Source organism: Chenopodium quinoa, unplaced genomic scaffold, assembly GCF_001683475.1.
Source record: "Chenopodium quinoa cultivar QQ74 unplaced genomic scaffold, ASM168347v1, whole genome shotgun sequence".
Taxonomy (NCBI): domain Eukaryota; kingdom Viridiplantae; phylum Streptophyta; class Magnoliopsida; order Caryophyllales; family Amaranthaceae; genus Chenopodium; species Chenopodium quinoa.
Window position 1 is genome coordinate 4,221,188 of NW_018742205.1, and position 144,179 is coordinate 4,365,366.

The 144,179-nt window shown below is 37.4% G+C and overlaps 8 protein-coding genes and 1 pseudogene across 11 annotated transcripts in view; 5 read left to right on the forward strand and 4 right to left on the reverse strand.

Annotated features, from left to right (window-relative positions):
* Positions 1-3,546: 3,546 nt before the first annotated feature.
* Positions 3,547-10,616, reverse strand: LOC110729813 (vacuolar protein sorting-associated protein 55 homolog). The gene is made up of 5 exons (XM_021909592.1): positions 10,365-10,616; positions 9,554-9,605; positions 5,453-5,492; positions 5,281-5,365; positions 3,547-4,053 (listed from the first exon to the last, which is right to left on the reverse strand). The coding sequence occupies exons 2-5, from the start codon at positions 9,566-9,568 to the stop codon at positions 3,870-3,872; spliced, it is 324 nt and encodes a 107-aa protein (XP_021765284.1). The 5' UTR covers positions 9,569-9,605; positions 10,365-10,616; the 3' UTR covers positions 3,547-3,869.
* Positions 10,617-14,942: 4,326 nt separating this feature from the next.
* LOC110729824 (probable UDP-N-acetylglucosamine--peptide N-acetylglucosaminyltransferase SPINDLY) lies at positions 14,943-32,855 on the forward strand. 3 transcript variants are annotated; one of them, XM_021909602.1, is made up of 18 exons: positions 14,943-15,244; positions 15,779-16,256; positions 19,599-19,760; positions 19,844-20,019; positions 20,427-20,502; positions 21,487-21,615; positions 22,359-22,478; positions 22,589-22,657; positions 22,734-22,815; positions 23,474-23,568; positions 24,274-24,338; positions 25,614-25,812; positions 25,983-26,177; positions 26,528-26,622; positions 26,749-26,884; positions 26,994-27,211; positions 30,918-31,045; positions 31,871-32,855. In XM_021909602.1, the coding sequence occupies exons 2-18, from the start codon at positions 15,837-15,839 to the stop codon at positions 32,263-32,265; spliced, it is 2,760 nt and encodes a 919-aa protein (XP_021765294.1). In that variant the 5' UTR covers positions 14,943-15,244; positions 15,779-15,836; the 3' UTR covers positions 32,266-32,855. The 3 variants fall into 3 exon arrangements, with proteins under 3 accessions (XP_021765294.1, XP_021765301.1, XP_021765293.1); XM_021909609.1 differs by having other exon boundaries at positions 15,810-16,256; XM_021909601.1 differs by having other exon boundaries at positions 15,820-16,256.
* A 1,079-nt stretch (positions 32,856-33,934) lies between these two features.
* Positions 33,935-36,368, forward strand: LOC110725758 (annotated as a pseudogene).
* A 12,267-nt stretch (positions 36,369-48,635) lies between these two features.
* LOC110732256 lies at positions 48,636-49,108 on the forward strand. The gene is made up of 2 exons (XM_021912173.1): positions 48,636-48,845; positions 48,896-49,108. Exons 1-2 carry the CDS (start codon positions 48,636-48,638, stop codon positions 49,106-49,108), a joined length of 423 nt encoding a protein of 140 aa, XP_021767865.1.
* A 19,391-nt stretch (positions 49,109-68,499) lies between these two features.
* Positions 68,500-86,089, forward strand: LOC110729837. 2 transcript variants are annotated; one of them, XM_021909626.1, is made up of 18 exons: positions 68,500-68,696; positions 68,945-69,203; positions 69,675-69,870; positions 71,642-71,950; positions 72,057-72,146; positions 72,409-72,882; positions 73,121-73,228; positions 75,973-76,103; positions 76,196-76,328; positions 77,304-77,664; positions 77,771-78,285; positions 78,380-78,559; positions 78,634-78,792; positions 81,255-81,329; positions 82,182-82,326; positions 82,878-83,074; positions 83,493-83,708; positions 84,772-85,192. In XM_021909626.1, exons 2-18 carry the CDS (start codon positions 69,016-69,018, stop codon positions 84,820-84,822), a joined length of 3,528 nt encoding a protein of 1,175 aa, XP_021765318.1. In that variant the 5' UTR covers positions 68,500-68,696; positions 68,945-69,015; the 3' UTR covers positions 84,823-85,192. The 2 variants fall into 2 exon arrangements, with proteins under 2 accessions (XP_021765318.1, XP_021765312.1); XM_021909620.1 differs by lacking the exon at positions 84,772-85,192 and adding an exon at positions 85,199-86,089 and having other exon boundaries at positions 68,502-68,696.
* A 4,679-nt stretch (positions 86,090-90,768) lies between these two features.
* On the reverse strand, positions 90,769-100,262 carry LOC110729851 (peptidyl-prolyl cis-trans isomerase CYP18-2-like). The gene is made up of 7 exons (XM_021909639.1): positions 99,679-100,262; positions 97,455-97,540; positions 97,245-97,340; positions 97,097-97,158; positions 95,656-95,789; positions 94,988-95,072; positions 90,769-91,138 (listed from the first exon to the last, which is right to left on the reverse strand). Exons 1-7 carry the CDS (start codon positions 99,809-99,811, stop codon positions 91,093-91,095), a joined length of 642 nt encoding a protein of 213 aa, XP_021765331.1. The 5' UTR covers positions 99,812-100,262; the 3' UTR covers positions 90,769-91,092.
* A 13,069-nt stretch (positions 100,263-113,331) lies between these two features.
* LOC110725767 (casparian strip membrane protein 1-like) lies at positions 113,332-115,101 on the forward strand. The gene is made up of 3 exons (XM_021905241.1): positions 113,332-113,769; positions 113,914-114,037; positions 114,562-115,101. Exons 1-3 carry the CDS (start codon positions 113,465-113,467, stop codon positions 114,775-114,777), a joined length of 645 nt encoding a protein of 214 aa, XP_021760933.1. The 5' UTR covers positions 113,332-113,464; the 3' UTR covers positions 114,778-115,101.
* Positions 115,102-120,498: 5,397 nt separating this feature from the next.
* On the reverse strand, positions 120,499-123,897 carry LOC110729859 (probable 2-oxoglutarate-dependent dioxygenase ANS). Its single transcript, XM_021909650.1, has 5 exons — positions 123,355-123,897; positions 123,103-123,208; positions 121,956-122,112; positions 121,042-121,375; positions 120,499-120,927 (listed from the first exon to the last, which is right to left on the reverse strand). Exons 1-5 carry the CDS (start codon positions 123,583-123,585, stop codon positions 120,679-120,681), a joined length of 1,077 nt encoding a protein of 358 aa, XP_021765342.1. The 5' UTR covers positions 123,586-123,897; the 3' UTR covers positions 120,499-120,678.
* Positions 123,898-141,053: 17,156 nt separating this feature from the next.
* Positions 141,054-144,179, reverse strand: part of LOC110729868 (protein SRG1-like) — a 6,248-nt gene continuing 3,122 nt past the window's right edge. The window contains exons 2-4 of the mRNA XM_021909659.1: positions 142,359-142,603; positions 141,934-142,267; positions 141,054-141,488 (exon numbers count right to left, since the gene is read on the reverse strand). Coding sequence (XP_021765351.1) covers positions 141,246-141,488; positions 141,934-142,267; positions 142,359-142,603 — 822 coding nt within the window. The 3' untranslated portion in view covers positions 141,054-141,245. The remainder of the gene's footprint in view (positions 141,489-141,933; positions 142,268-142,358; positions 142,604-144,179) is intronic.

The window sequence follows — 144,179 nt, forward strand, 5'->3', positions numbered from 1 at the left end:
ATGGGAAGCCTTGGCTTTGTGGAGGGGATCTAAATTTTATGTTGCAGTCAAGTGAGAAAGCAGGAGGGCGTGTTTTTAACTATGATGAAGCTGACATTTTCATAGAGGTTATTTTAAATATTCAAGAATGCCTTGATAGATATCTTGCAAATCGTGAATGGAGAGAATGTATCCCGGGCTCGCTTGTCTCACATCTCACTAAAAGAAAATCTGATCACCTCCCAATCCTCTTGTGCATAAAAGAAGCCTTAAAAGAAAAAAAGGTGTACTGTTTCGAAGAAATGTGGCTCCGTGATGAAAATTGTGTTGAAATGCCTAATGCGTGGGAAAGGGGTGGAGATTTGTGCTCGAAAATTGATTTCACTTCCACAAGTTTAAGTGCTTGGAGTAGAGAGAAATTTGGTGAATTTGTGAAGGAATCGCAAGACTGTAAAACACAAACAGAGAGACTTATGGGGGAGGAGCAAACGGAGGAGGTTATTGCCCAAATGAGAGTTATTGATGATACAATGGATGAGCTTGAGAGGAGGGAGGAAATGTATTGGAAGCAAAGGAGTAGGCAGGAGTGGTTAAAACATGGTGACAAAAATACAACATTTTTTCATATGAAGGCGAAGCAAAGAGTTGAAAGGAACAATATAAAAGAAATTAAAAATGAAGCTGGGAACATCTTTAATGAAGAAGAGCAGATCACTGAAATTTTTGTGAACTACTTCACTGACCTCTTCGCTGGGAATAGCCACATTGAACCCGAGCCTGTGATCGAGAAGGTAGAGCTTATTGTTAGCAGTGGGCAACGCAGCAATCTTAATGTACCTTTCACTGTCGAGGAGGTACGTGTAGCACTGTTTCAGATGCATCCAACAAAGGCCCCTGGGCCCGATGGTATGTTTGCCATTTTTTTTTCAAAAATTCTGGGATATTGTCGGAGTGTGTAATTACTAAAGTGCTAGATATCTTAAATAATAATGGTGATGTAGGTTCTATTAATCAGACTCAAATAGTGTTAATTCTGAAAAAAAAAAAAAATATGCGAGTCTCCTGTTGATTATAGATCTATAAGCTTATGTAATGTGTTGTATAAAATTGTCACCAAGGTACTTGATAATAGATTAAAGTTAGTTCTACCTTTTATTATCCATGAGTCATAGAGTAGATTTGTGCCTGGGAGGTTGATCATATATAATGTCTTGGTTACGTATGAATGTTCCCATTATCTCCGGAAGAAAAGGACATGGAAAAAAGGCTTCCTGGGGCTCGAACTCGATATGAGTAAAGCCTATGATAGAGTGGAGTGAGCGTTTCTAGAGAAAATAATTATTAAATTGGGTTTGTCGGAATTTTTTTGAGTTTGATTATGAAATGTGTTAGCTCTGCAGAGTTCTATGTACTGGTGAATGGGAAACCGTCGCGATGTTTCAAGCCTAGCAGGGGTCTTAGGCAAGGTGATCCACTCTCACCTTTCCTGTTTATTATGTGTGTGGAAGGTTTATCGACTGCTTCGTGATGCCGAGAGTAAGAAGCTCATCCATGGTATAAAAATTGGTAGGCATGTGAATCCTATCTCTCATATATTTTTTTGCGGATGATAGTCTTCTTTTTGTAAGAGCAACGGAAGAGGAAGTGGACAATGTGCTTAACATTCTTTCTACTTATGAAGTGGCCTCAGGACAGAAACTGAATATGGATAAGTCGGAAGTATCCTTTTGCCGAAACATTGATCAAGAACGGAAAAATATGCTTTAGATGAAGTTATCATTTAAGGTTGTCGAAGGACATAACAAGTATCTGGCTTACCGACTTACATTGGTGGTTTGAAGAAACAAGTGTTTCAAAATATTGATCGTGTCTGGAAAAAATTCAAGGGGTGGATAGAAATTTTTTTGTCTCAAGTGGGTAATTAAGGCAATAGCGCAAGCAATTCCAATTTCCAACTTATGCAATGCACTATGCAGTGTTTCTCGATACCAGTTAGCATTCTAAATGTGATTGAAAAGTTGTATCATCAATTTTTGGGGGCAAAAAGGAGAGGAAAGGAAAATGTGTTTGGTGGCATGGGACAAGTTGTATACTCCAAAGAAAGAAGGGGGGCTCGGCTTTAGAAATACGAGAAATTTCAATAAAGCTATTCTTACGAAACAAGGTTGGCGAATTTTGTCAAATGCGGATTCTCTTGTGGCGAGAGTGCTAAAGGGGAAATACTTCCCTCATTCGGGTTTTCTGGAGGCAAAAGTGAGTCCAATTTCAAGTTACACTTGGAGGTCAATAATGGGGCTCGGGAGGTGCTTGTGAAAGGGGCTAGAAAATCTATGGGTAATGGTTTGGAATTTCACCGAGGATGGGCGCTATTCAGTTCGGAGTGCGTACAACTTGACCACAATGGAGCAAAAAAATGATAGACCTTCCACTTCCAAATCAAGCTGCAATTTTGAGTGGAATGTAGTCTGGAATGCTATTGTTCTACCCAAGATTAAACTCTTTGCGTGGCAAAGCTTGATCCATCGAGGTATGATTACTGACCCCATATGTCCAATGTGTGGTGTTGAGGAAGAAAGCATTTTGCATATGCTTTTTCGTTGTGAGGAGGCTAAGCGCCTCTGGTATCTCTCTTCATTGAGGCTAGAGGTGGAGAGATTTGAAGGGGATTCTTTTGGCGACTGGTGTGCCAGTGTTCGTAAGTCTCATAAAGACACTATGTAGTGGAATGTGTTCTGGAGTTTGGTATTGGGGATCTGGCTTCGCAGGAAAGCTTGGATCTTTGAAGGGTGGAAGAAGGAGGTGAATGATGTTATTCACAAAGTTGTTGGTCTTGTTGGGGACTATTTGCAAGCTCAGGAATCGCTATCCCAGAGTATTACTCAGCCCAAATTGGAGAGCAAGTGGCGATATCCCTCGCAAGGTGTCATAAAAATTAACTTCAATGCTGCGATTTTTAGCTCAAATGGCGTGGGGTTGGGTGGTGGAATGCGTGATGCTGAAGATGTTGTAGCTGCGACGTGCTTGTGTTTACAGGGCAAATTTGATGCTGATATTGCAGAAGCATTAGCTATGAGACACGCATTAGCAATCACTATGGAATCGGGCTTTAGTAGAGTTTGTATGGAAACCGATTGCCTCAAGTTGCATAGCCATCTTTCCAAGCGTCTAGCTCCTCCTACTGCTTTTGGTATGCTTGTGAATGGTTCTCCAACTTGCTAGTGGATGTCTTTCCTTCTCTTTTTCTTTTGTCAAAAGAAATGGAAACCGTGTTACTCATGAACTTGCTAAACTTTCTTCTTCTTTTGATTCTCTTAGAGTTTGGTTGGAGGAAGTTCCTCATTGTATTTCTGAGTTTGTAATGGCTTATTTAAGCCCTTTGACTAATTAATAAAGTTTGAGCTCAGTTTCCCATCACAAAAAAAAAAAAAAAAAAAAATAAATAAAAACATTTACAATAGTTTGAATGACGTATTCGGTAATTTCACAAAGTTACCTTCCCAAATCTTAAACAGAATTTAACCCCATTCAATTCAAACTTTTGGAAACTACTAGAAAACATGTAAGAACTTCAGGAATTAAGTTCAGCTTTGGTAAAATGAGAAATCTTGCTTCACATAAACACCACAGCCTTGAATTGATACATTAGCTTCAAGAATGAACTCAACAACGGATCCAGGAAATAAGATAATACAAGAATTAGTATGTTGCTTCAATAAACACCACAACCCAAAATATACATTTGCTGGACACGAGAATGTAAATTACTAAAGCTTCTTTATGTACCAGTGTACAGTTCATATCACACCGCTTTCTTCCAGCGGCTACCAACAACAGATACTGAAAGCCTTCTGTTTCTATCAACTCCAGATAGCTCAATATTTAATTGCTCCCTACCATTCATCATCAAGGCTAGCACGGTGAAAGCACAAGACAGTACAGACAAATAAGAAGAAAGATGCTAATTCAATGAGCATAGCTCCTGTCTCTATCAGATATGCATGTCTAAGAATCATAGGAATTGCAATGCTTCCCACGGCAGAAGCTCCCGTCAAGAACTTAGCAGCATCTATCCAACTGCAAATAAACACACAGAGAACAAAATGAAACTCTAAGCAAAGAGTCGAAAAATATGCAATATGCTGTCAGACATCTAGCATGTACCCACAAATAGTGAAAACGTAGCCGACTGAATTACCAACAATTCATGAAATATGCATAATGCTCACAAAAGCATTTACCTGTCATATTTAAGCCTAGCTATAAATTTCATTCAGAGAACAAGAAAGGCTAAAGGACAATAACATTGGCTTCAACATAATTGCAGTAATATATTACAAAGCTATTCCCTCACTTAAACCTAAATATCGACACCTTAAAGAATAGGGCACTTGCTTAGTCTCTTCTAATCAAAACTAAAAATACACATTATTCACCCCCATCATCTTAATTACTCTCCATACGTAATTGAAAAGCGTCGAATCTTATTGTTTCCAATTCTTCTATTTACAGTGCAAAGGTGTTCTAGCAGATTATAGTGATACAATTACCGAAGTGTGTAACATGACATTATTCCTAAAAATTGTGAAATTGGAAATAATACCATTAAGAAGTCAAAAAATAAGTTTCCCTCTATCTCTCTCTTCTCTTGTACCTTGCCGTCAATTGATTTTCTCTCTATCTCTATCTTCCCCTATGCCTTTCCTTCCGCCGATGAGTCCCATTTTTTTTCTCTCTTCTCTCTCTTCCTTTCTCTAACACCCACATGGTTAATTCTTTTTTTTTTTTACAAAGTATCTGACATGATTTACTACTTTGCCCATTGGTTTACATATGTAAGTAAATGAATAACTGTAATCAATCCAGGTTTTTTCATACAGTGTATACCAAATAGGACTTAAAAGGATAATATCCGTTATCAATTTCATTCTGAAAAGGGAACAGATAGACAGCTCATTATAAAAACAGCAGACTCAAGTTACTCTTTCATTATGAGATGTAGACATTCAAAAGTTCTGTAAAAGTCATCTTGCACACCATGAAACCAATGTCTACAGGCTACAAGGCTTTTGGTAAAATATCTATATATCATCAATAACATATTAAGCTATCAAATATAATATGCTACATGAGCTGAATTTAGTCAATTCACCAGATTTTCTAGGCTTGCCATACTTTCCCACATACCTAACACAAATACAGGTATCCCAAACCACCACTAACTATCTGAGCAGGCATATGTTGGACACCATTACTGCAAAATGCTAATTGATGATTTGATGTAATATAAAGTGATAGTCTTACCCTCCACCATCTCGACTTACTAAGAATTGCGTGGAGCCACCTCCAAAGAACATGCATGGCATAGGAACTACCACATACATTAGAGCTACAAGAAACATAACAACCTAGTCATCAAAATGCAATGCAAGTATAATCAAATTCTGTTCTCTAATGTACAGACACCAGAACATACCTGACAACAAAGGCCACCAGTTACTGTAAATTGCACAAGCCTGCAACAAACAAACAGAAGTCAAAGAATTTTAAATCATCAAACAGAGACTGGACAAAGTGCAGTTGCTCAAGATAGATCTGGAAAGTGGAAACCTGTAAAAACTAGCAGAATAGAGCCATCCAGTCAAAATTAAAAAGCTTATCAAAACATAATTATTATCAGTGGAACTGATATAGAAGCTGATCAGCATCCTCTCAATTTATAATACAATGGACCAGACCAAACACCCCACTAATCTTACAATTCATCTTGTGAAGAAGTGACCTTTTCAACCGAGGGTCAAATAAACTCCCAATAGAAAATCCCAAAGATTATGGGATACCTTAATGAAATGGTACAGATACCACAAAAGGGCATCCCTAGAGCAAAATATGGATGGACAAATCTAATGATAAGATTTTGAACACTTTTTAGAATTGTATCACTGTTGAGACATTGTAAACATCCAGATCGCTGAAAATCAAATGATAAAGAAATCACTCTCAAAATTTTAAGTTGATAATATTATACAATTACAATAATATAGCTAAAGAGGCTTTGCAAAATATTCTAAATTGACCATTTTATTTTTTATTATTTACAAGAATAATGGTAAGTAGAAGAATCGTATTCTTAGATCAATCTGTGGCATTCAATAAAATGAATGCAATAGACAGCTCATATTCACTTATATGGAAATGTTGCTCCCAAATTTGAACGTAGAAGATATAATCGTTGTATGCTGTAAACGTGGCAAAATCATTTTTCCTTAAAAAATAATCAAAGGGGCATCAACAATGAATCCAAAAGCAGCACCCCCCCCCCCCCCACAAGAGAAAATATGTCTTAGGTGAGAGGTGAGAATTGGGGACGTACTATTGATCTTCTTTTTTTTTTATTTTTTTTTTTTTGAGGAAAACGTACTATTGATCTTTGAAGGTGAAAGATGACCCATTTCGACCTCATGAAGAAGTAATACTTATTTTTCTTAGTCACGATGTATCATACCTAAGTGTGTTTAGCATCTTAATGTATTTGGCAAACAATGTTAGACCTGACATTTTTAAACTTTATTGTGAACTTCTTAACTTCTTAGCAATTCAACAAATAAAGAAATATTAGAACATGATAAAAAAAAAATTATTTTTGTTATCTTCAAGGAACACAAGATGTATAATTTATCAATCGAGGCAAGTCAAAGTGATATTTGTTCATTTATAAAAATACTAAAATATTAAACAGATTCCGCTACATCAACAATCATGCAAAAATGAGCCCTTTATGAAGCTGGACAAGAGTGTGTATGTCTCAAGTCAATAAAAAAAATATACATGAAGATTAAGGAATAAACAAAGTAATTGAACATCTAAACCATCATCTATGGAGATGATATTGGTTGTATCAAGTAAATAAAGGGTATATCAAAGGGATAAAACCAAAAACCTATCACGAAAACTCTTATTCACACATGAATTTCACGGAAGATATATTTCCAATATATTCAATCAAGTGAATCTAGTTGATTAGATCCATTTCATCAAACTAAGTGTTGGTACACAAAATTGGGATGTGTCGTCATCATGACCTATGTTGAATTCAAAGGAAATGTTATACGTATTTTATACTCACTAAACTCTTTCCCTTTTTCCCGACAGAATTTAGGCGATACACAAGAGCATAAAATAGATGATAGTTGCACATTTTTCCTTGCTATGGTTTTTTATCTCATAGGGTTTTACCTAGCAAGGATTTCAATGAGCAACTAGTTGTAATGGACCCAATGGTTGGATCACCTAAGCCGCCAATACGCTTCCAATATCAGAGAAAGGGAAAGCATGGCAAGCAAGTTTTTCAATCAGCCACATCACAAGCAGTAACAGGAGGATGCACACAACAAGTAGTGGAGCAGTGTAGTAGCATCAATGTTGAATGAGACAAAAACAATTAAATGTCAATTGCTTTTGGTAGTTTTGCATTGGATATATAATGAATGTTGGGTAGTAAAAAAGGCATGTAATTAGGCTTGTGTATTTAAGATTTGTATCCTCATACTTAATTGGAGAGTTGTAACCTAAAATTACTAAAACCATTCAATCAAACTATTATCTTTTGCTAGCTGAATCTCTTTGTTCTCTCTTATACTCGTGTGTTTGTGTTGTGAATGTTGAATCTATCACACTATTAGTACCTTATTAAGGAAGGACATTCAAGAGGGAGCACTTTTGACTAATTGGACAGTGAAGTGAATGTTAAATATAGCACAATAGTGTTTTACATAGTATAACAATCTAGTGATGCATAGTAGTTTATTTAATTTTTGGAAAACTATATGAAAAAGGTATACAGCCTAACTCAGATTCGTAACTTGAAACGGAAATCTCCCAAGGATAAGAAATTATATTTAAACCATAAAATTCCTCACAGCCCTTTCACAATTACTCTATTCCATGATAAGATCTCAACAATTGCAACTATCCTGACTAAAATTATTGTCATCAAAGGACATTTGTTTTTTACCATTTCCAAAATTAACATTTTAGTTTCCTCGTCAATGTCACTAACTATTTATCCATATTGCACTAAAAAATGAGTCCAAATTCCAAATACTCTTCTACATGTCACCAAGAGATTTCCTTAGGATAGGAGTTGCTTTTTATTAAAAAGAAATGCCTACAATCTCCTTTAATATTTCATACTCCTTATGCTTTATTCCCTATGATAATTCTGGTGTTCTCAAAGTCACAAGAGATTTCCTCCCTTCCCTACACACTTCCCTATCTATATAGTCCTTCAACCATGCTTTTGCTTGCCAACAATTTCCTCCGGTATGGAGAAGCTTGCATAAGGGTGGACATATATAACCCATAAAAGGAGAAAACATATCGCCCGTTATAACAAAAATTAGGCCAAGTTCATAAATTCCTTTTGTTCGATGGAGTACTTCCCACTTTTCTTTTCGGACCAATCCATAAAGCTCTTCCCGTGTTTACTTCATTTCTTTTTTAATAGAGATAAACTATTATTTTACGCCGACTTTGCCAACCTTGTGCGGGCAGATTTATTATTAAGTTCTATGTCTTTCCTCAAAAAGAAGTTACAATTTACAAGTATTAATTTATATTTCTTTTTCTGAGGTATCTGGATCATAGAGGGTGAGAAGAGGCTTTGTGGAATAGAGGAAATACATTTTAAATGCAAAAACATTCTTTAAATAATGAACTCCCATATTAAAGATTACTTTTAAAGGGACGACCTGTAAAAGTAAAACATTGTCAATTTGAAGTTGATTTACATTCCCATTTAAAAGTCACGGATCTCCCCTTGGCTTGCCTACTTAACCCACCTTTGACATCATTTCAACTCACAAAATTGGTGTCATAACTCAAAACCCAATTTCCAAATCCTGGAAGCACATGCTTTTCTCTTTTTATTTTCCATTTTTTCTTGTTTTTCTGATAGGGTTGCATGATAACATAGTTAAAAATGGTACATCCGTATCCCGCATATTTGTACAAACTAATCAAGTGGATCTTCAAAGCACCAAATAATAGCTCTCAACACTCAGTGGCATCTTCATAATACCAAACCAAAAAAGAAAAGTACGAAAGTATAACTATGTGGAAATGACAGTGGAGATCTATGTTACTTCCAACTCTACATTTTAACCCAAGAACCCTCGACACTCCCCTCTGGTGACCAAAAACAAGCAAAATTTTATTAATATGGATACAAACTTATATGGTGTAATGTGTTGAACTTATATGGTCACATAATATTTGCTTACAATATCTTGCTAGGATGAGCAACTCTTAAAATTGCACTCTCATATTAGTTAAAAAGCTATGCCATATGCACCAAAGGATACATTGAACAACGCATGAATCTAAGAAACAAAATATCCATCCAAACTGAAAATTGATCACCCAAAACTAGAAGTGATAAAGCAAAATTAGAAAACGAATACTTCAGATTAAGACAAGCTTCAATGTGGAGCAAGAAGCGAGAACAACTAAGTAATGTCCACAAAGCACGCGTCTAAACCCAAAACACAACTAAATAGAAACTAATATGAAGACATACCAGTATCTGCAACATGATACTGACTGAAAACGTAAAGGCAAGCCCACAAAGCCTGCAAATTTAAGCAAACTAAGTCAAAATCTCCGCTTTAAACAAATACGGATAATACAAAACAAGCTCCTAAGGTTCGTTTGGCATCACTGTGGTTTTCTGTTTTTTGGTTTTTTGTTTCTTAAAATCATATGATATATGTCATATAATGAATTTAAAATTAGTCAAACTTATTAAAATCATGATAATTTTCAAAACTGACAACAGAATAGTCGAAACACCTTTTTCTTGTTTCTTGTTTCCTGTTTTTGGTTTTTTGTTTTCATAAAAACAGAAAACTAAAACAAAAAAACGATGTCAAACAAGCCCTAATATATCGGTACTTACACTGCAAGAGGACGCAATAATCAATAGCCAGCAAGCCCACAATAATGCACCAAACAAGAAACAGTCAGCACAATAATCATATTTTTTGGGGAAATATCATCATCATAACGTACTACAGTAATACAGTACAATACTTCACCAATTTCAATCGAAACAATCAGGAAAAGAAAATTTCAAAATCTACCCCAATTTATTAAACATAAAAACTCTTGAAATTCAATGAAGAAAGAGAAACCCTAACTTTCTTTACCATCAAATTATGAACAATTCACAACTCAACATTATGATTCAACCTCGACGCAATTCAGAAACGAAATAGCAAGCATATATAACCGAAACTTTGAATTAATCATGCAAAAAAAAAGGATCAAATTCAAAAGATTAAACAGGAATTTAGGAGAGAGAAAACGATTATAAGTAAAAAGAATTGAACCTTCTACTGTCATCGCCATGATTGAAAGAATTTGATTAAATTATCAACTTGTGATTTGGTAAATTCTGTGAATTGAAAGATCAAATTGTTTGAAGATTGTAATTGGGAAATTGTTGTGGAGTGAAGAGTGCATGGAAAGGGAAAGTCACCCCAGCAGCAAAATGTGTAGAGAGAATTTGATGGTCGTCGTAGGACTCTTAAGCCTTGTTTGGTTCAATTTTAGTGAAGAAAGGAATGGGTTGGGGAAAAAAAAAAAAAAAAGAGAAAATCGAGAAAATACTCCGTACAACTATAACATTGTAGGTTTCTCAAAGGGGTTATTTTCGTCTTTTTGTCAAACAATTGGGGTTATTTCTGTCGTTTCAGTAAGACAAAAGATTGACAATGTTAACTCATTGTTGGAAAAGGGAAGGTTGGCAAACAAACACCTACCATTTGGGAGTGAACCATACCATTTTTTTTTTAAGGTTTTGCATTTATTAGGCGGCGGAGATCAAGGACGGATTTAGAAATTGAATATGGACCGGGTTGGGTCTCTAAATTATATTCATTTTTTTTTTAATACTCTAAATAATTGTTAAGGCTTTTAGTAATGGAATCTCATACTCAAGGGGTTCTAACTCTCTTCTATACCCATGGAATCTCATACCCACCTCTTCCCTTAAAATTCACAATTCATTCTATTAATCTAGGATAGAATCCATTCCAACAATAAAACCAAACAACTTTGGACTATAATGTGTTTTAGAATCCATAATTTTCTAGTATGAGATTGCATACTAATCTAAACTAACTTGATGAACCAAACACCCCTAAAGTATATTCATAAGATAATCTAGTTTTAGATTTCTACCACAAAGACTAAGAAAGAATATTATACTAAGTTCATATTTATAAATCCTTGAGCAAAAAAAATTCAAATATCTCTACCTTTTTAAAAGTTTAATTATACGCTTATAAATAATGTTATATACTCTCATTTATGCATACAAACACATGTGTGCCATTTTTCCTTTTTTTTTTTACCACATGTGTAACCTAGCTTTTTAGCTTGTTTTTTTTTTACCTTTCTTTCCTACCTTTTAAAAAGTTTAAGATAACTCTTAAAAATAATGTTTGGACAATTATACCCTTAAAATTGTTTATTTGCTTATTTGTTCTTATTAGACCACTTTCATTCATGAGTTAAGAAAATGTCATTCTCACTCTACCCACTTTCTCACTCCTCCTTCCCATTTTACCTCATGGGCATTTTATTTTTATAACTTCTCACACATTCATGGGCTAAGAAAAATAACTCACACCACTCTCTCTTTTACTTTCTCTTTCTCCTACCCATTATCATTATCTAATTTTTTACTCTAGATAATTCTCTCTCTACACACTCATGACACTTTATTTTGCTGACCCAGCTTTTCCTTTTTTTTTTTAATTTTATTTTATTTACATGGCCCACCAATCAACTATTTCTGTAGCAATTTCATTAGCCATTGCTATGGGCATTTCATTACTTCCTTATGGGCAATTTTTTTTTTTTGTGCTCATGAGTGGGAAGCAATAAATCCATTTTTTTTTTTGTAAAATTCTCCTCAAGGGCAAAAAAATGCCCATGAGTGAGAGTGCTCTTAATGGTAGTTGACTCTTTTATTGAACTCTTAATAATGGTGTGCATATATTAATACCCCTAAAAATTTTCATTTACATATTTTCCCTCATTAATGTTACCAACTACTAATGGTGTAACATAAAAAAAAATAAAAAATAAAAAAAAATGAAAGAGACTCCCGGACATGGCTAGCTATGCACGTACATTGCGTCGCGTGCGTTAACCACTCTAGTATTGAAAAAAGAAAAAGGCCGAAGATTTGGTAATAAATGGAAATAGCAATGTAACAAAATTAAAAATTGAAAAAAAAAAAAAACCTACATTTGATGGCAATAAGCTTCAATCTATAAACTCAAGAGTTATATGGACAGTGATCCAACCAACTAAACCAAGTTATTTCCATTCTATACATATGCAACTTAAATTTATTATATTATTTTGAATCATGGGGCGGGCCATGGTCTAGTTGGCCACACCCTAGATCCGTCCTTGGCGGAGAAGGTGGCGTTGGGGTAGAGGTATGTTATGGTGTTAGTGGTGGCATGGTGTTTGTTGTGGTGTCAAAATTCGTCCGCCATTGTTGATGAGAAAGAAAGAAGCTAAGACAGGTTGAAGAAGACGGAAGGAGATAGGAGAAAGGATATGAGTCGACATGTAAAAATAGTAAAAGGTTTTTAGCAAGTTGCTCATAAATTTCAAAATGCTATTTGAAATGCGGATCTTGTTACTCAATTTGAGTAACTAGGTCGCTTAGGGAAATCGGACTTGTTTGATATACTATTGGTCTTTAGTTTTTGATTTTATGATTTTGAAAGCCATAAATCTATAAATTTATACTAATATCTTATCTTTTGTTGTTATTTTATTAGGTCTATCCCAAGTTTTACAAAATCAAATGCATTCCCTATAAATTGTTTCATAATTTTCATTTTTTGTAACAAAACGTAGATGAATTAAAATAATGAAAACGTAGATTCATTGGGGCTGGTCTTCTACTTGACCCGCCACGCTGACATCCCTATATTTTGATAGAAGATAGTTAGATAGTAGGATGTTTTTTAATAAATGTGTAAGAGAGGGGTGGGACTTGACTTTTTTTAATGGAAAGAGAGATGTATTAAAATAATAATGAGACCTTTTCTAAAAAGGAATTTTAAGAACTAATTTGGGACAACTATAAATGAAAAGTGTAAAACCTAATATATAGGACAACTGTACTTTTTGGAACTACATATTGAGACAATTTAACAAGACTACACTTGATTACGTTTGTCCTTGCATGTTAGTGAAAATTTGTAGTCAAATTTTGAGCTTTTTAATCAATATTACAATACATCATTTTGAAATTCGTAGAGTATAGCTTATAAAATCAAATCAAACAAATGAAATTTTGGTTTACTTTTTCGGTTTTTCCTTTCATCCCAAAGTTCTTCAATCTTTAGGAGGAAAAGAAATTACAAGAACAAAGAGCACCTAAAAATTAGGCATACTTATTCTAACCATGTGTGTATAAAAGTATTTTTAATCTCTCACGGGGCGTTTGACAAGAAGGATAGGGATAAGTAGAATAAGAGGTAGGGATAAGGGTATAAGGAATAAATATGAGAGATAAGAATAATATATTTATTATCCCTTGTCTGGAATGGGTAGAGAATATGATTAGAATATTGAATAAACTTACTAAAATACCTCCATTATTTTCTTCCTTCCAAATGTTTTTTCTCCTTAGTAAGGTAAAAGGGTTTTTTTATGCCTTATCCCTATGACCTTATCCCTCCCTCTTATAACACCCCCTTAGCACTGAAATAGAAGAATAAGAGCCAATTTTATCCCATCCCCCTTCCCTTCATAATCCCTAACCCCTTATACATATTAAAATATTTATCAAAACCCCACCCCTCCATCCCTATGACGCTATCTCTCCTTTTTTTTATCCCTTTAAATAAACATGCTTTCATTTTTTTATGATGATATTATTTATGTAATAAAAATCAACAAAGAGAGTGTGCCACATCTTAGGAACACAAGTAATTGTGCAATTGAAATGCTTGCCATTGATCAAAACATGCTAGGGTGAACAACGTTTTATGATTTGGCAGATTGAGATGACACTACTACAACAAAATTAGAGGGTTTGTAGGTGTAGAGATTAAAAATAACTCGATATGAATAGACCCAACTTAACCTGGAAGTGACTTTTTTTTTTCTTTTTTTGAATGGAATAGGAAGGGGGGATTTCATTAAATAAAAATAGTCATTCAACACTTACAATCATCCCTTAAAAGATCTAAATTTTTTCAATACAAGAATTAAACACCCCTAAACTAATAGCATCGCTTCTGAACTACTCCTGGATAATTTTAGATATCTTTGCATCATTCTTGTCAGAGCTCCATTGATGTATAGTCGCAAAATTGATAAAACTTGATTGGTCATCAAGATCTGCAAATTTGCAAGACGAATCTTCTAAATATGTACCACTATACCAACAGACTCGCGATTCCACAAATTTGCAAGACGAATATTCCAAATTTGTATCCCTGCACACACTAAAACAAACAAACAAACAATACTAAACCCTACATGGAGGGACTGACTATAATCACCATACTGTTGGTGATCTTTATTTGCTAAAAATATTAAATTAAAGAAGAATTTGGAGCTTACCATCGATAAAAATCGATGGCAGCCCCTAAGTTTTATTATGGTGGCTAGGTTTAAAGAGAGAGAACAAAGAAAATTTTAGGGTTTTTAAGTATGGTGGTAACCTGAAAGTGACCTGATCTAGAATATTTTAGCACGACTTAAACTCGATTAGGATTGACTCAAATCCCACATTGTAACCCCAATAATTTGACGCCCAATTATAATGATCTAACTATGATTGAATCGTTGTTTTGTTCCAAACCCGCTCACAAGAAATCGAGCCTGAAATTTAAGTGGGTTTGGGTCAAGAACCATTCCCACCAACATGTCATCGCACAATTTACACGCTTCGTTGCCGTTTGCGAAGCTTTTTCTTCCCCAACTGACTTTTATTGCCATTTCCCCCTTCCAAAATACTCCCTTCTCTGATACTTTTCCAGTTTCTGGGAGTGTTCTTTGAACAAGAGAGAGAAAACAGAGAGGTGGGACCCACTCTTTTCCCATCAATTTCTCTCCTATTTTTACCACCTCTTTCTCTTTCTATCTCATCATCAATAATACTACTTACACTTGGTTGGGTTGCTTCGAATGTGGTTTTCAAATCCCTAATTTCCCCTTTCTTCCTCATGTAAGTCTTTCTTTCAATTCTATTTAGCAGTGATTGTTTCCTAAATTGTATTCATTTTTTTTTTTTTGATAATTTAAGCGGGAAAAATAACCCCTTTTGATGTTTTTGTTTTTGCCATTGATGGGTTTTGGGGTTTTATTACTATTTTGACAAATTTTAGCTGTTTTGTGATTCAGTATGTTACGAAAGTAGGGTTTTTGTGTTTTGTGAAGTGATTTTGGTTACTATCTCCCGTTGCTATTCCTAAATCCGACCTCGATCAAACTCCTGTTACCGAAGCTAACGAGTGGAACGAGCATAAGGATAAGGTTTACCAGTATGGCAGAGTTTCGTAGCCAAGTTAAGACGTGCCAGCTTTTCAAACTCTTTCTTAAGCGCTGGTTCTGCTTTCACTATAATGGGTTTATAGTGTTTTTTCTCAATTCTGTGAATTATTGTGAAATGTAGCTGATTCTGAAGTACTACGTATTTATTCTATTTAAGGATTATTTAGTTTATTGTTTGGGTTTGATTGATTGTATATACATAATGCAGCAAAGTCGTTTCGAATAATCGACGTTGTTAGTTCTTTCCAGAAATCAGGATTATTTGTATGGCTTGGATGGAAAAGCTGGTTGATAACAGTTCTGAGAAGCAATCACCACCATGTGAGAATGGTTTTCTGAAAGCATCTTGTCCAACAACGGAAAACGGGTCAGGGTCTCCAATTTGTAATGGTAGTTTGAAAAAGGAACTTGATGTGAAGGATAGTCTCTCTTATGCAAACATTCTTCGTACCCGAAATAAATTCGCGGAGGCTTTGGCAATATATGAAGGAATATTACTAGACAAGGACAAGGAGAATGTAGAAGCTTTTATAGGAAAAGGGATATGCTTGCAAATGCAAAACCAGGGAAGGCTTGCTTTTGAGAGTTTCTCCGAAGCAATAAGACTTGATCCTAACAATGCTTGCGCCCTTACGCATTGTGGTATTTTGTACAAGGATGACAGTCGATTGGTAGATGCTGCTGAGGTATGCTTCTTATGTTGCTTCACTCTGAACAGTTGAGCTGTATTATAGCTATGAATCTATGATATAGTAGGGTGGATTATGCTCATGTATTGGGTGGCTTGTTGGTTGTATAGCAATGATATAACTGTGTGTAGCATAGCTTATAATACAAGGTGTAGGATCAGATAAATGCATCATTAATTATTTATGGTTGAGGGAGCATAATTGGTTAGTCTTCTTTATTTTGGCTACTTTAGAAGTCTTTATAAACATGAACAGGCCAAACTATGTAAATTAGTACTCTGAAATGCTAAGAGGACCTCAAAAAAGTAAGGGACTTGAAGTTATGGGATAGCAAATTGTTGAGCATTGACGTGGAGAATAAGATGTCGGCTCCTGCCTCCAATCTTTAGTGATGTTGCATAAACCAACAATATGAATTTTGAAGCTTTCTGAGCCCATAGGTCAACCATAAATGATTCTACTCCTCACGAGTGCTTTTGGAATCAAGACACATCTATCCTTGTATACCTTTTGCATTTTTCCTGACCTAATGAACTATGAAAAATAAATTGAGACATTCTCCTGCATTCCTTTTTTTTATTTCATGGGTGACATCCTGCACTCTTTTTTTTCACGGGTGACATAAATTAGTTTCTTTTCTACCTATCTCTTTGTTATGTATCCAAAGAAATGGTTCCTCCTGTATATATTTTTTTTGTCTGTTTTTGGATTCCTGAGACCCTGGCTATGTCAAGGGATTATTTGTTGTATTAGAATCTGCTTTTATAAACATTTGTTATCCGTATGTTTAATATGTTAATTGCTACTAAAATTTTGACCATCGTCTGGTAGATTGTAGATAGGTGAATGGCAATTGACAAAAATCAGCATTTGCATGTTGCTTAGTTGTTACAGGCTAGAAGAATTAGAATTCATATGAGTATGATACTTGGATATGAATGCCCTACTTACAAATGTATGTCATTTTTGGCATTTACTAAATGAAGTTGTATTCAAATGAAAAGCAAGCAATTACAAGTGAATTCTCTTTTGGAGAATATTGAAATTTCATTATGAGAACCTGACATTTTTAATTGTCCAATGGAGTGGGCGAAATAGCACGAGAAGGATGTAATATGGTGTAAATCTTATTGTTTACATTTCTACTCCATATTACTTGCTAGAATGGGGAAACATTAGTGGTTGATTGTTATGTTCTAGTTATCCCCAATGTCTATTGGCTGTGAGATTTTCGAACCATTAGAATAGAGTCTTTTCTACGTTGATATGGCAAAACACTCGGAATGAAACACTAGGAGTGGTCCTACCTAAGCATCTATCTGAAGGATGCCAAGGACCTAGATGCTGCAGGATAGTGATTGTTTGTTGACTCCTATTTTTATTTCTTTTCTTTATTGGGAGGGGGGATTTCGTGGTGATGCTACTTGGAATTTTAGGAACTTAGGAACCCCTTTGTGGTCGGGTTTTACTAGTAGTTGTGATTGTTTAGTTAGTTGAGGACTACTTTTGTTGTTTCTCAATTTGACACTTCATTCATCTCTTACTAGGTTTATCTCTTTTTTGTTTCTATTTTATTTTCCATAAGGATCTTTTTTGCAATTGCAAGGATTGATAGAAGCAACCAATTTAGAGAATAGAATCTGAGGAGACTAGTAGTAAATCTGGTTCGTTTTCTTATATTTTCATGTTGTGACACTGATATTTATTTTTTTATTTTTTTATTTTTTTTTTAATAATTTTTTTTAACCCAATGATGCTTAACATATACTACGTAGTAATTATTTTCATTGTCTAATAGTTTTACCACGTAACTATGTAGTATGCACTATTTCAATGCTGGCATATTCTATTTGGCATGACCTTTTGTCCAAAATTTATTTTGATATATTTATTCTAGCATTACTTTTTGCTAGATTCTAATTGTAAGCTAATAGATCACTTTAGTCTTGTAAGACTTGTATGAGCTTAACAATAATTTAGAAAGATTTCATACATATACCTGGTTATATGACAGTCTTATCTCTTTCATTTTGGAGCTATGATACTCGTGGAGTCCAGTTAACTGATGAGTAGTGGTGACTTTAGGAAATTGCGACAAAAAACATGCAGAATTAAAATTTATTTCTCGTCAATTAATCCAGAATTCTTTGTATTTTTAAAATTGATTCAGTTGGACTATCATGGATGAAATATACATTTGTAGTGTGAATTAGTGAATCCACTGGTTCCACTAACAAGAATATCACTCCTAGATTATGCTTCTCTACAGGTATCTACAGTTCCACATTACTAGATCTCTTGCTTGTTTACTAGGAATGATTCTTGGGTGCCTTAGATTTCTCTCTTATCTTCAAAATGTTTTTGAATTGAGACAAATTGTTTTAGAAGCCCTAAAATGTACTTTTTATTATGATAATCAAATCTGAGTCTTACATGTAGCTTCAAATTTATAGCTGCATCACTTCCATTTTTCGGAAATGTCATATACATTGCAACCAATCAGTTTTAATTAATTTTGAAGCTGTATAACTGTCGCAATGCGCCAATGCCCCTTCAATGAATCAACTTACCAAACTTTATTTTCATAATTAATTGCGATCTTAATCTTCTCACACCTTTTCCTTTTTTCTCTCTTTTATATTAAAATTGTGCCACCTCACTTGTTTTCAACTTCAAAGAAATAGAAGAAGTTTATTCTTTAAAAGGCATGGTAGATTATTGTTATAGAGGTTGTAGCCTGTGAAAGGCCAAACACTGTGGAGGGTGTAACTTAGACAGTTTTACTATGTTTATAGTCTTTTAACATTAAAAAATTTGTTGAGCTTTGGTTTGCCCTCTCGGTCATTCTCGTTTAAGTTTAGAATCTTTATTGGGCTGTGCTGGTACACAATGTATGGAGTCGTCTTTAGTGCATAATCTCCTCTGTCACCATCTTTTCTGGATGTAGCATTTCCAAATTGGTTCAACTTGGCCAAAGGTGTGTACTTTTTTTTTGGGTAGTAGTGTAGTACTGCTGCATATTCTTATAAACCTAGTTAAAGGTTTTTCCACTCAACTACCACTACTAACTATCAGTTGAATAAGTCATTCTCGTTTGCATTGTGTCACAAGATGATGTGGGTTGTAAGTCTACCCTTTCTAATACCTAAAGTAAGGGAGGGTGGGGGGGGATAATATATCCTCTTTATATGGTACATTCTTATGTGTTGCATTAACTGGATATAGTAAACAATGAAATGTGAAAAACAAGTGCATTTTGTTGCGATTGTCGTAAAGTAGATCTGGGTCTTATCTTTGCTCTAATTTATCGTTGAGATGTTTATTTTGTGCTTTTTACAGTCTTATCAAAAGGCTCTGAGAGCTGATCCAACATATAAGCCAGCGGCAGAATGCTTAGCAATTGTTCTGACTGATATTGGGACCAGCTTAAAGCTTGCTGGAAACACTCAAGAAGGGATTCAGAAATACTATGAAGCTCTTAAAATAGATCCACATTATGCTGTAAGGGTACCTTATTTATTTTCTTAAAGCATATGCAATTTTCAAATGATACTGGTTTAAGCATTTATATGCTATATATGCAGCCAGCATACTATAACCTTGGTGTTGTCTATTCCGAAATGATGCAATATGACACTGCCCTCACATGTTATGAAAAGGCAGCACTAGAAAGGCCTATGTATGCTGAAGCGTTCTGCAACATGGGTGTCATATACAAGAACCGAGGGGATCTGGAGTCTGCTATTACATGTTATGAGAGGTAGCCTTCCTCTGACTCTATGTGCTTGGCTGTCTTTGTGTTTTATCTTCACTTTTTAACTTGCGAGAAGACATGCATTCACGAGGATTCTTTCCTCTACAAGTTTTAGTGATTTAAGAAGTTATACAGAAGTAGCATCTCTGCAGTAGTTGATCTTTGGCAAAATCTGCTAAAAATAGATGATCTAGGGTAAGGCTGCATACAATTGAGCTTCCCAAAAGCAGGATAAATACTAGTGGTGATAGGAAATAAACTTTGAGTTGCACTTAAATGTTGTTAGGTTTTTACTACGATAATGATACAAAATTGTATTTCTGATCATATTTTCGCAACTGTGTAAATGTTTTAACTGTACCTAATGTAATCTGTATATAATTTGATTTGTTGTACTACTTTGTCTGACTCAGGTGTTTAGCAGTGTCTCCAAATTTTGAGATTGCTAAGAATAATATGGCAATAGCATTGACCGATTTGGGAACAAAGGTATGTTGTGGTTCATCATTTAGCTTATGTTTTATAATTGTTTTTGATCATTGTTTCTTATGTTATATAGTGATTTATCTTGAAGCTTTTATTTCTTGTAGTTATTGACATTTGGGCTCTCTAGTGTTAGTTTACATTATTTTTGTTACATAAGGTGCTCTAAGTTTCAGTTGAAAGTGATCCTTATTGTATTCCTGGTCCTGGATTAGATCTTCACATTCTACTCCTTTTGTCCCAAAGATTATATCACTTCTCTTCAGTCTACTATGTTATCATCCCCTTTAAGCTTTCCTTAAGTTTGAGCATTCTGGAAAGGTTTCAGTATAATGTAGTTTTATTTCTTTTGTATATACCTTGCAGCTAACAGGAATATATATATATATATATATATATATATATATATATATATATATAAATATATATATATATATATATATATATATATATATATATATATATATATATATTTTAAAAACGTTTGTGTTGTACATTTTGGAGAGAGAGGCTGGTGAACCTTGGAGGCAGTTGAAATATGAAATATGAACTTTGGTTTCCTTACCGAACCTATGTTAAGAAATAGCTTACCTGTTTATGTTGTAGAGCTAGATCAAGTGTTAGCTTACGAGGATCACTGTTGTTGATTTTGTTGATAATATGCCCCACAATTGCTTGAGGGGATGAGTTTTTTCTGTCTTCGTCTTTCAAATTTAATTTCTTATTACTTGTCATAAAAGGTAAAAGGATATTGATGCTGTCTGTTACCTCTTCCTCACAGCTCTCTTGTTCAGCTGTAGGTCTGTAGCTGACCTTCAGTTTAAAAATTATTGATGCATCTTCACTAATCTGTTTTTTTGGTTATTATTTGTATATACTTGATTCCATGAGTATCTGAAAACCCATTCATTGTTCCCTTTTCTCTGCATTGTATTTTTATTTTTTATTTTATTTTTATCTAATTAAGTTCCTCAAAACATTCACTTTCAGGTTAAACTAGAGGGTGACATTGAACAAGGTGTAGCATATTATAAAAAAGCTCTGTTCTACAATTGGCATTATGCTGATGCTATGTACAACCTTGGCGTTGCATATGGTGAAATGCTGAAGTTTGACAATGTAAGTTACATTCTGTGTGTGTGTGTGTGAAATTGTTATTCCATCTTAAAATGTACTTCATCTTGATAAAACTAGTTTTAACCCCATGTGGTGCACAAGCTTTTGTTTTGTTCTTAAAGTGACTTTTTATTTTTTTATAAAAACTTTGTAATATGACCATGCAGAAAAACATTGAAGATAGTAATAAAGTTATAAGCTGTTATTTCTTCAAAAAAAAAAAAGTTATAAGCTGTTATAATATTAGAAATTATAAATATCTTCTATATTCCAATTTGTGCTTAGATAGTGAATCATTCAACGGGGAAAGAGAATGAATTGGGATATGATGATGTAGTGTGAAATTAGAACATGAAGGGGCATTAGGGTCATTTGAGTTGAAGGGGAAAGGATTTGGAAGAGTGTGGGGCTTGAAATTGAAAACTGGAAAACTCGTGGTAAAAAGGGAAAACAATAAGGAGACACGTGGCATTCTATTTCTTTCCAATTTTCCTGTCATTAAATAGTACTCTCTCCGATCCTTTTTGTTCTTCCCATTTGGAATCTTGTTGCGAGACAAAAAAAAGGTCAAGGTGAACAACAAAAAGTATAGGAGACATTAGTATAGAAGTGGTGTAGCTTTGGAAGGCAAGTAGTTGCTTCTAAGAGTGCTAACAGTATTGGAAGGAGTAGCTCTCCCTCTAGAGAGATTTTGTTGTCAATGTAGTCTCCTGATTTTGAGGAAACTTATTCTCTTTTCTTTGCAGGCAATTGTTTTCTATGAACTTGCTTTTCATTTCAATCCTCAATGTGCTGAAGCATGCAATAACTTGGGGGTTATCTACAAAGATCGTGAAAATCTTGATAAGGCAGTCGAGTGCTATCAGGTAGCTCCAATATAAAGTGCATCATTTAAAATTGTTGTGTTTTATTATTGGCATAGTGCCAATGATCAATACCTCAATAAAATTAAACATCTTTTTCTACTGCATTTCAGATGGCTCTGTCAATTAAATCAAACTTCTCCCAGTCTCTGAATAATCTTGGTGTTGTTTATACAGTTCAGGTATATATTATGTTTAATTCATATTAAATATTTTACCATATAAATACTTGGTATTGAGTCTTTCCTCTTAATGCAGGGTAAAATGGATGCTGCTGCTAGCATGATTGAAAAAGCCATAATAGCAAATCCCACTTATGCTGAAGCATATAATAATTTAGGTATGTGCTGTTAAATAGTTGTGCATTCACATTCCATTTAAGATCTCAAATTTGTGCCTCATATTGCTGTACCTTAATTTATTTACAAACAGGTAAATTTGATTATTATACATTAGACCCTGCTGAAATGTTACTGAGAGTGCTTAAGAGTTATGCTGTTTTGTTAGTACATTACCAACAAGAGGGTTGATACAGTTTTTTGGGTTTTAATGATTCTTTTACCTTTCAAACTTAGGGAAAACATAGAGCAGAAGTTCTCTTTAATTTTGATTAGGTTGGATTTTGATGGTACCTTCAAAAGATTCCATTATAGAAAGCTAAAAGTGGGTAAAGAAAACATGGTGCTTTTTTCTACCTCCATTCCTTTTTATGTGTCTTGTAAGATTGTGCCTGATAGACCTTAAAGTTATAAAATCAGTATTTAAAACTAACTAGGAATATTCCATTGGGACTTTAAAGTAGCAATTCAGTTAATATTGCATCAGTATTGTAAAACTGGTAATTGATTTGTGTGTGTGTGTGTGTTGGGAGGGGGGGGGGGGGGGTTATCTTTTTCATTTTAGGTATTCTGGCATTTGTTTTTCTATCACTAGATTATTAGTAGATATTTTTTTTTTTTTTTGGAACGTTACATATTCTTCTGCATTGGTACTTTTAGGAGTTCTATACAGAGATGCTGGTGAGATTTCTCGTGCTATTGAAGCTTATGAGCAATGTCTGAAGATAGATCCTGATTCGCGCAATGCAGGCCAGGTATCTTTCTTCCAGTTGTCTGAAAATGTAACTCGACAATCGAATGCTTGGGTTGGAGCTATTATAATGTAGCTCCTGGTGGGGAAGAACTAGGTTAATTCTTTCGGTCCAATAAAAGTCTAGTTGTGTATTAATGACGTCATCTACAATATGCACATATGTTTGTATATAAGATGCCAGAATTAGGTGTAGTCTTTAATTTGTAATTGCATATTATCCCAACTGCTAAACATGGGATTATGGGAGAATAACATAGAGGGTATTTCTATTGAGAGAAGGCATTTTACTTTTTTCCAATTGTAAAAATCCAGGATGGCACAGGTACCCATCTTAAGGTTGTAAGATGTGGTCCCTGGTTCTTAATTTGAAGCTGTTGAGTCTATTTCAGTGAATTATGTACAACTGTGGGGGCTTATGGTGTATTTTTATGTTTTGTGGACATGCTATATCAGTCAGTTTTTCAGCTAATTGTAGTTGTGCTAGAAAATCCAGGGCTCTTGTTTCATGTCTTCTACTGCCTTGTCTTCCATTTAGTTTCAACTTGTTTGCTATTTTGAAAGGATGAGATTTCTAGAACTCATCCCAGAGAAAAGATCAAAGAGGAAGGAATTTCTTAAGAATGTTATGAGGCATCTTATGAGTTGTCTTCTGTTTCATGACTTTAGTATTCAATATCATCTTAAATGTAATCTGATTTTCTTACAGAATCGTTTACTTGCTATGAACTACATCAATGAAGGAGATGATGACAAGCTATACGAGGCTCACAGGTCTGTGCTAATTTCTAAGTATTCTTAGCTTTTTTTTTGAATTAGTTGTGTTTGATACTCAAGCATCATTGCCTCAATATATATTTTTTCAATATAAAAGAACTGTGATTATGAAAGATCAAATTCAACTCTCCTCGCCTCCTTAACAACAAATAGGTCGAACTCTTGTGTGTGTTCGTGTGGGACAAGATGCTGTTTACATATGTGACACATAGTTTTTTTTTGTTTCGTTATTAGAAACCTTTTATCTGTGTCTTGGAATTATCACTGTACTATTTTGAATACAAAATCTTCTTATGTCTTACAAGGATTAGTTTATGATCACTGTACTTTTGGAATTAAGTACCTTTTATTTTTGTATTACTTCTACCTCCCATCTGGCAATTGTAGTCACACACAATTGTAGTCACCTTAAATAATAGGGATTTCTGAAATGGCTGTTTAGAAAGAATGATGGGAAATGCAGGACACGATGTAACTATTGTGAAACCCTTTACCCTTTTTTTATTTTTTATTTTTTATTTACCCTATATATAAATCCTGTTACAAAGGATTAAAGGGTTATTTAAGGAAGTCGTCCCACATATTAGGTATTGGGAACAGGGACACTGACCATTCACCATTATTTCCAATTGAAGGGAATTTTTCCCAAGATATTGTGGCTGGAGTAACTCTATCTTCTAGCTAAAAGTAATCTGCTTAGACTTCCAATATATCACCTCTTACCTATCAGTGGTGTAATGGTAATTATAACTATCCTCTATGGTCAATGTAAAGCACATCAAATTAAGTGATTTTTAAGCTTAAAGGTGGGGCTACTATAACTAACTGATATAAGGATACTTAGTTTTAAAGATATTTTCCTTCTGATTGTGAAGAGGTCAAGTACAAAGTTGGAGATTCTTAGAAATTGAAATCTGACAACCGTCCAAGATTTGGAGTAAACACATGCCTCTAAAACCTTAAAATACACGAGCGAGTGAGCACTTGACTCAGCTGCTCAGCATCTGTGTGGGACCACGTGGTTTTCATGAGGCTCATTCATCACTTCAGGCTCATTCATGAGGTTTTCACTGGCATGCCTTTTTTTTTTTTTATTCAGTTTGGGGGTGCTTTATTTCAGTTAGTTTTTTAACCCCCCCGGAATTCTCCTTGTTTCAATGGATTTTTTGCACTTAAAGTGAAAGGTACTAGGGTAGGGAAGTATCATATGCCAGAATATGTAAGCTTTTGCTTTCAGTTCTGCTTCATCTGAATTGAGCTATGCTTCTGCAGAGACTGGGGTCGGCGGTTCACGAGGCTGTATCCACAGTATACATCATGGGACAATCCAAAGGAACCTGAGAGACCTCTTGTTGTCGGTTATGTTTCCCCTGATTTTTTCACCCACTCCGTATCATATTTTATCGAAGCACCGCTAGCACACCATGACTACTCTAGCTACAAAGTGATTGTTTACTCAGCAGTTGTGAAGGTATGTTTTCATGTTGTTTACTTAAAAAAATATTCTTTGGCTTCTTGTGATGCTCTGTTTTATTTGCAAGGACATCTTGAATTAGTGGTGAAGCATTTTCCCTGGCCAAATTCTGATAATCGTTTCCATTGATGTTTTGCCTGATTTCTTTGCTCATGTTGTTTCTGCAGGCAGATGCCAAAACTTTGAGATTTCGAGAGAAAGTAGTTAAAAAGGGTGGAGTCTGGAGAGATATATATGGAATAGATGAGAAAAAGGTTGCTCAAATGGTCAGAGAAGACAAGGTTGATATTTTTGTAGAACTGACTGGGCATACAGCGAATAATAAATTGGGAACAATGGCTTGTCGACCTGCTCCGTTGCAGGTAAGCTTGAGAGAAACATGCTCTAAATGCTCCCCATGATGGTTTTTGATTTTCTTATGTTATACGAGGACTTATGATTATGACCTTCTGAAGCTTCTTACTAATCAATTGATGACTTTATTATTGTTGGAGATAATAAATGAACTAAATTTCACGCTCTTAATGGTTTGCATTAAATAATGTTTATTATTAAAGAACTTTGGGCTGGGGGATAGAAGGATCCTATTATGGTAGGTAACTGCTATATGTTTGGGGGTTTATTATATAGGCGAAAATTACAGTGTCATAATTTACATTAATGTTAATAGTGATTTCATCTTCAATTGTTTCATTTTCCATCTGGGTTACAGGTGACTTGGATTGGCTACCCAAATACCACTGGCTTACCTACTATTGACTACAGAATTACTGATGCACTGGCTGATCCCCCGGAAACAAAACAGAAGTATGTCTGGCTTAACACTCGCTTTTCTCTGGATGTATTTGTGCTGTATTGTACATGTTACCTTTTTCCTTTGGTAGTGGCAAAGCCTGCTACTAAGAACTGTACTTACTAACTTGTCGATGACAGGCATGTTGAGGATTTAGTTCGACTACCAGATTCGTTTCTATGTTACACACCTTCTCCAGAAGCTGGCACTGTTTCTGCGGCTCCAGCACTAAGTAATGGCTTCGTCACTTTTGGTAGCTTTAACAATTTAGCAAAGGTATGTTTTTCTTATCCTTGGAAATGAGTGCATTCCTGTCTATTTGAATTTGTCAGCCATGTATCTTGAAATGCATCATTAGTAATGCTTCTCTCTGCCTACTTTTCAGATTACACCTAAAGTTTTGCAAGTTTGGGCTAGAATTTTGTGTGATGTACCAAACTCACGTTTAGTGGTGAAATGCAAACCCTTTTGTTGCGACAGTATAAGACATAAATTTCTTTCCACTTTAGAGCAGTTGGGAGTGGATCCTGTACGTGTTGATTTATTACCCTTGATTCTTCTAAACCATGATCACCTGCAAGCATATGCTCTCATGGACATAAGGTAAGGGCCCAGACTTTCTTGCATATGTTTTACATGATGAAGCGTGTCCATGTTTTTACCTCATCTTCCAACCTCTGCATAATGTTTTCTATATCATTGATGTGCAGTGTATAAAACAACTTGTTCTTTTTTTCTCTACATGATATGTGCGTCTCTGGTATTGATTAGGGAGTTATGCTATCTGTTGTGGTCTGTAGTATTCAAGCTATTATTATGCTTCCTTTCCTTTTTTTCATATGTGATGCTGAGCTTATTCACCTCGGGGGGGGGGGGGGGGAGGGGGGTTAAACTGCGATCCTTGTACATTCTCGTGGACCATTAGGACAGCACAGGCTTTGAGTAATGCTGCTACTTTTAGACAATACATCTGCACAGTAATGACATTGACAGTAAGTTTGATAGTACGGTGATGGTCCTACTAGAGATAGATTCCAACTCTCTATGGTTAAGATAATTATATTAGCATGTCCATCAGCTTATGACTGCCTGTTCACACTAGGTTAAATTGCTATTAGAGGCATTGAAAATATTTCAGTTCTTAATCAACCTAATGTGGATACTTCCATCCCCTACCCTATAGACTCTTTTTTTTCTCCTTAATGCTTGGTTTTTTTTGTTTTTTTTTTTTTTTTTTTCTTCAAGCATTTAGGTGAAAGTGAAATAATTCATAAATACAAGAAAATATAAGTACACATGTAAACAAAGGGTCAATAGTGCTCTAAAAGCAATCACACTAGATGTTAGTCAAACCTAGTCCCCATATATTGTCATCATAAAGAGTAAAAATTTTATTACACCAAAGATAAAGGCGTAAAATTACAACTCTTTTACAAAAACTATCACTCTTTCAGTTTTAAGTTTTATTCCCAGAAATTGTGCTGGCTCTCCACTACAATTTCTTAGGAATGGTGAAATTGTCATGCCTCCTAAAAGTGGCATTTTGGACCTGCCAATGCGAGATTGATAATGCTCTTGTCTTTGCTTTATTCTCCGGTTTCAATTCTTTAGGAGCTTTTGGGCCCAGGGTCTTACTTTAAGAAATATGTCAACAACTCTATCTAACTCCCATTATCACAAAAAATGAGTTCCACAAAAGAGGAAGCTAGATCACAAATTCACAATGCAAGAACAGATGAGTGCAATGTTCCCACTATTTGAATTTTGAGCGCAGTCTCGAACATCAGGAGATAAGCCCTTGTTATGCCTTCAATTTTGCAGATTGTTGTTAGTGTTGAGCCTTTCTGATCATGTTGTCCTATTGATGTCTTAATTTTCTTCGGGACCTTGGTTTTACAAATTTAGTTGAAAGGTTGAAGAAAGGAAGAGTGATGTTTGTCATATGCTTATTATAAGTTACATGGGGAATTTGTCAAAATTGTGAAACAAACGTTGACAGAATACTCTTATTTGGGGAGCCTGAGATAGCACATCCAAGAATTTTGTGGCTTTGACTATAGATTCCACTATGATACATCATTTTTATTTGGTAATCAAAGATTAGAGTTTTATGTAAAGTGCAGAGATGATTTAGATGAGGGTGAAATTATAGATGCAGGATAACTCTTAAAGTCTAAATCTTATTCCTATAATGGAGTCCATGGACTTTATACTGTACCAACTACCAAGTTTAGCTGTCAAGGAATAAAAAAGGTGTCTGAGAGGCATGTGTGCCTGTTGCCATTCCTATGGAGACAGTTTTTTTTTTTTTTTTTCCAAACTTGCTTTAAATAATCAGGCATTAAAGTGTTATTATTTCCCAGATCTAGGAAACATCCTTGGGTATCAAATTCCAAGATCTATCTTACCTTCTTTGGAATTATGAATTTTATTTCATCCAACTAGATAGCTATCTTGATTTAATAATATAACACATACCACACAGAAGACTTTTAGCAACATCGCCTGATCCTTAAACCCTTAATAGAGAAGAGACAAGTGTTATAGAGAAACTTTCGACAAATAGGACTGCATGAGAGTTATGTACTTTCTGTGCCTTTATGAAGAATAGTAAACTACGTCGTTCTCATCTGGTTGGCTTCTTAGAAACTCGTTTCAACTCAGAGTTCCAAAAAGAGGTTCTCTCATGGTTTCTCTTATGGGTTTCCAAGATAATAGCTTAGAAAATATTTGGGTCATACAATTAGCAGGGGAAGCAACGGAACCAGCAGAGCAGGGTCTTGATCTATTGTGCAAACAAGGTTGCTAAGGGATGGTTTCTCTTAATTAATCTTGAGCCTTAGAACAACTTTAAACATTTGAAGAACAGCAAGAACATTTTTAGATTTGTGGAGATCTGCAAAGTGGGAATGAGAGACTGAACCTACCACTTTGACCCTAAAGGGCTCAAGGTTACTCAACCTCTTCCTTGTAGATTTGAAGGATCATTACCTATAAAAACCAAGGAAAGAGGAAGATGGAACCTGCTTCAATCCCTTTTTGCTCCAGTGAATGTAGACAGAAACTGAGGCTTGAATCTACTCCCCCTCTCATGCTCAAAACCTTTGCACACATCACCTTATCCTGGAAATTTTGCCTGTACCCTGTCATACGCTTGCTCAAGGCCCACTTCAACAACATTATTTTCCTGGTCATTCCATTGAACACCATCAAATCATCAATCACCTCCTCAGTCACAAGAGCCTCATCTAGAATTTATCAACCTCTATAATAGCATGCTGAGCTTACAAGGTCAAAACAAAACCAACTCTGTTTGCAAGGATTTTTTTTGAAGTGAGCAGGCTAATCTGCTTAAAATCTCTCACCTTCAAAAGATCACTCCTCTGGAACAAGGATGCAAATGTACTCATAAGTCATAAAAGTCATTATCAGCTCCATTCCTCCTGAAACAGACAAAAGTATTTTCAGATATCATCTCATCAACATACTGAATCAACCATGCTCATTCTCAAACTTTTAGCATAACGGAAGCTCTTCTCACCACCCCCTTCTTCTACCTCGTCCCCCTAAGTTCATACCTCCATGGTGAAGGGGGTGGTGAGAAGAGCTTCCGTTATGCTATATACCAATTTATTTTGAACAGCTTCCGAATATGGGCAAAGCTGCAGCTTTGCCCATATTCGCTCATGCCCTCTCCCTGTGAACACATAATGAACGCATACGATATGTTGAACTGAATTGGACCAGGCACCCTGAGTTTCCAGTTATGTTTACTTAGTTTAACGGACTTGAGCAGTATATCCCACATGTAGCGATAGTGGAACTAAACTATGTTCTAGGTACCTCTGGACCAAAGTGAAATGAATGAAAAATGGAGTTTTTGTTTATGTTTTAAAATTGGTCATACAGTTATACTCAATGTTCCCCATATATTATTCGATTAATCAAATTCTGATTCTTTTTGGCAACTTTCCTTGCAAATTGAGTGTATCCTGTTATTTCCTTTTGGCAATTCAATGTTCATTGTTTGATCTCTCTTGTTCACCTATATTGAAGCACTGCAAACATAATTAGATTTTTATCTGATTTGTTTTATTATGAATGCATTTCTTGCTTGTCAAGTTTGTTACCCAAACGTTTTCAATTGAATTGCATTGATTCTCTCTCTCACATGCTGTGTTAATCACTAGCATTTTAAAGCTTTTCTTATAATTGTTCTTTATATGTTTATAATATGCGGCTTTACGCTCTTTTTCCCTTTGTGGAACATTTAATTTATCTAATACTTGATACTCTTGTCTTTATGTAGCTTGGACACTTTTCCATATGCTGGAACAACCACGACGTGTGAGTCACTCTACATGGGAGTTCCTTGTGTTACCATGGCTGGCAGTGTGCATGCTCATAATGTTGGCGTTAGTCTCCTTAGTAAAGTCGGTAAGATATTACATCCTGTACTCCATATTTGTTCTCTTTACAGGTTAATTTACTGCATTTCATCATTTTCATAATTATTACAGCAATTCCAAAATTTTTTTCTAATACTGAAGTGGTAATTGATACCTCTTCCATAAGAATGGACACTTATATTGGCTTTGGGCAAAGCTGCAGCCAGCAAATTGTTATATACCAATTTATGCTTATCTGAGTCATCTCTATTGGTTCTGTTGTTTCAGTATCAAATTCTTGATCACAGGTCTGTTGGTTTATTTTATTTTATTTTATTTCTTTTAAGGTATAGAAGTTCCAATTTAATTTCACACATGTATATTGCTGTTATTGCTTTTAAGCAAGTGCTTCAGCTATTGGTGTTTGACAGATGAAGCTAAACTTTTTGGGAAGTGCTTAGAGCTTTTTTTATTTTTATTTTTATTTTTGGGTTAAAGTGCTTAGAGCTGTTCAAGCTATACTTCAATTGCTCATTGAGTTGTTTGGTTGACTATAGTTAGTGTGGATGGGGGAAGTGGAACTTCCTTAAGAATAGGAAATTTCCAAACAATCACATCAAAAGTGCCTCCCCCTCCCTGCACACATAAGTCACTCTTTCTACATGTATACCTAGGAAGTAAACGTTTTACAGTGTCAGCAAAGCATGTAAAGGCCATTTCCCAGAAAGTGTTCAGGGGAATAAAATAACATTCCAAAATGTTGCACTTTCTACTAAATTATTAATTTTATATGGAAAAAAGAACCTCTCGATGGACATAGGTAAAGTTATCTTTTGGTGTTTCAAATTAAAACTGCTTGCCTCTTTTCATGCAGGGTTAGGTAATCTGGTTGCCAAGACTGAAGATCAGTATGTTCAGCTGGCAATTCAGTTGGCTTCAGATGTGACAGCCCTCTCGAATTTAAGGATGACTTTGCGGGATCTTATGGTCAAGTCACCAGTCTGCGACGGAGCGAATTTCACTCTTGGTTTAGAGGAAGTATATCGAAACATTTGGCGCAGGTACTGTAAAGGCGATGTTCCATCTTTGAAACGGTTTGAAATGTTACAGCAGCAGCAGGAAACTGTTTCTCAAGAGGCTAGTGTTGTGCCATTGAAAGTCATAACCTCAAAAGACGATTCTCCTCTCAAGACAAATGCTTTCAACCCAGTCCCCCCACCACCCGTATTGAGTCTTGCCACCTCCGAAGAAAATGGAGCTGTTAGTTGAACAATGGCATATAGTAATTTTGAATATCTTCTCTTCCCGTGGATGGGGCAATGATATGTGATCAATATTTTGGGAGTCATGCAACGACCAAAGGATCATAGCATCATGGACTGTTGGAGTTAAGTGATGCGATCTGGGCTGCACCTTGTATCAGGGTTTACTTGGGTTGTGAGGATGATTTATGTGGTATGGCTGAAGTCCTAGTATTATGTCAACCCACAGGTGGTTGACAGATAGTTAATAGGTCCGGTTCTGATTATTCGTCCACCCTTCTGGCTTATTGTGTGTCTTGGGGGTGCATCAAGAAATATCCTTACCCTGTTACTAGAATTGTATTAGTGTATTATTGATTGGTCGACTGGCGATTAGGTTTTTGGAGGATAGAGTGGTTTTTATGTAAGCAAATGTTACAGAATGTATAGGCATTAAATCAATAGATCAGTGTAGTGCTTGCTTATTGAGATGTTACTCTTGGATATCCACTTAAAACGTTGGATACCTCTTGGCTTGATATAGATTTGTATGAAACATTCTTAACGTGTGATTTATTCATCTGCATATTCAAGCTGCTCAGCTGCTACCTTAACTTTCTCGATCTCAATGTTTTTTTTCCCTTTATTTCGGGTAATAGACTAATTGATGCAGCATTTACAAGCTGTTGCTAATACTGGATCTGTCAAATATTTTGAGTAAATTATACAGGGCTTTTATCGTGAAACCTAAACTTTGTTACCACTTAATCAAGTATGTCAAATACATGGTAAGTACCCTGTGTCATTCATGGTCTTATACTCTTATTCATTGTAGCCTAATACAATTTACGTTTTTTTTTTTTTTTTGACAAGCTATTTACAGCTAATAATATTTTCAAATATTCCAGGAATTTTAAGGACTTCTAGTCTTCTACTCTTGTACGACCTTAATTAGACAGGTATTTAAGGTTAAAGAACTTCATCTAAGGGAGGGAGGAAATAAGAAAAATTCCTTATATGAGCCCCATGAAATTTGATCCTTACACCATATGAAAATGAGGTAGAGACCGACACCACTACTCCACCACCTCAACCTCAACCTCGGTATATAATCTGTTTCCCGTCAGTCCGTCACATTCAGTTGACCATCATATATATATTTCGACAAATTAATATATTTGCTGCTCATGTCATCATGTGCTCCGTACTACTTAGCCATTGACCAAGCAACAAACATCCCCCTTTGTGGAATTAGTTGCAATTTGTTCAAACCTATCATAATCAAAGATATGATACAATATTTTTTAATTACGTACATTAATCTACTCGTAGTATATATCATGTTTAGATAATTTAAACAAAATCTAAATCTGTTTTGCAATCGGATTGTGATTTTTGTGACTTTTGTTCTAGGTCCATTTAGAATAATCTTAATTTCATCACTCAACTCGATTTTACGTTCCAAATCTTTGTTTACATATATTGAGCTCATGCATATATTTCTTGATGATTTGATAAAACAATATCTGATAATTGGCAGAGCAATAACAATAAATCAAATCTTATGTTCTCATTTTGTACATTCATTCAATATTGGACTAAATTTTAGCAGGATCTTGTATTGTGTTTACAAATATATTGTGCAATCTTATTACATTTTTTTTTTTTGTTATAAAAAGGGATATAAACTTCTCTTCCCAAGCAGAATCACTGAACACAGCAAGCAAACTTTCAATTCTGTTAATCTTTTTCTACTTTTATTTCTTCATTTAAGAGCACATTGAGTTGAAGATGAGTACTATAATAGCCTTGTTAGCAACTTCCTTCGCTTTGCTGCTTGTTTCGATATCATGGAGGGTACTAAATTGGCTTTGGTTAAGGCCAAGGCAGCTGGAAAAGCAACTAAGGAAGCAAGGCTTTTCCGGTAACCCTTATCGCCTGTTGTATGGAGACATGAAGGAGAGTTCCAAGATGACAAAGGAGGCATTTTCAAGTCCAATCGGAATCTCTGATGACATTGTGCCTCGTGTTCAGCCCTTCACTCATCAGATTGTTAAGAACTTCGGTATTGCTTCTAAGTACTAACAGTTGGTGCCATTACTGTTGCTTAACTGTCACAAAATTTCTGACTGTTGGATTCTGATGCTGATAATTTTGCAGGAAAGAACTCTTTTGTATGGTTTGGGCCTGTACCATGCATAAATATCATGGAACTTCAGATGATAAAAGAAGTAATGACGAAATATGAAGACTTTCAGAAGCCAAATGCAAACCCTCTTGCCAAAATGATTGTCAAGGGGATTGTTGCATTAGAGGGTCAGAAATGGGCTAAACACCGAAAAATCGTTAATCCTGCGTTTCATTTGGAGAAGCTCAAGGTTTATTTTACTTTCTTATCTTTCTCTTATAACTAACTGAAATAAACAAGATACGGAGTATATTATTTTTTTACTTCTATTCCAATTATACTGATTTTTTCCTGTTTGTTCTTTGATTTGATGAAGGCCCTTCAAGGAGAATTCTATGTAAGCTGTAATGAAATGGTCAACAAATGGGAAGATATGGTGTCATCCACCGGATCGTGTGAGCTAGATGTGTGGCCGCACCTTGATGACTTGTCCGGTGATGTTATCTCAAGGGCGGCATTTGGTAGCAGCTACAAGGAGGGAAAGAAGATATTCACTCTACAAAAAGAGCAGATCGCAATTGCTATGAAAGTACTGCAGCAAGTTTACATTCCTGGACTGAGGTATGTCCACTTGGTATTAATCTGCAGTTTTCTGAGTTCTACATAGAATATGGAAATGTTCATTTTCATGCCCTTCTTTGTAGGTTTTTGCCAACTAAGACGAATAAAAGGATGAAGGAAATCAATAATGAAATGCGAGTTTTGATGAACAATATCATCACTAAAAGAGAGAATCAAATGGAGATGGGAGAGGCTTGCAACGACGACTTGCTTGGGATTTTGTTGGACTCTAGTTCAAAGGCAGTTCAAGAACATGGAAACAAGAAGAATGTCGGGCTAACAATTGATGAGGTAGTTGAAGAGTGCAAAGATTTTTACCTAGCAGGGAGGGATACAACTTCTTGCTTGCTGGTGTGGATGATGGTTATGTTAGGCAAGCATGTAGACTGGCAAGCTCGTGCTAGGGAGGAGGTTTTACGCGTTTTTGGCAGAACAAACCAGATTTCAACAGCTTGAACAACTTGAAAGTTGTAAGTACTAATATTCAGATGATGGCTTTCTGATTAGTTTCTAGATTTGTACAGAAGTCTGTTAGCAGCATACTGATCTAACTCTTATTTGCTTCTATTCCATCCTAACTTTAGAGTGACTACTTTGATACAGATGACAATGATAATAAATGAGGTCCTAAGGTTATACCCGCCTGTGATTCTGATGTATCGTATGATCCACAAACCAACCAAAGTCGGGGACAATTTGCTGCCACCGGGAGTACAAATCTGTGTACCGACAATGCTTGTACATACTGATCCTGAGCTATGGGGTGAGGATGCCACTGCATTCAACCCTGAGAGATTTTCCGAAGGTGTAGCTAAGGTAACCAACGGCCAAGTTTTTTACATCCCCTTTAGTGGGGGTCCAAGGGTATGTGTTGGGCAGAACTTTGCCCTGCTTGAAGTGAAGATGGCTTTTGCAATGATCTTACAACATTACTCGTTTGAGCTGTCACCATCTTATTCTCATTCGCCGTTCCTTCTTACCAGCCTTCAACCTCAACACGGCGTCCCCATGATCTTACGGAAAATATAGAATCATGTGCAGACTCTGTGCTTTCACATTATAGTCATGTATATAATTTACAACTATGTAATTCAACAGTGTAAACGTGTGTTGTTTTTTTTTTTTTTTCCCAGATGTTTGATCATTTTCAGATTGTTTGCAAAAATATAATTTTCACTATTGTATCAAATAATACATGATTGCTGAATGATATACTTGTATGAAAGAATGGTTCAATGTTTTAGCTCTGTGTAGCATCTCAACTACTCAATGCTCCTTTTGAACTTCTAGCACAGGCCATACATATTCATTGCTCTACAATTTGGGATCCGTATGCTTATTTAGGCAGATGATAGCATGCTACACGCACAAAGGTCATGGCCTTGGACAAACGACGACAATAATTATAAATGTGGATCTTGTCATGAGCAAGGTTAATGGTCTATGAACAATTGGACATCATTGTGGATTATTATAGCTGATAGTTTAGAAACTGCTATTTTATAAGCAGGTCTTGTTTCTCTGAATCCATGTTTGTTTACTTCTGCAATGATGGTTGAAAAACCATTTACTGAACAAGAAAAGGCAAAAGCCTTAGTGTTACTAAGACATCATTTACATGAAGGCCTTAAAACTGAGTACATGATGGTTGATGTTTGGAGTAAAAAACCCCTATGCCACGTGGCCCAATGTCGTGCTATCACGTGGCAGCCCTTCAAAGGCCCATTGGGATCCAATCGGATGCTGGCACGTGACATTGCAACCCTAATGGGGGAGCAGGTCTTCATCTGCTATAAATAGAGGAAACTCCTCATTTATTGGGGATGCAGAAACATTCATAAATACATACACAAATACCGAGCAATATTAATTGCGAAATCTCTTTGAATCAGGGAGAAAAGCCCATTACCTTCCGCACTTTTACCCATCTGGAATCATACTAACTTGATCGTTGGAGGCGGAACTCCACCCAACCGGAGTTTCGTGGTTTTGCAGGTACGGACGTCAGGCACGCATTCCCAGAATTGTAACTCTGGCGCCGTCTGTGGGGAGAGTACTTCTGAGATGGCATCTGATACCGTACCGCCTGCAGAAGGTAGCCGGCCTACGGCTGAACCTGAGGTCCATACGGACCATGAAAATGGTGAAGACTACGAGGTCGACACCTATGTGGCCCTAGACGGGTCATTTCGAACAAGGCGCACCCTTTCCAAAGAAAAGAAGGAACGAGGCCAAGACAAAGTTGGTCCCAGAAACCCAGGCGGCAAGAATGCTGGGCAACCCCAGGCGGTGGAGGGCACAGCCCCCGTCACCAGAGACGAGCTCATGAAATTCATGATGAGTTTCAAAGGAGAAAGGACATAATCAAGAAGTCAACTGGCTCAAACAAGGGTCAGTCGGCAAAGAAGCCTTCTCCCTCTGGGAAGAAGCAAATCAAAGACCGGGTGCCTACTCCTCACCCCAAACCCAAGGGGACGGATGGGCCCCTGATCGACCTCTCAAAACTTCATTTCTCTAAATCAGGGCAAAGGAAGGCCATCTGGCAAGTTCAGCCGGATGGGTCCAAAAAGACTTTCTCTGACGCCCGGATGTTCATCCAGGAGAAGAGAAGTCAGCAAATGTCTGGGTCAGCTTCAACGTCGACCTACCCAGACAGTTTCCGCAATACTTCAATGAAGCACTCGGAAACACATCAAGGGAGTCAGTCACGTGGCATGTCCGCACGTACTGGCCCTCACATCATCCAGCCGGTTCCGTATGTGCCCCAACAGCCATACATGCCGTATGGATCACCATACATGAAGCCGTCCCCCTTTGGGGGTCAGGCGGCACATCAGGTCCAACCTATGGACTGGAAGCTCCGTCTGCTTAACCTTGGGGAACAGCCTTCGGCTTTCTTCCGGGAGATAACCGAGGCAGCACAGCCGGCCAAGGTTAAAAATGTGTTGGTTGGTACCTACGACGATACCACCAACCCGGAAGACCACCTAATGGCATACATTAACCTCATGTGCCTACAGGAGTTGGATGATGCCGCCTGGTGCCGATGCTTCCCGACTACATTGAAGGGCATAGCCCAACAATGGTTTGGCAACCTTCCAGCCGGGTGCATCAACAGTTTCAAGACGCTTGCATACCTGTTTGCGTCCAACTTCTCCATGAACATCCCTGCCAAAAAGACAAGTCTCGACCTAGGGGCTATTCAGCAGGGAGACAAGGATGGACTACGGTCCTATGTCAGGCGGTTCAATCTGATGAGAATTCAGATTCAGGGGCTGTCTGACGAAGTTGCATACATAGACTTCTTCAAGGGTCTGAAGGACAGGTCAACTTTCAAGTTTGACCTGGTCCGTAAGAGGGTTGCCACCCTCCAAGAGGCACTGATTGAAGCCGAAGCCTACATACAGGCGACGAAGCTCTGTTCCATCAAGCACTCGTCGGAGCCCAGACGGTCCGACAAGAGAGATAGCCGGCCTTGCCAGCCGGCCAAAAAAGAAGTGGGCAAGAAGAGAAAAGAAGTCTAGCCGGCAGATCGCTCTGGTCAGCCGTCCCAGAAGAAACAGAGAAAGTTGGAACCGTACGTTCCTAAGTACGAATTCAACAAGGACTGCTCCTCCATCCTCATGGAGATCAAAGACCGGTTAACTCTTGAAAAACCAGCTGCTATGAAGAGTTCTATCAAGAACCGTGACAAGAGCAAATACTGTCACTTCTATGTGGATGTCGGCCACGACACCAATGGTTGTTATAGCCTCAGGCGGCTATTGGACCGTCTGGCTGATGAGGGGGCTTTTTCATCCTACTTGGTGAAGTCCAAGGGTAACCCCAAACCCAACAATAGACAACCTTCAAAGAAGCCGGCTGTGAGTTCTGATACTGATGAAGAGCACATCTTCACCATAGCAGGCGGCTTTGCAGGCGGAGGTCCTACCATTCAAGGTACCAAGGATAACATCCAGAAACTATCCAACCCAGAGGATGAGGGCCAGGCGTCGAAAGACACCTTCCCTGAGGTCTTCATCTCTGAGAAGGATCGGGGTACGGTCAGGCGGCCCCATGATGACCCTATCGTCGTCGAATACAAGGTTGCCAATCAACGAGTTGGCCGGATCTTAATTGATACCGGGAGCTCGTCTGACCTGATCAGCTACCAGTGTTTGACAAAGCTCAAGTACAAGCCTAGCAGCATGCACAAGACTTCTCATCGCCCCCTAGTCGGCTTTGGGGGAGGAGTAGTGCATCCGGTGGGAAGGATTGACCTACCCATCCGACTAGGAGAGAAGGGGGAAGGACGACACATGGTCGTTAAATTTTTGGTGGTCGAGGAATTTACCGCCTACAACCTCATTCTGGGCCGTCCTACCCTCAACGAGTCCAAGTCGGTCATCATCCCATCCCTCATGCTGATTAAGTTCGAGAGGGATAACGGGTCAGTGGGCGCCTTGAACGGGGACCAGAAGACGGCTAGGGAGTGCTACCTCTCAGACGTCAAGCCGAATGCAATAGCAGCCGGCCATACTGAGGAGCCCATCGACCTTGATGACAAGGAAGCCGCGCCTGCTCCCAAAGCAGCCGGCAAAAAGCGAAAGGCGGACCAAATGGCCCCCGTCAAAAAAGAAAAACAATAGCAATCACTGATCGGGAAAAGGTCGGACGACTTCCGACCCCAGCCAGCAGGTGAGAGCATTGATGTCGTCCTAGATGACAGCCGGCCTGACAGAACCGTCAAAGTTGGGACGGTTGCTTTTGAAAATTTCGGAGCAAATTTGCTCCAACTGCTGAAAGAGTTCAAAGATATTTTTTCTTTTGAAGTGGAAGGGATGCCAGGCGTCAGCCCGGATCTAGCTGTCCTCAAACTCACCGTGGATCCCAAAAAGAAGCCGGTTAGGCAAAAGAAGAGGGATCACGGTGAGGAGAGATCTCAGGCGGCAGCCGCTGAGGTCAAGAAGCTACTGGATGCCGGGTTCATTCGGCAATGCTACTACCCGGATTGGGTAGCCAACGTTGTTCTTGTCAAGAAGCCGAATGGTACCTGGCGGATGTGTGTAGACTATACAGATCTGAACAAGGCATGTCTGAAGGATAGCTACCCACTTCCAAAGATCGACAACCTAGTCGACTCTACAGCCGGTCATGCCTTGATGAGCTTTATGGACGCTTACAAAGGCTTCCATCAAATACCCTTATGGAAAAAAGATCAAGAAAAGACGGCCTTCGTCACTGATCAGGGGTTGTATTACTACACGGTGATGTCGTTTGGGTTGAAGAATGCGCCTGCTACTTTCCAACAAATGATCAATACAATTTTCATCAATCAAATCAGAAGGAATGTAGAGGCGTATATTGATGACATGATAGTCAAATCCAAGCTACAGGCGGATCACGTAGCCGACCTCCGAGAAACCTTCGCCACCCTCAGGCGGCACAAGGTCATGCTTAACCCCAAAAGTGTGTCTTTGGTGTTGAGTCTGGGAAGTTTCTCGGATTTCAAATTGATCAAAGAGGCATAGAGGCTAATCCGGAAAAAAGTACAGGCGGTAATTGACATGCAGTCACCCCGCACCGTCAGGGAAAAAGTACAGGCGGTAATTGACATGCAGTCACCCCGGTACCCAATGATTGAAAATTTTGGGCTTGCCCTCTACAAAGCAGTCAAACGGTTGAAACCCTACTTTTTGGCTCATCCGGTTATTGTTTATACTGATCAGCCACTCAAACGTCCAATGACTACTATAGAGTCATCCGGCATAATGATCAAGTGGGCTGTTGAAATACAAAGCCTGGAGATAACTTTCGAACCTAGGCGAGCAGTGAAAGGTTAGGCGTTTTCCGACTTCATTTTTGAAATGACTAGGCCGGCTCAGCCGCAAAATACTGACCAGGTTTGGAGGTTATTCGTAGACGGTAGTTCTACAATGAACGGCTGTGGTGCAGGCGTAATTTGCAAATCTCCGGAAGGGGATACATACGAGTATGCACTACGGTTCAAGTTTCAAGCTTCAAACAATGAAGTTGAGTATAAGGCCCTGTTAGCCGATATACGCATGTGTAAGGCGGCAGGGGCAATGAAAGTTGACGCCTGCTCAGATTCTCAACTGATTGTTAGCCAATTCAATGGTGACTATGAGGCCACCCATCCGGCAATGATTAAGTACCTGCATGCCGTCAAAGAGGAGGCTGGGACACTTGATGAATTGCATCTAATTCAGGTGCCTCGGTCAGAGAACAATCAGGCGGATGCATTGTCCAAACTGGCCTCATCCGCCACTTGTGATACGCCTAGGTCAGTCTTTTGGGAGGTCATGGAAAAAAGAAGCATTGAACATGATCCCATTGGAATTCTGGACCAAAGCTCTACCTGGATGGACCCCATCCGGGATTATTTGGTAGACGACACTCTGCCGGATGCCCCTTCAGAGGCGGCATCATTGAAGAAGCGAGCTCTGAGCTTCGAAATGTACAAGGGGGAGCTCTTCTGGAAGGGCTACCTCCAGCCGTTGCTAAAGTGTGTTACCCCTGAAAGGGGAAAAGAGGTGCTAGAGGATCTGCATGCGGGCTTTTGTGCTTCACATATAGGCGGTAGAACTCTAGCAAAGAGGGCTAGACGACAAGGATATTTTTGGCCCATTCTTGAGGCAGACTCCATGAAATTGGTGAGAAATGTGACAAGTGCCAGAGGTTTGGCCGGCTCATACACCGTCCGACAACAGATCTGACGGCTATCTACAGTCCGGTTCCATTTGCAAAATAGGGCATGGACATCTTAGGTCCTTATACGCCTGCATCAGGCGAAGAAGATACATTCTAGTGGCTGTAGATTACTTCACCAAGTGGGTTAAGGCAGAGGCGGTCAAGGGCATTAAGACAAAGGATGTCATCTCCTTCATTTGGAGAAACGTCATCACCCGGTTTGGGGTTCCTATGTCTATGGTCTTTGACAACGGTCCTCAGTTTGAAACGCTTAACCTCAAGAGTTGGTTGGGAGATCAGGGGATCTCACATTGTTTTACATCCGTTGGTTGCCCCCAGGAAAACAGTCAAGTTGAAGCCTTCAACAAGCTCATCTCAAACGGCATAAAAAAGAAGATTGAAAGAGCTGGCGGTCTTTGAGCGGATGAGTTACCTCACGTCCTTTGGGCCATCAGAACAACTGAAAAGGGGGCAACCGGTGAAACCCCGTTACTCATGACATACGGCACTGAAGCCGTCCTGCCAATTGAACTTTATGAGCCAACACTCCGAGTCATGCTCTATGATGAAGAGGCTAATTGGGAAGCCATGCGTCTTGCATTGGACTCACTCCCGGAGCGCAGGGGCAATGCCGCCTTGCGTCATGAGATATAACGTCTGAGAATGACGAGGGCCTAGAACAAAAGAGTACACAAACGACCCCTCAAAGTGGGGGACTTTGTGCTACGGAAGATGGAGGCAACCGGTAGGGCAAATGAGCAAGGGAAGCTAACCCCTAATTGGGAGGGCCCCTACTGGGTTTTTGAAGAAGTCAGAGGTGGCACCTAGATACCGCCTGGTAACACCAGACGGTAGGCAGCTAGCCAGAACCTGGAATGTAGACAACTTAAAAAAAATACTACTTCTAAGGATTTGTAAATATTTTGTAAATAGAGTATATTAATGAAAAAGTTACTTTATTTCAATTGTTTTTTGTATAAAGTCCCATAAGCAACGCACACCCGGGCATCTTCCAAGTCCCACCTGTGCAACGCACATCCGGGCACCCGTTTGCTCAAATTGAGTAGAAGGCTAAGTACCTAACTTAGTTATTCAAAAGGCCAAAGGCTAGCATATTTTAAATTTCCTTCTCTAACCATGAACAGGCATCCGGCGACGCCCATTTGGGTGAATTCCTCAAAGAGAACATCTCCCTTTCGGGTGGTACATTGTTCTACAGGTCATAGACTCAAACGACTTTAACCGGTTAGGTTAAAGATAACCCATGGCCATTTGAATGACCTATTGAAATTGAGATACACCCGGTTATTTCCCCAAGGTAATACAAACGATGAATTAAATCTTAATCTGCAGCCGGCTTTTGCCAATAAGCACTACAGCCGGCTCCAGCTTCCATAAACAAAGTCAAAACCTTGTTAAATTCAAGGGACACCCGGTTATTGCCCCAACGTAATACAGGCGGTGAATTAAATCTTGGTCTTCAGCCGGCTTTTGCCAAAAAGCAATACAGCCGGCTACCATTTTCATTATCATTAATTTGCACTTGTTTAAAATGCATACGTCCGGCCACAAGCGGCCTGCATGCCAACCAACGACATTGTCGGATACTTAAGGGGTAAAACCCCAGCCTGTTAAGCGCGTATCCTAAGTTTTAGCTGGCACAGCCGGGCGATTCGACTTGGGTTCAATTCTATTTGAAACGGTGACAGACCGCATATATATTCATCCGGATGCTTATGGACGGCTGCTTGCTTCAAATTTGTAACTATTAAGAAAACAACCATCCAGGGGCAGACAGGGCTAATGCATCCGGAAAATATCAATTCAAATTGCAACAAAAAATTCATTCAAGGCAAATTGCAGAAAATTGAAAATTGAAACAAAATGGCAAAGTGAACCGACATAGTCGGTATATATATATATATATATATATATATATTAAAAATTTCAAGTTAAAATGTTAGCCGGACCCCTGTCCGGAGAAAGTGATACAAGATTACACGGCTCACAGGCCGGATGAAAGTAGGAGTTTAAAAAATTTTGAGCTACTGCTACTGCTGCTGTTGTTCCGGCTGCTGGCCTTGATCGGCATTAGGGGCATCTTGGGTCTGCTGGGGTTGGGCTTCTCTTGCCCCAACCGGCACCTCATCTTCGCCTGTTCATCCCTTATGCCGGCCCATTCCTCGAAGGGCGCCGGCTGCTGAAGCCCGAGTACTTGAGCATTAAATACCTCTGTTGCGTATTTGTACCTCAAGTCGAAGAAAGCATAGTCGGTGTCTGGGTGGATCAAGGACCATGCCATCTTCATACGTGCTTCGCAGTCACACTCATTCTCGGTGACCAGCCGGTTCTGTTCAACCGACAGCTAGTCCAGATGCTCCTTCTTGGTCCTTACCAGCTCGTCCTTCAGCCGGGTGACCTCGTCTTTCAGCCCAGCATTCTCCTTGTCAGCCTCCCCCAAGGCCTTGACGTCAACCTTGAGTTTGTCAACTTGGAGTTTCCAGTCGGCAGCATTTTGGTTGGTTGTATCAGCAGCAGCCGTCAGCTCCCAAATGAGTTCCTCCTGTTTCATCTCCCGGGCTTTATTTTGGATTTCAAGCATTAGGGAGTTATATTGACAGACATCAAGTAATTTGGCTGCCTGTCTTTGGGCATCCCTCACCTCCTCTTGCTTCTTCCGCAAGGGGGTTTTTAACCCTTCAACCCTCAACATTACCTACAATGTCAGCCGGAAAAGAAGTTAGTTCAGTTATATAACAACCGGCAATGAGAAAAATTTCCCAAAAGTACCCCATCTGTCAAATAGCAAAATTGCCCAAAAGTACCCCAACCGGTATATTACCTAAGCCAGTAGTGAGGCAATGCAGTCAATATTGACTTGGTGGACACTCGGTTCCGCGTCCTTCTCGGACCGGGTGAGGGTCCTCAGCATTCTCTTGGCGTAATTTTGCATATCCGGCCAACGAGGAGCAGCATCTGCATCATAAGAGATATTTGTTAAGTGTTGGGCATAAGGAGCTCCTATATTCAGCCGGCTTCCGGAAGAATCCCCCGACTGAGAAGCTTGGGACTTGACTCGAACAGGCCCAAGCGGCCGGGGGGGTCAAAAGGGAAATCCGTACCTTCGTTTTCAGGCTGAGGGGTGAGACCACCCCCAGCCACATTTGAGTCGGATGCAACAGCAAGCACCCGGCCAGAAGGAACCTCAGGCTCCTTAGATCCGGCCTCAGCCGACCCTGAGCTTAAACCCAGGCTTTGCAGACTTTTGCCTGCGGTTGTGGGCCTTTCAGGAGCTGGTGTTCTACCGGCTGAGGTTGGCGCGGGGCCGCTTGAGACCCTCCGCCTCTATGAAGCCGGCTGGGGGAGTTCCTCCCCCGGCCTCCTCACCATCTGCCTCAAAGAGTGGGGAACGTTCTGGTTCTCCGTCTGCAAAAGATAACAAAGCAACAAGTTAGAATCAAGATTGTTTGCAAGACATACAGGCGGCATAAGATCAGCCGGTGCTTACCCCACCGCCTCTGGCCGCAAGTTGGGCCCGTTTCTGCTCGAGTTGCTCCTTCCTTATTTCGGCGGCTGACTTAGCCGGCGTTTTCTCTGGTGGAGTCATCTCAAGTCCTTTCTCTGCAAAATAGTAAAGAAAAATGATTAGAGCATTCAAACACCATACAGGCGGCATAATATGCCGGTTAAGCAGTAAGCCTATGTATGTCCCAAAAGGTGCTAAGACCGCAGGCGAAAAGGAACGGCTTGTCTCTGAACCAGTCCGGATGAGGGACCCAGAATTTGGGGACAATGATTTGTGTCCCATCATCTAGTGGCATTGTAGTCTTCTTGAACAACCCTGGCTCCATTATGGCATCCCAAGATTCAGCCGGTATCTTGGGGAGGGCATTTCTTTCCCAGTAGAGCCGGGTTCTTGTTGTAACGGCGCATCCGGTGATTTGCAGCCGTAGATGAGGAAGAGACGAAATAAAATTTTCTCTTACAGCTTGTCTATTTGGAGGGCTTCTCCAATGTCATCATATATTCCGGATGCGTGGTCAGTGTGTACCACGCATTCCAGCCGCCTAGGGCACAACTCAGGTAGTGCATGTGCGCGAACGCCTCCCAGCTAGGCGTCACGTCTTGCATCTCGCAGGCGGCAATATATCCCAAAGTATTCACCCAAGAGTTGGGTGTGAGCTGCCAGACGCCAAGGTCGTAACCCCTTAGAATGGCTTTGATTGTTTTGTGGAGGGGGAACCGGAGGCCGGCTTTGAATGCCGCCTCGTAGCAGCCGAAGTAATTATCGGCATGTTGTAAGTCGTCATCCCAGACGACGGTTGCATCAGCAGGCGGGACACCGACCTCCCATCCGGCCCCTACAGGGCGCTTCTCCTAGAATGCTGGGAGGGTTGCATTTAAAGTGACAACATCTCGAGCGCTCATGTGCGCCTCTGTTGGATTATTTGCTGATGGCCAGTTATGTGCCTCCTCATCCTCTTGAGGGGCATTCGGCGTCATTGTAGTCTCACTTGAGTCGGATTGCTGGACGGTTTCCTCACCGCCTGAGCTCCCGGACTCTTCTAATATCTCATCTCCGGGCGTGCTAGGTACGCTCGGTTGGTCAAAAGGTACATCCTCAACCGGAGTTCCGGCTGAATCATCTGATTGGTACTCAGGGTCAACCGCCGTTTTCCTTGTCCAAGCCATTCTGTCATGCACATGAATAGACGGTCGGATTCCTAGCAGAATTAGGGTGGTCCAAACACCCCCAGACGGCATCACCAGTCCTAGACTCGGCCGTATCCGGTGAACGGTTGACATTTGCCCTAGGTCGTGTCGTGTGTGTGTTGGGAGAGTCTATTTTTCTCTAAACTAAGCAACCGGGAAAAACTCAAAGTTACGAAGGGCAGAGACAGTACCTTGAAGTGTTGAAGAAGTTTGTAGAAGACCGTTATCTCAAAATGTGGCTCGCAGATGCCACAGGCGGAAGATTCCGGTTGCTTGTGTTTTGAAAGCTGAAATACAAAGCAAACAGTCAGGCGTTTGCGTAGAAAATCACTCAAAGATACCCCAGACGGTATCAAATAGTATGCAATTTTTGAAGATTGCTCAAAGATACCCCAGGCGGTATCTATAGAAAGCAGTTTATGAAGATGACTTAGAGATACCCCAGATGGTATTTGTAGAGTGGCTTTTTGAAAAATTGCCCTAAGATACCCCAGACGGTATCTATGAGGTGCATTTTGTGAAGATTGCTCCAAGATACCCCAAACGGTATAAGACCGGCTGAGGATCCATAAGATGCAGTATTTGAGGAAAATTACACAAAAATACCCTAGCGGCACAAGGTCGGCTGAGAGCCTTATGAAAGCAAATAAAAAAAATAAAAAAAAAATTGCTTGAAGATGCCCCAACCGGAATATTGTCGGCTGTGGGTCTATGGAAAGCAAATTATGAAGATTGCTCAGAAATGCCCCAGGCGGAATATTCCCGGCTGTGGGTCCATTGGATGCAAGTTTTGAAGAACAATTGTTTGAAGATATCCCAGACCGAATATCTCCGGCTGAGGGTCTATGAAATGTAAGTTTTCAAAGACAATTGCTTGAAGATACCCCAGACGGAATATTTCCGGCTATGGGTCTGTTGAATGCAAGTTTTCGAAGACAATTGTTTGAAGATACCCCAGTCAGAATATCTCCGGCTGAGGGTCTATGAAATGCAAGTTTGGAAGACAATTGTTTGAAGACCCCCCAGACGAAATATTTCCGGCTGTGGGTCTATGGAATGCAATTTGTGAAATAAATTGCTTTGAAGTGCCCCAGACGGTGTAAGACCGACTGTGGGTCTAATGCATGCAATTTGTGAAGTATAAATTGCTTAAAAGTGCCCCAGACGGTGTAAGACCGGCTGTGGCTCTACTAAAATAAAGAAGAAATTGATTAAGTCAGACGGTACCTTAGAAAAGGTCAAAGTGCTCAGCCGATAACCGGATGCGTTCGAAAGAAGAAGCTAGTTTCACGATTGAGCAACTGGTGTCAGAGCTTTTCCTCTCAAGTAATTTTTGTGAAAATTTGTAAAGTGGCATATGAGAGGAGGAGGCCTCCAATTTACAGGAGGGGGGTAAAAGGCGAACCGTCACCTTCCCACTCCAATTCAAATTCGAATTCAAAAAAAAAATGGAGGGAAGGAGACGAACCGTCGCCTTCCCGGAATGTGACACGTGTCATAGGCACCACGTGGCAAGCCACGTCACACCTGTGAGGGGAAAATGTTTGGGGTAAACCCCCCCCCTATGCCATGTGGCTCAATGCCGTGCTGACACGTGGCAGCCTTTCAAAGGCCCTTGGGATCCAATCGGATGCTGACATGTGGCATTGTAACCCTAATGGGGGGAGTAGGTCTTCATCTGCTATAAATAGAGGAAACTCCTCATTTATTAGGGATGCAGAAACATTCATAAATACATACACAAAAACCGAGCAATATTAATTGCGGAATCTCTCTAAATCAGGGAGAAAAACCCATTTACCTTCCGCACTTTTACCCATCCGGAATCATACTAACTTGATCGTCGGAGGCGGAACTCCACCCAACCGGAGTTTCGTGGTTTTGCAGGTACAGACGTCAGGCGCACATTCCCAGAATTGTAACTCTCCTGAGGGACTTCAAAAAACCACGAAATAGTTGAAGATCCCAAAGAATTATGGGATTGCCTTAATGAAAGATTTGGACACCACAAAACGGTGCTCCTTCCTAAGGCATTATTTGACTGGACAAATTTACGGTTCCAGTATTTCAAATCCGTAATTAATTACAATTCAACCATACATGAGAAAGTATCTATATTGAGATACTGTGATCATCCAGTCACCGATGAAGAAATGATTGAAAAAACACTCACTACCTTTCATGCAAGCAACATACTGTTGCAAGAACAACATCGTGAAAGAGGTTTTAAAAAGTTTAATGAATTAATGAGTGTATTGCTTGTTGCAGAACAAAATAGTGATCTTTTGTTGAAAAATCATAATCTTAGACCACTGGGTCTTTGGCCACTCATCATGAGGCAAATGCAACAAGTTCTTATCCACCCGAGGCAAATTCTACACGAAGAGGTGGACGTGGAAATTACAATGGTCGTGGAAGAGGCCGTGGAAATTATCGCGGACGAGGCCGAGGACATGGTAGAAATAATTTTCAAAGAAACAGTAATTTCAAAAATTTTGAAAAACAGAAGGGACAGTTATCTGGAAGCCACAAACAAACTCCTTCAAAAGGAAAAGACACATGTTACAGATTTGGCATGACAAGGCATTGGGGACGTACTTGTCGTAAGGCCAAACATTTGGTAGACCTTTACCAGGCTTCTGTAAAAGGCAAAGAGAAAAATGCAGAAGCAAATTATGTTAATGAAGAAAATGCTCCATGTCCTACTCTTGATGTGTAATACCCCAATTTTTTTTTATATTGAACCAACGATTTTTCTAGTATAAAGTTTTAAATTTATAATTATTTTTTAAATTTATATATTATTGTAAAATTTTAATAATTATTATTTTTATTTTTGGATTTATAAAAAAAATTTGATTTTTTTGGATAAATTCCAGAAACTGATTTCAGCATGAAATTCAATCCCATTTCATTTGAAAGCTAATTTTATCAAAAAATTTGAAATTTAATCTTATCATAGTTAGTTACTTAAATCTATCCCAAACCTCAATCTCACCCAAATTTTCACATTATAAATTGGTTGACCGTGAGAAAAGGGGAGCACAAAAAAACTACTCTTCTTCTTCCACCCTTCATCTCCATTAATTGACATGTATGAGACCTCAATTAACTCATAATCTCTTCTTTATTTAGATGGCTTTAACTAGTCAATTAAGCTTAAATTTAAAGACTAGTAATCTTTAATTAACACCTTTCATTGCTAAACTCGTAACTCCGTCGACGAACCCGACGTTTTGGCACCCAAATTGAATCTTTTTCTTGTCTCCATCTTAGACCACCATAGCTTCAACCCTTACCGTCAACACCGTTGCCGTATTAGCACACCCTCTTCTGAAATTGCCTAAGATATTGTATAAGTAATTGACAAACTGGAAGTCTTCTTTTTTAGAAAATAAATGGTTGTTTTCTTTCCCGCCAAAGAAGACACATTGAAGTACTTTTTTTTTGGAGCTTTGTTTTGGAGTTGGTGCGTAGGTTGCAGGCAAATGTGTGTTAACAAGCCTTTGTAATTAGATACTCGTAATTAGAGTATACTTATCCGGTTATAGGGAGTAGTGGTAGTGGAGTAGTGCATACTACTAAATTTATAGTCATAGTTGAAATTAAACTTTTATTCTTTTTCCTCCAAATTTTCTTATCAGTACAATATGTTAGTAGTTGATTAATTACCCGCGTACTAGTGTACTACTACTAATTTTGTATTAGCTATATGAGTCATACTAACTTAGTATTATTATTTGCTTATTTGTAGACGGAGGCTACTAGGTGAACGTTTCGGAGGTTACTTACCTTGGGATTTACGCGCAACTCAAGGTAATTTACAATGTCCATCATCTTTAGAATCCCGTTAGAAAATTATTTTAAATTATTGTGTGCCAACTATGTGCTTACGTAATTATATGTGATGAGTGTGTTACCGTATGATATTATGGAATTATATTTTATACTAGTTTTCTATATTTTGAGTACTAGTAAAAGTATTTTCGAAAATTTGATTAATTGGTATTGTATGAGTTCTTAATATAATTAAAAACTTGGGAATTGAATTATTGATTATACTGGATTGATGGTCTCCAAGGCCTATTGGGAAACAAGTCGTAACTAGTGTATCATGTAGAATGGCTATGTTCTAATAATACTGAAATTGAAACATGGTTACTTGGGATTAAATTGATTTGTGCAATACTCGTGTGCAATGTGATCGGACAATTTAATCTATTAAAATGTACATTAAATTAAGAAGGGAAATGAAACCCGAAAGGGTGAAGAGTAGGTTGCCCACTAGTAGTTATGGTTGCTACTAGTTGTTTTAAATTAACGTATATTGTTGTTTAGTCTTCCTCCTAATCAATGGGTATTAGTGAGGGGTGTGCACACTAAGGACATTCTGTTTAATTTATGGCCATTTGGGGTTACGCGCGACCCTCTATAAAGTAGGTGGTGACAGGGACTAGTCCCGGCTTACTGGCGTTCTCTTTCCCTTTCTTAACTAAAGTAATAAATTTTATGTGACAACTTGATTTTGACTTATTATTATAATGTTGATGAAATTGTGTTGTGTAAAATGTTTTTCGAACTAAAATTATTTATTTTACGGGATGGAGTTGGAATTACTCAATTTATCTGATTTTGGGAGTTTTCTCTCATTTTTTGTTTCTGATTTATTTTGCAGGTTGGTAAGAGGGTACTCGGTTACGTGTTAGGAGACACTAGAATAATCACGTAGCTAAGACAATTTAGTTTAATTTCGAACTTATTTATTTTCCTTTTTAATTAATGTCTTTTTTAAATGTTTTATTGTTTGGATGTAACGACCATTTTATTTTTGCCGTCACTCAGATCACTTAGTTTATAAAATGATATTTTGTTTTGCTTTGCATTTGTTTTCTATGGAAAATAAGTGTAGCAGTAACACTCCCAAGGTTCGATGGTTGATTTTGAAAGGTAAAAAGGTTACTCTTATCGTTTTACAAAGACCCGAATTTTGGGGGTGTTACATGATGTGTCCGATTTTTTCATAGACAATGCTGATATTGGAAATGATTTCATCTTTGGAGAAAATAACAATGCTTAAATAACCCATCTACTAACGTAACATATACTATGCTTTAATGTATTATCTGTCATTAACTGTACTTTAAATGACTAGTCATGTACTTTTAATTTCTATCATCAATAAAAGTTTGTATGATATTATTCTAAACTAATCTCATATTTATTTTATGAAGATATGGATATGCCTGAAGTTGGTTCCAAATATCAGTGTCTTTTGGACAGTAAAACAACACACACTATCTTGAAGGATAGAAAATATTTTTCACAACTAAAGTTGTTTCAGGCAAATGTAAACGCTATTTTCGGGTCAGCAAAATAAATTGAAGGATTTGGAAAGGCTTGTATAATGCTTCCAAATGGAACAAAATTGATAATCAATAATGCTTTATACTCGAGTAAATCTCGAAGAAATCTCATAAGCTTTAAAGATGTACGGCAAAATGGCTATCATTTAGAAACAATGACATCGGGTCCAAAGGAGTATTTATGCCTCTCGGCAGGAAAATATGGCAAGAAACATGTTTCGGGGTTTTCTGATGTCCTGCGGGAGAGTTACAATTCCGAGACTGGAACTGGACGCCTGTACCTGCAAAACAAACGGATGCTCCGGATGATTGGAGATCCGCCTCCGACGGTCAAGTTAGTACTTGATTAAGGAGTAATTAATGCGGAAATTAAAGTGATTGGGTCTCTCTAGGTGAGAGTGTTTAATGTGTGTAATCTGCGTTTTTAGTGTGTTATCCCCCTTAATGAGGATTAAGGGAGGTATTTATAACCTCGGGAAACGTGTCAATCTAGGTTTAGGTTAACCTTGGGCTGATTGGGCTTCCCTCGGAAGTTGGGCCTAGGTGACCGGTTATCCCAGGTGTCATGGGAAGGACACGTGTCGTGTCGTAATTGGTCCATAGTGGACGGATCATTGCTTGACACGTGGCAGGCTCCTATTGGCCCATGTGACGAACACATGGCGGAACCTGATTGGTCCACTTGTCAGATGGTGATTGGTGGGGAAAAATCCCCTAATCATTTGCCCCTCACAGGTGGCACGTGACTGGTCACGTGTTACCTGTGACAGGTATCGCCCTGTAACAGGCGACGACCTGCTACAGGTGTCATTCGGCGAGAGGCCGAGAGATTCTCCCGCCAAAATTTTGAATTCTGGAAGTGACCTTCGCCTTCTCACTTCGCCTATATAAAGGAGTGTTGACTTCGGTCATTTTCACACTTGAAAACTTTGTGAGAGAACATTCGGACCCCTGAACTTGCTCTGACATTTTGGACCCTTTCTGCCTACCGCCTGCTCTGACAAGCCGGCTGCAAAGGATTTTCAGAACTTCATCAATCGTCACTCATTCAGGTAACCGTCGGTTCTCTTACTCTTAATTTTCTCTTTACTTTATTCTTTTTTGAAATGGCACCACGGAAGCACACGACACGACCTAGGTTAGTGATCAGCCAGTCACCGGGGACGGCTGAATCTAGGACTAGGAGTGCCGCCTGCCCTTTTCTGGACCCATCTTTGCCCTTTATACAAAGTCCGACTGTATCTGTGTCTATGCAGAGCATGATGGCCAGAACAAAAAAGACTGCCAGGATCTCAAACTCAGACGGCTCCTCCCACAGGGTGCCGATTAGTGAAACATCTGACCAGGCGCCAGATGTGGAAGTGAAACAAGGCGGCTTGAAAGCCGGCAGTTCTGAGGGAGGAGTCAAAGTGACCCCTTCCCAATTTACAGTTGACAATTCTACATTCTCTCCTGCTCCTTTTAAAGGAGAGGAGGCGGGCCCCTCCGGGAGAGGGGAGGAGTCGTCCTCTTCGGACTCGTCAAAGGACGATTCCGAGTCTAGCTATTCTGGCCATGCTTCGTTGGACACAGAAGAGAAAAACAGTCGCCTACAAGAGGCGAGGATTTCTCACGCAGTTGAGAAGGGGGACGATTGGGCGGAGCCATTCGCCTCTCACCGAGAGCAAAATACCCCCTACTACTGCACGGTACCTCGGGGCCGGATTACGGCCATGCAAGAGAAAGTGGAGAGCTTTATCGCAAACCACACAATGGGTCCCGGCTTTTTAGTGTTCGTGCCGGATCCAGAAGACACAGTCGTATGGCCGGCTGGTACCAGTTATGATGGCGCCTGCTTTGGCTGCTACGAGGCGGCCATCAAGGCTGGGCTGCGCTTCCCACTACATCCAGCTGTTCAGCGGATCTTGGATGGGTATGAGTTGGGGTTATGGCAGTTAGCCCCAAACTCCTGGGTCAACGTACTCGGCTATGTGGCCGGGTGCGAACTGCACGGGGTGGAGCCGAGCTTCGAGGCTTTCGCCCACATGAACTACCTCAGCCGGACCCCTAAGGCAAGCGGTACCGGCTGGTATCAATTGTCTAGCCACAGGGGCTACCTCATGACGAGAGGTAAAGCAAACAAATGGAAGGACTGGCGGAGCACCTTCCTCATCATTGAGAGTTCAGACACAAAGCTGAACAAGCGCTTCAACAGGTGGAACAGGAATCCGCCCCTTCTTGTAGGCGGCCGCAGCATGCCGCCTGTTCCCCACAAGGCTAAGAAAGAGATCCTAGATAAAGGACTCTTCAAAGTAGAGTCGAAGGTGAACTCTACTTCAGGGGTACGAGAGCAAGTACCCCTGCACTGCGTCCCGAGCTTCAAATGGCTCTACGACCAGTACTTTTTGGTCGCCTGTGGCCTCAGCAGTCGGTGCTCAAGAGGTAGCCGGCCTGTCGAATACTCTGCTGTTCCGTGCATTTCTTGTTATGACTTTAATTAACTTTGCTATTTGTTTTTGCAGCGGACGCCATGAGCAAAATTACCGCCTCCAAGACTGCGGCGGCCATGTTGCGGGCCTCCATCATGAAACAGTCTTCAACCGACTCCCCCAACAAGGGGGCACCCTTGGTGGGCTTCGAACCTTTCACCCTCTTTTTGGAGTTGTGTTTATGCATATACTGACTCTTTTCTTCTTTTTTAGACGGGCGCTCCAAGAGCTTCTTCTTCCCAACAGCCGGACCCCAAGGCCCGGAGGACGACTGTTGCGAGCTCTCCTGGTTCTGCCAGGAAACATGCGGCGGCTGAGAAACAGCCGGCCACTTCTTCTAAAACTCCAGCTGGGCCACCTAGAAGTATGAAATTGTCCTTGTAAATTTTAGACTTGCTCCCTTCTTTACAAGGTCTAATCCGTTTGTTTATGCTTGATGTAGCCGGCCCTCAGGAGCCTGACTTGGTCGAGGTGGCCAAGTCTATGATCAAGGTCGTTCCTCCAGCTGAAAGGGAGGCGGTCAGGGGTGTCGGCACCCTTGACCTAGACGGAATTGCAGGGGTCCTTGCTGAGGTATACTTAGCATATTTTTGAGTATTTGAATTCCAGGACGCCTGTTTTCTTTTTGTTTGGAAACTGACGCCTGTTCCCCTTTTTACTTAGGCCCTGCTCCGAGTGAACGGCCTTCGCAAGCCGCTTGACCGGAAGAACAAAGAGGTAAAGGCTGCAAAAGCTATGGCCGCCTCTGACTGTGATAAGGCAATGTTTCAAATTGCCCAAAATGAAGTTTTGACCATTGATATTCTTTATTATCAGGCGCAGGCTACCGCCGCTATCCGGGCTCAGTTAGAGGCGGCCCAGAAGAGGAATAGCGAGCTGGAGGCGACCATCAACAACCTCAAGGCCGAGCTGAGACCTCTTCGCCAAAAGATGTCCTCATACAAAACCTTGGAGAAATCCTTGGCGAGCGTAAAGGTACGCCTGGTGACCCAGGAGAAGAGTCTTACTCAGGAGCTCTCGGAAAAGGCCGAGCAAGAAAAGAAAGAGCTGGTCCGGGAGATGATGGAAGACTCTGCTCAAATCCAGCGCATGACTTGGGGCCGCCTCTTCCCCAATGCTGACTTTGCCTCATGGGAAAAAACGTACCGCCAGTGTTCTGATAGATATAATCAAGAGATCCTGGCGGCTGCTGAGGAAGAGGCGTTGGAGGAGGAGGAGCAGTCGGTAGTGGCGCTTGTGCCGCTTGGGGGTAATGCATCAAAGAAGGATGCAGCTGAAGCCGAGTCCAGCAAGAAGAGTGCTGACCAGGCGGCAGCTGCTAATATTGAAGATCTGCCTCCTTCTTAAGCTTTATGTCTTCTTCCCACGGCCTGCGTGCCGTTTGTTTGTATTTACCCGGCCAGGGGGCCGGGGCTCTGAATATTTTGCCGGTCTTTAATGACCGGCTTCTTTTTAATGAATTTTTTTGTTTTGCTTCAAATTTGTTTAAGTATTGAATATTCTGATATCCAATTGTACACTATACCGACTGTTTTACATGGCCGATAGTTGCAGACAGGTACGGATAGTTAGTCACGCCGCCTATGCCCCTGGACGACTGGTTGTCTGTTTCCAGGCTAGACGATCAGTCGGCCATTTATCCAATCGGTATTCGAACCATTTTAAAGATTGGATCCCCGTTAGGCAGGCGCTTCTGTCATATAAAATTAACCAAGTAGGAAAGTGGTTTGACCAAGTAAACATGGTTGTTACCTAGTCGCCAAGTAACTGAGTAGTAGAGGTATCAAGCGGTGGGTACCGGTTGTTCCCCTTTATTCGCCAATGTTTGTTGGCTTTTAACTCATAGGTTGTTAACCTAGCAGAAGTAGTGGTTGAGAGCCCCTGTTTGCTAAAAACAGGCGAACGACTCATACCTTTTAGGCTCCATACTAAGTTTGAGAGAGTGACTATGAGTTAACTTTGGAGTTACTCAGTCGCCGTCACTCCTGCTTGAGTAGTAAAGGTACCAGGTGGCGGAGGCCGGCTGAACCTTTTGATTCGCCAATGTTTGTTGGCTATTAACTTAAGAGGTACCCCCTGCATTTATCCCAAGTAATACAGGCGGTCATCTGACTCAGATGTCAACTGCTACCACTGGTTTGGTTAGTGATAGAGTTATCCTTGTCTCAAAAACGGCTACGTGGTTGCCCTTGGGGACAGTTGTATAGGTGCCGTGTAATTAGTTTATAGAGCAATGTTCCACCCAAAAGGGAGCTGCTCTCTACGACGAATTTCATCCGGAGGGATGCCGCCGGACGCCTGCTATGATGTTGGGACAGGTCAAATTAGTTTAAAGATTGGATCAGTTGGCTTGGCGCCTGGACTGATCATTCGGCTTGTGGAATTGGTTAGTTCTTGGTGAACGTAGGTGCTAAGTAAGAGGAGGGTAGCCGCCTGTTTAGGCACAGGGTCGGCCAGACCCTGATCATTTTTAGCTAAGTATAAGGGGGGTGGCTGTGTGCTTTGGAACCAGTCGGCCCTCTTCTATGGAGAGTAGCCGACTATATGTCCAGACGGCATGCCCCTATGGTGATAGAGTAAAATATTCAATGGAGAGTAGCCGACTGTAAAGGTACAGGCGGCATGCCCCTCTGAAGATAGAGTAAAATACTCAATGGAGAGTAGCCGACTGTAAAGGTACAGACGACATGCCCCTCTGAAGATAGAGTAAAATACTCAATGGAGAGTAGCCGACTGTAAATGTATAGGCGGCCTGCCCCTCTTAAGTAAGAATAAAAATTAAACATGGAGAGTAGCCGACTGTTTGTCAGCAGGCATGCCCCTCTTAAGTAAGAATAAAAACTGAGTATGGAGAGTAGCCGACTGTTTGTTAGTAGGCGTGCCCCTCTTAGTACAAAATTGAATATTAAGTATGCAAACTTTTATTAAGTAGCCCTTGACTATTTATATCATTCAAAAGAAATATTTCTTAAGATTATCTGCATTCCAAGTTCGAGGCAACGGTTGGCCGTCTGGTGTTTCCAGACGGTAGGTACCGTCCCTGACCTCTTCACAGATTCGGTAGGGTCCTTCCCAGTTGGGAGTTAGTTTGCCAGACTCATTAGCCCTTCCAACTGCTTCCATTTTTCTAAGTACAAAGTCCCCCACTTTGAGTGGACGCCTGTGTACTTTTTTGTTGTATGATCTAGTCATTCTCAGGCGGTAAATCTCATGGCGCAAGACAACATTTCCCCTCCTTTCAGGAAGTGAGTCTAATGCCAGGCGCATGGCTTCCCAGTTTGCCTCTTCGTCATATAGCATTACTCGAAGAGTCGGCTCGTAGTGTTCTATTGGAAGAACAGCTTCCGCACCATAAGTTAGGAGGAATGGAGTTTCTCCAGTCGCCCCTTTTTCAGTTAACCTAATGGCCCAGAGAACATGTGGTAATTCATCCGCCCATAGGCCGCCTGCTCGTTCAATTTTTTTCTTGAGACCGTCTGAGATGATTTTATTAAAGGCTTCTACCTGGCCGTTTGCTTGTGGACGGCCGACAGATGCAAAGTAGTGTGCAATTCCTTGGTCACCCAACTAGCTTTTGAGAACAGACGTCTCAAATTGGGGACCATTATCAAAAACCATAGACATGGGAACCCCGAACCGAGTGATGACATTTTTCCAAATGAATGAAATTACATCCTTCGTCTTGATTCCCTTTACAGCCTCCGCCTCTACCCATTTAGTGAAGTAGTCGACGACAACAAGTATGTACCTCCTTCCGCCTGTAGCAGGCGTATATGGACCTAGAATATCCATGCCCCACTTAGCAAACGGTAGTGGGCTATGAATGGTAGTGAGGTCAGTAGCCGGACGGTGAATTAGCTTGCCAAACCTTTGGCACTTGTCACATTTTTTCACCATCTCCATTGCATCTGCTTCTAAAGTAGGCCAAAAGTAGCCTTGCCGCCTTGCCCCTTGAGCAAGCGTCCTACCGCCTATACGGGAAGCATAGTAACCAGAGTGAAGATCGTCCAGTATCTCTCGCCCCTTTTCTGGAGTAACACACTTTAAGAAGGGTTGAAGGTACCCCCTTTTGTGAAGTTCTCCCTTTATTATTTCAAAACTGGTTGCTCGTTTTTTCAGTGCTGCCGCCTATTGATGATCATCCGGCAGGGTACCCTTTGTCAGATATGCCCTGATTGGATCCATCCAGGTTGAGCTTCTGTCTAAGATTCCAATAGGTTCTTCCTCAACGCTTCTCCTCTCCATTACTTCCCAAAAAACAGTTCGAGGAGTATCACAGGAGGCGGATGATGCTAATTTTGAAAGTGCATCCGCCTGGTTGTTTTCTGATCTCGGCACTTGGGTCAGATGGAGATCCTCAAGGGAGCCGACTGCTTGTCGGACCGCCTGTAAATACTTGATCATGGCCGGATGGGTTGCTTCGTATTCTCCATTGTACTGACTCACTATCAATTGTGAATCGGAACAGGCGTCTATTTTTCTTGCTCCTGCCGCCTTGCACATGCGGATTCCGGCTAGTAAAGCTTCATATTCTGCCTCATTGTTTGAGGCCTGAAAACTGAAGCGTAAAGCATACTCGTACCTGTCGCCCTCTGGCGACTGACATATGACTCCTGCTCCACAACCATTTGAAGTAGAGCTTCCATCCACATATACCTTCCAGACTTGGTCTGTAACTTGAGAGTCCGGAGGACGAGTCATCTCAACAATAAAGTCAGCAAAGGCTTGTCCCTTCACTGCTCTTCTAGGCTCGAAAGTAACTTCGAGGCTCTGTATTTCTATGGCCCATTTGATCATTCGGCCTGACGACTCCATGATGGTCAGTGGCCGCTTGATAGGTTGGTCTGTATACACGACGACTGCATGTGCCAAAAAGTAGGGCTTCTTCTTTTTTAACAGCCATGAAGAGTGCAAGACCAAATTTCTCCACTAAGGGATACCTCAACTCGGCATTTTTCAGTACATGACTGACAAAGTAGACCGGGAGCTGACAGCCGTCTCTTTCAGCAAGGAGAACAGCGCTTAACGCATGATCAGAGACGGCCAGGTACATGTAGAGTACTTCTTTGGGCAAAGGGCTGACCAGCCTCGGCAAGGAATGCAAGTGAACTTTCAATTTCTGGAAGGCCGCCTCAGCATCCGGCCCCCATTCAAACCTTGCCTTTTTCTTAATTGCCTGGAAAAAGTATAGGCATTTGTCGCCTGATCGGCTTAGAAATCTTCCCAAGGCCGCCAGACAACCTGTTAACTTCTGAACCTCTCGGATGGTACGAGGCGACTGCATGTCAATGACCGCCTGCACCTTCTCAGGGTTCGCCTCTATTCCTCTCTGATTGATAAGGAATCCGAGAAATTTCCCAGACTCAACTCCAAAGACATATTTCTTGGGATTGAGCATGACATGGTGCCGCCTGAGTGTGGCGAAAGTTTCTCGGAGGTCCGACAGATGATCTTTTTGAAGTTTAGACTTGACAATCATATCATCAATATATGCCTCGACATTTCTCCCAATTTGATCAAAGAACACAGTGTTTATCATTCGCTGGAAAGTGGTCGGGGCATTCTTAAGACCAAACGGCATGACCGTGTAACAGTATAACCCCTGATCAGTGACGAAGGCCGTCTTCTCCTGATCTTTCTTCTATAAAGGAATTTGATGGAAACCAGAGTAGGCGTCCATAAAGCTCATCAAAGCATGGCCGGCTGTTGAGTCGACCAGGTTATCAATTTTAGGCAGAGGGTAACTGTCTTTGGGGCACGCCTTGTTTAAGTCTGTGTAGTCTACACACATTCGCCAGGTGCCATTCGGCTTTTTAACAAGCACCACATTTGCAACCCAGTCTGGGAAGTAACATTGCCGAATGAACCCTGCATCAAGTAATTTTTTAACTTTGGCGGCTGCCGCCTGACTTCTTTCTTCGCCATGGTTCCGCTTCTTCTGCCGTACCGGCTTCTTTTTCGGATCCACGGCCAGTTTATGTACCGCCAGATCAGGACTAATGCCTGGCATTTCATGGACTTCGAATGCAAAGATGTCCTTGTATTCTTTCAATAGTTTGTGAAAGTCATCACTCAGGACTCTCAGAGCAGTCGTCCCAACTTTGACTGTTCGGTCAGGACGCGAGTCGTCTAAGATCAGGTCCGTATGTTCACCAGCCGGCTGAGGGCGGAATTCATTCGACCGCTCCTCTGCCAATGATTGCTATTTTCTGTCTTTTCTTGCGGCCCCTGTCTGGGATGCCTTTCTCTTCTTGCCGCCTGCTTCTCGAACAGGCGCACTTTCCTTGACATTGTCAAGGTCTATTTTTCCACCACTCGACCCAGTGGCCATAACAGTGGGCTTGACATCCGAGAGATAGCACTCTCGGGCCATCCTCTGATCTCCCCTTAGGGACCCGACTGTTCCATTATCCCTCTCAAACTTGAGCAACATAAGAGATGGGATTATAACAGCCTTGGAATTATTCAGGGTTGGTCGTCCCAGAATCATGTTGTAGGCCGAGAGTTCTTCTACTACCAGGAACCGGACTACCATGTGTCGTCCTTCCCCTCTTTCGCCCAGGCGGATGGGTAAATCCACTCGTCCCACTGGGTGGACGACTCCTCCTCCAAACCCTACTAAAGGGTGGGATGCCGGATGTATGCAATCAGTCTGATATTTTAGTTTCGACAGACATTTGCTACTGATGAGATCTGAGGAGCTTCCGGTATCTATGAGGATTCGGCCAACTCTCTGGTTGGCCACTTTACATTCAATAACGATAGGGTCGTCATGCGGCCCTCTTACCCCTCCTAGATCTTCTTCAGTGATGACAATCTCAGGAAATGAATATTTGGAGGGCCGTTCTTGGTGAACGGAATTTACATCTAACCGTCTGATATTGTCTTTGTTGCCCCTAATAGTGGGGCCGCCTCCTGAGAAGCCGCCTGCAATGGTGTAGACGACTGCATCATCTGTATCGGAGCTGTCGGCCTGTTGATTCTTTTTGGTCGACTGCTTTTTTGAGGAAGTGTTCCCCGTAGATTTCTTGACATAAGTGTCAAGATCACCTTGCTCAGCCAGGCGGTCCAGATACCGCATGAGACTGATGCATTCATTGGTGTGATGACCAACATCTTCATGATAATCACAAAATTTTTCTTAGTTCCGGTTGTTTGTAGAACCCTTCATGGGGACCGGCTTCTCAATTGAGATCCGTCCCTTGATTTCCTTTAGGATAAATTGGCTATCCTTGTTAAACACATACTTTGGGGAGTATGGTTTGAATTCTTTTTTCTTTTTCTGGGTCGGCTGTTTAGAGGAATCAGCCGCCCAGACCTCTTTTCTCTTCTCGTCTTTGTTTGACGACTGTTTCTGTCGTCCTTCTCTTTTGTCGGACCTTTTCCCGTCTGACTGTTTTACCGTACTACAAAGATCAGTCGCCTGTATATAGGCTTCCGCTTCAATCAAGGCCTCTTGAAGAGTCGCCACCCTCTTTCGGACCAAATCAAATTTGAAGGTCGACCCGTCCTTGAGACCTTTGAAAAAGTCAGTATAGGCTACTTCATCCGGTAACCCTTGAATCTGTATTCTCATCAGGTTAAACCGCCTGATGTAAGAACGAAGCCCCTCCTTCTCACCCTGCTGAATTGTTCCTAAATCAAGGGTCGTCTTCTTCGCAGGGATGTTCATGGCGAAGTTGGAGGTGAATAAGTAAGCAAGCGTCCTGAAGTTATTTACACAACCAGTCGGCAGGTTGCCGAACCATTGTTGTGCGATTCCTTTGAGAGTCGCTGGGAAACACTTGCACCAAGTGGGATCATCCAACCCTTGAAGGTACATCAGGTTGGTGAATGCCATCAGATGGTCTTCTGGGTTAGTAGTGCCGTCATAAACGCCTACTAATACATTTTTCACTTTGGCCGGCTGAGCGGCTTCAGTAATTTCCTTGGAGAAGGCCGACGGCTGTTCACCAAGTCTAAGCAACCGTAGCTACCAGTCCATAGGTTGGACATTTTTTGCTGCATGTCCACCAAACGGAGGTGGCTGTAAAAAATACTGTTGTTGCGGTACAAACGGTAAGTTTGGTACCGCCTGGTCGCTATGAAAGCCGGACTGACGGGAGGTGCCGCCTGACTGACTCTCATGATACGACTGAGTATGCCTCATCGAGGTATTCCGCAGACTGTCTTTGAAGTTTAAAGTGGAGGCCGACTCTGACAATCGGTCACTCTTCTTCTGCTCTAGCAGTAGCCGAGCGTCTGTGTATGTTTTCCTCGACCCGTCCGCCTGAATATGACGAACAGGTTTCCTATTTCCTGGAGTAGGAAAACGGTATTTTGTGAAATCAAGGGCAGGTGGCTCCCACTTCCTAGATTTAGGATGAGGGGTCGCCTCTCGCCCTTGAACTGGTTTCATCTTCAGTGAAGTGGAGGGTTTCTTAGCCGACTGCTCCTTGTCCAGAGCAGGCGGCTTCTTGTTGATCAACTCTTGAATTTCTCCCTTGAAGTCCCTCATGAAGGTCATGAGTTCGTTCCTTGTGATGGGAGCAGACCCATCAGTCGGCTGCTGCCGAACAGGCGGTGCGCCTGCTGGCTCACTTCCAGTTTGAAGATGTTCCCGTTCTCTCCTTTCGGTATGACGGGTACGTCGGGCCCTTAGGGTCCCGTCTGAAGCTGTGTGAGCTTCAACTTCAAATTCATTCTCAGTATCGTGGTCCGACTGAACTAGAGGGTCGTCCAGGGGACATCTCACTTCAGGAGCCGGTACAAACGTGGATGCCATCTCAGAAGTACTCTCCCCACAGACGGCGCCAAATGTTTCGGGGTTTTCTGATGTCCTGCGGGAGAGTTACAATTCCGAGACTGGAACCGGACGCCTGTACCTGCAAAACAAACGGATGCTCCGGATGATTGGAGATCCGCCTCCGACGGTCAAGTTAGTACTTGATTAAGGAGTAATTAATGCGGAAATTAAAGTGATTGGGTCTCTCTAGGTGAGAGTGTTTAATGTGTGTAATCTGCGTTTTTAGTGTGTTATCCCCCTTAATGAGGATTAAGGGAGGTATTTATAACCTCGAGAAACGTGTCAATCTAGGTTTAGGTTAACCTTGGGCTGATTGGGCTTCCCTCGGAAGTTGGGCCTAGGTGACCGGTTATCCCAGGTGTCATGGGAAGGACACGTGTCGTGTCGTAATTGGTCCATAGTGGACGGATCATTGCTTGACACGTGGCAGGCTCCTATTGGCCCATGTGACGGACACATGGCGGAACCTGATTGGTCCACTTGTCAGATGGTGATTGGTGGGGAAAAATCCCCTAATCAAAACACATTTATGAGAAATTGCCAGCATATTCTTCGGGGTTATATCGTATAAACATACGACCCGTGAAAATCAATATGATATCTAACCAGAAGTTAGATGACAAATATTTGATTATTTTATGGCATGATCGTTTGGGACATCCAACAACTGGGATGATGCAAAGAATAATAGCAAATTCAGTTGGACATTCAATAAGAAATGTCAAAATTCCTCGACCGGATGAATTAACATGCTCTGCATGTTCACTTCGCAAATAATATAAGACTATCTATGAACAAAATTGCTATTGAATCTCCAAAATTCTTGGAAAGAATTCAGGGAGATATTTGTGGGCTAATTAATCTGGCATGTGGACCATTTCGATATTTCATGGTTTTAATTGATGCTTCTACACGACGGTCACATGTTAGTCTACTTTCAAGCAGAAATGTGGCCTTTGCAAAATTACTTGCCCAAATTATCAAATTAAGAGCACAGTTCCCGGATCATACAATAAAGAAAATAAGACTCGACAATGCTGGGGAATTTACATCCCAAACATTTGGAATGCAAGAAAGAAATAGAACTTATTTGGAATGCAGCACAACTATTGATGTTAGACCCACGAACGAATATGTGTGAACAAAAAGTCAAGAAAATTGTTCATTTACAAAGTGTTGCAAATCAATTGCCTGATGCATTTGTAGACACAAATAAGGTGACAAAATCACATATACCAGTTGAAAATGCCCCTGCACGTATTGAAATCCCAACTGATAATAAGGCCATTGAGAATGAATCTCAAGCACGCAGAAAGCGTGGGAGACCACTTGGTTCAAAAGATTCTAAACCAAGGAAATTGAAAAGATTGGATGGAATAGAAAATGAGACTAATGATGTTCCCCCGTCAGATGGTCAAGAAAGACCAAATGTGGATGAAAGTAAAGAAAATGATGATAATCCTAAAGGGGACGAACAAGAAGACAACCCTACGGGGAATGAACAAGATGTTCAAAGCGTCAATACCAATGAAATTTCAATGAATTACGTCTCTACCAAGACTCATTGGAATAGGAAAGATGTTATCGTGGATGAAATATTTGCAAATTTATCGCAATTGACATTGTGTCTGATGAAAATGATGTTGAACCAAGAACAGTGGAAGGAGGCAATGCTGGCTGAGTTGAAGTCACTTGAAAAACGAGAAGTTTTCGGAAAAATAACTCTTACACCAGCAGGTGTAAAACCCGTTGGATACAAATGGGTATTTGTGAGAAAACCTAATGAGGAAAATGAGATAATTAGATACAAGGCAAGACTTGTAGCCCAAGGATTTTCTCAAATTCCAGGGATTGATTATGAAGAAACATATTCTCCAGTAGTTGATGCAACTACATTAAGATTTCTGGTAAATTTGACAGTCACAAAAGGACTGCAAATGCGATTAATGGATGTAGTGACTGCGTATTTGTATGGGTCACTCAACACAGACATTTACATGAAAGTCCCCGAAGGACTAAAACTACCAGAAAACCACAAACCTATACAATTACTTTCCATAAAACTAAAAAGGTCACTTTATGGATTGAAACAATTTGGAAGGATGTAGTATAATCGTCTCAGTGAATACCTTGTAAAAGAAGGGTTCAAAAACAACCAAATTAGTCCCTGTGTTTTCATAAAGCGATCACAATCAAGATTCGCTATTATTGCAGTTTATGTTAATGATTTGAATATCACCGGAACCCCAAATGAAATTGAGAAAACTGCAAAGTACTTGATGAAAGAATTTGAGATGAAAGACCTTGGAAAAACTAAATTTTACCTTGGATTGCAAATCGAGCACTTGAGTCATGGTATTTTTGTCCATCAATCAAACTATACATAAAGAGTTTTGAAAAGATTCTTCATGGACAAAACAACTCCAATCAACTTCCCAATGGTTGTTCGTTCTTTGAGTATGAAAAACGATCCATTCAGACCACGAGAAGAAAATAAAAAAATTCTGGGTCTAGAAGTACCATACTTAAGTGCAATTGGAGCCTTAATGTACTTAGCTAACAACACTAGACCCGACATAGCTTTTGTTGTGAACTTGTTAGCCAGGCACAACAATGCACCAACATATAGGCATTGGAAGGGAGTCCGACACTTACTCCGATACCTACGAGGAACACAAGACCTTGGTTTATATTATCAACCGAAACAAGATGCTGCCCTCGTTGGGTATGCTGACGCTGGATATTTATCAGATCCTCAAAATTCCAAGTCACAAAATGGATATCTGTTCACTTATGGTGGCACTGCAATATCATGGAAATCAACAAAGTAGACATTGACTGCGACATCCTCAAATCATGCAGAGTTGATAGCCCTTTATGAAGTAGGACGAGAATGTGTATGGCTGAGGTCGATGATTAGTAATATCCAAGAAGAGTGTGGAATGAAAGCAATAACAGAAAATCCAACCACCATCTTTGAAGACAATACAACATGCATCTCTCAAGTAACTGAAGGATACATTAAGGGAGATAGAACAAAACATATATCCCCAAAACTATTCTTCACACATGATCTGCAAAAGGATGAGGAAATAGATATCCAGCAAATTCAGTCTTGTGACAACTTTGCCGACCTATTCACCAAATCACTTCCTTCCAAGAAATTTGAGCAATTAGTTCACAAAATTGGAATGCGACATTTTCGTGAACTATGCTGAAATCAGGGGGAGTATTATATGCACAACACTCTTTTTCCCTTCGATCAGGTTTTTATCCCACTGGGTTTTTCCTAACAAGGTTTTTAATGAGGCAGTATAAAGCATATAATAATTTTTAGCTATGGTTTTATCCCATAAGGTTTTACCTAGCAAGTTTCACGAGACAACCCATACTCCATTTCATGTGAACATTCAAGGGGAAGTGTTGAAAATAATGCAAAGTGAAGTTCACATGAACTTCTCGAGTACAATAATTGGTACCAAATTTAGTATTTTAATTGTATAATAGTACAATTGTGCAAATAATTGTATGACAACATTTTGCCTATAAATAAGTTCACCATTGTGAACTATGGAAAAGATAAAAAAAAAAAAATTAATCGTAGCAGTATTTCTCTACTTATTCACTTCCCTATTTTCAATATCATTCTATAGAGAGAGAGTCACCTCTTAACAAAACCTTCGATTTAAAGGTTCTAGATTTTTTTATTTTTTTTTTTTTACAGAAATTTATACTCCCTCCGTCCCACAATATAGTTCTTGTTTTCCTATTTTGGAGACCTAAAATGTTGTTCTTGTTTCTATTTTTGAATAATATATAAAGACCATTATACCTTCATTTTTAAAACTTTATTCATTGAACTTCCTAATTTACCCTTAAATTATCCACTTGCATTGTACTTTTTTCATTTTCTCTCTCTAATTCTTGTCTATAATTGTACTTTTTACTTTTTTTCTCCTTAAATTATCCACTTGTCTTGTACTTTTGTCTAGCTTTTTTCCACCTTTAATGTACTTCTTCCACTTCTCCTCCCATTTCTTAAGTACCGTGAAAAAAACATAATAGGAATTATATTATGGGACGGAGAGAGTACATGCTAAGACAGAGCTTAATCATTGACATCATTCGAAATATGGTAATATCCAAAACAAATTAAATTAAATCAGAATAAATCCAAAACAAATTAAACTAAATCAGAATACTAAGAATCTAAAAAAAGAATCTTTTTCTTTTTTGGACTCATTGGACTTCTGCTGGCAGCTGAATCCCAAATGATTTTGTCTCCGAATAATAACCTCATTCTCCAATATCTATTTTGCTTAATTCGCCAATGTGAAAACCTTTTATTATTTGGTCAAAAATGTTGGGGTTAATATGCCTGCAAATTGTGGCTTATCAAAGGTGACCTTAGCTGTTCTCCTTCAATTCATACATTGTCTTAGTCCCCTTTTGGTTGGTAAGATATGGAAGGAAAAGAAAAGAAAGGAAATTTATGGTTTTTATGTTTGGTTCTTAAAATTGAAAGAAATTTGATAGGAAATGAAGGGAAATAGAAGGATAGCTCCCTTCACAAAATCTTCCTTTTCCTTTTCCTTTCCTTTCAAAATTGGAGGAATTTGAGAGGAAAAAAAGAAATTAAATCTATCAAACTTAAAATTAGTTTTTTCTTTCCTAATGTCATACCAAATAGTAGATTCTTCTTTTTTCCCCTCCTTTACTAATATCAAGCCAAATAATATACTACGTAGTTTCTTTCCTTTCTTTTCCCTTCCTTTCCTTTTTGCTTTCTTTCCTTTACTAATATTAGAGGTGATCAATATTGGCCCGGCTACCAGTCCGGCCTGAAAATAGAGCGAGTTTGGGCAAGCCTTAAAACACATTTTTAGTTAAAAACCCAAACCTGGCCCGAAAAAAGCCCGAAAAGCTCGCTTTGGCTTGACAAGCCCATTACTTTTTTACGGGTTTGGACACAAGGAATTATGTTAAGACCCGGCCTGGTCCGATTTTTGATCACCTCTAACTAATATTAAACCAAACAAAGCCTTAGTTGCGGTAATGCCTATTTCTTCAACCTCATCAACTAGCTTCTCTCTTTTTACCTTTAGAGGGTGTTTGGTACGTGGGAATTGAGGGTGGGATTGAGAGTTTTAATCCCAATTGAAGAAAAAACCTTGTTTTTTTTTTATGAGAATGGGAATAAAATGGGGTTTGGGAATGAGAATATTTAGGAGTGAATTCCCACCATTTTATTACCTAAAGAAGGTAGGTAATAAATAAATGGAAATGAAAATAGGTATAAAATGACATTTTTGCCATTAATGAAAAGAATGAAAAAGAAATACTAGCAAGAGTATATTTGTAAAATTATAATTTGTTCCCTGTATAATCTCACCCACTATTCAAATAAAGTATTGACATATTTTTATGTATTCCTAACAATTAATCCCCAAACTCCCGTTCCCGCATTCCAAACGCTGGTAAGTCTTCTCACCTTCTTGAGCTCTTCCTTTTCATGTTCTAATTCTGTTGATTCCCTCTCCTTACTTCTTTAGAGCTTGGGGATTTTTCTCCAACCTTTCTGCTCGCCATTTTCGCATGTACGCAACCAGCGCGTCGTCCTTTGTAGTGCCATTTTCGTGGAAGAGAGAGAAAGTTTTGTGAAATTCAGTAAAAACATCAACCAACGCCCACGTAGCCGCCTCTCTCCTTCTCCTTCTCTTTTTCTTTTCTGTTTAATCAACTATAATTTTAGTTTATGCAAGGTTTGGTTTAATCAAATTAGTTTATGTATCAGATATACTTCATTCATACTATATAAAATCAAATACCCTTTTTTGTAGTGTACAATTTCAAGTTAATTTATTCAGAAATTGGGTGTCTGTATTTTCGTAGTGTACAATTTCAAGTTAATTTACTCAGAAATTGGGTGTTGTTTATAGGTGACAGATTCAAACATCGCGGCATTTGACAGCATTTTCATGTAATTTTGTTGGTTGGTGTGGCAAACGACATGGATTTGAATAAAGATGGTTTCTTGAGTGATGAAGCTCAGAATAGTAGCATTTTCTATCATTTAAAATCTTGTTGTTTGGAGTTGCTTGACCTTCTGCAAAACCCCAAGAAGCAATCACCTGCTGTTTCTCAATTGCTTGCCCTTCTTTGTTCTTTGACTTCCGAGGACGTCGAACCTTTTTTTGAGTATGATGTTCTGCTTTCTTATTGTTGCATTTTTGTTTATTGGAATTAAGGCTTCATATTGCTGTTGCTGTTACTGTTGCTAATCCGAACGAATGCAATCTTTCATTATGTAAAGGTTTATTTGAATACAGGTCGAAGGAATAAAATGATGATTAATTTTAAACAGTTATATTGATGATTCAACGTTTATTCGTAATGCTTCAAATATCCTATTGTGTGCTAGTTTCATACTCAGTTTCACTATGTCCCTTATTGTTTGCTCCGTTTTTCTTTTAAGGCCATTCCTAAAAGATTGTTTCATTTCCATCTTTGATAATAAAGAGTCTCAACCAAAATTTAACAAAGTAATCAAATCTTGAGGGCAAACATTTGGGGCAGAGGGCGTATTGCCGTATTCATCACAAATTATACTTGTTTTTGTGATTATTTTGTTTACTTTGATTCTAATTTTAACCTCTATTTTTCTTTCAGCTATATCTTGTTTCCATTGCTGCTTCTAATGGATGCAGCAGTAGATTGCAGATCTGTTCAAAAACGTAATTGTGATGAAAAATCAGAAATACTCTTTGCCCATCAAACCCTTAAAGTGAGTGATGCTGTTTCAGAAGGCGTGCTTCAATGTTTGGAGGAGCTTTTTACCAAATGTCGTTTAGGTTCTGTAAACCAGGTTTGTGTATCCTTTTTAACACTTCTATTCATACCATAGAGCAACCTTACTTCTGTCTTGTGACATTTTTACTCCGTATATCTTCACCTTTCCTTTGCCTGCCAAAAACGTATTATCTGTTTTGCATGCCATCAGGGAGTTGTTGTAAACTGCATTCGTTATACATGTCTTTTCAGCAATGTTTTTGGGATTTAGTTTAGTCTTTATGTTCTTAGTTTCGGGTCGTCTTTGGGTGGCTGTGGGAGACAATATATATTAGGACAATTAAATTTTTTTTGTGAAAATTTAAGTTTAAAGTGCAAAGTACACTTGATTATTTGAAACTACCTAGATTACTACTAGACTCCTAATTCCCAAATGAATTAAAAAAGCTAACGCATTCCCGGGTTAGGATATTACTCCTGCATCCTTTTGTAGTTACACGCCTAAGTATTACTATAATAACCAGGAGTGCAATAAACTTTAAACAACATTTGAACTGGAATTGATTAAGTAATTCGGTCCATACTGCTAAGCCACATGAATTGGACTCAAACAAATAGATCAAGCCCAATTTACAAATTGCACCATGTAAAGTTCACACCTTAAGGGTTCGTGGAGAATCCATGGGCTTATTACTAAAGTAAGCAAGTAAATTAAGATATTTTAAGCAAGATTACTAAGCTATCTAGCAAGTTATGTAACATAAGTATGAAATATTTAACTAGATGAAAAATTGCGAACCAAGGTGATTGGTTCATCTTCTGAAGTTGAATATGAATCCTCATCACTTTTGTTGTTTGATTTCGATGTTAAGCCAGCAAATACGAATGCCAAACATCATGGTAACAAATTAGAAAAAGTAAAGTATTGTTTGGTTGCCCAAAACAAGTTGGGGAATTGAAAATTCATGTGAATTTGGATACAGGGTGTTTGTTTGGTTGATTCTTAAAAGTGAAAATGTAGAAAGTGCAAATTCATGGGAATCAAATTACCAAGCGTCCCTCTTGGTAACTCAAAATTCTCATGATTTGCAAATGCCTTCATAGCACTCAAACAAGTTTAGCCATTTCCTAGGAAATTTGATGTGGGATTAGATTCCAATGAAATACAAATGTCTATGGGAATTTGATTCCTATGTCAACCAAACAATACCTCACTGTTTCTTTGTTCAATTAGCTGAACATTGTTTTAAGTGCAATTGTCCATTATCACCATGATGTATGTTCATTATCAAAGGCAAAAGCAATATGAGGCAGTAATGTTTAGACACCACTGTGGGCCATTGAACTGAGGATCTGCATAGCCTTGGTCTTCTTGCACACAATTGAGGGGATTAAGTATTCATCCAAAAAAATAGTTTCTACTCACTCGGAATTATACTAATTGACACAGTCAATACCAATATGTGAGTTTGACCAACAATATGTATAAATAAACATTATTTAAAAAGTATTAAAAAGTTATTATTAAACTTCACAATAATATCTATTTAAAAACATTTTATACGATACTAGTTGATTTTCATACATTACTCAAAGCTATAGTCAAACTTAGTATATGAATAGTGAAGAATGTCAAAGTGTGTCAATTATTATGTACTGGAGGGAGTTTTTCTCGTCTTTTGTCCTCTGTTATATTCCAAACAAATGAAAATTTGAATATCATTTTCCTGGAAAGTTTGACTCTACCAAGTTAACAGAGCCGTAGTTGTCTTTACATTTTTATCATGGTTGAAGTTTGAACATTGATGCTACATGTGGCCTGAAGTTTTGAGTCTGCTTTTTGGTAGATGACTGTTGTGCTGAAGACATTGACTCATGGTGCCATGCTATCACCATTAGAGGCTGCAGAAGAGTTCCGAGAAGGAGTAGTCAAGTGCTTTAGGACATTGATTTCCAATATAATTCCTTGCTCTGACGCATCTTGCTCCTGCAAACACAGTTTTAGTCAACCTCCCCTTCTAGAGACTGAAGATTTTAGATGCTCAACTGCTGAACATTTGGAGTGTCATTCTCCAACCAAGGAATGCTTGATTGCATTTCTCCAATCAGAAAGTTCTTCAGCTGCTGTTGGACACTGGCTCTCTCTCCTGCTGAATGTATGTTGAAACCTTGTTTGTTATGCATATTGAATAATAAGATTATTTTTATTCACATGCTTATACGCGTTGCTAATTTAGCTCTTATCATTTTGCTTGCACCAAGATTGCAGAAGCCGAAAGCTTACGTGGTCTTAGGGGCAGTGCAAAGATTCGGATAGAAGCTCTTTTGACCTTACGCATACTTGTAGCAAAGGTAAAAATGAAGAGGTCTTATTGCTTATACCCAAAAAACTATGGTAGAAATGCTAATGCTTGGAGGATCTGTTCAACCCGAGCCTTTGGGTTGATCTTGACAATTTTATGTTTCTAATGCTTATGAGTTACTTGTAAGTTCTGCAGTCAGAATTTTGCTGGAATTGTAGAAATGTAGAAAAAAGTGTTTATTCTCATTTTTGTACGAAGTTTCGAGTAATATTCGATATCTTCTCAGTGAATGTTATTTCCCCTTTTGGCAGGTTGGTACTCCAGATGCCCTGGCTTTCTTTCTGCCTGGAGTTGTTAGTAAATTGGCTGGAATTTTGAATGTTTCCAAATCTATGATTAGTGGGGCTGCTGGAAGTACTGAAGCTACTGATCATGCAGTTAGAGGCTTGGCGGAATTCCTCATTGTAGTCCTTCAGGATGATGCCAATATATCTGACCCTCGTGTGTCCCACAACAATTTGCCTGATTTGCTTTCATATGAGAATGAATCTCCGCAATCTTTTCTGAAGGAGCTACGCCACATGCATGTCAAAGCTCAGGATCGGATTCAAACTCCTGCAAATAATTTATGTCTAAAAGCACCTACTACCAAGGAGGAACTTCAGGAGAAGCAAAGCCACAAAATCAGTGGGGGACTAGGGCCTTTGCATGTCAAACGTACGAGAGACTGGCTTGAAAAAACTTCAGTCAATATTGACAGTTTGTTGAGCAAGATATTTCCACATGTATGTTAATAGGTTTGATTTGTTATCTGAATTTAGTTTGTAGAATAAGATTCTTCACAAGCTGATAAACTTTAACTTGAATAAGTTGCTTCATTAGAGTCGACTATGAACTGTGCTTTATCACTGTTATTGCCATATATCAGAAATTTCAATTGCCAAAGCTGGTTCAGAGCTATCTTCTTTCTTTCTCAACTATAATGTACAGCCTGCTAAACCGTGTCTTTGATGCTCTTGTCAGATATGTGTGCATCCATCTAAGAGAATAAGGCGTGGGCTTGTCTCTGCAGTACAAGGACTCTTATTAAAGTGCAGTTATATTTCGAAGGGGAGCAGATTGATGCTTTTGGTAGGATGACAATAATTGCTGCTGCTTCATTTTCCTTTAATTTGATTCTCACTTACTTTGATTATCTCTGATAAACATTATCTTTTATTATGAGGTACCCAGGGAGATGCCAAACATCTCAAATTCTGAACATGCCAAAATAAAATTGTAGTAGTCAGTGGTTTTGATTTGTGCTTCTGAATTGTTTGAATATAAGTAGTAAAATCTGATTCTTGTGTCATTTAATATTTATGCCACCAATTCACTTTCAGAAGTACCTACAGTACTTAGAGACCCTAAGTAACTGGTTGCAAAAATCTATTATATCCACACATGCACCAACTACCTACCCACCTATAGGGTTTTGAATCTAGTAATGAGTTCATGCTTACACCAGTGTTGATTAATTTAAAAACTAAAGTTTTTGTTTTTTTTTTTTCCTTATAATACTCTGTTAAAGTTCATCATATGTGAGCTGGAGGTTAATTTTTCTGCTGGTACACTTCTATTCGAACTGCAAGGTGTTTTTTTTTTTTTTTTTCCAAATTTAATTTTAGATCTAGAAGTCTATTTTCAGAAATAATAATATCAAGGTCTAAGTTTATATAAATCTTCACTCATATATAAAAAAACAACCAGGATATGGTATAAGTTATCTTTTATTTGTTATATACTTTTAGTTTTACATATCTGCTGTATTAACTATCTAACACATTAATAGAAGTGGACATTTTTGTTAGGCAAAATAAAATATTTATAGGAAATTGAGGAAGAGAAAGAGGATAGTTGAGGACAACATATCCTCCAAAAACTGACTAGACATTCTCTAGATAACTGACCAATTTTAATTAATTGAGGTCTCTCATCATCTCTCCAAATATTCTTCAAAAATATGACTATAGACTAGCAAAACTATGATGTTAACCTTTTGTATTACATTCAGTCAGTTGGACCAAAACTTTCAATACATCATGAGCCTTGCTGCACAAGCTGGCTTAGAAATCCATTATCTTCCTTATAGAGACCTGATCAACATCTACCTCCTAATAATTTCAATACTTTGTAATTTTCTTCCATGTAAACCAATTGAGTGTTGTTAAGCTACTGATACTTCTTTTCCTTGCTCTTTCCTAATGTCGTATGCTGCGCTTGAGCACAAACTTTAAGTTTAGCCTAAATGCTAGTTGTCTTGTGATGTAGAAAACCTGTTTGGTGAACAATCTGATTAGCTTTGAAGTTTTAACTTTCTAATACATATTTTCGATTAATATGTTACGTGGGGATTTCGATACTGCAGGTGTGTTGGTTTTACCTACTTTATACTGCTTATTACTCCTAACAAAAGCTTTGTTTCTGTCATATTTTTAGTTGTCACTTGGTATATTTGATGCAGGGCTGATGTTCTTGCGTTTAATTTACACATGATTAGACTGTTATTATTTCACTACATTCACCCCTATTGATATTTAATGCATAATAGCAAGATTAGTAAAGTTGTTACGTTAGAATAATGAAACAATACTAGTTGTGAACCAAAATATCTTATGAAATAACAGTATTAGGGTTCAACAATATGTTTGCCTAACTGTCTAATGCTGCCTACACATCCCAGTATTTGAGGAAATGTTTAGATGGAATGGAACCTTTGGTTTGTTCTTTTTTCCAATCTCTTTGATTTATCTGTAGTACAAAAATGCATGATATCTGATGACTTCTTGATACTATATTATTGTTTCCCTCTCGAGAGTCTCTGAGAGCTGTGACTACCTTTATGTATATTGGGCATCTTGATAAACATTAATCAAATATTGAGCAGATAAGGTAGATTGTTTAAGACACCTTAGGTTGCAGTTCTTGCCCTTGATAGTAATATGTTGGTTGAGCTTTAGAGGAATAGAAATCAAAGTTCATTTTCCCTTAAAAGCAATGTGAATGTAAATTGAATAAAAGAGACTGATAATTCAATAGCATCTCTCTCTCTCGCTCACCCCCCCCCCCCCCCCCCCCCCCCAAGTGAGTTAGCTAGAATGTCAACTAAGATGCACCTCAATCTATTTCAATGCTTTTTCCATTATTACTGAAAAATTAGGAGTTCTGAAAATAGGTGAGATTATAGAGCTTAAGAGTCTAAGAGTGTAGACGAAGGATTAAAGACCATTTTATCAAGAGCTTGACATGACATGACTAGGCAACTCGACATTAACTCGAAAATACTCAAAGAAAACACTAAGTCACGGCACGACACAACCAACCCAAACACAACCCGTATTAATAATTGGTCAAATTATGCAATTACCCTACTTTTCACAAAGTTTATTGATATTGTGAACAAGTAATGAACACGAGATCAAACATGAACATGACACGACACAACTATCTGCCACCTCAACTATTTTCCTAAAACATTGGAAATTACAAATTTTATAAAATTAGAACTTTTTGAGATAACGAAGCGTGGCTTAAAAACATATTAGATTATTCAATTTTTAGGTGATATGTGAAAGATTTTTTAACACTATCGTGTCTTTTCGTGTTGCATCTGCATTTCATATTTCTGCATGGAACTAGTGCCAAATCTATATGATGGAGGGAGTATTATTTACCTTCTTTATTTATTTATTTATTTATATGTTGCCCTAAAGATGGTTTTACTATCACTTTTGAAATGTAAGTGGAAAGTGTTTATTTGATGTATATCTGAACTATCATAGTCGATCTTTGTTTCATGTTTGCTAGATTATTCTTATAATTGTTTTTGGCTTTAGGAATGCTTGGGAAAATTGGCTTGTGATGATTCTGAAGATGTTTCCATGCCTGCTCAAGATGTCCTTGGATTATTGTTCTCGTCAGATGGAAAACATACTGTTGAGGATGATTTAGCTGAAATTTTTAGCAGGTCCATATTCACTAGCTCTGAATTTATTGGTTACTTGTTCTTGAATTTAGCATAAACTTTCATTTCTGTATTGTCTTTTTTCTTAATAACAGGCTACTTGAGAAGCTCCCTAAATTAATTCTTGGATGTGAGGAATCTTTGGCCCTTGCTTCTGCTCAGCAGATGCTTGCCATGATCTACTATTCTGGACCTCAACTTGTTGTTGATCACCTTTTGCGTTCTCCTGTATGTCCTTTCATCAATATTATGACACTACTTTGTAGATATGTCATCTTTTTGCTGTTCCATCAATTTATAGATTACTGTCCCTGCTAGTCTTTGTAGGATGCCTTTTTACCCCTCTTATCTAGTGTTCATTTCATTGATGTTTATCCTTTCCATCACTTGAAATATGTTTGTGTAGCTGTGTTATTGCCTGGTATTTGAAAGTTTGAATAAGAGAAGTTATTTTATGATAAAGAAGGATACCTAAGTTTGCAGACAGATGAGGGAACTATTCTCAAATAAGGGAAAACCATTCCAACTTGACCACTGTAGATTCAAATTACACCCCAAGCAAGATAAGGGAACTATTTGGCAAGAGCCCAAGAGGGTTACTCCCTCTTTTAGCTGATCATGAATTTTTTAGTTCATTCTATCGGCTCTTAGCTCATTCAAAAGACACCATTTTAGAATCTTAATGAATTCTTAATTTAATTTCATTTGTCTTTTCTTTTTTTCTTTATCCATAAAATACCGATGGGCCATCAATTCTTCTGTTTGATCTAGAGCAGAACATATAAAGAATCTTTAGATATCTGATGTTGTAGAAGTGAAAATAAAAAGCCTTTCCTATAAGCTTTATACTCTGTTTTTTTTTTGTTGGTTTCATTTATTGTAGCTACAAAAACCAGAAGGGTAGGGGAGTGAAGGAAGCAAGTTTGGTGTGTGTTAGAAAAAGTAGGAAAGAGAGTGATGCATTAAAAAGTAGGAGATAGAGTGGTGTATGTGAGATATAAGGATTAATGTGGAGATAGATGTCTGTCAAATTAGGAATTAATTAATAGTGTAACCACTGTCACAAAAAAAAAAAAAAAAAAAATGGGCGGAGAGAGTATTTTATCTGTTTTTGTATGTGGAATTATTTGCACCTTTCAGTTTATCTGCTGATTTAATTATGAGCTAAAAATCACAGCTAATTATAAATATATGACCATGCAGATTAAGGCTGCTAAGTTATTTGATGTATTTGCCTTGTGTCTGAGTGAGGAGTCTGTCTTTGCTGGCTCTCTTGGAAAAATAGTCTTATCAAGGCCCTCTTCTACTGGATACTTGCATTCTCTTGCAGAGTTAAAAATTGGCAGTAAGATTTCTGAAGACCAATTTCCTGTCAATAATTCCAATACATATGAAGTGTCAAACGTGCACACTTTGGTCAAAGAAATGGAGTATTCCAAAGGACAAACTTATGAGAATTATGAACTTCCACGTATGCCTCCTTGGTTTGCCTATGTAGGCTGTCATAAATTGTATCAAGCACTTGCAGGAATTCTTAGACTTGTGGGTTTATCCTTAATTTCTGGTAAAGTATCTTTCCTCAATTGTATAATTTTCTGATTGGATCCTGATGTTCTTGTCAATATTCTGACTTATGTGTATCTTGTTTCTGTTTTCTCTGTGCCAAACAGACTATAGAAATGAAGTGCCGTTATCAAAGATTATTGAGATTCCTTTGGATAATTTGCGTAAATTAGTCTTTGAGATACGTAGGAAGGGGTATAATAGTGAAAGCTGGGAATCTTGGTACGCTAGGACAAATTCAGGTCAATTGTTGCGGCAAGCTGGAACTGCTGCATGTATCCTTAATGAAATGTTATTTGGCATGTCAGATCAAGCTATGAATGTCTTTGGAAAAATATTTAAGAAGTCAGGAGTAAGAATTGAAGAGAATCAAAATAGTGATGCCTCTGCTTTTGGTCATTCTTGCCAAGTACGATGCAATGTTGCTGATGGATCACATTGGCAGACTAAAGGCGCTGAGAACATGAGGCAGCATGTCATTGATTGTGTTGGTACCATTTTACATGAGTACATAACTCAAGAAATTTGGGACCTTCCAGTTATACTTGAAACATCTCTTCTTAAATCTGGTGGTGAAAGTATTGATAAGAACTTCTTACACGATGTTGCCAAACTGCACCAGGAAATGACACTTCCATAACTTGTCATTTTAAGCTGCTTTTTATTGTTTTTATATCTTGTCTAGCTCTAAAACTTCTCATATTTATTACCAACAGGTGCTCATTGAGGGAATTGGGATCTTCAATATTACACTTCATGAGCATTTTGCTTCAAGTGGATTCCTCTGTTCCTCTCTATATCTGTTGCTTGAAAACCTGATGTGCTCAAACTCTGACGTCAGGCATGCATCTGATGTTGTGCTACGTTTAATTTCTGCCACATCTGGATGCGCATCGGTAAGAGTCATACTGTGTCTTATGCCTTTTGCCAATTCCTTGTTTACTGACTTTCTGTCCCAAACAATCCTCAGGTTGGTCACCTAGTTATGCTAAATTCAGACTATGTTATTGATTCATTATGCCATCAATTGCGTCATTTGGATCTGAATCCTCACGTCCCAAACGTGCTTGCCGCAATGCTATCTTGTGTTGGTGTGACTCATAAAATATTGGCATTGTTGGAGGAGCCGGTATGTTCCAAATTTTGTTGATTGTGAAAACTTGTTTTGCTGTCCTTTTGTTTCTGGTTCTTGAAGTGCTTGGTTATAGAAAAAAAAGGGTGATTCTCGGTTTTGAAAGTCAAATGACAAATGCTATGTCTTCTTGATGGAATTCATTTCTCTTTTTCCCCGTAATAAAGTCTTTGATTGGTTTAATTAATTAAGGTATCATTGAGAATCCAAGAATACCATAATTTGGGGATGGAATCTTAATGGGGTAATTATAAATGACCGCGGTCAGAGTCAAACAGTTTCAAATATACTCCAAAAGAATCATACCTTGACTTTAATAAGATGTAATAACTAACAATAGTAACAACACTTTAGTCATAATTTGTCGCAATATGTGTGGAAATGTTTGTCTATCATAAGCATTAATTTATGAATGTACTTGAAAATTGTACAAAAAGAACATTAATTAATGCGCTTCCCATTTTTTAATTACTACTCCCTCTGTCCCTTATCTACATGCCTATTTCCCATTTTTCACGGGAATTAAGAAACTTAAAGATTCCTTAAAACCCATGATTGGGGAATACAAATGTGCATGTGGGGTTAGAGAGAGATAGAGAGAAAGAAAAGGTAGTTGGTAATTATTGAAGTGATAGAGAGAGAAAGTTTTGGGAAATGATGTCAAAAGTACAAAAAAATAAAAGAAAATTGATGACAACTCATCAAAAGAAGGAATATTGTCAAAAAGTACATTCTTTAAATAGAAATAGGCATGTAGTCTTGAAACCCCAAAAAAGGAAAGTAGGCATATAGATAATTTTATGTGGTTATTAAGGAAAATAATATAGTGAAAAACGATAATTAGATGTCACATATAATAAAGTATCAAGGCATTAAGTGAACGTTGGAAATAGGAATTTTCATGATGGGAGTAGGTAAATATTTTTGTAAACAGGAATAGTTGCTTCTGATTCATTGATAGGAAGAGTATCATTTACCAACTCCGCCAAGGCCCCAGGCAATGCACCAACTTCATCTTATTGGCCCCCTTTCTCAATGATAGTTTGTTTCTTTGCCTTCTTCCTTGCATTAACTCCTCTGTGCTACTCCCTTATATCAGTTACACTCACAGCATTTCTCAGTCTGATTGATAAAATTTGAAAATTGGGGAAGAAACCCTAATATTTCAAGAACCTTCAATTCAAAGAATTAAGCACAAATTACAGAGTAATTTAAACATCACCTTGGTCAAATTCAATTGGGAAAGTCTTCAATTGCAAACACTAACTACCTTAGCGCTGATTTCGATCTTCGATTGAGATTAAATGAGCAAATGGGAATGAAGTTAGAGGCAGCAGATTTTAACGAAGGGAAGAGGGTGGAAATAGGAAAAAGTAAGGTCATGTGACCTGCACACCCCAAGTCAATGCCGGAAATAGGTCGGTCAACATTGGAAAACGGGATTAGGCTCTCTTACAAAAAAAATCTACATTTAAGGTTTTAACTTGCCAAAAAAAATTTAGAAGGTTTTTTCTGACAAAAAAGGTTGCTTTAAATTTTTTAAATTTTTATTTACAAACTTTCCTTCATCTTATTTGTAGCAATTTATTTGGCATCTGCCAAAACATAATATGAGTTTACCAATGCTTGCCATATGGTTGAATTTAGTTTGCTGCATATTATAGATTCATAATATACCTTTTTTTGTAGGATAATAAATCAATATGTTGAAACTTTTTCTTAAAAAAAAAAAAATTATATGGTGGTAAATCAATTAATGTATATATATTTAGCGCTAATATGATGTTGATAATAACTTTTTTTTTTTGCACAATAATTATCTTGGAATAGTATATGAAATTCTTGTAATAGTATTATGACAAATGATAGGGCCTGCCTATAAACTAACATAGGCCTGTACAATAGTTATTAATTAACCTATCATAGTATCATGCCTGCATATATAGTTTTATTTTACTTCGAGGGTGCAATGGAGAGAGAGAGGGACAAATGTGGCTTTTTTTTTTTTTTTGCACCCTCTTTGTAAGTTGGGGTTTATGTTTTGGATCCAGTACTTTTGTTCTAAACCCCTGATAATTAGTAACTCTATAATCTATGATGGGTGATAATAAGTGTAGCTCATGCCTTTTTTCAGTTTTTTGTGTAAATCATTAGTTATAAACTTTATTTACTTGAGTTATTAGTCATTGAGCTAGCAAATATGATAAGAAATGTTGAAAGCAACTAGAGTTGCCTTGGCTGATTCTCTTTAGGGTTTTTGTATATATTTTTTTTCCAAAATTGGCAAGTTTCAAGCAAATTCTTACATCACACTTCTAAAATGGTGCCATAAATTTCAATTGTATTGTTTGAGACATCTACCTGGCTTTTTGGTCCTCTTAAAACTATGTAGAACATCAACTATCTTTGCCATCCATTATTTATGGTATGTGACTTGTTATGCCTCGTTCTTTTTGTAGATGCGCTCTGTTTCAATGGAACTGGAAATCCTGGGAAGGCATCAGCATCCAGAGTTGACTATTCATTTCTTGAAGGTTTTTATTTAAGAAATGTTTATTGATGATTTTCATCACTGTTGATTGTACATTATTAGTCATCTGCTTCCTATCTTGGTATTAAACTGTTATTAGCTTATCTTATCATTGAAATATTGCCATATTGGCATTTTCAGGCAATTGAATTTTCTGAGTGCATTGTGTGAATACATTTTATACTCTGTACTTCTGATTTTCAAATCTTAATTAGCTAGTATATGAAAAGTGATCAAGAGTCATGCAGACATTATGAAATTGATGGCTTTTGGTTTGCACATACTAATGTGATTATCTGTTCCTAGGAATGAATAGATAGATTCATAGGTAGGTATCTAGTCAGAATAAGCCATACTAGCGAAGTTTAGATCACTAATTAGGTGTTATTTCCTACTTTACATTGTGTAAACTGGCCAGTTTGCCATCCTTTGGCTGTTTTCGTGGTCAAAATAGTTGCTAAGACTTTAGAATGTCTTGTGACTGAGGTTATGCATTTATACTTGCTGTGGTTTTTTTAAACACAAACCTTAGAGTGTTAGCTTACAGGCTTACAGCGTGTGTAAGAAGTTTTTTGGTGTCTCTGTGCATTGCTTGTTTATTAGATAATTTAGCAGGACAATGGAACTTGGAAAAGAGCGGCTAGGCTAAAGAATTTTCTGTTTGGTTGACAAGGACTATCAACCCTTTTTGGCAAAGAATTTTGGATAGAAAGTTAATCAGCTCCCCTTCCTCATCACACAGAGAACACAAAAAGAAAATTTTGCCACAGTACCTGATTAATAATGTTGATGTTGAAAGCTATGTTACCAATTGTATCACTGGTATGTTTGTGATGATGTTTCAATTTTCTGTCAGGCTGTAGCAGAGATGGTTAAGGCAGCTAACCACGAGGCCCAATTGTTGCCTGCTCAAGCTGAATCCTTTTTGGCATTTGTTAATTCTAAAGTATCTGATGTGAAAATTGAACTCGAACGGGATACTATTAATGCAGAGGAACCAGGTATATCAGTATGTGAAACACTATATGCTCTCCCTGCCCCTGAAAATCCATTGCTCTGGGCATCCTATCAAGTTTCATACTCTGTACCTGTGTAACGCAAAATTTTGGTTCAGGCAGATTTATGGAGTCTTTTATATTAATTGATCAAAGAGGAATACAGCTTCTAGTGTCCAATCTTTTTGCTTTTGCAAAGTGTTTTATTGTAGGGCCAAATGATCAATGGTAGATATTAGGTGTTCCATTGGCAATGTAGAAATGCTATTTCTAAACGACTATTCCATTTCCTCGCCCCCCCCCCCCCCCCAAACCCTCCTCCTCCTCCTCTTTCAAGCCAATATGACTAGTTTGTCTGCTTGGACAAGCCATTCTATGTATCATGATTATCTCTGCTTTAGGTGATTTACTGGTTTGTAGAAAATTTGTGCTCTTGGCATTTAAATGCGATGAATTTCCTTTAATTTGGTGCTTTTAGCAAATTTGGTGCATACTAGAAACTCTTTCTATTACCTACCTTTCAAGTATGCTCTTACTTTTGGTTATGCATTTTGCAGAGCTATGTGATGTTGCCTTTAGTCAAGACATTGTTGTGAAAGTGAAGGAGTGGGAGAATATTTTGTTTAAACTAAATGACAATAAGAGGTATCGTCGGATCGTTGCATCTGTTGCAGTATCCTGTTTGAGAGCTGTTACTCCGTTGCTTGGATCTGAAAAGGAACCAATATGCTTGATTGCATTGAACGTAATTGAGGTATCTTTAGATTTTTCATCCAGAAGTATCATCATTTGCACTTGCTAATTGTTTTTCTCAATTAATGTATAATTTGCTTCCATTTGATTTAAAAACTCTTCTCCTCTACTCTATTCTCTAAGTAGTACAGTATCATTTGCTGTGAAATATGATGGCCCAATACCTCTATATGTAAGGCTTTTTTTTTTGTCTGTGGTTTTACTTGTCCTAAAGTACATGTGTGTGTGTTGCAAATCTAAGATGTAGAGTGGCTACAAAGTTATTTATGCGAGTGTTGTCAGATTGGTGGATTACAGAATAACAGAAAGCTCTGTTTCAATTGAATGTATCAAGATGCTGGCTAGACCTCAATTTAGTTGGGCTCATTTCTCTAATCAAGTATGTAATTAGTTAACTGATTCTTTCCTCCCCGCTGTAGGATGGTGTTGTGACACTGGCAAATGTGGAGGAAGCGTTCAGGCATGAGAGAGAAGCTAAAGGAGGCATTGAAGAAGTAGCATCTTTGTGTTCCTTTTATCATCTTAAAGACATTCTTGATATTGCTGAGGAGGGGAATGATGAGATTAGACTACTTCCAATGATGAACACAATATGGCCATATTTGGTTGCTTGTGTACAAAATAGGATCCCTGCGGTAAGCATCTTCTCCCTGCGTTTTCTATTCATTGGCATTGCTACATGTCCCTATTATAGAAGTTTTATATTAAATGCTACATATCCATATTTGGTAATTTGTTTTCTTTCTCTCTCGATACACGGTTTGCCCATGTTATCTCTCTTTATCTCACTCCTATTACATAGTATATTTGCGTCCCTGACGTGCAACAGATAATAGCAAACGGAGAAGTAAATCTTTTGGTTCTCCTTTCAGCCACAAACTGCTATTGTGTAATCTGCGATATATCACAAATTTGTTCTTGTAGGCCCTATGAATAAGATTGACTGTTGTTCTCTTTAATGGTGAGAGTGGTATCAGATGGAGAGGTTTTCTGCTGATTGGTTCTGTTGTATGTGTTGGAGTATAACAAGGCTGCGAGGAAAATGTAAAGCAGAGAAATTACTAAAATGATTTAGTGATATTGGGTGTCTAGTTAGTAAAAGGCGACTTACAATTTGTTAGAACTTATAAACAGCTCATGAATCCAAAAAAGAATCCCAGATAAAGCCATAAAGAGCAATATAATTAAGGCCTTCCATTAATCCAACAGTATGCTGCGTATTTTATCTAGTACTGTATAATTAACTTTTAAGATGGGAAGGTTTTAATTGTAGGTTAAATACTAATTCTGATAGCCTTGTAACTTTTGCTGTTAGCATAAGCAAATTTTTCATTCTTTAGTGCTATTTTCTATTTTTTTATTTCTATGTTAGTTTTCTTATTGTTGGTTATAATTTTTCAATGGATATTATTTATGTTTTTTCCCTGGTTGTTTGCCTTTTCTCAAGCCCACTCCCCACAAAAAAAGAAAGAAAAAACAAACCTTTTTTTTGCCATTAATCTACTCCTGTCCCTTGCTCAAATTTCACTATTGTATGTCGACCACCCCCGCCCCCCCCCCCCAAAAAAAAAAAAAAAAAAAAAGGAAAAAAAAACTTTTGTTTGCCATTATTCTATACCTGTTCCCTGTGCGAATTTCTAGTAACTCCCTCTCTCTTTCCCTTAGCATACCCTGAAAATTTTCTTTATGAGGGTTCAGGCGTTCCTTTCCTTGCAGCTCCGTCCTGAAACTACCAGCAACAATTTTTAGAAATAGAATAGAAGGGAAGCTGTTAGTTATGGGAAGGTAGAAATGTTTAAAGGGGATAGAAACAAGACTCGGAAGGTTAAGGGCAGAGGGTGAAAGAGTGTCAGAAAATCTGATAATTCACAAGGTATTGTTTTTGAATTTTCTTCTAAAAATAAACAAGCGGGAATTGGCACTAAACATTGCAAGTTGTTTCATCCCTACAGTTGTACAATCTTTGGAGAAAAGGTAATTTGTCAACTGTTACTTATATAGGTGATTTAACTGCTGCTATTACTAATAGTTTTTCCTCTTTTTGTGCGGGTATGGAAGGAATGTGTGGGGTGCAACTGTTGCTCCATTTTGCTTGCATTTCCTTATAATTCTCATGTTCTTGCAGCCTGTTCGTAGATGTGCAGAAGTAATAAGCAATGTGGTGAAAATTTGTGGTGGAGACTTTTTTTCTCGACGTTTCCATACTGATGGGTCCCATTTTTGGAAGCTCTTAAGTATATCACCGTTCAAAAGAAAACCTATTTCAAGTGATGAGAAAGCACCACTTCTACCTTATAGAAGTACTTCTCGCACATTGGAAGATCCCATCTCTGAATCTTCCAATCTGAAAACCCAAGTAGCAGTGCTCCGCATGATTGCTGAGTTGTCGCGGGATAAGAAGAGTGCTTCAGCTCTTGAAGTAGTACTTAAAAAAGTTAGTGGTCTTGTGGTAGGAATAGCATGTAGTGGTGTGACTGGGCTCTGGGATGCTTCAATAGACGCCCTTTCTGGACTTGCATCGATTGATCCTGATCTCATATGGCTTCAACTGGCTGATGTGTATTACTCTTCGAAGGAGGAAGATGTGAAACCATCCAGTTCCGGATTTCCTGAGCTTGCAGAAATTCTTCCGCATCCTATGTCTTCAAAAGACTACCTCTATGCACAGTATGGAGGGCAGAGTAATGGTTTCGATGTTAATTTTTCTTCAGTTGAAAATGCATTCAAGATATTGTACCCTGAAATGTTTCTTATACAAATACAACACTAGCTCTGTAGCAATTATGTATATAAGTCATTTCAATTATTCTGTAATGTACAATTGATGAAGATGAGGATTGAACTACCAATCTGAGGCTTGACCTAGTGGATTTTTTTTGCATTTACAACATGAGGTTTAAGATCAAATCTCACTAAGGGGCACTTTAAGGTGAGAAAATTCTCACCCTTTTCTCGGCCAATTGACAAATAAAAGACCCTTAGCGACAATTTGGTAAAAAAACAATCCGGCGACAATTTGGTAAAAAAAGCTAACCTTAAGTACAATTTGGTAAATAAAATAATCTCAGGTGACAATTAACTCAGAAATTACAAAAATTTCGGATAAATTATTTGTGAATGCTTATTTCAGTTTGTTTTTCTTGTTTTTTTTACCAACCCTTTTTATGGAAATAACAATTTGAAGGAAAAAAAAATGTTAAGCATCAATTTTCACTTAAGTTTCATACCCTTTATTAACGATTTTTTTTTTAAAAAAAAGGTTGGAAATAATGAGGGATGACATATTAATTCAAAAAATTTAATGGGAAAAATAAATTAAAACACAAAAACAAATTAAATAAGGATTTTTAAGGAGTTTGTCCGAAAAAAATAGATTTTTTGGTCTAAATGTCGCTGGAACTTATTATTTTTACCAAATTGTCGCATATGGTTAGCTTTTTTTACCAAATTGTCATCGGAGTAAGTTTTTTTACTAAATTGTCGCTAGGGGTTTTTTTTATTTACCAATCTGGTCAATTGGCCCCCTTTTCTCAATATATTTATTTTTATAATGTCATAATTTGACTGTGGAATCATGCAAAATTCTCGGTGTCACAATACTAAAAAAAAATTACCTTGTCCATTACAATATTGAGAAACAAAGGCGATATGACTATAGCCAAAAAAAAGCATGAGATTCTTGATTCTACCATGGGTATCAGTAGGGCCATGGTAGAAATGAGAACCTTAGGCTTTCCAATTTTTCATCATCTTGATCTTGAAATCTTGTGTTTTTTTTGGCATTTGATAAAAAATGATGAAATTAAATATGTTAATTAAGTTAAGGATAATTCTTGTAATTAATAATTTTTAGTAGTAAGTAAACATATTTGACTCTTTTGTTAATTGTGTGAAATTACCAATTTGGCAAAGTAAGAAATGCCTAACTTTTCTACCACAACACAATAGAGGTGATCATTGTGCAGGCCGAAGGCCTAAGCCTTAAGAAGAAATAGGCCATCAAGTTGGGCTGGGCCAAAGTTCAAGCCGGAAATGCTTGCCTAAACATGCAAATTTTGACCAGGCCTAACGGCCATTTCGGGCCATACCAAAAAACTGTAAAATGAATGTCCAAGATCTGTCCAATTTTTTAAAAAAAAAAAATTTGGGCTAAGCTGGGTACAATCTAAATTCTACAATTTTTTACCTACACCCCTATGTAGGTAGCTCTACTTGCACCCCCTTCCATCATAATGACGTCATCTTATAATTTTTCGGATTTTGAATTGCATGTAAAATGTTCATTTTTATACATATAAATGTTTCATTTTTTATCATTAAATGTTCAGTCTTGTTAATACGACGTGTTATATTTGAATTAGCATATATTTTTTCTATTATTATTTTTAGACTATTTTTCTTATTGATTTGTCTTTTATTTAGTAAAACTAATAAGCTTTGTTTGAAAATATATCTTTCAATGTAAAATAAATTAATTCAATTACAATTATAATATCATTTTAAATTAATACATACTCATTGTTTATTAAGTATAATAGGGAACTCTTTTAACTTTTTAAATGTGCGCATGCTTAATTTTAAAAGCAATAAAAAAAAAGTGCAATAAAAAATAGACATCATTTTCTTCAAAAAGTAATATAAAAAAAAATATACATATTATATATATATATATATATATATATATATATATATATATATATATATTATATTTGTGTCTTACAAAATGATTATTGCATTTTAATTTAATACATTTTGTATAGGTAAAAAGTATATAGAATCATTATCCTTGTCGATCATACGGTTGTACCCCTTCTACTCTTATGATTTTAGTGTGGTTTCCTTCGTACATATCTTTTTCTCAATATATACATAATCTTCTTCAACCTTTTTTTTTTTAATTTTTTTTATTACATTGTCCTGTGTAATAAGAGATCAAAATATTTTAAAGGAAAATGTTAGTAACAATAAAAATACATTATAAACAAAATATGATAAGTAAATCAAATACAAAAACAAATTTGAACACATTGCCAAAAAATAAACAAGTTCAATATGAGAATGAACAAATATTAATATCTAAATGAACATCTTTCAACATAAAAATGAACATATACCAAAGGTCAAATGAACATCTTCAATACGAGAATGAACAAATATAAAAATTTAATTGAGCATTTTCTAATATAATAACAAACAAGTGTTAAAAATTGAAACAAATATCTTTTAATATGAGAATGAACAAGTATAAAACTAATGAATATGCTTAGATATAAAAATAAATATTGTATTAGATTGCAAATGAACATCTTGCCATATGAGAACGAACATATAGTTCAAAGAGAATGGACATGTATCAAATTTAAAAGAATATATATTAATATGAAAATGATCAAAATGAATATGAATTCCATCAAAATAATATTTTTTTTCCATCTAAAAGCAACATTTATGATAGATTAAAATTTACGAGCTAAAATTTGTCAAATAATAGTTTTTAATGACAAAATAAGTGATATTAAATAATAATTGATGGTTCAATTTCATAAATCAAATTGATAATTTGTCTTTAATTTTAGTTATTATAAATTTATAATTTAATCTTTTTTTGTAATTATAATTTGAATATCAATCCTTCTACAAATAAACATAAAGTCCATCTAAAATGAACATTTACGATAGATTAAATGCACTAGCCAAAATTCACCGAATAACATTTTTAATTAAATTATAATATAATTATGAAAAATTCTTATAACATAATTCAATTATTATAATAAGAATCACTTCCATTAAAAACTATGAGAATCACAAACTCTAGTTGAAATTTCGTATTAGATTTGTGAAGAATTCTAATGATTATTTATTAATATGTAAATGACCATATACTAATATATAAATGAACATTTACCAAAATAAAAATGAACATTCATAAAAAAAAATAAAAAAATCCACTACGAACTAAATTTACATTTCTATAATCCTACGAAATAAATCCAATTGTTCATTATATTAGGGCAATTGAACTCTATTTTTAATTTTTTATCCAGTAATTTTATAAGCTAATAATACACACCACAAGTTAAATCAACTTAAATAGAGTATATAAAACATCATTCTACTATATCATTGGAAATCATTATTATCAAGTAAAATTATAAGAAATCATGAACTACTACTATTGAAATTTCATATTATTGAAGAATAAGGCAAATAAAAAGTTAGGGTTTGAACTTTTTTTCGAAAAATAAACAAAATCATTAACTTACAATTTGATTGTTGGTCGTTCTATTGTAGAAATTTTCTTCGATTTCTTGATCTCTTCTTTTACAAGCAGAGATCTAAGAGCATTTTGATTTATTTTTCAAGAAATATTTGGAAGATTTTGGTAGTTTAGGAGAGAGAAAGTGGTAAAATTATGAGGGGAGAGAAATTGTAAATGATGGTAAAATTATGAAGAAAATTGATTTATAAGAGGAGAGAGAAAATGTGGGAAACTAATTTTAATGTTCAAGATGTATACATACACGTGGGGGATGGGGTATTATGGTAATTTAGGGGGTGGGGGGGGGGTAGGCAATGATGCCTAAAGGGGGTGTAGGTAACAATTATCTGATTTGGGCCAAAATTTCAAGCCCATTGCCCGCCCAAAATTGGCTTGGGCCTATGTTGATCCGGTCTACAACAAAACCAAGAACATTTGTGTGGTTGATAATTTAAAATTATTATTAGGATTTTTTGAATATTATCACCCTAAAAAGCCCATAGCCTCCTCTTTTAATTATTTTGTTTTTATTTATTTAATCACCTAGAAAAAGACCAAAAAAAAAAAAGAATTCACCACAGTTGACGAAAACAGTTAAGTTTCATTTTTTCAAAATTCTTTGATTTTCGTGCAAAAAAATATGTTCCTTAGAGATTATAGGGTCATTTTGGCTCTTTGGATCCAATTTGTGATCAAAATTGGTAAAATAGATTGTTGGAAATGTCACGGTTTGTGTACTATATAAAAAAATTCTTGACAGAAACTGTCAAGTGATGGTGGATGATTGTAGATTTTTTTTTTTTTTTTTTTTGTCTTTATTTATGAAAATAAAAAAAAATTCAAAGAGGTGGTTGATTAAAGAGCTGGCTTTTTACGGTGGTAAAATCCAAAATCAAACGAAGATGCATGGGAGAAGCTTGCAAGTTGCAACGACAACTTGGCAGGAATTTTGTTGGACTCTAGCTCAAAGACAGTTCCAGAACATGGGAATAGGAAGAATGTTGGGCTAACGATTGACGAGTTTGCGAAGATTACATTAGCAAGGACCTTCAACGATACTCGCCATCCTATTCTCGTTCACCGTTCCTTTTTACAAGCCTTCAACCACCAACGTGGTGTTCCCCTGATCTTGTAGAAATACGGAGTATACAATTGTGGCTAGAAGATACAGTATACTACTGCGAATATTCAAGGCCTATTCGTGATCATTTTTTGATTTTTTTAAACAAATAACCAAAAATAGGAAACAAGTAAAAATGGTTTCCTCTTCAGTTTTCAAAATTATAAATTAAACTATTTTTTTAATTTTTTGAATGACATGTTTGAAAATTTAAATTAAAAAAAAAAAAAAAAAAAAAAAAAAAAAAAAAAAAAAAAAAACCCTACAATGATACCTTTTTACCCTTAGTTAACAATGTAGACAGTTTGCTAAAATTACGCTCCTGTATCAAATATTTACTCATAAATGAAATGCTAAATAATTTATTTGAACAAAAGAGGCAACTCATACACATGCCCTGTTGTATATCTCTGTTAAAGTAGCAAAACCAGCAACTTCAGGGGTACACACATCATATAGCCATCTATTGGAGATGGAGTTTTTTCTGTATTTAAGTTACAAATATGATAATGTGTTGCCAACAGAAGTAGTATAAAACTCAAAAGATAGCTGACATCATGAAGAGGTTGCCAAGAGAACTTAATAGCATGTTAGATAATGAGCAGAGAGATGCATCTTGTTGACAACTTTTGCTTGATCAATCCTTAACTGTTGCCTTTAGTATCTTGACATCATGAATAGGTCTGCAACGGCAACAACAAATGACGAGTCATCAGGACATAACAAAAGTGGCAGAATGTGAAATTAAGTGGAGTCAAACTTATATAGGTGTGCTCAGACAAAAATTAGTGAGCAACATACAATTTGCTATAAAGATATTAAGAATGGATAACGTAAATCAGATGAAAGCGATTCCAGTATCTCTTATTTCATGAGGTAGTTTATAGAAGAGTTAAAGGCGTCTAGCAGGAAAAAAAAAAACGGTAATTAGATATCTTCCTTCCCACCTAAAAAGATCTGATAAGCCATGGCGGTTAGTAAAGTAAAGGGTTTTTTTTGTTTTTTTTTTCACCTAAAAGGATCAGTAGTGCTTAGACCTAGCAAACGGGTCATTCGGGTCGGGTATGGGTCGGGTCAAATTCGGGTCAGTAAATGTTCGGGTCGGGTCATTTCGGGTCGATAGATTGTCGTGTCAGGTCGCGTTCGGGTTGGGTCGGGTCTAGTTAGGGTCGGGTCAATTCGAGTCGGGTTAGTTTTCGAGTCCATATATCGGGCCATGTTTGGGTTGGGTCAAGATTGGGTTGGGTCAAGTTCGGGTTGGGTCAAACTTGTTAAGCTGAGGGAAATTTATGTTTGACTGCTCATTATGTGGATGATAAATGGAAATTAATTAGTACAGTGTTGAATTTCAGTCATATTGACTCACCACACCGGAAAAACCATGTATAAACCATGTATAGTGCTGTGTTGTCCATGCTTCTAAGACTGGGGTATTGATGATAAGATTTTTTGCTTCACATTAGACAATGCCTCTAGTAATGATAGAATGCAAGATTATTTGAAAGAAACTCTACTTGAAGAGATGCTTTGTTGTATAATGGTGATTTTTTTTATGTACGATGTGCTGCACATGTATTGAATCTCATTGTTAAAGATGGACTTAAGGTCATTGAACATATTGTTGAGAAAGTAAGACTTTGTGTGAAGCGTGTTAAATATTCTGAAACAAGAAAAAACACTTTCCGATTTTGTGTGAATTTAGCTAAGATAAAAGAAACAACATCGTTGTGGCTTGATGTCTACATACATGATGCTTGATAGGGCTATTTTATATCGTGAGGCTTTTAGGGAAATGTCTGAAGTTCTTGTCCTAATTCACTCTTAGTGGGATTTACTTTAAATTCGGGATGTTTTAGAACCGTTTCATGAGATAACTGAGTTGTTTTCGGAAAGTGATTATCCTACCTCAGATTTGTATTTCGGGAATGTTTGGAAAATTCTTATGCTTTTGATGGAGTTGGAGCGTGATGATGATGTTGTTTTAAGAACAATGGCAATAGAAATGAAGAGCAAGTTTGACAAGTATTGGTTCAACTTAACTCAGAAGAGGATAACTATAGCATGTTATTTGCATTTGCTGTGATTCTTGATCCTCGTTGCAAATTATCTGTATTAAAGTTTTGTTATGAAAAGATATTTAGAGATGTAGAGGCTACCTCGAGAGCTAGTGATCTTCAATTTAAGTTGGAAAAGTTTTACAAACTATATACCCAAAATGGAACATCAACGCTAACATGGGAAATGCCTCAAGCTCCAAAACTTCCACAAGTACTTCATATGGAAACTGCAAGCGGAAATTTGACTATTTTACGGTAATTATTCTTCTATTTTTTTTATTGCAATACATTCTGGTTTTTTTTTTTTTTTTTTTTTGTTGGAACTACCCGTCTTCTAGTTTTTTATGCAACTACATTATGTTTTCAGCTTTTTTTTTTTATTGAACTATCTTCTGTTTTTTGATTTTTTTTTTATCCAACTATGTACCTTCTGTTTTTTTTTTTTTTTTTTTATGCAACTACCTTCTTTTTTCTGGTTTTCATTTGTTTACTAGTTTATCTTTTCTTCCGCGTTCTTCCTGTTGCCATTATGTTCTTGTTGTGTTTAGTTTATCTTTTTTGTCTCCAATTTCTGATTTTTTCTTGAATTAATTTCTAATTTTTGCTTTTTCTAATGTTAATTTCAGTCATATGACGATAAAGAGGCCTCTTCTACTTTAGGTGAGAGGTCAATATTGGATATTTATCTCGAGGACCCTAATCTTGATCGAACGGCGGAGCTTGACATATTAGCTCTTTGGAAAGAAAATGAACATCAATATAAAGAGCTTTACCATCTTGCTTGAGATATTTTGGCTGTGCCCTTGACAACCGTTGCTTCGGAATCAACTTTTAGCACAAGAAGTCGAATATTGAATAAATGGAAAAGTTCTTACATTCCAGAAAATGTGGAGGCTTTAATAACAACTTGTAGTTGGATGTTTTCTTATAAAAGTAAGTATTTCTTGCTCTTTGTTGTATGCCTTTATTATTGCACTTATAGTGTATTTGATTATATAATTGGTTTTAAATTATATATTTTACGTTATATTTGTAAATTTATAGTAATTTTTGTTTTTATGTTTATGTAGCAAATGAAGATGATGGAATTGTTGGTTCTTATGTGGATTGTGCTCCAATCGAAACACGTGCTTGATGTCAACAATTTTAGGGTGGAATATTGGAGTACGGTAGTTAGAATATAAGTTTGGTTGCTATCTTTGTCAATTAGAACTTGTAAATTATTGAACATTTTGTTATGTAAATGTTGACGCAGAAATTATTGTCCTGCTTTTATTTCAACACTTGTGAAAGTTGTGACTAATTAGCATTAATTTGCTATTGAACTAATGTTTTGGAACTTGATTTTCATGTTTATTTTTGCATACAATTATTCGCTGAAATTTTAGTAACTTTTTATTAATCTTGTGGTGAAACTCCAAAAGTTTGGAGTATGGATCTTATAGTATGGCCATTAATTTTCAATCGTTTTTCCAATTTGTTATAAGTTTAAACACAATGGTGAAAAGAACCAAGAAAATGAATACAAAAAATTTTCAATCGTTTTTTTCCAATTTGTTATAAGTTTAAACACAATGGTGAAAAGAACCAAGAAAAGGAATACAAAAAATATGTAAATTATTCACTTTCTATGTTACACATTATTAACAAAGTTTTAATAACCAAGTCGGTTTGGTTCAAGCTATTTCAATTTGGGCATGTTCGGGTCACGCACGTAATACGGGTTTAAATCGATTTAGGTCATTTTGCGTATAAGGTAGTTCTAGTTTGGGTCATTTTGGGTTCCGGGTATGTTCGGGTCAATTAATTCGGGTTAAAATCGGTCATGTCAATTCAGGTATCGGGTCCATTCGGGTCGAGTCATTTCGGTATCAGGTCAAATTCGGGTCGGGTCACTTCAGGTTGGGTCATTTCGGGTATCGGGTCAATTTCGGGTCGGGTCACTTTGGGTATCGGGTCAACTTTGGGTCGGGTATAATCGGGTTGGGTCAACTTCGGGTTTCGGGTCAAGGTCAGGTCAACAACACATCGGGTTGGGTATGGGTCAGGTCGGGTCAATTTCGAGTCATTGTTTTCGAGTCAATTTCGGGTAATGGGTCGGGTCATTCGGGTCGGGTCATCGCGTCAGGATTGCCAGGTCTAGTAGTGCTTATATGGGTTACAAGATACCTCATCAACCTCTTCATGTTTTTCCTCACATCTCATTCTACCCTCACAAAACCATTTGTTTTGATCTAACATGTTTCACATGAAAACTTCCCAAATATAGTGATATCAATTACTTCAAATCATATAGCAAAGTCTTCGACCATAATAATCCACAAACTCCAAGCAATATTATTGAGTCAAGGCTACTAGGCTAGCGCAATATGCATAAGCATAAAGCATACAGCTTTAAAAAAACTTATCCTTAAGTAACACGGCTATTGATAAATCTGAAAGAAAGAAAAACAAAAAAATATATAAAAGACAAACCTATCAGTATTGTCGGTCTGGACACTGCCAAGCCTCTTAATTATCTCCATTCCCTTACAAACCCTTCCAAATATTGTGTGCTTTCCTAAAAAAATCATTACAAAAAGAAATTTTAAGTACAAATACGAATGTAAGATGGAACATAGTCTTTCAAAGACTGCCCTTTTAGAAAACGACGACTACATGTAGATATCACTGTTTACATGAATGGCGATTCGATATTAGCTATTCAAAAGGAACAAAAGGTGAGAAAAGATAATGACAAACAAGCTGTAAAAACTTACCACTGAATACAGCAAACAGAAAACAAACCCTCTCCCAAAAAATAATACTCAATAAGAATTTCACATAAAGTGTGAAAAGCACATTTATATGTCCTAATAGCTCCATGTAAAGTAACCAACAAACATACTTGGATGTTGCTACGTATATGGAAATATCTGAACTATGAGTTATGTCTGGAGGTTATTTGGGATCTACATTTTACAGCTAGAAACTCATTTTGAATGGGCTTGAAAACAAATCCTATTAAACTAGGATGTGGCACATTGAAGGTCAAATTGAATATATTGAAATGCAAATATGACCGGCTTGACCCTCAATTTAGATACAAGCCAAAGACAACACACAAGATACTTTTTTGAAGAAGAAATGGGGTGTTGAATTACCATCAAGAGAGGGAGTAGGAGCTAGAGTAATAAAAAACTGGCTTCCATTTGTATTAGGACCAGCATTTGCCATGGATAAAATGCCAGCGCCAGTATGCTTCAATTCCGGATTTATCTCGTCTTCAAAGCGTTTGCTGCAGTACATAAAAAATTAGTCAAAACCTGAAAGTGGATTGGTAATCATAAAACTGAAGAGGAGTGCCAGTGCACGACCACATTTTTTCTTTATTCATTTCTACTCCAACCTCATTTCAGATCAAGAGAGTAGCGATTAATTAAAGCCTCACAGACACTATATTATTCTCCAACAAAAGTGCCATTTAACTTGCAGAAATGACTACTGAGCTGCAGAATTGAGAGATTGCCCAAAGAAATAATAAAAATTCTGAAATATGACCTCTTCCTTTTATATCTACATACTATAACAGCTTGATCATTCAGCAGTCATGTCAATATGTGGGATTTAAGCTATCCTCTTTTTTCTTGTTTTTTTTCAATGTGCGCCATAGAGTTTTCCCATCCACTCCTCCTCTAGGGGAGAGGAAGAGCACCACATACTCCTTTAATTAATATGAGTAGTTTGAAACACATTCAAGTGAAAATCCACTTCTCAAATTACAGATTGCCCCTCCCCCCCCCCCTCTCTCTCTCTCTCCCTCCATGGTGCAAATTCTGATTATTTTCCATGAGTTACAATGAACTCAAACCAAAAGAACTTTCTCTGACATGTCTTACACATAATGAATTCATCTGTCATAGACCCAACCAGGCAACCACTATACATGACATATCAAAACAAGATATTACATGAGAATATTGTTACTTGAATTTCTCAATTTCACCTAAATGCCATTCAAAATTCTCAAATTTCAAGATGGGTATGGATATACTGACACTTTAATTTGGACCGAATTTATAATTTTTATTTTTGTAAATTGTGCCAGTCTAACACAAGGAGATATGCCTGCGACCTACACATATAGCTGATTTTGAGTAACATAGACAGAGAAATTAGCCAAGTTTGCAAAAAAAGAAACAAGACAAGAAGATCTGGACCAAATCAAAATTACACACTGGATTCAGATGATTGTAATGCTAACCTACTTGTGTCTGAATACCAAATATTTGTATACAAGTCTTTAGTGTGTTAAACTAAACCCTTATTGGATTTTGAGAAAAATATGCAAGGTCTGAAAAACACATTAAAATTAATTACATGTTGAATCAAGGCAAATGTAAGGACATGGTTCAAAATCCCATACTTAGCAAACTCTTCCCTTCCCAGCCACCAACCGCCCCGCCCATCCCCAGCCTCGGCCCCCCACCCACAAGTACCCTAGATTAGCAGCTTTACAAAGAACAACATACCAAATTGCCTTCAAACACAAACCCATATATGAGTAATACAAAATTTAGAAATTAGAAGAGTAAAGGGCAATACCCATAAATGGATTCGCCACCTCTTCCAGTTCCAGTAGGATCTCCTCCTTGAACTATAAACTCCTGCACCCAAAATCACCCCAATTAGAATCTCACCCACAAAAATTAACAGCATAAATCAACAAAATTAATAAGGGTAAGTTTAATACTTTGATGATTCGATGGAATTTGACATTGTCATAGTAACCTCGACGAGAAAGTTCCAGAAAATTCCGGCATGTTCTTGGGGCATGCTTGTTGTACAGCTAAATTAACATACAAATTATGCAATTTAGAAAAGAATTTGTAAAAACAACAAAAATCCAAAAAAATTAGCATAAAAATAAAAACAAGCGAAGTAATATGAGAGAGAAAAAGACCTCAATGGTGAAAGGACCCATGGAAGTCTGCAGCGTGACTTCCGGCGGCCCATCGTCGGCGGTTGCTCCCATCGTCGGCGGTTGTTCTGCTCACAGTAAACAACGACCTTAAGCTAAGAGAAGAAAGTGTTTGTGAGAGAGAAAAGATGTTTCTTTTGATGGTCTAATTGAATTGATGACTTGATGTACGGGTTCTTAGTTTATTACCAATGAGCTAGGCGAGCTAGCCCAATCCAAGTTAGGATTCGGCGTAAACTTTGAATCGTCTATAATTATTAGTAAAAATTGTTAGAAAAAAAAAAAAAAAAAAACCTTTTAAATGCACCATTTTACGGAAAAAAAAAATTAAAAACCCGAAATTAAAATTTTTTTGTTTAAAACTGTTTTCAATAAGATTTGAACCCCTACTTTATAGCACTAACAATATACCACCAAGCCAATACAAGAATTGTTAAATAAAATCTCAAAGTTATTATGTTATAAAATGGCATCTTTTAGAGTTCTAGCGATAAAATAAAATTATTGTAACCGATTGTATCAATTAATAATGCTTGATTTAAGCCTTGAATGAAATAATGACCATTTGAATATATAGTAATAACTTAGTTGAGATAATTAAAAGATCACTCCTTAAATCGGTTTTTTTTTTCCCCTCATAATTCAATGTTTGTAACTAATGTAAATATGTAATATTTTATTTATATTGGTCTTAGTTGATGAATTGAATATTAATAATAATAAAATTATCATTGAATTGCTTTGACCAATTTGTAACTGATGATCAATTCTCAAATCAGTTAAAATCCTACAACTAATTAGCGTGGGTGAGTAATGGGTGCGGACTGTCGCATGCATGCATATAGGGGTGAAACTAATGCGGTTTAAAATCAAAGCAAACCGCAAACCAAACCGAATTAGAAATGTGGTGCGGTTTTTTTCCTAATATGGTTCGGTGCGGTTTGAGAAATCCCAAAACCGAAGTAATATGGTTTGGTTTTGGTTTTAAGATTTGAAAATCCAAAAACCGAATCCAAACCGAATTATTATGGCTTATATCCAAATTATAGCCTAGCCCTATACTAATTTCTACCCTACAAAAAAATAATAAAACTTGTGTTTTTTTTTTTTTTTTATTTCCTAAAATGTCAACCAATGTGGACAATGTTGGAGTGAATGACCAGTTAGATGGAGCAAAAAGGAAGAGGATGAAAAATTTCGGTGTGGTTCAGTTTTCTTTTAAAAAACCGAATTTAAAACGATGTGGTTTGGTTCAGTTTCAATAGTAATATGGTGCGGTGTGGTTTGAAAAATCCCAAAATCGAATTAATGTGGTTTGGTTTCGATTTGGGCTATAAACCACACAGCAAACCGAACTTTCACCCGTACTTGCATAATTACGTGCGGCAGACTTGACTGATATGTTTCATGTGTTGGCTGATATGTTTCATTTGTTGGCTGATTTTTTGTGTTGGCTAATATATTTCTTTTGTTGGTTGAATAATATGTTTTTTTTTTTGATATGTTCCTTTTGTTGGCTAATATGTTTGTTTAGTTAGCTGGAATCTTTATTTTGTTGGCTGATATGTATATTTTAATTGTTGGCTTATACTTCGTATGTTTCATTGTATTGGTTGATGTGTTTATTTTGTTAGCTTATATATATGTTGCTTTTGTTTGTTGATTTTATCTTTTTGTTGGCTTATATGTTTTATTTTGTTGGCTTATATGTTTATTTTGTTCGCTTATATGTTCCTAATGTTGGCTGTTATGTATCTTTTGTTGGCTGATATGTTTCATTTGTTGGCTGATATGTTTCTTTTGGGTTTTTATTTTTGTTTCTTTTTTAATATTTTAGCTGATATGTTCCTTTTGCTGGCTGATACGTTTTTATTAATGTATGATATGTTCTTAAGGTTGACTGATATCAAACATCAATTGGCTAATATGTTCTTTTTATTGGCTGATATTTGTATTTTGTTGGTTGATCCACATAATTAAACATTTCAAGTTTAACTCATCAAAAAAGAAAAGAAAAAGCTAAGGGAGGAGATGGAAGCCACCATGAAAATTCCAACAACATACGCCAACACTTGTCAACTCAATTCAACCGCTTTCTCTCTCCTCAAATTCAACCCCAAATTTATTCATCAATTCTCCAAATCAATTAATCAAAACTCTAGAAAATAAAAAAAAAAAACCCGGAATCCCAATTTCACAATCAAACCTTTAAAGATGCCGAAGAAGATGGGTGTCAACAGTAAAGCCGAGGACGCCAAAGCAGCGAACTGCCACCGGCAGCAAACCGTCACCAGCAGCGAACCACCACCACCATTGGAACCTAAAAGTTTGAACTCCATAAAATCGCCACCATATCGCACTGGCCACCAAATCGCTTCCAAATCACACCACCAAATCGCCACTAAATCACCACCAAATTGCACCACCAAATCGCCGCCAAATCACACCACCGCAGCGAACTGCCACCACCAATCGAACCTTAAAGTTTGAACTCCACTGCGGCCAGATTCAATCGCAACTTTTGCAGGTGAAAGAAAAAAGAAAGAAGAAAGAGGAGAGAGATCAAAAGTCTGCTCTAATTTTCAAAGAGGGGAAAAGAGAAGAAAGAAGAAAGAGGAGAGAGATCAAAAGTCTGCTCTAATTTTCAAAGAGGGGAAAAGAGAAGAAAGAAGAAAGAGGAAAGAGAAAAGTCTGTAACTTTTCTAATTGTCAAAGAGGAGGAAAGTGAAGAAAGTGGAAAATGGAGAAATAGTTGTGTGCTGCCCAAACATTGGGTGCGAACTAAAGCACCCAATATTTTGTATTAATAATATCATAGATTGACAAGTCTTGGTGCCACAATCAAAATAATCATTACTTATAATAACTTAACATTGAAGAGTAATCCCTACATTTTTTTAAGTGCTTCATTGGGGGATTTTAGCACTATTTACTAAACATACTTCTACCAATATTTGTGAATTGTATCAATTAGTAGATAATTAATATTCAATTGTTATAATTTATAGTTAATAATAATTAAAGATATTATCAGTCAAAATTTTTCATCGACATGCATGTCATGTCACTATGGAGCACTTTAAAAAAATGGAGGGAGTATATGCCTTTCAAACACACTAATATAAAGAAACCAATTGTAAAATTGCTATAATCTCTTTGAATTTCATCCTAGAAAAGATTATGTACGGAGTATATCCATTAGTTGGACACATTATTATGTTCATATAGGGTTTTAAGGTGCATATAGACATATAGTTACAAGATTTGAGCACTTTCATTCATTTTAGGATCGCATCCGCATGAATGACCTTAATTGTGCTCTACTACTTACCAAACTAAGCCTTTTTGGCAAAATATTTTGCATAGAGGATGCGTGGCAAAACTATTTACCAAATTAAGCTTCTGGGGTAAAACACTGTCTTGAACAACGTTTTATACCCTGTTTTTTTTTTTTAAAAAAAAATTCAAAGTATAAAACGCAGTTTCGGACAGCGTTTTTAGTTGTTGACTTTTTTTTAAAAAAAATTTTGTAATTTCTGATTTTTAAAAATTAAAAGAAAAAAATTCAATTACACATAAAACGCTGTCTCAGACAGCGTTTATAGTGTTTTTTTTTAAATGAAACATTGCCTCAGTCAGCGTTTCTTGGGTATTTATGTTCCAGGCAATCGGTTTCGCAAGCTGTTGCATTTTCACTTCACTCATCCCTCAAATTCTCACTCTCACTCTCTCTCACTAACGTAGAAGACCCATAAACTTTCACACTTAACCACCGGCTTTGCCGCTGCCGCTGCTTCCGCCGGTCGCCGTTGCTGCTTCCCCTCGTTCTCTCACTCACTCACTCAATTTTGTGGTAAACTCTAAATTCAAATTAGTGTAATGTTGATAATTGCTCTTAATTGTGGTTAATTAATGTAAATTGTATCAAATTGTTGCTAATTATTAATGAAAATGTGGTAAATTGTTGATTATTATTAGTTCGTTAGTAATCGTTTTGCATTGCAACCTAAACTAAGAGTTTATAAATGGAGTTAATGCTTAGTTTGTGGGCTCTTGTCAACAAATGAACAAATAATAGACTCTTGTCAACAAATGAACAAATAATAGACTCTTGTCAACAAATGAACAAATAATATGGTTCTTGTCATCTTTTTTTTACCTCGCTCTAGATTTCAATTATCCTAAAATGTGTTTTGGTTGTTATGTAGAATATGGCTGCACAAAATGTAGTTTTGTTATGTCGGTGGGGAGGTGAAATTCTGTTTGATGGACCCCGTGTCGAGTATAGTGGAGGAAATATGGAACCACTAACACTTGAACCGAACATGACTTTCAATGATTTGATGAACGAGGTTCATAATAGTATTGGTTCAAACCCAAGGAATGTTGAACTAAACATTAAAATGAGGTTTGAGACTAGCAATGGGGTTCAAGTGTTACCTATTTCTACGAATAAACATTTGAAAGCTTTGAGGAGCGTTGTTGCAATGAAGGGTGTTCCCACTGAGATATATGTAGAAATGGTGCCTATATGTACCCAACAATGTACTCGGCCAGAACAACAATCTACATATATTTCCAGTTACAACACAGAGTCCTTCCAAGTGCCTTTACACGACATTTCATCAACTGAATATGGGATGGGATCTTTCAGTCGAATGCTACACGACGATCAATTTCACCTGCCGTTTAGTTCTCATATAGCTTCACCTGTACATGGGGGGGCATATGTAGCAATGACCGGCCAACCTGGTCCTTCGACATCAAACACCGTCACACCTTCACCGATGCAATTGCATGGTTATTCGCCTATGTAAGATGATGTTCAAGCATCACCGTCTCAACTTGTGCCAAATCATCTTGAAACTATTGCGAATAAAGAATTGTCTGTGTATACAAATGATGAGGCTGAGAGCGGAGAGGAGGAAGATGGAATTCAGAACATGGATGTTAAACCTGCACATATGGAAGTTGGCGAGCCCCTGGTTAGAACTCCCGTACCTTGGTTCAGTCAGGTAAACGAGAACTATGAAGTTGATCAGTATTGGGCCGAATCGGGTAACCATACATTGTTTGTTCCCAGGGGAGAATTTGAGAAGGGCATGTATTTTGAAAGTAAGAAAAAGCTTCAAGAAGTGGTGAAGATGTATTCTATACAGAGGAATCAATTCTACACCACAGTGACATCAAATCAGAGTGTCCTTCCTCTGCGGTGCAAGAAGAAATGTGGTTGGATGCTACGGGGTACCAAATCAAGTGAGCACTCGCGTGGCTTTACCCTAGTCACGTACAAAGGCCCGCACCGGGAGAATTGTGTCACTGAAGTACTATCTACTGATCACCCACACTTGGATTCGTCCATAATATCAGAGTATGTAAAGTCCTTTGTGCAGAAAGATCCGTCCTTGAAAGTTGAATTCATACAGGAACTTATCTCCAAGCAATTTCATTTCAAAGTTCCGTATTGAAGAGCATGGTATGCCAAGGAGAAAGCTATAGCTGAAATATTTGGGGATTGGGAGAGTTCTTACGGCAGACTTCCGCACTTCATGCAAGCATTGCAACAGTCAAACCCGGGAACCGTTGTCGTATGGAAACACAAAGCTCTGGTGGATGGTGTATACTACAACAACATGGAAGTGTTTGAACGAGTGTTTTGGGCCTTCGGTCCTTGTATCGACGATTTTAAACATTGTATGCCTGTTATCTGTATCGATGTGACGCACTTGTACGGGAAGTATAAAGGAACACTGTTGGTTGCTACAAGTGTGGATGCAAGCTTCCAAGTATTTCTGCTAGCATTTGCGTTGGTTAAAGGGGAAAACACTTCTAGCTGGTCTTGGTTTCTGGGCTGCATTCGGGTTCATGTCACGCAACGAGATGGCCTCTGTGTTATATCTGATCGACATCCTGGGATCATTGCAGCAATGAATGATCCTAACGTTGGATTCACCGAGCCGCGAGCCTATCACAGATTTTGTGTTCGCCACATAGCTTCTAACTTGAAGACTCATGTGCAAAGCAACGACATGAGAGATATGTTCAAGGCTGTTGCGTACCAAAGGCAAGAAAGAAAATTCAAGCTGATCTGTGTTTCATCGGTGAGGCATGTACCAAGGCCATGGAGTATATTGTTCAAGTCCCGTTTCCTATGTGGTCTCTCTTCCACGACACTGGTCGCAGATATGGGATATGTACTACAAAATTCTCCGAAACATTTAACCATGTGTTGAAGGGAGCTCGGTTTCTACCGATCATGTCCCTTGTCGAGTTAACTTTCCACAGAGTTAACAGGTATTTCACTTTAAGAAGAGAGTCTTTTGAGGCTAGGTCTGAGCAGGGACTTGCATACCCCCCCCCCCCAAAGGTCACTACCATTCTGGAGAAGAACACCGCAAAATCCAGATATCATAAAGTGGATGCGTATAATCGTCGATTGCATATTTACCAAGTTACAACAGAAAGGGGAGGGCGACTCGGTAGAAAAGGAGGTCATAAACACACTGTTAACTTTCAGTTGAGAACGTGTACGTGCAACAAACCAAAGATATTCCATCTCCCATGTTCTCATGTTCTAGCAGTCTGTGCAACGTATTCACTATCAGAGCAGTCGTGGGTGGAACCTGTGCTACAATTGGAGTCCCATACAAACACCTATGCACCACAGTTCTAGCCTATCCCCTGTGAGACGACATGGACACAGTACGTCGGCCCTAAACTCATTCTGGACGGCAACATGGTACGTGGAAAAGGTCGGCCAAAGTCAAAGCGCATACACAATGAAATGGATGAGACTCACCGGCCCCCGAGTAAATGCAGCCGCTGTCACCAGCAGGGTCACAACTGGACAACGTGTCCGTCCAGATTGACCGGAACCTAAGTTTGTATCTGTAATTTGATGTAGTTGAATAGTAGATTTATTTTGTATTTGATTTTGTAATGTCTGTAACATTTATAACATTCGGATGATTTCTATTTTGAATGTTGTCATTTGAAATTTTTCGTCGTTGCATTTAACTCGTCCAGCTCTTGTTTAATTAATGTTCTAGTAATTATGTTGATAATTGGTGTATAAAGTTGTTAATGAACAGATTAAATGGACAGGCAAGATAGGACACCTAGACCTGTTGACCCTTCTGTCCTGACACTACAGGACACACATCGGAGCGTTGACATATGGGACCAGTTAGTAATATTTCATCCGTCAGTTCATGTTCTTATGCATCTTAAATTGATATACTATATGATATTAATTACGTTCGTACGGTTTTTTATCAGCTTGAACCAGGGAGGATGCTGGTTTGCTGGCACTACACTACCAGGGTTATGGTGGAATGGGTTGTCGATCAACGCGTTATTGTGTACGTTGAGTTGGCTGGCTTGGGTGGTATTCATCGGATGGCGTTCGGGTAGATCGATCGAGCGCTTATCACTGTGCTCGCGGAGAGGTGGAGACAGGAGACGCACTCCTTCCATCTACCGGTTGGGGAAACGTCCGTTACGTTGCGGGACGTCGCGATACTCACGCGCCTTCCTATACATGGGACTGCGGTGACAGGACATGCGTTAGTCGACCTCGTTGGTTTGGTAGCTCGGGTTCTCGGGGTTCAGCCAGGTCTCGGCGAGATCAGGGGTTCCGGGTTGAGGACCGGCTGGATACGCGAGACTTTCCGTGTGCTGCGTGCGGACGCTGATGACGCCACGGTTCAGAGACACGCTTGGGCATACTTTTTCCTGCTCATCTCGGGCATGTTGTTCGGCAACAAGAGCGGGAGCCATCTGCAGCTTATTTACCTACAACTATTAGACCACGACTGGGATCATATCTGTGGCTACAGCTGGGGTAGTGCTTGTATGGCGACGTTGTATCGCCAGCTGTGTAGAGCATCCCACCCCAGTTCTGGCGAGAACGAAGGTCCTTTGATTGTGCTTCAGGTAACTCACCTAATTATCAATAATCTATTTTGTCTATTACTTACCCAATTTATACTTAACCTAGTTTTGTATTTTTGTGTTATAGTTATGGGCTTGGGAGCATATCCATGTAGGCAGACTTGGTAGGCATGTTGTACATCGTCAAGGGCAGCAGGATCGGGACGACCAGTACCAGCCGTACGATGCTCCATCGCTCCCTACACCTGACGAGGCGTACAGTTACAAGTTTGTTACAGTTGTCATTACTGTAGACTTCATACGGTTTTATTTTGCCAGTTGACAAACTAAAAAAGTTTTTGGTATTAGGTGGGTGGTCTCCAGATTGACACTTGCGCATGCGGCGAGGGGTCTTTCGTATTACCGAGACGCCCTTGACCGATTCACCGAGGATCATGTGGTAACTTAAAAGGAATTTGTAAACATTTATTTAATATGATTATTGTCAGTGCACTAACCTATTTACGGTATTACTTTTGATGTGTTTTTGCAGGTGACATGAGATCCGTATGTAGCTGACTTGGTTGATGCCATGCATGCTCATCTGCTGGATCATCAAGCAGGGTGGCGTGCCAGGACCCCCCTATCTGTTTCGAGTTGTGGAGAGTCACCTACCCAACCGAGTCATGAGACAGTTTGGACTACGCCAGCCTGTCCTTATGGAGTGTGACACTAGTATCCGCCTGCACGGCATTGACCGTTGGGGAAAAGGGGAGACAAACTGGTCAGTGGAGCATAAGTTTTACATAGACCTATGGCAGCGACGGTTGGAGTTCGTCGTTGAAGGTGATCCGATGCAGGGCGGTATGGATCCTCACGATCCGTACATGGTCTAGTACAGGCGGATTACACGGCGTTTCATCAACCCCAAGACACACCACCATCCACACATTACCATCCAGCATATGACGACATTATTGGATATGTGAGTTTCTTTTATTCTACTTATTTTCATCAATTTTTTTAATTTCTATATCATACACTAACTGATCGATGATTATTGCAGGCGGCGAATATGGTGGCGATGGTTGATGCACTATCAATCGCCCTTGCAGACGGACCCACCAGACCCCAGGTCGAGTGGGTGCGAGATATGGGCGTGGCTACCTTACAGAGATATAGTCACGGCTATCTCGTCCACCAGCGGGACGGTCATGATGGCCACTCTGTCCATTCACAGTTCGAGCACGGCCAGGGTAGCGGTGGAGGTGATCCTACGTCACCCAGAGATGCAAAGGATTACATCATCCACAGTTCTGCGCCCACCCCTACCCAGGAGGGCCCATCGTCTAGCCAGCAGACTCCCCCACCGCCCCGAGACCCATTCACCACCATTACTCATTACAGGCGGCGTAATGTCAGACAGAGGGCCGACAGACAAGATAGAGAACAGTTACACCGAATAAATGAGTCAGGATAATATTAGCTGATTTATTTGTTGTAGCCTAATTTTCTAGAATGCTGTATATAACACTTACATTATTAATATAATAAATGTTTTTTGAATGAATCTGTGTGTGGTTTGAATTTTAATTTCCTTATTTGTCCAAATCGGACTTATGTCAGTCAAAATAGATCCTTCTAGGCCGATATATATCAAACAACAGACATTTGGGCTCCATAATGAGAAACATGGTAGAAGCGATAGCCCGTGGTGGTTAATGTGGAGGTTCATGGTGGTTGTAGTGCTGTTTGGGGTGTTTGGAGTGTTCTGAAGTGCTTAAGGGTGGACGAAAGTCCGAGGAGGTGGTGGTCGATGGTGGTGGTAAGGTTGGGATTGGTGGTGGGGGTGGTTGTTTTGAAGTGCATAAGGGTGGTCGAAAGTGGCGGGAGGTGGTGGTTGGTGGTGGTCAAAGGTGGTGGGACGGTAGGGGTTGGTGGTGGTGGTGGTTGAGGGTGGTGGCTGATTGAAGGCTAGGGGTGGTGTGTTGGGGGCAGAATTTGGAGGCTGCAGGCTGCTAGTTTGCAGTCCAGCAGAAAAACGTTGTCTGAGACAGCGTTTTAGGTACAAAAAAAAATTGTACATAAAACGCTGTCTCGGACAATGTCTTATGTATATTTGAATTTTTATTTTATTTTTTTATTCTTTAAAATCAGAAATTAAGAAAATCACAAAAAAAAGTCAATAAGTAAAAACGATGTCTTATTTCAGAAGCTTAGTTTGGTAAATAGTTTTGCCACGCATCCACTTTGCAAATATTTTATTAATAAAGCTTAGTTTGAAAAAAAATCCCATTATTATGTTCATATAGAGTTTTAAGGTGCATATAGACATATAGTTACAAGATTTGAGCACTTTCATTCATTTTAGGATCGCATTCGCATGAATGACCTTAATTGTGCTCTACTACTCCATGTCTCCATGCTCTCCATTTTTTTTTTTTTTTTTGTGTTTTTTGTATGTTTATGTGTGTGTGTTTTTTTTTTAGTGATTCTTAAATATTTTCAGTGGCAATTTGAGTTGATATAGGTATTTTCAACAAGTCTACGAAGGTTTTGAGTAAACTTTAGAAACTTTGCAGCTCGTTGAAATCTATTGAGTGTTGAGTGTTGAGTGTTAAAGTCATGTCATGTTTGTATTAGGTTCTTTCATTGCCACATCAATATATATTGTTCTCTCACCTCTTACACAAGTTACATTACCCACATCAGCAAAATCTTAGATCTTTGTGTTAAAATAGAGGTTTCTTTCAAAAACAAGTAAAAAAAAAATTAAATGACGATAAAGGTCATAAGTGACTAATATATAATCCCTCCGTCTTAATATAATTAACACGTTGGACTTTTTTTCACTATTTATATATAATCCCTTCATAATCTATTATTATAAATGTATTTATGACAAATAGGTTGTTAGATGAATATTAATGTAAAGTTTCATAATATAGCTTTATTTTATTTATTTATTTATTTTTTAATTTTATTGCTATTTAATTATATTAGATTAGTTTTAACTATTGTATCGACATGTGTGTAAATTGCAAAGTTTAGTTATTCTAAAACAGATGGAGTAATACATAGCATAATGAACGTTTTAATATATTGGTTAATATAAATACTAATGGTTGTCACTATGTTAAAATTAGGCTAGGGTCACTAGTGAGGTGCCAAAAAATGACAGATCCGACTAAAAAAAAAAAAATCAAATATAGACTAGTTTAAACACAATATTTAGCATGACTCAAATTTAAAAATAAATCCGACCTGATCCGACCCAAACACCCAAACTGACACCACTAGACATAACGTCGATTGGCCTTGTGTATATGATTCTTAGATCCACACAAGTTTGTTTTTCCCCCCTCAAAAACCGAAAAAGATTAGCATAAATTGCCTAAATTAAAAAAGAAAAAAAATTAAAAAATCTGCTTTCACTTCCAAATGTCCAAGTCTCTTCATAAATTACCTAAATCTCATCCTAAAACCGAAATATTCTCATGTTTCCTAAAATAATTTATTTTCCTTAATTCAATCATCATTGGAATATTCTAGAATCCAAAAGTAGTCCTGATTTAACTCAAATTTGTTTACGAACAAAAAAATTATACTAGCAATAAAAGGATTTTTTGACTTTTATCACAAAAAAAAAAAATCTAAAAATTGTTTTTTACCATCAAAACTTCTAAAACTTTTATTTTACCACCAAAAAAATTCTAAAAATTGTTTTTTTACCACCAACCGTCAAGAAAACCGTTAAATCTAATGGTTTGAAAAAAAATCTTCGATTTTCGTGCACAAAATATGTTTTTTTACAAGTTCAAGGGGGCATTTTGGCCCTATAGATCAAATTTGAGGTCAGAATTGACAAAAAATGATTTGAAATGCCTTATTTTGCGTGTTTTACGCAAATCGATGTATTTTTAGGAGGAAAAAGGAACCATTTACGTTAATTTTTTGTTAGTTATGACCTCAAATTGGATCCAAAGGGAAAAATGCTCCCCAAAACCCCTGAAGACCATGTGTTTGGCACGAAAATCGAAGCATTTAAAAAATCCCGTTAGGTTTACTGGTTTTTTTTACGGTAGGTGGTAAAAAATAATTTATTTTTTTTTATTTGTGGTAAAATAAAACTTTTAGAAGTTTTGGTGGTAAAAACAATTTTTTGATTTTTTTTGGTGATAAAAGTCAAAAAAATCCTAAATATATTTATCTTTCAAGTAAATTTAAACTTATCTTATCTAGGACTCTCTACAACTTTATGAAAGCTATAAATACCCCTTGAAAACTATAGAATTAATCAAAGATCAGATATCTCATAGTGCCCTAATTGAACTCTTTTGATCTTCCACCATGACATCTGATCTTCTCAAGATGAAAAGAATAATAAGGTTCGTGAATCCAAATTGTCGCTTCTCAACAATAATAATATGAACCAGAACTCGAAGAAGACGACCACGAGCCCTTCAGTTGAGCCTCTACTTCTAGCACTTATATATTCAAGCTTTCCTCCTTTCAGATTCCAGGTTGATTCTTTTGATGTGTCGTCAATGAAGATTGATAACAATACGAATTACTCGGCGGATATTAGCCTAACCCTATCTGTGAAGACGGTGCAATGGTTCTCACATAGCAAAGTATTCGAGTCCCTCCGAATGGTACTGGAGTATCGACATTGGAACATCTCGTCGTCTATCAAGCTTGACCCTTTCTATCAAGAGAAAGACTGGAAGATTTAATTGAATGTTCGTGTTAAAGATGCACAACTTGAAAACATAGCGACTGATTTACTCGTTAAGGATTTGGTAACACGTAGTCCTTTGCCCTTTGCCTTGGTCATCGAAGGTGAATACTGGGATATTGATTCGGGGAGTGATCATGGATGTCCTATGAAGATTGTTTATGGTTAAATTTTTACAACCATATAGTTTGGGGAAGGGTACTATGATCGCTACTCCACTCATCTGTGACACTCATTATAATGTATCTTGCTAATTAATTAAAGTTTTAACTTTTTTATTAGAATTGTTTTTCCTCATAATATATACAAATAACAAAAATTATTGCATTAGAGTTTTATTTTTGATTTATTTCAGTTTTTTAGCTTTTTGAAGCAATTATTTTATTTGTTATTTTTATTATTGTTTGAGGAGCCCTCTATTTACAAGAACTTCTATTCAAAAAATAAATAAATAAATAAATAAATATTTTTGTCTACTAATTACTCATTTTTTCCAATATATTTGTAAATTGTTTATACATATATACTAAGCTATGTAGTAAGTGGATGTTAATTTATTGCAGTAAAAGTATAATTGGACTTTATGTGAGTGAATATTTTTATTATTATTTATATGGGTACCATAAAAGAGAAAGAAATATAAAATAAACTATTGTCAATTCACAAGAAAATAACCAAGACTAAATCTCTAACTCAAGGCAATGTCTAGACAAAGCCAATTCTTGGTCAAAACGTTGGTCTCCTAGTAGCACAATTAATATTTTGTCACGTGTCACCAATTTGTCATTTGGCGTATAATGTGAAGCCGTATCAGATCATACCATTCCATTAATGATTGAAAAACTCCATGCATTAACCTCCACGTATTAATGTTTAGTTCACAAAATTTGTAAGAAATTAAACATTACTCCATTTTTTTTTTGCATTAATTCATAAAATTGTAATTATAAAGTAAAAGATTTGATTTATATATATATATTTTACAATTGTAATTATAGAGTAATACGGAGTATTATTTTGTGCATTATGGAGGTATATATATTAACATCGGATTTATACAGATTTGATTTATCAATTTTTTTTTTCACAACTGATTGATTTATCATTTACCCTATATTTATTAATGCAAAAAGTTATTCTTATAGTCAAACCCGCTCATATAAGCAACAAACTACTTAAGCTAAAAAAAAAAGCACTTTAACTCTTAGTGACAAACAAGCCAAAATATATATAGTTCGATTAAAGTAATAAATTTATAATGACTCGGGGCATCACTCGGACCAAAAACTAGTTTAAGTTGTAATTTACTACCTATTTCATAATAATTGTAACAAAAGAATATTTATCACTTACATAGTTACATATAATATCCTTTATAAAATCCTTTTGTTGCATGTTTGACGCAAATACCGGAGCATTTTATAAAATTATATAATGAAGATTGTTATAAAATTATATCATAAAACTTTTTTTTTTAAATTATGTCTTGGAAAAAAACCCTATTGTATTACAGTTTGATGTTCGATTTATTTAACCCAGGAACCATACTGGACTCAGAATATTCTGGTCTGGCTACAATAAACAGGTTCTCCGTAGCCCAACATTCAAAGGTACCCAACATTCATTCCCTCTTTGTTTGTTTGTTATTTATTTATTGGACTTTTACTTTCCTAATGCCCCAATTATCCATTGCCAAAAATACCAACAAAACCTAACCATGAAAGTTTAATCACATTGCAAAAGATGTTTTTTTTCCCTGGTTAAGATGATGAATTTGATGATGTAAATCGCTTCCAAAACTTGAATATTGAGTACTTCTCAATTTCAATTGTATTTTTTTTTAAATTATTTTTTTAACATGTGTTCACCCGAATTATTAGTTGTAATTTGTATTTTGAATTAGAAATTTGATTTCATTATCATATGAAGTATGTGTTTAGTGACTTTGACCCAATAAGGAAAAATAACAAGATCCGTCACTAGTCTAACCTATGGGAGGGGGAGGTCATTCCCAAAACAACCCTTTTAGGCTTGTTAAAGGACCATCTCACACCCCAAGATCCGTTACTAGTCTAAACTATGGGAGGCCCATGAATATGTTTTATACTCTATCACGCCCCTTACACGAGAGCCTGTTGGGCTAGAATTGTGGATGCAACATGGGCCCTGCTCATACCTTACGCATAATATTCCACTTGAAAGTGGGGAGGGCGTGTGGATGGGATTCGAACCCGTGACCTTTGTGTCACGCTGACTCCAATACCATGTTAAAGGACCAATTCAACCATGACATGGTATCAGAGCCACTGTGACACGAAGGTTACGGGTTTGAATTTCATCCACCCCTCATTTCAAAGTGGAATATTAAACGCTGGGTATGGTGGGGCCTATGCTACATCTACACTTTATACCCAACGGGCTCTCGTGTGAGGGGGAGTAATAGAGTATAAAACATATTCCTGGGCCTCAACCACCAACTTAAACTTTTAGTTGAGTTGGTCCTTTAACAAGGCTGAAGGAGGCCGATTGAAGAAGGTTTTATATGGGTAAACGTATACTAGGTAATTGGAATTTGGAAATAGGTTGATAGATCGAGGATTGATGGCTTAGTGGTGCGAAGGTTGAAAGAGAATTGGTCTCCATAAATAAAACGAGTCTGATCACGGCATATCAAGAATATAATTAGTAATACCCATGCATAAATACGATAGTAAAAAGTTATCAATATTAAAGATTCTAGACCATACTAGACCCTTATATTCCAGACTATACCATTTCAATAGACCTTAAAAAGTCATTCAGACTACAGATTGATCAATTATGTGCATATATATATTTGACATAATACACGCATGTATACATTGCTATTCACAAGTCACACATATAGTAAAAATGATTGCCGTTTTAGTATTGAAATTATACTTTATAATTGTAATATATACAATAGCTTTAAGACTTCTAATGTTAATTAAAAAAGGTCAACTTTTAATTCATATGTCAAAGGTCAACCTACTCTATGACTTATAATTGGTTGTCAAAGCACATAAAATCATATCAGATTACTACCCAATCCATTCATTATTCACCTAAAATTTTATACTATAAAGTAACATTTTATCATCTAATCCAACACTTATAAAACATACTTAATAAATTATGACCAAACAAAACTACTAAACTCATAACTACGTAACAACTCCACCATGCAATTTTATTTAAGAATTATAGAATAAACACCCTATATATGTCTCTAATGTCTCATACAGTCATACAACACCCAACACCTTCACAACTCTCTTAGTAATTACCTTGCATAATCTTCTCTATTATTCTTCTTCCTTTCTCTTTACATTTTCAACAACCAACCACCAACAACAACGAGATGACAAAGAACGGAGAGCACTACTCGACCCTCGAGGTGGAAGGCGAGAGCAGTAGAGCACGCGAGGCCAAGGGGAAGAATCCCGTCATGGAGGTTCCATTGATTGGAAAAGACGTTGGACACGATAGGGATGGTGGCGCCGGGGTTAAGAGAGGGGTTAGTGTTATTGATTTTGTGGTGAGGTTGTTAGCTCTTACAGCTGCTCTTGCTGCTACGATTATTATGGGTACTACTGATCAAACTCTCCCTTTCTTCACCCAATTCTTCCAATTTCGTGCTAGATATTACGATCTCCCTACGTTCACGTAAGTTTTTCTATTTAATAACTCGTTACGTGTGGTCACGTAATGTTATAGGTCTAATACTTATTAGACAATAAAATTTATGATAATTATACGACTAAATATTTTCGATTATCCCATAATTTAATCGAAAATTGTTGATTGCAGGTATTTCGTGGTAGCTAATGCTATAGTAGCAGCATATCTGGTTCTTTCAATGCCTTTCTCCATTGTCACAATTGTTAGGCCTCTTGTTAAGGCACCAAGGCTTATACTAGTCATCTTTGACACCGTGAGCTTCTTTTATTTTTAATTAATTTCCGTCTAATTTTTTTTATTATTCCAATAATTAATTGACATAACATAAGGGTCGTCCAAATGACACAAGTCTTACACTTGTACTTTTATTATAAAATTTATAAAATTTCCTTAAAATAAATATCAAATGATTAGCCTAGCTTAAAATTCATTCCGATCCAATGATTTTGTTACCATCTAACGAAACAATATAATACTACGTAAATATTTGCATCAATTTATATATCCTTTTCGGAGAATTCCCTCTTTCTCATTGTAAGAAACAGGTTTTGTTTCTCGTGGGATATGTGTCAAGATTTGAGAGTTCCACTCATTACACATAGGTGGTCTTCACAAGTGAAAAACATCACATTATTTTCCAAAATGTCATTAGGAGAAACAAGTGTTTCTCATAATGAGGAATTGGGGCTCCCTCTTTTTTTTTTTTTTTTTTTTTTTTTTTTTTTTTAGTAAACCATAATTGTGATTATAATTTTGGATGTTGATATTTATGTGTAGATCGCGTTGACTTTGACTATCTCCGCTGCGGCAGCGGCTGCTGCTATAGTATCCTTGGCTCACAAAGGGAACACAAACACAAACTGGATTGCAATTTGCCAACAATTTGACAATTTTTGCCAGAGGTCTAGCGGAGCAGTGGTGGCATCATTTGTCACTGCAGTGATTTTCGTATTGCTGGTTATTCTCTCTACCGTTGCTCTTAAGAGCCATTAATACAAGAATTCGGAAAATGGAAATGTATATGTAAAATGTAATCGGTGGTTTTGCTTTTATTGGTGTTGTTTTATTTAGACTTGTTATTGAGTGTAATCACTAATTAATGTGAATCAGTCATATTTGTGTTGGGAAAAGTTGTACATGGATTGGAGATTTTAAGGTTTAAATATTGTAAGCACGCATGATTGCATGATGAGCTTTTAGCTTGTATCATTTACTATTGTTATAGTAATGGATAATTTGTGATTGCTTTGCACCTTTGGTACGGTCTTTGTATCTTTCTTTTAAATATACTCCGTAATTTGTATGAAGGGAAATTGTAGATATCTATACTTTTATATTAAAAGGGGTTTCTAACAAAGTCTATGTGCCACGTAGATTACTTCACTTACGCCATATCACCTATTCAAATCTTATTATGCCACATCGCCACTCAATCAACCTTTATTATCTATAACTTTATACTAAATGCGAACTTTGGGATGATACGCGTCATCTTCTAATTAAAAAATTTTCCCTCCTAAATGGATTTTTTTTTTTTTTTTTTTTTTTGGGAAATTCTACATGGTGGCCTCAAGGATTTCATTTTCCTACGTGGAAGAAAAACTTTTTTCCAAGTCTCTTAAGTGGTACCAAGGTTTTGAAAAATTAAGCATAGTGTAAGTAATTAAATTTTTTTTTAAAACATTAAAAAAAAAATAAATAAAAAAAGAAAACCACCAGCCAGCCACCCACGGTAGCCGCCACCTGCCGTACCCACTGCCCCCGAAGCCGATGCGCCCTAACCCCCCTCCCCCGGCGCCGGCGCGCCCAGAATCCCATCCCTCGGCGTCGGCGCCACCCCGATCTCCCTCTCTTCCCCTTCCCTAACCAATCCGGTAACCCCAACCCCCACCAATCGAAAACCCCTAAAAGAAGCCGGAAAAGTCCGGCTGCCCTTCCTCCTACACACGAAACCCTAGCGTTGATCTTTTCGAGGTGTGGGGAAGGGGCGGTCGGACTTTTTCGGCGAATTTTTGGGGTTTTCGAAGGGTGGAGGTAGGGTTATGGGATTGGTTTTTGATTTTTGATTATTTTTGTTTGAGGTAGGCCAATTTTAATTTTTTTTTTTTTTTTTTTTTGTTTTTGATTTTTAATTTAAATCTACCCTAATCTAATTATTGTTTTTGGGTTTTGTGATGATTTTAGGATGTTTAATAATAATTATTTTGTATATTAATTTTCAGATTTTGGTTTTGAATTAAAAAGCCCCAAATTGAAAACCCTAGGTTTCTAAATTAATGTATATTGATGGAATTTGGTTGTGGTTGATTAAAACTATTGAAATTAATGTATTTAAACTAAATTACAGCAATTTAATAAGTTTTAATAATGCTGAAATTTTTATGTACAAGCTATAATTATGTTTCTTGAAAGGATTTTTAATTACCCATTAATTGGGAATAAAAAGTAAGGGTTTTAAATAAAATTTCAGATTATTTTAGAGGGTTCATGAGTGATTTAAAGAGTGTATATATTGCTCGAAATTTATGTGGAAGAGGTATTAATACTTCTTTATAATTTTGGTTTGTAGGAGACTTTCAAGTGAGTGATTTTATTTAATCGTGACGATTTTGAGATCATATTCAAGGTACGTTCGCGTAATTAGTAATTATGTGGATATGTAGGGGCATGCTAGGCTTGTTTATTTAATTCCAAGTAGTATCATGATAGGTGTTGGTTGGAATGTTGATTTGGATTGGTGTTGGTGAATGATTTGTGATGAATTGGTGATTGGAATTAATTATGTTGGCATGTTGGTTATGAACCACACTTTTATTATTGGCTTGTTAGAGAGCATGTTTAATTAAACTAAATGTTTAATTTTGTTTGGAGTATGAAAAAGAAATTTATTATGGTTCATATAATTTTTATTGATGTTTTGAGCATGGGGATTGAGCTATTAAATGTCTTAGTACACAGGAATAAATTGTATTGCCGTGCTTATGTGCACTTAAGGTGTTTCTAACACCGAGGGATATGATTTGCGGCGCATTATGCGTTTAAGGTGTCTTTGACACTGAGGTAGATTAAAAAGGGTTCAACTACAAAATTTATGTGGACACTAATTATTCAAGAATTAAATTGGTATGTTTGATTGCTTGAATGATTTATTATATTTGATTGTGCTATGGTTTGAGAGTCATCACCAAATATAATATTAATATGTAAACAACGTAAAGTGAAAGAGATTACACACCAAAACTCTTGGAACGTATATACCTTGAGTATGCACATATGAGGGGGGAGTTATGGGGTTTTATATTTAACCATGACTTCTATTGGGAGTACAGGACGCTGTATTTTCCTTATTATTATTATTATTATTATTATTATTATTATTATTATTATTATTATTATTATTATTATTATTATTATTATTATTATTATTATTATTATTATTATTATTATTATTATTATTATTATTATTATTATTATTATTATTATTATTATTATTATTATTATTATTATTATTATTATTATGCGCAGGACGTCCGGTCACTTTATGTGACATTTGCCTACCCGATTAGCTCCTGGTGTAGTTTACCTTAATTTATTTGAGGCAGGGATTTGGTTGGAAACTCGTTCGATGTGTAATCAAAATTAAATAAAAAATGTATTGGTCTAGTTAGGTGTTGAATGTTTTGTTGCTTGTAAACATGGACAATACGGTAAGTTGTGTTATTAGGATGAAAGCATGTTAGTGTGTTTTATTACGCTTATGTACTCAACTTTGCTGATTGTGTGTTTGTATGTTTGTTTGGCCTTGTCTTTACCTTGGCCTTATGACGACTCATTTCTAATGGCGACTAGTGGGGACAAGTAGAGAGAATCTTTTCAGGTGGTGAAGCATATTCATGAAGTGCATGAGTGAAGAGTGAATTATGCTTAGTTTCCATAGGAATATGATGTGTTTTATTTGCTTTAAATATTATTTATATTATTATGCTCACGAGACTAACACAAAGGTTTTTAGTATTGTTAGGTTTTAGGGGCCTATAATGGTTCTAAGTTGTAGGTTGACTTTGTTTGACTTAATTTGACTTTTACTTTCGTTTAGTTTGACTTTTTCAAGTTGATTTGTTTTTAAATGGTTTTAAAAATAGCCTTCCGCTGTGTGAGTCTTTGATATTTTCCTTAGCCGTTTTGACGTTGATGGTAATGTCTTAGATTTTCCTTTTTCGTATTTTTAAAAGGGCAAAATAGGTATTTTAAAGGAAAGGAATTTCTAGGGTGTTAGGTTTCAAGGACCTTACAGTATTCAATGACGCGCTTCTAGGTCGCCAAGGGTGGCGTCTAATTCCCAATCCGGAGTCCCTTTTGAGCAAAGTTCTTAAAGCTAAATATTATCCAAATTGCTCTGTCTTGGATGCCTCGTTGGGGACGAACTGTAGCTTCTCTTGGCGCAGTGTCTGGAATTCAATGGAGCTTGTTAAAAATGGCATTTTGTGGAGAGTGGGGAATGGTTCTCAGATTAACATATGGCATGACCCCTGGCTAGCTGATGAGCAGGGTCGATATGTGTTAAGTGAGAAGAATGGCGAGTTTGAGAGGGTGCAGGACCTCATTAATTTTGAGTGTATGGAGTGGAATGTTGAGGCCATTGAGAGGCATTTTAATGAGAGGGAGAACAGGTGCATTTTATCAATTCCCCTTAGCGAGCATGATCAAGGTGATGAGATTACTTGAGCTTTCTCAAAAACTGGTGAGTATATTGTCAAGACTGCTTATATGCTTGGGATGGGGTGTGACTTGGAAGCTTTTCATCATGCTTTTGTGATTACCTGGAAAATGGATGTCTCCCCCAAGGTTCGACATTTTTTGTGGAGGTTATGTACCAACACCTTGCCAGTCCGTGAGCTTCTCCTTAAGCGCCATATGATTGAATCTGCTGCGTGCCCTGGGTGTAATGGGGATAGTGAATCAGCAGCTTATGCCATTTTCGATTGTGCGCGAGTCAGGGATCTATGAGAGGATAGTGGCTGCTCTTTGCTTCGCAACAGAAGAAATTCCGAGTCTATGTGCGATTTGGTTGATAGCTGGAAGGACATGGACCCAGCGTCGGTTATGCGTGGAGCTTACTTCATGTGGTGTATCTGGGGTGAGCGTAACCATATGGTTTTTTACAGCAAACACACTCCCAATTCTATCCTACTGGACAGAGTTTCGAGGCTCGTAGAAGAACAAGGCAAGTATGCTTCCCGCATCTATTCAAGGAGTGTACAGAAGAGAAACAGCAGCCCAAAATCTTGGCTGGCCCCCCCTGCTGGCATGCTCAAGATTAACTCCGATGCCTCGGTGAGTGACAATGGATGGATTCGAATTGGTGTGGTTGCCAGAGACCACGAAGGCAAGGTTATTTTTGCAGCAACAAGGCGTTTCCATGCCTACTGGTCCCCTGAAGTTGCTAAGGCGAAAGCCAAAGCCATGGAAGTTAGGTTGGGGGTTAAGTATGGCCTCCGAGACATCATCCTTGAGACTGATTGCGAGTCACTTACTAAACGGCTTGACAGAGGTGCCCTGTACTTGTCTGATCTTGATCTTGTTTTAAGTGAGATACTTTCACGTTGTACTTTCTTTAGCTCTGTTAGATGGTCTCATGTTAGGCTTGATGGAAATTTTGTAGCTCATCACTTAGCAAAGCTAGTTCCCTTCGGAGTTGAGCAAGTGTGGGAAAATTGTACTCCACAAGATATAACTCCGTATGTACTAATGGACATTGCTTCTTTATTATAATGCTAGCCTACGTGATTTCAAAAAAAAAAAAAAAAAGTGTCGGAAAACAACTTTATATATTGAAGAGAAATAACCTACCTTTAATTTATTTATTTTTTTGGCAAATTCACCAAACTTATTATTTTTTTCAAGACACAACCTTACCAATGTGCATGTCAAATGAGTTCTTTTTTTCCTATTCCATTGATATCAACATTTTAAAGTTGCCAAAAAAAAAAAAAAAACAAAAAAAACAAAAAAAGGTTGTTTCTCACAAATACCTTGTTATAAAAGATTGTCTCTAACAAATTCTTGCCATTAGTATACTTGTTGTATATCTTGTTCGCTCTATTATCTTGAAGAAAAGCTTTCAAATCCCCCACACATGGAGTAGGTTTAGATGACCGAATTAAACCACGTAAATCCTTATATGTATTGTTTATTTTATTTTATTTTATTTATTTATTTATTTTGCTGGTTTCTCATTATTTATTATTTCGTTGATTATTGTTCTGCAAACATCAAATACATTGTCTATTTTATAACAAATTGGTATCAAGTGTCGAATTTTAAGGCTTAGGGTTTAAGGTGTTTACAGGCAATTTTGATCAACCAAGTCAATGAAATTCAATATTGAGAAATTTGATAGGCAAGTGAATTTTGCCCATGACAATTGAATATGAAGGTTATCTTGATCCAAAATAGTTGTCACAAGGCTCTTGGCGTTATGATGTATCCCATAGGCATGCGAGCATGACGAAGGATACATAGGAGGAAATCGATTTGAAGGCTCTATCGGCATTCCAACTTTGTTTCTCAAATGAAGTTTTAAGAGATGTGCCAAGGAGATGACTTCAATGGATTTGTGACTAAGTGTGTGACAAATTATCTACTATTCAAAAATAGATAGACTTCATGATCTTTGTTTGATTTAGAAGAAGGTAGTCCATTTGAGTCGCATTTAGATGATTTCTTCTCTATTATTATGGATTTGTAAAACAACAATATAAAAGTCGGTAATGAGGATATGGCTATTATCATTGAAAAACAATTAATAATCGACCAATTATTCAACAACAGATAGGCTTATTGTCTAAATCCACATGAATAGAATTTGTGTTTCTATATTGGAACAAATACAAATTAATAGTTGATCTTTACTGTGTGGATCAACCTATCCGCATCATTCTCAGGGTAGTATTGAAAGAAAATTTTACCATAGTCCTTGAGCCTTTTGTATAATTGGGGCCTATCTTCGTTTATCAGTTCCTTTAGAGGCCCTATCTCTTTTTCTGGGTTTGGAATACAAAACATGGCTAAAGATACCCGATCATTATATGGGCTTACAACAACTTTGTGGGCTGGGCTCTTGAATATACCATTACTTGCAATCTGCAAATACATACAAGTATAAGTTTTAGTAAAGTGAAAAACGAAGATGGAGTGTAAACTTTAAGAGACGAATGGAGTAACAATGTTTAAACATGCATGACGAATAATAATTACCTCCATTTGATCTCCAATAAAGAGTAAGATAGCCTCAGGGATGATAGGAACCCTAAACCACTTACCATCTTTCAAAATTTGTAGCCCTTCAACCTTATTGTCTTGTAAGACAATGGTAATGGCAGATCCATCTCCATGTGGTTTTAAACCATCGACTCGATTTGAGGCCGGGCATCGAGGATAAAAATTGAACCTTCCAAGTATTGTATCTTCTTCATCATTCCCCCATAGCTCAAAGAAGTTGTTCTCATCCAGTTTCAATGAACGTGCCATAGCTCTTAGGAGTGAGTCAAATAACATCTTTGATTTAGTCGTATAATTCTCTAAAATTGTCCTGTAAGTCCAAATTCATTAGTTCCAATTCAATTACGTTGCATATTAAACTTAAAATATATACTGCATATGTATAAAAAACATTGGATTCAAATTCTATTTTAAACTTAATTCATGTTAAGTGATTTTTTTAAAACAAATGCTAGTGAGTTAATTTTCCGACTTTTTGGATAGGAAGTATAAATTTAATTTAGTAGAGATCTAAGTATCATTAATTAAATATATTAAACATTTGGATGGAGTGTAGACCTATCTGACGAGGCAAGATAAAAATATCAAGTAGACTTCTTGCTCACAATAAAAGAAATAAAGTAAAATAGAAACAATGTTAAAAAATCAATCTATAACGCGCGCTCTAACCCAACTTGACATTAAAACTCTTTAAGGTTGCACATCCGGTCATATTGCATTGCCTGGTTAGGTCATCTTGTTTCTCTTAAAACATATCAATATTCGACTCAATTTTTAGTTTCAAAATAATAAGTTTTCGTTAATTTTAATTGGTAAATACTTATATAAAGATATTAATTACATCAAAATTGCACATAGAGATTGTAAAAACAAACAAAGCAAAATGAAACCTGAAATTGGAAGGTTTTTGAGGCCAAAGCTCAAATTTGCACTTAGCCAATGGAAAAAGTAGGAGGTGCATATTATCATTCCAATTTAAAGTCTTTTGTTGGTATACATCATCGTTCGCATAGCCTTCAAGTGGCGCATCAGATGAACCGGATTCCTCTGCACATTATAAAACAAGTGAAATACACAAATACTATACATAATAAAATTAAAAATTATTATTAGTAACCAAATCTTACATTAAACATTTACACTCCCTTTGTCTAAATTATCAATTACGTATGTTACTCAAGATTTATTTACGTTTCTGTGGCCCTCAAAATGCATGTTTGGTCATATATATATACAAGTTTTAGGTATGTATAAATCATTTCAACTCAATTTTATTGTGACACTTTATTTGTAACAAAGCTATAAACATTTTGATAGACTTCATATCTTATTGTGTACTGATGATACTTCTTCTGTTTTTTCGGAGTGTTAGCCCCTCTTACGCTTTGATACCTTAAAAGTGAGTGAATTATGCATTAAAATTTCATATTCTGATCGACATGGTAGTGGTCAAAGTGGACTAGTGTTATATGATACTCCGTATTTTATAATCACTAGGATGGCTAACACGCGCGATGCGCGCGCCATAGCTAGCAATATTTGGGAAGCTTTTTCGGTTTGGCTCTACATCACAAATTTAGTTGTTAGTATAGTAGCATTAATGAGGAAAACATGTACAAATATTGTTAGGGGTATAAATGTCCGCACACTATTCTTAAGAGTTTAAAAAAAGAGCTAATTAACATAAATGGGGGCAATTAAGTAAATAAACATTTTAGAGGATATAATTATCCAAGCACTATTTATAAGAGTTATCTCATACTTTTTAAAAGGTAGGATTCTTGATAGTGCATTGGGTATTGAATTGTCGTTGGTAAGTACCTTAAGAAAGAATACATCTCAACCTAACCTTATCCATTCTCAATTTTCCTACGACTGCCAAGAGTATACTCCTTAATAATAAACATATTTAAGTATATATATCAAATATCTATATTTAATGGCAAAGTTAGGCTGAGATAGATAAAAACTCCAAAACAAAAAGAAACAAAAATTATTACAAATAATCTTACAAATTATGAACTATTAGTGTATTACCTTTGCGAAAGTATTTTTGCTTTTCGTTTGTAGGCAGTGCAAAAAATTGCTCAATGACTCCTCGTACCTCGTCAAGAAATGAACTTGTCATGCCATGATTGACAACCTATATTCCATGTGTACATACATAAATCTACATTAGTCTCGATCATGATTCATGTATGTACATAAAATGTAGTATAAAAAAGTATACATTTCATTCGTTTGGTATAATTATATTAAAAATTGTATATGCGACTATTATTTTCGAACCTGGACACAACCCCACGAGTTAAGGGCAGAGTGAAGCTTTGCAAGCTCTTGAGGAGATGATGATGAAAGGAGCGCGAGGTCAATTATTGTACAATCCATCATAGGAAGGAGAACATCACCATCTTCTTGTGTGTGTTCATCCTTGTGTTTGATGTATCTCCCCGGCACAACGCCTTCGCCTTCGAGTACTTCTTGCACAGGCTTGAACGCAGCCGTAGGTAATGCAGCCATGATATAAAGTGAAGCTAAACTAGTTAGATAACAAACCAATTAATTAGCTTGAGAAGCAAATTGTAGAACAACTTTAAAAGCCGTGGCTTAAATATGGAAAGGTTTACTTATATTGAGGAAGTCATGGTACATAGTATATTTCCATACCACAGTGTATTGGTCGTTTTGGTTGTATTATTAATGGCTTTAAATGCCTTTTTGAAGTTACTCTTAAGATTATTTTTTTGTGGTTATGAGTTTATTAAAACTTCTTGTCACCCTTAATTTATGATGATTTAATATGATGGAGTTTTATTTTTACCTTATTTTGGAGGTTACCAACTACATCACATATTCTCTTATTTATTGATTTGATTATGAGACTTGTAACATCAATGTTGTGGTTACAAGTATTTTTTATCTTAAGCCATCTTTTGGTTGCAAAGGCAATGGTTTTCAACAATATCACTAATTAAATCAATTTTTAATTTAGAGAGTCACAAGGGCGAGAATCGATCTCAAGATCTCCTGAAATGGGAAAGAAAGATCTAACCACTTGAGCTATCCCTTACTCTCAATCAATTTTTAGTTAAATCATTATTAATTGTTTCTATTTTTTTGATGTCAAGTGGACTGAGATATTTTATATAACAATTGAATAATTCTTATACAATAATATAAGGTAAGATATGATTCTTGTTGACACAGAATTACAGATCTAAAGTATTGCTATGGATCATTGGAAATCTTTTCCAAATAATGCAGGCTTTCTTGCTATGTTTGTCGCCTTATGTTGGTGGATTTATTTATATATAGCACTAATAACAGCACTAACAAAATGTAAATAAAAATATTTGTGTATATACCCTAGAAATAGTAACACATAAAGTCAATCCAACAAAATTATATCTAACTAAAGAATTTGGTATTTTTTTTCCTAACTAAATCCCTTTAAGAAGAGGGCACCCCAATACTATATAGTAGAGCAAAACTTAAAAGTATATCACGTGGTATATGTTTCGGGTAAAAATAATGGGACCTTCGACGAGGTCCTTTTCTGTGGGCTGAACACTGATTTCGGTCCGAGTGATGACTGGGTCGAGGGTTTTCTACATAGCAGACACACGTAAACTGGCCTCGGGGGTGTTGCCGAGGAAGGCCCCTCCGATGCCGAAGTCAGTATAATGTTTAGAGAGAGAAAGCTATGCAAGAGTATTAATTTCTTGAGGCTTAATGTGTATGAATGTAGAGAGAGAGGGTTAAAGGCTTTTATACCTTTTCTCAATAGAGAAGTGGGCCGTGAATCAAGTGCGCTTTCCACACTAACCGGGCCTTAACTGACTTGACATGGTTTGGAGAGTTAAACCTTAGCCTTGGGCTTTGTAATTGAATCATTTATGGGCCAGCACAATTGAAGTAAATTGGACCCAAACAACTTGCCCCCTAGACCTGATTCAGAAGCATGACGGGTCGGGTTTTGACTTGCAAAATGGAGGGAAGTAAACGATTTAACTAGAGTTTGAATTTGGATAGTTATTGAGGCAATAACGATTATTTAGAGAGTAATTAGGGAAGTTGGAAGGTTTAGTGGGTAGTTAACTAGGGAAGTGTTTAACAGTTGCATTGAAGTGGAGTCAGTGGGGGTTTTAGTGGCGCGGACTCCCAAAATTCCACTTCCAGAAAGTTTTCAAGCCACTCATCCCACACTCTCTCCTCATTTCTTTGCTAATTCTCTTCAGTTCTTCGCTAATCACCACTGTTAACCTGCTTTCCTTTCTCCGCATATTCTCAACAATCTGAAATCTGAAACCGAAATTTGTTGCTTCCGAACTTGTAGATAGGCAAATTTCGCTTCAAATAAAGGTAATTTTCTTTGAAATTTCTTTGATTTTTAGAGTACCCCCCTTTTTCTCGATTTCTCGAACTTCTATTGACAAGGATGGCTCGAGACCGAGGAAAGAGACCTATGCAGGTCGATGAGAAGGAGGAAGTTCCTCAACTAATTCCGCGACGCAATCGTCCGTTGGAGATGATGTCGCCTTTGAGTGGTCACAACCCTCGTCCCAGGGTTGGGACAACAGCTTCTATCAACGGAGCCGCGATTCCTGCGGTACCGTTGTCATCCTTACCTCCCCGAGATTCGACCAGACCTGGGTTTTGCCCCCTGGAGCAAGGGAATGAATTTTGTGTTGATGACCACCCCTCCTTATAACTGGTGGGTGGACAAGAGTCCCCTCTACCTCTTTGCCGAGCAAATTGAAACTTTTTACGGCATAATGGAGGCGGATGGATATTGGTGCCGAATGCCCACAGCTCAAGATAGGATTCACCGTCCTCCCCTTGGGTACGTCGGGGTGTATACTCGGCAACTGCAATTTGGGCTTTGGTTCCCTCCGCACTCCTTTGTTATTGAAGTGCTGAACGGGTACAACATCTCGTTGTGCCAATTAACCCCCGCCAGCATCCGAAGGATGATGATGTTCCAGCGGGTGTGCCTCTTTTATGGTTTTGCTCCGAGCCTCCATGTTTTTCGGAAACTCCATAACTGGTGCCGAACCAACAATCGGATGAACATCATGGTATTGGTTGGTGGCGGATTAAGTCCATAGGGGGCATCTCACCACTTAGCCAAATGATACCTCGGACAAGGATTGGCGGGGCCAATGGATCTAGGTTCGGGCGGCTTAGAAAGAGGACCATCCGAACTATTTTGGTGGGTTGAGGTATTTGAGCGAGCCTGAAACAGATGAGGAGCATCGAATCTGACGAGTTCGATGACCATGAAAAGGAGTTGCTGACTCTCTTCCGCAAGAAGAAGAATCTAAGGGGCAGGGGCGAACGACCCAAGTGCCCACAACTTGGCTGCCCTGCTACCACTACATCTTCCAGGAGAAGATGCTTGTCGTCGTCGGCCTTAGCCGAAAATACCAAGGGGGTAAGGAGTTCGGCTGGGGCCGAAGGCATATGCTTTTTTCTTTTTTCTTTTATTGTTTGCTTTCTTCGCGCTGACTAACCCTTGAATTTTGGTTTTTCAGTGCTACATAAGGGAAATTCTAGTACTAACTACAATTGACTCGGGATCAACGCTGCAAGGCGGGTGACGAAGAACGCTCCCGATATGACTGAGTCATCAGACTGGCCCCTTTATTTGCGCTAAAATAAGCTTCAGATAGTCAGCACCGCTGAGTATGTGGCGCAGAAGGTCTGGTGGAAGAAATGTGACCCCTTCTTCCTTCTGAGCCCCGCAAAACAGGCTGTTGTTGTTGCTGCTGCTGTTAGGACGGCAGGGGTTGCCGAGGCCTCTAGAAGCGGTGATGAACCTTCTACCTCTGCTGCTGATCCTCAAGTAGAAGAGGAGAAAGCTGAAGAAGAGGACGGGGCAACTGAAAACGAACGCCTGTTGAAGACTTCGGTGAGCCTTCCAGACTTGTCTTGATGTTGCCTTTCTTTTTCGTTTTTTTTGTTTGTTTTTTTTTCTTTTTTTTTGACTTGGTGCTCATACCGCTCTTTTCCCCCTATTCCTTGTACTTCAATCTGACGAAGAAGAAGGAAATAGAGGAAAGCCGGCTGAAGAAGAATCCTCTTCAGACGAGTCTTCAGACGAAGATATGTCCGGCCCGAAGAGAAAAAGGGTTGTTTTTAATCCCGAGCAGTTTCACCTGCCCTTGTCCTACCAAGAAATCTTGGCTTGAGGAGGACAAGCTAGAGGAAAGGAAAGAGAAGACTCCTCCCCCTCCTGAGGTCCGTGCCGAAGGAGATAACTTGAAGAAGACTCCTCTTCCTGAGGCATTTGGGGAGGATGAGGTTCTGCAGGAAGCTCCTTCTGAGACTCAGGAGATTGAACTTTTTAGCTTGGCTCCTCCCTCCTCTCCTCGGCACATGGCCGAGCCTTTTACCGACGAGGTTCACAAGGAAGCTGATGCACTGCTTATCCACCCTGAGGTCGAGGAAGTGCCAACTTTGAATGAAGACCTCAAGGGTTTTGATGGTGATGGTTTGAAGGAAGCTGAGGGGGAAAAGAAAGCTGAGGAGGCCAAGAATGCCAATACGCCTTCAACTTCGGCTACTGAATCCTTCAAGATGTTTCAGTCTATGGAGATGGGGTTCGGTTCTGCCCCTTTGGTGCCCGTTCCCGACTATGCCAGGAACGTCTTCGAGTCTCGGCATAACTCAGCCATGGAATACTTCGGCAACCTTTCTAGCATGTCTGAGCCGGAGAGGGCCAGGGCTTAGACCATTGGGGCTGCCGCTGGCGCATCTGAACCACTTGTTAAGGTTTCGGATCCCTTTGTTGAAAATCAGAGGCTGTTGATACAGGTAAATCTTTTGGTACTTAAGCTTTTTCACTTGAGTTTGGCTAATTGTTGGTCCTCAACTTTGCAGGTCGTTCATAACCATTTCTTGGCTATGGAGATGAATGATGAGCTGAAATCCAAAGCAGGGAAGGCCGAGGAAGGTGAATGTCAAGCAAAGATTGCTGAACTGAAGAGGCTAGATGCCGAAGATGCGGCCACTACCCTTAGAGCTGACCTGGACGCCATGACTGCCAATTTCCGGACCTTCTGCCAGGATTTGGAGCAGACCGTCTTCCCTTGGGTAGACGAGGGCCATGCACTGGTCCAGGAGTACGAGGCTGTAGACATTCCTAGCTTCAAGGCCCTTATTGAATTGAGGGTGCAACGGGAGGTTGAGACTCGGCGTCTGATGGTCGAGGACTTCAAAGAGAAGGTTGCCCAGGCCGAATCTGAAGCTAATGAGAGGCAGTCTAAGCTTGAGGCTGAGGTTCTACGACTTAGGAATGAGCTGGAAGCTCAGGACGCAAAGCTCTCTGAAGCTGAGCTTGAGCTGGAAGCCAAAGATGCTGAGCTTTCCCAGGCCCAAGATGAGCTGAATGATGTCCGAAGCCAACTGGAGGCTCAGAGTAAAGGGGCTGCTAAGACTCAAGCTGACCTTGAGGCTGCATGGAAGTTGTTATAAGTCAAAATCTACACCCAAGAAGAATATGACAAGGGTTTTGATGACGCTTCCAAACAGCTCGACGCCTTGCTTTCCATGTTGATCCCAACATTAACTGGGACGAAGCTGAGGAATGGTTCATGGATCCTAAGGACCCGCATCTGCATATGGCCCATCCTGCTGAGACTGCTTTTCTGGCTTGTCAGGCTGAAGCTGAAGCACGAGCAAAGAAGGAAGCTGAAGAGAGGGAAAAAGAAGAAGCCAAAAAGAGAGAATTTGAAAAGACTCTTGCTCAGCCTGCCTCCTGTTCAACTGGTGCTGAAGCTTCTAAGAGCCCAAGCACAGCTGCTCAGCCTGATTATGCTAATGCTGAAGCATAGAAATTCGGGCAGTTGTCTTCAGAATCTTGCGGATCAACTTGTGCTTAATTATTATATTTGTCGCGTCTGTTTTTGCCTTAACCTTTTTCTTCAGCTTGCCTCGATTGTACAAACTCTAATTTACTTTTGCTTTGAGTAGTTGTACTTAGTTCGGCAGCTGTATTTTTCCGCTTGTGGGTGGCTGCCGATATAGAATCTCCTTGTGTTTGCTTTAAAACTTTTAACTTTGATGCAGCTCAAAGATCCGAGCATATTTGAATTGCTATGAATGCTTTGCTTTTCTTCATGTGCCTTGCTCTCTTTACTTAGTTCCCTTGCCCTTTTCTTGGATTTCAAACCTCGGCTTGGGAATTTTCCCGCAGTTGTGGACTTCAGGTTTCTAAGGTGCTTAACTGAACTATTTTGGCAGACGAAGGTTCGTCTCAGCCAAATTTCAGGGGTTGACATAACTTTTGGAGTTTCGGCTATTTATTTTCTCTTCTTTTATTTGAGGAATCTATGAGTTCGCTGCTCAAAAGTCTTTGACTCCAAGAGCAGCATCTCTTGATTCTTAAAAAAATTTCTAAGGGAATGACTGTCCAAAACACAAGGCCATTATTCTGACAATGTTTCGGATATAACTCCTCTGAAGCACAGTGCCAATGTTTAGGCTATACCTCATACTAGTCCATGGCTTTTTTGCCATAAGGAACTGACTTATCCAAAGTACAATGCCAACGAGTGGATATACTTCGGGGGTGAAGTCATTGTTTGCCCTAAGGAACTGACTTATCCAAAGTACAATGCCAACGAGTGGCTATACTTCGATCAAGGGTAAAGTCATTGCCCCCTATTAGGCTGGTTCTTTGGCAATCCGAAGCACGATGCCCACTATTGGGCTACACTTCTGATAGTGCTGAGGTAGAACCTTTATTTTTTTTAAAAAAAAGAAAAATAAAAAAAAATTAAATTAAATTAAATTAAAGAAGACAGAGAATAGAAACTCGTAAATTTGGTGGAAATGGTGGCTCAAAGGCCATTCATTAATTTGAAGATGCACTTACATAGATTGTTCTGCCCTGAAGGGTTTACACATGATATTTCTTAAGTACATCAGCATTCCAATGATTCTTCAGCTCAGTTTCATCCAACTGCCGAAGTCGGTATGTTCCAGGCTGAAGTTCATCATTAATTTCATAGGGGCCCTCCCAAGTTGCTGAGAGTTTCCCATGAATGCGTCCTTTTTGGACAGCTGCAGCATTCCGAAGAACAAGATCACCAATTTTGAGAAGTCTTGCATGAACTCATCGGTTGTAAAATTTGTTGAACCTTTGCTTATTTGCAGCCATTTTGTCTCGAGCCGAGTCTCGGACCTCGTTAAGAAAATCGATGGATTCTTTCAGGAGTTGTTCATTTTAATTTCCTCGGCTGAGAATAGATTTACGCGCAAACTCTCTATGCCAATTTCCACTAGAAGGACGGCTTTGGATCCATACACCAACTCAAAATGTGAATGTCCCGTAGCCTCTTTTTCAGTTGTCCGAAGTGACCAGAGGGTTCCTGGGAGTTTCTCTATCCACTTGGACTTTGATCTTCAACCCTCTTCTTAAGAGCATTGAGGATTTGCTTATTTGTAGCTTCGGCTTGATCATTGCTCTGCGGATGGCACACTGCCGAGTATGCCAACTTAATGTTGAACTGATCTGTGTACCGCTTCAGCAGCAAATAGTCAAATTGCCTTCCATGATCAAAGACAAAAACCTTTGGAATCTCGAAACGAGTGATAATATTCTGCCAGATTAATTTCCTGACAATTTACACTGTGATGTTTGAGGCCACTTCAGCCTCGATCCATTTGCTGAAATAGTCAATGCCGACTATCAACCATCTTTTTTTGTACGGAGCATTAGGAAAGGGTCTCAAGATATCCAGCCCCAATTGGGCGAATGGAAGCAGATTCAGGATCGGTTGAAGATCTCGGGCTGGCTGATGGATGACTGGCGCAAATTTTTTACATTTCTCGCATTGTTTGACAAGCTCCTTAGCGTTTGAGATCATGGTGGGCCAATAATACCTTGCCCTCAATGCCTTGTGGGCTAAAGCTCTCCCCCCGAAGTGGTTTCCACAAATGCCGAGGTAGATCGCCCAAAGGATGTAGTTAGCATCTGTTGGTCCCACGCATTTTGGTAGTGGGGCTGAGAAGGACTTTTTTAGCAGCTCTCTTCTAAAGACGATGAACCTTGAGCTGATTCGTTTCAGTTTGGAGGCTAAGTTCCTGTCTTCGGGAATTTCTCCTTGAAGCTTATAAACTAGGATGGGGTTCGTCTAACTCGGCTCGTGTGTGACACAGCAAACCTCAGGCACTTCATCCACACTTCTTTCTCGGCGTACCTCCACTTATACAAATCAGTTCAGCTCAGTTAGAGTTGAACTTGCAAGTTTGGAGAGTGTATCGGCTTGTGCGTTTTGACCCATTGGGGTCAGCTCGACTTCATAAGTTCTCAGTTTTGCAATAACTGTTTTGATCTTTGCGAGATAAGTTATCATTGAGGGCTCTTTGGCCTTATGTTCGCCTCGGATCTAATTTACGACAAGCTGAGAGTCTGTCTTTAGACAGACATGCTCGGCTTTCAATGATATGCACAACTCTAAGCCTGCGATTGCTTCTTCATATTCAGCTTCGTTGTCCGAAGCTTTGAATGAGAATTTCAGTGCATATTCAAAGGACTTGCCTTCGGGCGAGGTTATGACTACCCCTGCCCCCGAACCATTTATGGTGGAGGATCCATCCGTGAAAACAGTCCAGACTTTCTTTTCCTCGTCCAGTGTCTCCGGGTAAGAACTCTCGGCTAGGAAGTCCGCTAGAGCCTGAGCCTTGATGGCTATTCTCAATTGGTAGCTGATGCTGAACTCAGTGAGCTCGAAGGCCCACTTTTCTAGTCTACCATATTTTTCAACTTTGCCGAGTACTTTTTCCAGCGGCTGATCTGTCAAGACCACTATTTGATGGTAATCAAAATAGGGCCTCCATTTTCGACCGGCTACCACCACTACATATACCACTTTCTCGAGTAGGGGGTAGCGAGTCTCGACATCCGTTAGAGTGTGACTGACAAAGTAGATCGGCTGCTAAACTTTTTCTTTTTCCCTCAGTAGGACCGCGCTTATAGTGGCCAGGCTGACTGCCACATATAAGTACAGAGTTTCTCCTTCGGATGGGCGTGCCAGCATCGGGAGTTGAGCCAGATGTTCACGGAGCTTCTTGAAGGCTTCCTTTTGATCGTCTTCCCAAATGAGCTCCTTTGTTTTTGGGAGTTTCAGTGCTTTAAAGAAGGATAACCCCTTGTCCAAGGCTCTGGAGATAAACCTGGACAGGGCAGTCATTCTCCCGGTGAGACGTTGAACGTCCCTCTTTGTTTTCGGCTCGGGAAGATCGAGCGCCGCCTGCACTTTGGTGGGATTAGCATCAATCCCCCTTTTGTTGACCATGAAATCGAGAAACCTGCCTGACTTCACGCCGAAGACACACTTCTTCGGATTCAGCTTCATTTGGTGTTTCCTTAGGGTGGAGAAGGTCTCGTCCATGTCCGCGACATGGTCTTTGTCCTCGTTGGTTTTGACAATCGAGTCGTCAACATAGACTTCCATGTTGCGGCCTTTTTGCTTGGCTAAGATCTAATTAACTAGTTTTTGATATGTTGCCCCCGCATTTTTCAATCTGAACGACATCATTTTGTAACTATACACCCCGACATTCATAACGAAGGCCGTTTTTGCTCGGTCGTCGGGGTGCATGAAGATCTGATGATACCTCGAGAATGCTTCTTTGAAACTAAGAAGGGCATGCCCACTTGTCGAGTCGACTAGTTGATCAATCCTTGGCAAGGGATAAAAGTCCTTCGGACAGGCCTTATTTAGGTCCGTGAAGTCAACACACATTCTCTAGGTGCCATTTGCCTTCTGAACCATCACCACATTGGACAGCCATTCCGGATACTAACAAGGTTCAATGAAAACTGCGTCCAGGAGTTTTTTTATTACTTCGGCTGCGATGTCTCGGTACTTATTTGCGGAGTAATTCCGCTTCTTTTGCTTAACCGGTCGACAGATGGGGTCGACATTAAGCTTGTGAGAGACGAGGTTCAGATCAATCCTGGGCATGTCTGCTGTCGAGAAAGCGAACACATCATTGTTGTCCCGAAGGAGTTGGATAAGCTCAACACGGACATTCGGATAAAGTCCGAGCCCGATGCTGACACATTTTTCAAGGTCTCCTTAATCAACTCTATTGACTCAGTCTGCTGGTTCAGCTCCATTGCTTTGGAACCGAACTCTTCACAATCTGGCCTGATGTCAATATCAGCAGGCTTCCGAGATTTTAGTTGGTGCTCTGAGTCTTTCGGCTTAGATGAGGAACCAGCTTTTTCTTTCCCCAAAGATTTTTCTCGTGCTGGGGTGTCTTGGGCTGAAGCATTTAAGCCTTTAGGTTTCTTTATAAACGTAAAGTTCGGCACCGGAGACTGGGGTGCCTGGATGTCAGCATGGTTTCGGTAATAACAAGTATTTTCCTAAAAAAAAAAAAAAAAGTAACAACATGTACTTCCTCCGTTCTTTTTTACTTAACTCGCTTTAACTTTTACACTATTTATCACCTCTCATTTTTTGACCGTCTTTTGTGATTAATATATAAGGAAAAACATATTCATGTGCGATATTTTTAAATTCATCTCAATAAGTACTATCATAATATATAACTTTTATAATTTTTACTTATTAAGGATTAAAATATTAATCGTTAAAGTTTTGCATTGACAAGCGTGATAAAAGAAATAGGTCAAATAAAAAAGAATGGAGGAAGTATTAATGTTTTCGATAAAATATACTTATATAAATGATTAAAGTTATGTGTGTTAATTGAAGGGATGTATTTGTTTACAAATATATTTAAAATTAGAGTCACTAATGCAGTACCATATTCCATGATGAAGTTGGTAACCATTTGTGTCAATTGGACTGAAAAACAGAAGGAAAAGAATAGATCTATTTGGTTAAAATTCCCACTATGCAAATGGCGTGTCGAAAAGTTGATAGAGAAAAAAAAAAAAATCAAAGACAAAAGAAGACTGAATAAATTAATGATCACGCATATTCACGCACATTATTATTGTTCGGTTGATTTATGCGTTGGAAGAAAGTATAGTGACTAGTGAGATGTAATGATGTAATCCCCCCCTTTTTTTTTTTTAATGTATCAATTTCATCGACACATTTAATAACACATAATTTTAATTATTAATATCTTTAATTATCTATTAGCAAAATTGTAACAAAATCTAATATCATATTATATCATATCACTAATAAATAAAGTCGGTTGAGCAGATAGGCCACGAGACAACGACACTTGACATTCCAGTTTTTCGGCAAATGTCGCGCCACGTAAGAGATAAATATGTATTATTGTGACACATATGATGCTAAGTAAGCGATTTTTGGATATATTTTTTAAGATAAAATTGTTACATAAAGTTTTATTATCGATAAACTTATAATATTTCATATATACAAATTTAATCATAACTTTTAATAAATATCCTACAACTCAATTCTATTTCCATCATCAAATTCGTTTTAAAATGTTCTTTAAAATAAGATCCATTTATAATATATTTAATCACAAACTTTTATACGTAGCTGCCCAAACCGTGTCACCAACTACTATAATATCAAAGTTACTTCTTTAGTGCTATAGGGGTTACTTGGTCAGTGTTATAGTGGTTACTCAATCATGTAATACATAGCGGTTACTTAGTCAGTGTTAGAGGTTACTCAGTTAGTATTACAAGGGTTATTCAGTCAATTTTATAGGGATAACTTTGTGGCTAGCCGCATACAAAAAACATTGTTATTTAATTTATTTAAAAAATTATTAAAAAAACTCAGTAAAAATAAGTTTTAATTAGTAAAATTAATTTTAGTTTGGTAAAAATACTTTCAGTTCAGTAAAAATAATTTAAGTTCAATAAAAATAATTTAAATAATAACATATATCTATTTACAAATAAAATTGTAAAAAGTATTATTATAATAATATAAGTCATATGATATTGTACGTCTAAATATCTTACATTATCAGAACGATTTTTTCTATTTTTATTTTTTATTTTTTATTTTTTTTATACGGGATCAGAATGAATTATTTGACCGTATTTTAAAATTTTATCAACTATCTGAGCATCGCCCAGGCACAAAACTAGTAACTAATATATAAAGCTAAACTTTTAGCCAGGCCACGAGACAGCGACACTTGGCATTTCAATTTTTCGCCAAGTGTTGTGTCATGTAAGCGACAATTAATTATTAATATAACACGTAGGATTTATTTGAATATATTTTTTGTAGAATAGGATTAAAAAAAAGTTGGATAAATTTAGTAGGATAAAAAAAAATATTTTAGAGTTTTGTTTTCAATAAAACTTTTGGTTTAGAATTTTATTTTCGATAAAATACCTATATTTCTATACAAATGATGGATCTAGAGAGGTAAAATAGAAAAAATACAAAATCAAATATATAAACGTTCTCTTAACATGCAACCAGTCTTTTCCTTGATGTATAGAGAAAATGAAAAGACAACTGTTCTTTTTGTTGTACATTATTACTTCTAATTTTATTAGATTATCAAGTGATTATTAATCCATAAAATACCCATAAACAGACAAGTATGATTGTCAAGTGATTATTAATCCATGATTAGAAAATTCAAATAACATATATATTGTATATAAAAAGTTTTATTTTAAAATTCAATAAACAACTTGTGCATCACACGAGCACAAAACTAGTATATATATATATAGGGGAGTTTTTTCCCAAGATTGTAGAGAGCCACCTAGGATTTTGATTTTAAAAAATTCTTAGAAGGCCATGTAGGATTAGTATTTTTAGAGCGTTACGTGTAGAATTATGCCACGTAAGGTTATTATTTTAAAGCGCCCGAAGGATTAGAATTAAAAGTTTACATTAATTATAAAAATAAAATATTATCTTTTTATATTGAAAATTTTATCTAAATATGAGAAAAGAAACATTTATTTTATTTCATGTATATAAAAAAAATACTATTAAACTTTAAAAGTCAAATTCACGTTCAATGAATATTAAAAAAAATTGGATTAGATAAAAAAAAATGAAATATGGGAAATGATAATAAAATCTAATATCATATCACTAATAAATAAAGCTGGTCACGTATTTAGGCCACGAGACAACGACACTTGGCATTTCAGTTTTTCGCCAAGTGTCGAGTAACGTAAGCAACAAATCGATATTATTGTGATTAGATTAGATTGGACAGATTTGTTTAGGGTAAAAAATTATACATGAAATAATTTATATTCTTTTGGAAAAAAATTATCTTTTATTGACAATAGAATTTTGCTTATAGCAACACACCACATATATATTATAATTAATATGAATATCCAATTAACAATAGAATTTTACTCCTATACGAATAACCACGTAATTATAATTATAAATATGGCCATGTATCAATAATTTTATTTTTTTTATCTAACATTTTAAAAAAATATAAATACTACTAATAATAACAATTATTGTTATTATTATAATAATAATAATAATAATAATAATAATAATAATACAAAACATGCCCACAAACAAGTACACTCTCTAAAATGGGTATCTGGGGCAACGCCCGAGGCACGTACTAGTATATATATAAAGAAGAGTTTTTTTCCCGAGTTATTTTAGAGCGCCGCGTAAGATTAGTTTTTTTTAAAGGTATGTAGTATTATAATAAAAAGGCGCAACATAGGATTAATATTTTTAAAAAGCTACAATAAGATTATGCCATCTAAGATTAGTTTTTTTAAAGCGCTACATAGAATTACAATAAAAAAAAAAAATTATTAGAGCGACACATAAGATTATTATTTTAAAAAAATTATCATGAAATAAATTAAATGATTTATTTGGGTGATTAATGGAACTAACATTATGATAAATTTTTACAAAAATTACATAAGGGAGAGTTTTTTCAAGATATTTTAGAGCGTCATATGGGAAAATGTTATATTTAGCCAATGAAAAAAAGAATTGCAATTTATTTTAGATTTAAAATTTTATGTTAATTATAAAAATAAAATCAGTGTCTTTTCTATGTAGCTGCCAGGCCATATCATGTGGCGGACTGAGACACACCAAAACACTGACCATCCGAGTAACCCCAGATCGATCGAGAAACCTTGATGACCAACCAATGAGTAACCCTTGACCAAGCAATCCCGACCACACGGTATGACGAGTCATATATAAAACTTTGTGAAATAAAATATTGTCTTTACATATTAGAAATTTTATCTAAATATAAGAAAAAATTAATAATTCATTTTACAATAAAAAAACAAATTCAAGTAGTAAGCAAGCGAATATCACAAAGTTTATCAGATAAATATGTATTTAGTAAAATATTTTATTTGAAAAAATACAAACAAACCATGTATAGCACGGGCTTCATCTAGTATTTTATACAAGAATAATCTTAATAAAAATGTGAAATCACCTTGAATTAAAAAAAATATTAGTTGTTCAAATATAAAATATCAGTTTTGGATAGATACAAATAATAAAAAAAAAATTCTTTGAAACTAAAAATATATCCTTTCTCTTTTCTCAACAAAAAAAAAATGTTCATCATTTATCATTTAGGGAACATTTTGTAGAACTACTCACAAGATAGGGTCATTTGTGAACAACTACCCATTTTTTTTATTTTGTTTAGAACTACCCGCAATTTTAAAAAAGTTTGGGTAGCACTACCCATTAACGTTTTCCATCCAAAAAACTGTTAGTAGGCCCTACATTGTACACGTGTCAATTATTTATTGGATAAAAAAAAAAGAAAAATCAGAACCCAACCCCACCCTCCTTCCCTGACCACCCCATCCCCACTGCCCATTGCCCACCGGCCACCGGAACCAAGCAACCCCATTCCCCTCTCCACTGGAAAACCCACATCCCACAAAACCAAACAACCACCAGCCTAAACTCCAATCACCACCAATTTTTGTGAAGAACCCTAAAAAAATTGAATTGAGGTTTTTTGTTTAGTGAAGCAATTCACAAAATTGTTTGCTCTAATTGATTGTATGTTGAATTGCGAACATTTTGGTACAAGTTTAATAAAATTTGGTGAAGAAATGATGTTCCTCAAGCTTTCATGCGTGAGCTTCAATGACGTTTTTGTGCGTTTGGGAAGAGGAGGGGAAGGGGAGGGGAGCCGGCATCGGCGGAGAACTGGCGGCGAGAGAGAAGGGGGGTGGGGTTTCGGGGTGGTGGAGGCTGGTGGTTGAGGTTCCGGCACCGCTAGCGACTGGGCTGGTGGCTGGGATTTGGGGTTCAGTTTTTTTTTTTTGTTATTTTTTTTTACTTTTTTTTTATCCAATAAATAATTTACACGTGTACAATGTGGGGCCCACTAACGATTTTTTGGATGGAAAACGTTAATGGGTAGGGCTACCCAAACTTTTTCAAACTTACCGGTAGTTCTAAACAAATAAAAAAAATGGGTAGTTGTTAACAAATGACCCTATCTTGCGGGTAGTTCTACACAATTTTCCCTATCATTTATTTGGCTAAAAGATTAAGTATGTTGTTAATAAAATTTATCACCACTTTAAATTCAGTATTTTTTTCAATCCTATATAAACTCATCTACTGTCCCATACAAATAAACGTAAACTTTTGCAAGTAAATAAAGAAGCATATTTTAGAATTTGAACACTATGAAATGCTTGAATGCAGTGAAGGTGATCATAATTAAAAAGTCAGTCATAAGAGTTAATTTTGCAAGGATGTTAATTTTGTAAGGGGGCGGATTTAATCACGCAACTTATCAACTGGCACGATTAGCGATTGGTTTACAAAGGATGATGAAAGCCTAGAAGATCATATGTTTCACCGTGTACACAATTTGAAAAAAAGTTGGTCAAACAAATACATATAGCTTTACATTTATTTTCTTTATATTTTTCATCAAGAATTGGTTTGTTTTGTTGTTTAAACAAAAAATTTACAAAAAATACTGTTTATATATATGTGTACCTTAATTATATAAGATTAAAAAATAGTAATATTATGTAATATTTTTGTTATTACAATTGAATATTAAATGTTAAATTTAACTATTAATAAAGACATGTGCATCACACGGGCATAAATCTAGTTATATTATGAAAGTAGACATTGTGACGAATCTAATGATATATTACATAGTAACATTAATTTATTTAATAATAGCAAAAAAATTAAGTCAAATATGACATTTGAATAGTACAAAAGTTAAACTGATGCATTAAAAAAAAAAAAAAAAAAAAAAAAACCGGATGGAGTTATACGTAAAATACGATGCCCCATTCTCACCACAAATTATACAGAGTGGTATAATAAGGAAAGAGATCACATTTTTATTTTCATTTTTATTATGGTTTTATACTCATAAGTCGTAAGTGTTAGTCATCTAAAGATAACAATTAAAATGATGTTATTTGTGGCTCATTATTGATATAGAGTTTTCAATATAATGAATGTTACGTGTGGCTCATTATTGATATAAAGTTTTCAATTTAATGAAGCTAATAGAAAGTTGCATTTGTGAGTAAAAATATTAATGTACGTCAAAGCATCATAATAAGTGAATATAGCTATTTATTACGTATCTGTTATCTTCAATTAAGATTTATTATCTAATAATCTCAACTATTCTATCACCTAAGTTGGAATTATTAAAGTGTATTATTTTTTTTTTAAAAAAAAACTTTTAAAAAACTATAAAATCTACTGTAAATGTAAAGGGGACTTTATTCTTCAAGAGGACATATTAGGATCCCAATATGGAGCAAACCCACTAGAAAATATAAAGCCTTTAAGAGGACATATTAGGATCCCAATATGGAGCAAGCCCACTAGCAAATATAAAGCATAAAGTTAGTTGTTTTTTTTTTTTTTGTTTTTTTTTTTTTTTTTTTGGGTATAGCAGGAGCCAGGAGTCGAACTTTAGTCTCAGTGAAGAAATTCCCTTCCATTTCCTCAAGGTAAACCAACTTAGCTACAATGTAAAGCTTTAAATATATGCATAATTAATTCTTATTAATTGCAATGTTCATCTTTATTATTGTGACTATGGTCCCTCCTTTCACTCTTAACTTTTTGAGATTTTGGAAAAGGCATTGAATATAGAACTGTTAGAAACTGGATTTTAGTACTTAGAATACATTAAGTATAAATTTCACTTCAAGAATCACTAAATTTTGAAATTTTGTCTTATATAATAAACTTAAAACTCTTTTCTTGATTAATCTATAGTTTTGTTTTATGCGTTTGTCTACTATTTTATTATTCTGCTCTTAGGACAAACATTTTGTAAAAAAGTTGTTTAGTTGCGCACACTAGCTTAGCAAAAAAAAAAAAAAAAATCTTTACTTATTCATGCAAGTGAGTAATATGATTATATGATAACCAATTGTATTTTACAAGCCATACAACCAGATTTACGATAATAGTTGTCAATGTTAGGTACTCCGTACTTAAAACTTCAAGCCAATGGTATAGAAAAAAAATGGTCAAAATTAAAGTGCGATATAATAAATGATCAAAATTAGGTTCATTTTATAAAGAAAAAAAAATAAAGCCAATAGTGAAATAAGTTTTCAAAAATATTTCATCGTTATTTTTTTTATATTAATGGTCATTATAAAATTACCGTGCTTCAAAACTCTAAAAATAAAGATGACACATAAGACTTTGCCATTTGTGAAGCAAAGACACAAAACAATTTGCAAACTAGCCGTTGGAAACTTCAAGGTTCAAGCCATTTACCATGTATGTCAGAACCTTTTCATTTTCTTTTATTTCTGTAAATTAGAACGCGGTAGTTTTGCTGTTTTATTGGATGAAACGATAGGTTTTTTGGCTTTATTTGTTTCATCATGTCCATTATTTTGGACGTCTAATATGGAAAGCACTACTGTCTGATACTTGTATTTGCCATAAGATTTTCAACCTCGCTCCTGAGCCTGGTACGCATTCATTCAATATATATAAAGGATGACATTAACTCTGAATTAAAGACATAAATACCGAGTATTTTTATGCTTAATTCAAAAAACTCACTTTTATTTTTAGTACATCAAGTAATTTCACAAACTAGGTATTGTACTACTACAAGGCTACAAGCACAATTCTCTTCTATACTATAAAAACTATTAACCATATAAAAATACATACATCATGATGATAAAACCAACATAACATTACAACACAAATATTATTCAAAAGACAACTCTAGTAATTAATTTTGACAGCATTAATTTGCCTTTCCATAGAAGCCATATAATTGAAGTAGATTTGGCCATAATCTTTGAGACTCTTGAACATTTGGGGCCTATCCTCAGTTATGAGCTCCTTAAGTGGGCCAATCTCTTTCTCTGGGTTTGGAAGAGGTAGCATGGCTAATGAAATACGGTCACATTTTGGGTTTATAACCACTTTGTGGACTAGACTCTTAAATATACCATTACTTGCAATCTGTAATATCAACAAAATTTGCATTAATTAATAGGAGTAGAAATAAATTTGATGATCTAAGTATACACGTATGTATTTATGGACAAATTATCAACAAAATAAAGGCACAACGTAACGTTTATATCATTTGGTGTGGAATCTTTAGATAAAGCTACAAAGTATGACAATTAATATAGCATTAATTCACATATGAAGTTTGGTTTCAATTTACCTACAAGTATATATTTTTAACACAAATTTAAATATATAAAATATTGTTAGATCGTCGCTAATAATTCTTAATTTCAATAAATCAAGATTTCATATATATATTTTACTAGTACTCCGTAGATAATTTTGAAATATTGATGATCAAGTTAAGTATAGAAAAACGTAAAAGTGAAAGTGTTGTATGTATATGAAAATAAAGGAAAAACCAATTAACCATACACATATAAAAGGTTACCTCCAATTGATCACCAACGTGGATGATAATGGCTTCAGGGATGATAGGAACCCTAAACCATTGGCCATCTTTTAAGACTTGAAGCCCTTCAATCTCCTTGTCTTGTAGAAGAACAGTTATGGCGGATCCATCGGTATGTGCTTTCAACCCAACAACTTGATTCGCGCTGGGACATAGAGGATAAAAGTTGAACCTTGCATGTATTATGTCTTCTTTGTCATCTCCCCATAGTTCAAAGAAATGATTCTCATCCAACTTCAATGAACGTGACATGGCTTTGAAGAGTGTCTCGGATACTTCCTTAGTCTTATTTGAATATTCGTGTAAAGTTGTCCTACAAACATAGGCGGATTCAGTATTTTAAAGTTAAACTTTTAATTAACATGTTATAATATTGAATGACTATCATAGTTTACCTTTGTTACCTAAATTGTTGAGGTTTCTCCGGCCAAAATTCAAGTTGACGTCTGTGCTCTGGATGAACTTGAAGATGGAGTTTGTCATTCCAATTGAAATTTCCTTGTCGGATTGTATTGTCATTCCCATAACCTTCTATGCTATCGCCTTCTGATGAGTACTTCTCCTTTTCTTCTAGTGGCAATTTGAAGAATTCCTTGCTTAATTCTCGTATCTTATCAAGCAGTTCATTGCTCATACCATGGTTCACAAGCTGAAATACTTAGTAACACAAGGTTAGACTCATCACGACATTAACATAACATTAGATTCTGGCTCCTAGATATTGATTTTAATTTAACAAAATACTATTGATCATATGTTAAGTAACAAAACATTTGACAACCGTACCAATTATAGAGTGTAACTAAAACTTAAAAGATATATAAGTATTATGCGCACGGTAGTAATAGATGACTTTTTAGATTGGTCAAAATAGCTTTTTTTTAACCATTTTTTATGCTAATATACTTAGTATTAGTTTTATGTACTTATAATATGAACTCTCTTAGTTCCTAAAAATTAAATAATTAATTTATAGCTAAAGGATCTAAGTTCGTTAATTAAAAATTTATACATTTTGGTAGTTAAATTTTTGAAAAATTCTCTTCAGTAACACCTAACTTTTTTCCAATTCACCAAAGGAAAAATAAAAAGTTAGATGTTACCATAGAGAATTCCCCTAAATTTTTTAATGATATATTTATTTGCACCCAATATATGCATAAATAAAATTAATTGATTACATTAACTACCCATGTACAAATTGTATAAGAAGAGTCACATGAAATCGAAATATATACCTTTTTCGTTTCACAAAAATTGCAACACTTTTCTATTCGCATTTTGACTAATTTTTATGACTTATGGTTAAGAAAAAAATATCATCATGTGAAATCCACTTAAATATGACTCAATTTTTAATTTCATAATATCAAACTTGTATGTTTTATTTATTTATATACTTCCCCTGCCCACTATTATGTGCAACATATATTATAAATGGATGCTTTCTATTATGTGCAACAAATGCTTTTTTTTTTTCCATATTTAGTAACTAATTTCTAACAAATTGACTACAATACCCTTACTTATAAATTTATAACTTCAATTACATACTTAAAACCAAATTAATTTAAAACTAATCCACGTAATTAATCTCATATAATTTTCAAAAAATCAAATTTTTGCACTGATCATCTACATCTTCATTCCCCAATTACTTTCTCTCTCCTCTATGGTCAAATTTCTTCACCTTCTTCATCTTCCTATTATCTTTCTCTCTCCTCCTTCAACCCATTCTCATGAATTGAAGAAGAAGACCACCCTTTAGTGTTTCGATTCCAAATCTGAGTTCGTGGGTTTCGTGCGTTCTTCAAGTCATGGGTTTTGGTGGTGGGTTTCGGTGGTCTGAGCTCGTGGGCCGGTGGGTTTCAGTGGTTTGGGTCCGTTTTGTGGTGGGTTTCGGTGGTTTGGGTTTGTGGGGGGGTGATTTCGGTGGTTTGGTTTCGTGGGGTGGTGGGTTTTGGTGGTGGTTTCATGGGGGTTGCGTAGATGGGCTTGGGTGTTGGTGGTTCGTGGGGTGGCATGGTGGTTCTGCGCCCGTGAGGTGATGGTTGCTCTCCAATGTTTAATTGTGTTTTTTTTTTGGATTAATTATCCCTTCTCTCTCCTCTTACTTTTCAATAATCTTGATTAAGAAATGTTGTCTAAAAGTCTGCAAAAAGTAGGGTTGTTACACATAATAGTGGGCGAAGGGAGTATAATTAAAGATTTTGTTAGATTAAATT

What these genes read in the sequence shown, in the direction of transcription:
- LOC110729813 (XM_021909592.1), bottom strand. An exon ending in CTGGTGGCCTTTGTTGTCAG is followed by an intron (nt 5,366 to 5,452) that starts GTATGTTCTGGT and finishes TGTTTCTTGTAG; the next exon opens with CTCTAATGTATGTGGTAGTT. An exon ending in GTAAGTCGAGATGGTGGAGG is followed by an intron (nt 4,054 to 5,280) that starts GTAAGACTATCA and finishes GTTTATTTGCAG; the next exon opens with TTGGATAGATGCTGCTAAGT.
- LOC110729824 (XM_021909602.1), top strand. Translation starts at nt 15,837, where the DNA reads ATGGCTTGGATGGAAAAGCTGGTTGATAACAGTTCTGAGAAGCAATCA. An exon ending in GTCGACCTGCTCCGTTGCAG is followed by an intron (nt 26,178 to 26,527) that starts GTAAGCTTGAGA and finishes TCTGGGTTACAG; the next exon opens with GTGACTTGGATTGGCTACCC. An exon ending in TATGCTCTCATGGACATAAG is followed by an intron (nt 27,212 to 30,917) that starts GTAAGGGCCCAG and finishes GTCTTTATGTAG; the next exon opens with CTTGGACACTTTTCCATATG.
- LOC110732256 (XM_021912173.1), top strand. Translation starts at nt 48,636, where the DNA reads ATGAGTGTATTGCTTGTTGCAGAACAAAATAGTGATCTTTTGTTGAAA. An exon ending in CGGACGAGGCCGAGGACATG is followed by an intron (nt 48,846 to 48,895) that starts GTAGAAATAATT and finishes TTTGAAAAACAG; the next exon opens with AAGGGACAGTTATCTGGAAG.
- LOC110729837 (XM_021909620.1), top strand. Translation starts at nt 69,016, where the DNA reads ATGGATTTGAATAAAGATGGTTTCTTGAGTGATGAAGCTCAGAATAGT. An exon ending in GGAGCAGATTGATGCTTTTG is followed by an intron (nt 73,229 to 75,972) that starts GTAGGATGACAA and finishes TTTTGGCTTTAG; the next exon opens with GAATGCTTGGGAAAATTGGC. An exon ending in TTGCATTGAACGTAATTGAG is followed by an intron (nt 83,075 to 83,492) that starts GTATCTTTAGAT and finishes TCCCCGCTGTAG; the next exon opens with GATGGTGTTGTGACACTGGC.
- LOC110729851 (XM_021909639.1), bottom strand. Translation starts at nt 99,811, where the DNA reads ATGGAGTTCAAACTTTTAGGTTCCAATGGTGGTGGTGGTTCGCTGCTG. An exon ending in CTTCTTCGGCATCTTTAAAG is followed by an intron (nt 97,541 to 99,678) that starts GTTTGATTGTGA and finishes TACTGTGAGCAG; the next exon opens with AACAACCGCCGACGATGGGA. An exon ending in TGGGTCCTTTCACCATTGAG is followed by an intron (nt 97,341 to 97,454) that starts GTCTTTTTCTCT and finishes ATGTTAATTTAG; the next exon opens with CTGTACAACAAGCATGCCCC.
- LOC110725767 (XM_021905241.1), top strand. Translation starts at nt 113,465, where the DNA reads ATGACAAAGAACGGAGAGCACTACTCGACCCTCGAGGTGGAAGGCGAG. An exon ending in TACGATCTCCCTACGTTCAC is followed by an intron (nt 113,770 to 113,913) that starts GTAAGTTTTTCT and finishes TGTTGATTGCAG; the next exon opens with GTATTTCGTGGTAGCTAATG. An exon ending in TACTAGTCATCTTTGACACC is followed by an intron (nt 114,038 to 114,561) that starts GTGAGCTTCTTT and finishes ATTTATGTGTAG; the next exon opens with ATCGCGTTGACTTTGACTAT.
- LOC110729859 (XM_021909650.1), bottom strand. Translation starts at nt 123,585, where the DNA reads ATGGCTGCATTACCTACGGCTGCGTTCAAGCCTGTGCAAGAAGTACTC. An exon ending in ACTCGTGGGGTTGTGTCCAG is followed by an intron (nt 123,209 to 123,354) that starts GTTCGAAAATAA and finishes CATGGAATATAG; the next exon opens with GTTGTCAATCATGGCATGAC. An exon ending in CAAAAACCTTCCAATTTCAG is followed by an intron (nt 121,376 to 121,955) that starts GTTTCATTTTGC and finishes TTGGACTTACAG; the next exon opens with GACAATTTTAGAGAATTATA.